We start from the raw sequence: 102,242 nt of genomic DNA, 5'->3' as shown, positions 1-102,242 counted from the left end.
TGACACAGCAGAGAAGTCAATGTTGAATATTTGAATAATTAAAACTTACTCTTACTCTTAAAACTGTATTAAAACTTTAATATACTTTTAGTGCAGCTCTTTCACTCCAGTGATGGTAGCATCAACCATATGTCTTTTTACAGAACGCCTATTTATGTAATCCATTATGTGGCCAGCAGAGGGCAATATCTCTCTATCTAAGGCAACTTCCTGAAATTGCTGATGTGCAATATTGTAGGCATATTATTTATTTTAAGGCCACTATATCCTTTACTGCACATTACTGCTACCATAGGTATAGGTCTTATAGGTCTATATATATGAGTACATCCCTCATAATTGTGTACATTTTTTTATTATATATATTTTGTATGGGAAAACACTGAAGATATGACACTTTGATACAATGTAAAGTAGTCAGTGTACAGCTTGCAAATTGTTGTGCTTTCAAAATAACTCAACACACAGCTTCCCTTATTTTCCAGCACTGTCTTAACACTCTTTCTTGGGCATGGAGTTCACTAGAGCTTCACAGGTTGCCACTGGAATCCTCTTCCTCTCCTCCACGACTACATCACAGAGCTGGTGGATGTTAGACACCTTGTGCTCCACCACCTTTCATTTGAGGATGCCCCACAGATGCTTAACAGGGTTTCTGTACACTGACTACTTTACATTGTATTAAAGTGTCATGATTTAAGTTTTGTCCCATGAAAAGATATAATACAATATTTACAAAGATGAAGATGTGAGTTGTGTAATCACTTTTGTGCGATACTGTACATTAAAATATTCAGTGTGATGTAACCAATAGGAGTAAATAATTAAAAGTTCTAAAGTCTGAGTTATTAATACTGCGCTCTACATGAAGATCTTTTCCTCGTATAGCAAGGCTGCTTTGCAAAATCGAAACTTCTCGCGGTTTTTAGCAGCAAGCTCCTTCTCTTCCTGTCAGTCATTTCCTTTACCTTTATCTCACGTTCTCTCTCTCTCTCTCTCTTTTCATCTGTCTCTCGCTCATCCTCTCCAAAAAGGTTAAAGATCAGTTCTGTAGTCTGCGTGAGGATGGCATGCAGCATTTCCTCATGCCTGTGCAATCTCTCGTGACTGCAAAAGAGATTGTAGGGGGGGGGAAATGCATTGGCATTTTGATTTAGATATTATTATACATAAAGGATTAAAATTCTCTGGAAAGCCACAGCTTGACCCTGTGTGTTAGCAGGAAATGTAGATTAGTAATTCTCTACTCAAACAAAGGAGTGTATTTAAGAAATAGTCACACCTAGCCAGGAGCAGGGCAAATCAACAGCGTTTATTTGATTATGGAAGGATAACAGATCTGACTGTAACTGACTGTAATCTGGCTGGTTATGTTTTTTTTGTTGTTTTTTTCTATCTAAAAGACTAGAAATACATTTTTCCTGTATTTAGTTTCTGTTTCTGTTGCTTAACTCATAGTATCTTATACATTTTTATTACACTATTTACCCCAAACCCTTGTTCAGACATCCCAAGTCGCCATTCCCATTAGTGTTGTCAACATTAACGCATGTGATTTAAATTGGAAATTTTAACTTGGAATTTGATGAAGCATTACTGATGGATTTACCATCTATCTACCTACCATCTATCTACCTGATGGGGTTGTCGCCGTTCTCCTTCCGTTGTTCACTGACGCGTGTTTCAGAACTTTCAAATCGGACAGTTCTTTGTGCCTGACACTCTGGCTGAAACTCCACCCACTTTGACTAGGTCTGCCTAACAACAGAGCGATCTGTATTCTGATTGGCTCAACGAGAGCACATTATGATATACAGCCGATGGATTGGCAAGCAGGAGAAATACCATGTGTGACGTGTGAGCGTGTGAACTCGCTGAGGTGCGTGTGTCACACGCTCAAAGCGTGAGACTTGAGAACACTGCCATCTACCTATATATCTACCTCCCCATCTACCCATATATCTACCTACTCATCTACCCATATATCTACCTCCCCATCTACCCATATATCTACCTCCTCATCTACCCATATATCTACCTCCCCATCTACCATCTGTCTAACTTCCATCTACCCATTGATCCACCTCCCCAACTACCCATATATCTACCTCCCCATCTACCCATATATCTACCTCCTCATCTACCTATATATCTACCTCCCCATCTACCCATATATCTACCTCCCCATCTACCCATATATCTACCTCCTCATCTACCCATATATCTACCTCCTCATCTACCCATATATCTACCTCCCCATCTACTCATATATCTACCTACCCATCTACCCATATATCTACCTACCCATCTACCCATATATCTACCTCCCCATCTACCATCTGTCTAACTTCCATCTACCCATTGATCCAACTACCCATATATCTACCTCCCCATCTACCATCTGTCTAACTTCCATCTACCCATTGATCCAACTACCCATATATCTACCTCCCCATCTACCATCTGTCTAACTTCCATCTACCCATTGATCCACCTCCCCAACTACCCATATATCTACCTCCCCATCTACCCATATATCTACCTCCCCATCTACCCATATATCTACCTACCCATCTACCCATCTAGCTACCTACCCATCTACCATCTGTCTACCTTTACATTTATCCAACTTCTCATCTATCTACTTACCCATTGTAAAGAACACCAAGTTCCTCGGTGTTTGCATTGCAGAGAACCTCACCTGGTCCCTCAAAACCAGCTCCATAACAAAGAAAGCCCGGCAGCACCTCTACTTCCTGCGGAGACTGAGGAAAGCACATCTCCCACCTCCCAATAGGGATGCAAATTATCGATTAATTCATTAATCATTAGTTGATTGATCTTATCGATCGACTTTCTATTAATTGATAAGCGGCGTTTTCCAACTGAAATTTAGTGTTTCAATGGGGCCTGTGATTTTTGGTTGACCAGGTGCACTGGTGCCATGCAGGACAGTTCAAATGATAACTGAGTGAGCTAGTTCCACAGAGGACATTTGACTTCTTTGCCTAAATGAATAATGTTGAAATGGTCCCACACCGCACTACTTTTTGCCCGCTTCATTTTGTTTTCAACCCTCATCTCTCGCGAGATCTGTTCACCTCTCGTTCTCACACTCTGTTCAGGTTACTACAGTAGCGCCCTCTAGCGATTAATCGCGAGTAATACATTTTGTTCGAGCAACCTCTTGATGGACAATTAATCTAAAGTCGATTAATCACAAATTAAACACAAATGTGTTTTCAGACAAACCTGGTTGTTGATTGGAAGAAAATATGCTCAAAGCACAGCTATTATTATAGGTGGAAGGTGTATTATTAATTATTAGCACATCATAAAGGGTTTCTGTATTAAATTGTACTTTAATCAGTACTATGTAGAACCATCATGTCTATGAAATGGTTACATTTAAAGTATCTACTGTAGAACATCAGACGTTCAGATATTTATACTCTGGTTTATCTGCCTGAACCTCTCTCTCTCTCTCTCTCTCTCTCTCTCTCTCTCTCTGTCTCTGTCTCTCTCTCTCTCTCTCTCTCTCTCTCTCTCTCTCTCTCTCTGCTCTCTGTGAGTCTCCTGATGATAAAGGTTGTAAGAACTGTTCTCTGTAGTGCTGAAAATTTCAAATTTAGACCTGGATTAGGCTCATGTTTTTGTATCCAACTAGTTTATGTATCCAAAGCATCATCTGGAATCAAAGCTATTAATAGGAAGTAAACAGAAAGTCTTATGGAGTAAAAGCTTTACACTAGATGTTGGAACATTGCTGTGAGATTTTGATGGCATTGACCTACAAGACCATTGCTAAGATACTATTGTACACCATGGTGCACCTGAATTGTGCAAGGTGCCTTGTGATGCTCTTTGCTATCTTACACCCCGTTAACAGTCTACTTTCACCCCTTGTTCCCACGTTGAATAGAATTAGAATTTATGAATAAATCCACACTGATGGACGTGGTGTTCTGATATATTTCATGTCACATCCCAAAACACACTCATGATGATTTAAAAGAGAATTAGTACATGATTTTTACGCATTTCAAGCTGTGCAGTGTGTATTTTTTGTGCCCTCACAATACAACACATCCTAAATTCAGCTCCAACCCTACCAATGCGTTATAAATCACTAAAATAGGGCCCTACGTCTTTATCAAAAATAAAACCAAATCATTTTCCTTCCAAGCTGGGCCAATTTTATATGCAGTGTTGAAATCCGATACATAACTGATTTAAGGAAATGTGACTCAAGTCTGAATAGCCAAATTAGAACCTTTTAAAAACAGATTTTATGTCAGAGAAGAAAATGGATGTGAGTAGATGAGAGAAAGGACTGATAATTAAATAGCAGACCTCATAAATATTTAGGGTGATGCGTCTCTTCTAATAATATTCCCCCACCTCACTGTGATTGGTCCTAATCATCCCTGTGCATAGACTGTGTATAGCTGGACAGAGCATCGTCTCTCAAAAGTGAAGCCACCACAGGTCGGGCGCCCCCTGCTGTTCGGTTGCAGAAAGCTGTTTAACCCCACCCATCCCCATAGGTTTCAATGGCAAAACTTTCAATCACGTTTTTTTTCCCCCAATATACTGTAATTCTACCTCCATTATTTAAATGCAGCAGCTAGTTTAACCTCTGCTTATATTGTCAAATTTTTATATCCCCACAGAATTCAGTTTTTAAAACGTTATTCAGCTCTATTCAAAAAGGTGTGGTTATCGTAAAAGGGCTGGGTTACACCTAGCCGGGGTGGGACCAATAACAGGCCGTCAGCAAAAAACCTGCAAGCCCTTAGGGGCGGGGTTATTCAAATGAGTAGGCTGTCTCTCCACAGTCTTTCTCCCTCCTCTGGTCTCTACTGCGCTCTACAGACTCGGGTATCAGGATCGCCAACATGGCGGAAGATTTTGGCTTCATTTTCATTGAATGAATGGGAACGGCGACACGGCGTCCACCTTTTTTTACAGTCTCTGGTTCTGAGATCTACCCGTGACTGTGGTTGGTCATAATTATCACCTTATTGGTTGTAAGACCTCCCTCAGATTGCAAATTGTCTATATCACCACCATGTTTGGTCAATTCGATATGCAGTGTTTAAAATGTGATACATATCTGATTCAAGGCAACGTGACTTAATCTGAACAGCCCAATGGGATTTTTTATTTTACATGATATAAGGAAAAATAAGGAAAAAGAAGGCAGTGAATAGAATGAAAATTGGCGTGAGTAGACGGGAAAAAGGACAGTTGAATAGCTCTTGTGAGGGATGAATAGCTCTTGAGTGATTCTGGCAAGTGTGAAACCGAAACTTCATGTGAAGCGTTGAGTTTTTTTTACAGCATGAACAGTTCAGACAAATGACAGATATACAGGTATATCTGCCTGAATATGCCTTAATGCAAATGTAAATGAATCAGTTTGGGTTAATCTTTTTTTTTACATTGCCATATAATTAAATAAGCTAAAATGAAGTGCTTTTGGTAATGTTTATGTATTAATGTTTAAGTATTTAACCTAGTTGCATTCATTTAGAGATATTTAACTCCCTTCTATCCTGACTGAAACTGCTAGTGTCATATTTTTGGAAAACCAAAATTCACCCGAGCTAACCTAGCTGAAGATGAGTGTGTTCCAGCTGAAATTTCCTATAGTTTTGACCCCATCAAATGAGTGTTGATTGAAGTTAGCGAGGGTGTGTTGAAAACAGTATTACATCTAAAGGTTATTCTTTATCAGACTCAGAATCAGAATTCAATGGAACCATCAAGTGGTTGACAGAACTTATCACATGATTGACGAAGACAACAAGTCACGAGACACACATGACGCACTTTAATTGTCCTTAAATGGCTTTTTTAATTGTCCTCAATACAAAAAACTTATAAAAAACAGTCAAAACATATCAATCATTGTGCCTTCATGGACTTCAAATACAACAATAACTCTTCCTAAGCTCCTGCAGCTTCTCCAGTGTATTCACTCCACACTTTCATATACATTCACCATCCACTTTATTAAAACCCCTACACTGTGCTTACACCCATTCACTGGCCACCCTCTGAGCTCCACCTTCCTACAGATCCAGTTCATACTGCAGGTGTACAATTACAGACTGTAGCTTATCTGCTGTCATACAATAGTGTGTGTGAGTGTGTGTGTGTGTGTGTGACTGCTAGGCTGAGCGTGGCTCACAGAACCAAAAAGTCTCAGCTAAGAACAGCTGTGTTCTGTAGGAAAGTGTTTCTAATAAAGTGGCCAGTGAATGGAGTATGGAGCTTAAAAGCTGACGTAAATATTTGAATCTGCATTTTGCATGTTTGAATAACCTATTTAACCCTTGTGTGGTGTTCATATTTTTGTTACTCGTTTACTTTGTTACTTGTATTTAATTCAGCAAAATTAAGCAATTTTACATTAAAATGCTTTACACATGCTCGCTTCACCTAAATTGCAAGCAATATAAACAGCTTACATGGTTAATATTTGCCCTTTACCTTTCTTATGTTACATTTCTTTTAAAAAGTGCTACTCTTTTTTTATTAGTTTTTTAATAAAATGTAAAAGAAAATGAATTAAACTCAAGATATGAGTAGAAAATTTGTTTAGTTTTAAATTTACAAATGAAGCAATGTTTATTAGCCCTTGGCCAAACATACTGTATGTAATATAAATGTTTAGGGGGGGTGGGTGTACAGTGTGTGTTTATCGAAAATGTGTTTTGATATATGTTTTTCACAAAAAATGAGCCAATGCCAATGAGTTTGAGTTAGAAAAAATATTTTTTTAGTATCATTTGATAAAAAATGAAAACGGGTCCCACAGACCCGAACACCACACAAGGGTTAATGGCGTAATTCAAACATTTGAATTTTGACAAGGCTGTTTTGTGTTCTGATAACCCGGTCACAGTCCAGATATAGCTTTAGCTAGCTTAGCTACATCAAATATGTGAAACATGTGAATGACAAAATAAAAAAATTACACTAGCAGTGGTGATCAATTACCCAGCTATCCCTGCTGGCACGCAGGAGTATTAGACGTTATCCTGACGTAAAATGTTTGTCATCTGACGTCATGACCAATATACAACCTGAAATGAACATCTGTTGACGTTAATTTCGTGGCCAAGGATGTGGTCAGCTGGGCATGGTTAGCAAACCTTACTGAAACTCAGTGATTACCTGTTTGTGAGAGAACGTAGCCAGCTCACCTGTTTCCATGGCTGTAGCACCCTGTTTGTGTTCTATACCTGGCAACCTGCGGTGTGGAAATGGGATTGGAGGAATAGTAGTGGGCATGTTGGGAGGATAAATCCCACACAGATTACCATGATGTACCTACCACACGTTTCAAATAAGAAAATACAGGCTAAAGCTCTGCTAACAAGAGATGACAGTGCTTTAAATCAGCATGTATCCTTAATATCTGATGATACGCCCTGATCATGTTATAAATTACTACAGAAAATATACCGTATTTTCCGGACTACAAATCAAACTTCAAATCCTATAATTTTCCCAAAAATTGTCAGTGTACCTTATGTATAAATTCTACCAGTCGTAAGAAGCAGTAAAGCCACTCTGCTGAAGTACAGAGTTATACAGGAGTTTCAGTTTAGTTCTCCAGCACCGAGACTGGAGCAGTATTAGCATTAGCCGCTAACTGTGCTAGCTCTTTCGCCATTCAGATGTGAGTATTATTGGCCTACCGCCTGCTGCTAACCCTGGCTAGCACTGCTGGAGCAGCAGTAGCATTAGCTGCTAAGCGCTAGCTCTTTCACTGTTCAGAGGTGAGAATCGGCATGTGTGTTTACCATGTGAAAACAAGCTTTGCGGGACAAACCGCTAACTTATATCGCACTGGCTTACCGAAACACTCAGGGTTCCTTAGTGTAGCGCTGTCAGGAAGCATTTACTAGCATAGTTAAAGAAGTAGTTAGCTGCTAATGCTAAAGCTTCACCTAGCCTAAGTGGAAATCTGGAAATCTAAGGTTACTGTAAATAAATGGAAGCGCTTTACTTGCCCAAATAAACAGTTTTTTTAGGAGTAAAACAGGTGACACCCCTGTTCCTTACTAGTGTTGTATAATGCACCTTATAATGAAAATAGTGAAAAATAGTGTGCCTTGTAATCTGGTGCGTTTTTTTGTCTATTAAAAGTCAAGTAAATGTTATTAAAATATACAAAATGCAGATTGAAGTATGTATGGCAGCTTTTAAGCTTTATACTTAAAAAACATAAGATATGAAACAAAAAAATTTGCATTGTGCTTTGACTTGTGCTTTGTGTCACTACACTCTACTGGATTCACATGGACACATGGATTCTGGGAACTGTGGTCTTGTGAATGTCACTGGCGTGAAGATCCAGGGGGGAAACATTTCTGCCACATTTGCTTTAAAAAAAAAACAGCTGGATTTGCTGTGTTTTTTTTTTCTTTCATTATTAATATTATTATATAAGGTTATGACTCTGAGACATCACATGACATGATTCACATATGAACGCCACGCTATGACATGAACTTTGCAGATGTTCTGCAGGGAGCTTCTTTGTTCCACATGACTTCCAACCCTCTTGACATTTCATCCTTCACATTTCATATTACAGGCATGCTTAAGTGAGCGCTCTGACTTATATACTGAAGGGGACAGAAGACATTTTGGAAGAGAAATCACTAACTCTGTGAAAAACACTGTGCTCTGGTTGCGTTCACTCTGGTTTCTGTAGTTCTTAGGCTGCTTTTTTGTCCACGTCCAAGCTGACCTAGCATCGAATTCTCTGAAGATCCAATAACTCTTCATTTTATTGCTTTCTACCGGGGGTTTGTTCACTCATCTCACGACTGAATGCAGGTCTTCTTCTGATTCCGCCTTCGCCCTCTTGAGCCTGGAAAGAGACAAAGAGAGGGAACCACACAAAGACCACATTATTCCAACTCGCCACAGAGGCTCAAATAACTCAGCTTTTAAAGTCGCCAGTTCAGTTAACACTCAGAGAGCTCTCGCCATGATAAACTGGTAAATTTGAGGTAAAATGGGTACAAAAGAAGCAAAGTACGTATGAATATCCTCGCAAAGACCATTAAAAACATCATGATGAAACTGGCTCTCATCAGGACTGCCCCAGAATGTAAGAAAAATAACTGCCTGGCCAAAAAAAAAGTTACCACCAAGATTTAAGTAAGTAAATGATGTGGGTTTGGTTGGTTGATGCTGCAGTTGGTCTGCAGGTTTAGGTTCAGCAACAGTATGTGCTGAAAAATAAGGTCAGCTGACCTCAGTACCTGAATATACTGAATATAGACCAGATTATTCCATCAATGGATCAATTTTTTCTTCCCTGATGATTCCCGTGGGCATATTCCAAGATAAGACGATGTCAGGATTCATGGTGCTGGAATTGTGAAAGAGTTCAGGGTTCAGGGAGCATGAGATCATCATTTTTTTTACACATGAATTGAGAGAGAGTTCACCACAGAGTCCAGATCTTAACCTCATTGAGAATCTTTGGGATGTGCTGGATGGAGAAGAGCTGCTTTGTGCAGTGGTCAGACTCTACCATCATCAATGCTGCTGCAAGATCTTGGTGAAAAATAAATTAATGCAACTTGTTACATTGCAGAAGCTTATTGAAACAATGCCACAGAGAATGTGTGCCACAATTAAAGCTAAAAAGGTCCAACGAAATATTAGAGTGTTTTTTTTGGCCAGGCAGATGCATGTTTAAAAGGAAACTAACAGTGATTACTCTGCAAGAAATATGATTTCTGCATAGTCTGAAGTATGATGAATGGTTTTTAAAAAGCTTTTTTCAAATGTTTTGAGGCCGAAAAGCACAATATACTGATGAATAATGCTCCTTTTACCTTTTCTCCACTCCAATATCTCAGTAAAGTCTAACTTTTGGTAACACAACACAGGCGAGAGTTAGTTATCTCAAATACCATCACAGCTCTGATATGGTAGAAGGCACACAGTTGGCATAGAGGCGACAAAAGCTTCAGAATTTGACCTAAAAACATCACACTCCTCTACTAAACCTGTGCAAAGGTTAAGCTACAAATATAATGCACTTTATGTTCTGTGTTTTATATTTGTTAAAGCATAAATAACAACCCATGGTAACAATCAGAATGATAATTTATACTTCAACTATACTTCAACTATAAATTATAGATTGTTTGTGCTTGTATACAGCACATTTTGATTTTACGAAAGAGACAACCTCTGGAATATAATCAAGAGGAAGATCAATTATCACAAGCCATCAAACTTAATTTTTTACACCAGGAGTGGCATTAAGTTATCCAAAAGCAGTGTGTAAGACTGGTGGAGGAGAACATGATGCCAAGATGCATGAAAACTGTGATTAAAAACAGGGTTATTCCACCAAATATTGATTTATGAACTCTTAAAACTTAAACTATTAACTTGTTTTCTTCGCACTATTTGAGGTCTGAAAGCTCTATATCTTTTTTGTTATTTCAGCAATTTCTCGTTTTCTGCAAATAAATGCTCTTAATGACAATATTTTTAATTGGAATTTGGGAGAAATGTTGTCTGTAGTTTATAGAATAAAACAAAAACATAAATTTTATTTAAACATATACCTATAAATAACATATACCTATAAAAAAAACGCTCTTTATTTTTTTCCAGAGCTGTACGTGCCACTAAGTCACGATTACATACATAAAGACAGAATTCTACCAATGAAGTGTGAAGCTACTTTCAGCTGGTTAATGATGTAAAAATAGCAATTTCGAATTTCTTTGCATGGCCAGGTGCTATGCCACAATCACTAGCACTGTAAGCAGAGGTGGGCTTTTCCAGGAACGTTTGTACTCATTTTTATGTTTCTCTACAACCCAAGTCCATTTCCCACCAGATTTCTCCTTTAAAGCAGGACTTTCCTGGGGTCACAATGTTCTCAGCCATACTGAACATCCTCTCAGAAGCTGTACTTGCTGCTTAAATGAACGTGTACTTTTTACAATCTTGGCCATCGATGGGAATCTTGATTAATTATCACATCAGAGGATCTGCAGAGAGATGTAGTGCATTTTCCTGCAAGTACGCTGTATCACTTTTCACTTTTTATGGTACAGTGGTTTGGGTTCATCTGTTTTCTAACTAATCACACTGCTGATAGAATTACAGATCCATTATAGATCTATTATAGCATCCATTTTCATCCCTTTCTGTGTGTTGGGTTTGTAATAATAATAAAGTAAAACATGTCATTTTTAAATTTACCAAGAACATAAATGTGATTAGTTTAGGTAATAATGTGATATATGACAGGCCTACTTAAGGGATCTACCTTAAAATCACATTTGTTTTATGCATGTAGTGTCATTCTTCTGACAACAGGTTGCTAAGTAATAACTATACAACAGTACAAAACAAAAAAAAGAGCTACCTTCCGGTTACCACATTAACCACAATGTAAAGTACCAACTAAAACAATGTAGTTTCATAATTATACAAGACAACACACTGCATTGTAAATGGTTTTAACTAATGGCAAGCTTTTTTTCCTGCTTGTATCCGTATGATTCTTCTGATCACATGTTTTTAAGTAAGAACAATACAGTAACCTGTACAGTATGGGTGAGGCAAGACACTCATCTCATGAGAAGAGGCTTAACATAATATATTTTATCATTCCAAAGTTGAAATATATGATTTGAGAATGTTTTATTTGACTGAAACCCACAAAAAACACAAACCTGCAGGGAAATTTAAATAAAAAAGTAAGTAAATATCTTATAATGGATGTCTCTAATAGATACATTTTTACTCTTATTATAAATTATGTATGATATATCATATGCACTTAAAGTCAGAAAAATATGCAAATACTTCAACTGGTTTTACCATAAACCCAACACCTTCTCTCCTGTATGATCTCACATGAGTCTCTTCAGACCTTCAGACCTATTGTCAGAATCCACACAGTGCAGGTTCTGTATTCAACTGCCAATCCCCCTTGAGGTTTCTATACAGACCTGGCAACCTTTGACCTATTACACGTCACTCTGCACGTCTTAAACCACAAGGAACATTAGGCTCGGCTGAACACATGATTAATGGAACACCGAATAACATGTTAAACATGTGAACAGAGAAGCTGTTTGCTGTCCAAAAGCAAACATTTGTTTTGGTTACCTGTGCATAAGTCTCATAAGACACATTTAACACATGAGAAGAATTTTATTATGCTGTTGAAACATGAAATAAAAAAACATACCATCGTCTTCTACTGCGCCGATGGTCTGCAAGGACATGCTTCTTGGACCTAGTTTGGAGGACTTTCTGTTTTTAAATTTCAGCAGGTTTGGTTTTTCTATAATCACAAACGTGTCGTCCAGTTCGGTGATGCTGTCGGTCTCTGAGACTTCAGTTAAGGCCAAGGGAGGCTGCATGGTTTTGGACGTGTCCGCAGATGGTTGTTCTCTACCATGATTATTGACTTTTAATGCCACTTCCTTAGCATGGTTAGCCATGTGTGGAGCCACCTCTGTAGCATTGTTATTGATGTTTGGAGCTACTTCCTTAGCATGGTTAGCATTCTTTGGAGTCACTTCTTTTGTATGCTTCGTGAAGTTTGGAGATACTTCCTTAGCATGGTTAGGAACACTTGGAGCCACTTCTTTAGCGTGGTTAGTGATCTTTGAAGCTATATCCTTAGCATGGATGGGAATCTTTGGAGCTACATCCTTAGCATGGTTAGTAATCTTTGGAGCTACATCTGTAGTATGGGTAGTGATAATTGGAGTCACTTCCTTAGCATGATTAGCAATCTTTGAAGGCACTTCTTTGGAATTATTAGACATCCTTGAAGGCACTTCCTTAGCATTATTAGCAATCTTCTGCTGAGCTTCTTTAGAATAACTCGCCTCTTTAGATTGACTGTCCACATTCTTGCCAAAGTCTTTCCTGTGATTGGTGGTTTTAGAATTAGTGCTTTGGTTTGCTGTCCTTAACTCTGGACTGTGATTGGGCGACCTGCCTTTAAGGAAAAGCCGGAAAGAGCTGCGTTGCTTTTTTAAACCGAACAGCAAAGGATTCGCTACATCTCCCTTATTCTCATCTGTGTCTTTCAGAGATGCGGGGGTCTGTGGAGGCTTGGAGTCTGCATGCTCAGCACTGCCCCCGCTGGTGTGGAGTAATTTCTCTATATTGTTTTGTCCAGCATAGTCCTTGAGCTTGGTGAGGTCTTGCAAAGATCCAGTGATCCCAAGACTGTTGCCCACCACAAGGGCATACTTGGGATTGTGGTACTTGTGTGCAGGAACCTTTAGGTTGACGTGTTTGGAGTCTTCCAGAGAGACCTGGAAGCGGGAGCTGGTCACGGGCACTGTCGGTTGGCTGGGAGCAGCCGGGGTTTTTATGACTGGAGCAGCCATTGGGGGTTTAGTGATGTGGAACTCCTGGTACAGGTCCACCTTATCAGACACTGCGTACAGCTCTCTGAAGTCATTGTCGAAGAAGTCCACGATCTGGCCAGTCATGACTGTTACAGTGTTGCGGTTCATCCGGGAGGAGGTCCATGTAAAGCTGTGTAGAGGAGAACAACAAAAGTCTAAGCTTAGTATAAGAAAGGATGAGTGGATGAACAATAGATTAATTAATGAATTAATGAATTCATGATCATATCAATTCACAAACATTAATGTACTGTATATTGCTGTGTTGTTTCTATTTACAAAACTACTAAAACTACACAAAAAAAACTGTAGCTAAGTTAATATGATATATATTCACATTATATTATTGAATATATTAGTATACTAGCGGAACTATTAAGCAACTAGTGCATACTGGATATAAAAGTGCACCAGAAGATGTATTCACCTCATATTTTAGAAAGAAATACATGACTTATATTGTATATTATTCTGCTATAGGATATGTTAGCAGAGTACTGCACATATATTTCCACTAGAAAATCATCAGCCAATGATTTATTGTGAAAATATATGCACATATTAGCCAACTAGACGATTTGATGTTTCTGTCCAATAATAGTCAGCTATTGGACTGTCTACTAGCAATATATTTATTAGTCCAGGAGTAGATTAAGTAGTTAACTAGCAAATGTTTTATTACTACTTATAGAATTAGTCTACAAGTGGATATAGTAGTGCACTAGTGGATGCTCACTAGTCTACTAGTGAATAATCTAAGAGTAAATTTGTTAGTATGTTAGCTTAAAGTCTACTATAAGGAAAAGGATAATCTACTAGTGCTTTTGTTAATATACTAGAGGATAGTCTAGATAATAGTCTACACCTAGATGTAGTAGTCATCAGAGGTGGAAAAAGTACTGAAAAATTGTAATTAAGTAAAAGTACCTTTACTTTGCTAAAATTCTACTCAATTAAAAGTAAAAGTACCCATCTAAAATCTACTCAAGTAAAAGTAAAAAGTACTCAATTTAAAATGTACTTTGAGTAAAAGTTACATAGTTACTTTTAATTATTTGACGTAAAAAAGTAAAAATAAATCCTAAATTAAATAGTTTTTAATGAATTATTATTCCACATAATAATTTGGACCTTTCAGGCAGTATTTGTTCAGACCACCCCATAAAACAAGTGGCTTAGGTTTCTATGATCCATTTTTTTCTTTACTATTAAAAAGTATTTTTATAGTTTAACAGTTCATTATTATTTTTTAACTTGCCATTGCTGTGCTTTAACTGCTATTTACATGTTTTTTTTTAACATTTAAGCAGATTGTTTGAGGATAAAGGCACATTTTGTATTGCATGAGGACGTTATTGCCTCGTTATTCCACGCGCGAGCATCCGTGCCAATTTTTGTTTTTTTTATTCAGACAATTGTTTTTTTTCCCCCAGCATTTCATTTTTTACTTATTTTAAAGGGGAGTTTTCCAATGTAGCAAAGTACATTACTTGTGTCAAAATGTACTCGAGTAAAAGTAAAATTACCTATTTTAAAAACTACTTTAAAAATTACAAATTACTCATTAAATCTACTCAATTACAGAAACTTGTGTAAAAGTAGTTAATTACTTCCCACCTCGGGTAGTCATATAGTGAATATATTAGTCTAACATTGAATATTATAGTCTACCATTGGATATAGTGGTCTACTAGTTGATTGTCTACCATTGGATATAGTAGTCACCAGTAACATATCTTATATAATGATATAATAATATATTACTATATTTTGTCATATAATTTTGGGAAATAACTGGTAAAATCAGTGTAAGACTCTTAGTCTTACACACTGACCTGTATGAGCCAAACATGACCTTTTCTCCATCAACCAGCATGTACTTAGAACACATGGATCCTGGGAGTTTGCCAAAGGACAAAGCCAGACCAGAGCCCCTCACGGTCCGCACCCGCAGATTCTGCAGCACAGAAAGACGGTGTCAAATATCTGTTTAATCTGCAATATCATAAGCCAGATAATTAAAGTTAAAGTTATCCCTTGAGAGGCTCCAGACAATGGAGTGCTGAGTCTTGCTGTGATTTGAATTGAACTTATGATCTACTGGTGTGATGATCTGGAGAGCCATTGTATAAAACTGTTGATTGGCATGAGTGAACCAATGAAGTTCAACTTATTTAGCGCCTTTCTAAAAACCCAAGGACGCTTTACAATGAACACGTTTTTTACACACAAGCACATTACACATCGACACTCATCCACACACCGATGAGAAGCAGCACCCAATAGCGCACAGCGTACTCTCAACCGGAAACGACCGTCCACCTGGAGGACTGCATCGGGCACTACAGCATTTACCCAGAACAGAGGGCCAATCCATATCTGGGCACAGTCATACATACATTTACACAAACGTACATACATACCACACACTTTACACATACACACCAGATCAATTTTAGAGTATTCAATTTTATCAGATCAATTTAGAGTATTCAATTTTATCAGATCAATTTAGAGTATTCAAATTTATCAGATTCTCTCATGGTGGGCTTGCAACTGGCATTTTTCAGTAGGATAATGTTCGTCCACACACAGCAAGGGTTTCCCAAGAATGTCTCCGCCAGACTGCAACACTTCCAGACTAAAGATGCCATACCACTACCACTAGAGGCGCTGCGGAGCACTGTGTAGAAGCACACAGTGTAGAACAGCGTCGCCAAAGAAGCACGCTAACGCTAGCCAGTTAGCATAACAAGCTAACACACTGGAGTTGATGGGAGCTCAGTGCTATGGAGCCTAAATACTTATCCCTCGCTCCATCCTGCCTGAGAACAGCACTTTATAGCCCTGTTTAAATATATTAATACTGTAGTTTGTTATTTGCTTGGAGCATTTACTTGGAGAAAGAAGAAAATTATGGCTGTATGTAGTTTTTCAATGTGTTATCTCTTTTAAAGGTGTATTGTTTACATTCTCCAGCTGTTTTTCTGATAATAAAGTCATTGTGTGATTTTGTGGGACAAGGTAAACCCAATACTAATCAAATCCTTAATTTAAAGCCTTAGTGTTTTAAAAAATATACATATACTTTTAATTTTTTTATAACATAAAACAATAAAAATACTGTGATATACATTTTTGGTCATACCACGCAGCACTACAAGAGCCTCCTTTTTATTGTACAGTTTCCTCCAATAAACTTGTCATTTTACTGTAATATTGTAATCACTTACATATACCATCATCACATCACACATATAAAGTTTATACATGTTTATTCCATTCCAAAAACTCCTTATTGGTGAGTGGGGGAAAAAGTGCTGAAGCTGTTGAACCTGTTAATTCAGTGTAAAACACCCTATTCAGTATATAATGCTTTAATTACAGTTAACCAGTGTCAGTAAAAGGTTAGTAATAACTCCTGACTCCTGACTGTTAATCTGCAATGTAATACCCATTAAACGTAATGTTAAAGTAAACAAGAAACAAGAGAAGAACCAGGCTAGAAACCTAGGTGTGATTCATGCGTACAAACGTCCTCACTTAAGCAAACATCCAGCTGACGTGAAGCCCTTAGACACACACTGAGGTGTGGCAGGTACATTTACAGCAGCCTGGGTTAGTGAAGAGAAAACAAGCCAGAGTGAAAATGGGACACTCGTGGGGGAGGGAGGTGGTAGAAAGCGGCAAAAAAAAAGTGTAAAAATGCAAGAGAAAAAAATGAGAAAGTGAAGATCGATGAGCAATATCTGAAGACGAGAACGCAAAGCAGTAGGATGTAATCAAAGGAAAACAGCAAATACATGTTTTCGAATCCCACTCAACCCTGTTCTCCGCTCTGCTAAAATCAGATTGGGTTGCTTTCGCTCGTGGTTCTCAGGCACTGTGGCGGCCGCCTTCAAACTAATCACACAACTGCAGTGTGTGTGCTGCTTCTGCTGCTGCTGTGGAGTTTATGAAAAGTTCGTTGAACAGTCGAGTTACAGAAGTTTTGAGACGGCCTGGCAGATCGTGTTGGGCGGATCAGAGTTATGTAGGCCAGGCTTTAGGAATATTCTGCCCTTTTCCACAGCACACACTGTCACACAGTGTACACAGGGAATTCAGAGGTAAACTGAAACTCTGTGGCAACAATCGCACCGCCAACGCTTGCCAGGAAGTTCACAGGACTGAATTGACTGGCCGAAAGGGCGTCCATCAAAACTCTGGGGGAATCTTGCGTTCTTTTCCTTTTGTATTTGGGATTTCCAGTTGTTCTTCTCAAGTTAAAAAAGAAACAAATACATTTTTAGCATAAAGAAACTATTTGCTGATTCTTTGGGTATATTTAGCTTCAACAGTCAAACCTCAAAGTATTACTTCTGCTTTCATACTGATTTTAATTAAGGGTGTCACGATTCTCTAAATCCTCGATTCGATTTTATTTCCGATTTTAGGGTCACGATTCAATTCAATTCTCGATTTTCTGTTTTTCTTATGCCTATGCCAGTTTTAGATTAGTCTATGGTCAGTTATTGGTTTGATTCATCAAATTAACAATATCTTATTTTAAAAGGTGGGCTTGATATACGTGATGCAAAGTGATACAAGTGATCTGTAATACACCACATTAGGCACTAATGGTCAAATTTAAGTAATTTAATTAAGATATATTTGTAATACCATCTAGTGTTTTTTTTTTGGTAGCAGCAGTGTGCACTGTTAAAACAGCAATGTGCAACATAAAAAAAATAATAATAAAACAGAAATACTGGAACAGTCATGTACAAAATAATAGAACAATTAGGGCCTTAACAAACTGAACTCTATCCTACTATACAGTTAAACATGAAAAATAAGACTTTAAGACTTTTTCAGTTCCTGAGAATGACAAGTTTTTTTCTTTAATAAAGATATATTATTAACTTTATCTGAGAGAAAGATGCTCCTTAAGGTACCAAAACTATTAACATATTTGAGGCTAGACAAAACAACTGTTATTATTATATTTTCAAGTTTTTCTTTAAGAAGATGAGAATGTCCACATTCTCTGGAGAAAGGGCTGCTCTTTGAGCTACAGTGTGCTGAGCCATTTGCGGAAGGTATCGTCGATCCTCTTGACTTCAATGCTCGAGATCATGACATAATTTTGATCAATTCTGATAAAATATAGAAATCGTGACACCCCAACCCTTAATTGATTTTTCCTTATGGAATCTTTAGGTTTTCACACCTGAAAGTCCAGGCCAGAGTCTGAACCAAGGTTTATGTCTTTGTATAATCTACATTGTATAGTCTACATTTGGTTCAGTTGTAATTTTGTCCAGTTTCTCACTGCAATTTAGTGAGCACTCTAAAGAGCTTTTCTACATCCTGCGTCCTCATTCCCTTAGTGGACTGCCAAATCTCCCAATACTTGGCACTAGGAGTTGAGACAAAATATCGATATTGTGATATATCGTATCATTTCTGTTTGGGATACATTATTAATATGTGGCATCAAATACAGTATTATTATTTTTATTAAAACATAAGCCTTATTCAGACGGGATTAGTTTCTCAGGGGGTCCTGGGGGTCCTTTTTGTGATTTTATTTCCATCCAGAACAACCATGTATGTGTTTTTCACAGACGTCCTCTGAGAAAATTACAGACTGAATTATCTACTGTTTTTCGCTGAACTCCGTAGTCCTTCGGTAATTTTAGTCCTGTCCAGAAATCTCATCTCTAAGTTTTGTCTCCTCACGTTAAATAAAATAGCTATTTTTCACTGCCATGCACTGTAATTACACTTTGGCCGCGTGTTTCCATGGAGATCCATGTAAAAACAAAACAGCGAGTGGAAATGGAGGAGCTACTGAACCAATTCCTCAGTGTAGGAAATACAGATTCATTTTCACATAGCTGGGAGAATGAAAGTTTTGCTTTGCCCCAAACCGAAATAAGAGTCTTAGTTAGTGAGTCAGTGTCTCTTTTCTGCTTCAGTGTCATTTAGGGTGCTTAGCATACCGCTGGCGATGTGAAAGCACCTTAAGTGTTTGTACTACTGTATGATGCATCTGAATGCAGAGTCAAGTTCGATTTTTCCAACACTGGTGCTTTTTTCTTCTTCTATGTTTAACGGGCGATGATATAGCCTGCCTAAACTTACTGTAATTAGGCTGAAAGTTTGAACCATCTAAAACAAACAAACAAACAAACTGGTTCAGTTGATCCGGACCAAGACCACCTCTACCTTTTGTATTATCAAAATTTTGTTCCTTGGCTTCGGACTGTTATTTTGCTTTGGGCCAAACTTAAAAGTCTGAGGCAGGTGTAAAACCATAGATACATAGATACATATGGAAAGAAATTAAATGAAAGCCAACAGATTTCTGGCTCTGGATCTTTGCAGGGGCTAAAAATGATCAGACCACCACCAACAATAAGTTTTCTGCTCTGTTATTTTCTCAGAGAAACAGGAGGAAAAAAACACAGACATGATTGATTCAGATAGAAAAAATATCCCTTAGGACCCCTTTTGAAAAAGAGAATTCCCAAAGGACCACATGTTTTGACAGTATTAAATTTACATGGGATCCTGGTATAATTCTCTCTTTCACAGAGACTCCTCTGTGATTTTATGTATCTCTTCCTTCTGAGAGACTTATCTCTTGTATCTTCTTTGTTAAAACGTTTTTGGCCACAGCTACTTTATTTTGTCCCAGGTTGAAATAAGAGTCTGCGTTTTAATGAAACTGTTATAATTGTGATCATGTGACAAGATGGAAACCTCTGCACTAGTAACTCAATCCTACTCTGTTAATTAAATCTCCATCTGGATAAGATAGCTCTATCACTAACAGGACATTTCTAACGTATTGCTATCTTGGCAATCGAAAACACAGGTGCGCTGCAAACCTTCACAGCATGAACGAGCAGGTCAGTTTCCTCCTCTAAGAAGGATTGGACACATCCAGGTAGCTGCGTCCCTGAAATAGCAATGTGCCAACGTCAGAGCCTTAAAGGTAATGGCAACCGTCACGCTGAGTGATTTGTTCACACTCATTATTAAGAGAATTAGTACATGCCTTTTGCATGTTTTACGCTGCGCAAATCATACTTTTCCCATCGTTATGATAGCAAAGACTGTTAAATATAAGCATAACTACATAAATGAAATGTCCCCCTGTCACCCACTATTAGGTCTTGCAATAATTAATTTCTGATAGTTCATTTCAACTTGCCATGAGCACACTGGCCAGTGTCATTCAAAAAGCATGCCAGGCTGAAACACTTCAAATTACTTCAGCAGGAAGAGGTCTGTAAAGCAGCTGTAGACTGAATGTAAAGGCATTATTTATTCTGGATTTTTTGGTAGAAACCTTTTTTTCTATATTAGTTTCATGCATTTTTTATTGTGCTTACATTGTTCTGACTGCCTTGAAAATGTGAAGGTGAAGGAAACATTAGTGTGCATTAGGGGTTGGCGATATGGCACAAAAACAACATCATGATATTTTATGGTATTTTCGCAATAACGATACTCTTGGTGATATGACAAACCACTGAATTAAAAATATATATTTTTGGAATACACTACTTTATATTATATATTATTTCATATGAAATGCCACACCCCTAACTGAGATATTAAAAAATAAAATAATTTTATCAGATTTGTAACAGAAGTCAATGATCCAGAATGTCATGATACTAATAATAATGCACTTCTCCATATATCCAGGATTGAAGTAAAATAAATGATACTGGACAGATAAAACCTGTCTCTAGTAGATATATAATGAAAAATGAGAAAATAAACACAGCAAAAACATTTAGTACCCTGATGTGATAATTAGGGGTGGGTGATATGGCACTATAATTCAGGGTATAATATTGTTCACAATATTAACCCTTGTGTGGTGTTCATATTTTTGTTACTCGTTTAATTTGTTACTTGTATTTAATTCAGCAAAATTAAGCAATTCTACATTAAAATGCTTTACACATGCTCGCTTCACCTAAATTGCAAGCAATATAAACAGCTTACATGGTTAATATTTGCCCTTTACCTTTCTTATGTTACATTTCTTTCAAAAAGTGCTACTCTTTTTTTATTCGTTTTTTAATAAAATGTAAAAGAAAATGAATTTTCTTAAGATATGAGTAGAAAAAATTGTTTAGTTTTAAATTTACAAATGAAGCAATGTTTATTAGCACTTGGCCAAATATACTGTATGTAATATAAATGGTTAGGGTGAGGTAAAGGGGGTATTATTGCTAGCGATATTATTGCGTATGATACGCTATTTCATAACTGTAAACAATGCTGTGTTACTATTTAGACACATCTTTAGAAAAAACTGTTGTTATGCAAGAACTAAAAAATCTAAATCATGATCAAGAATTGCTCATAAATCTGAAGGATGTCGAGATTTCCCAGCCCTACATAATACTGGTTTATTAACCAACAAAATAAAACTAAAAGAAAACAAAGAAAGAAGCAGAGAAAAAAAATGAGAACATGGAACTAAAAAACAACAACAACCTAAAAGACGTAAAGACGTACAAGAACCGACCAAAGAGAACGGAAACACATGGACTGTAAATATACACAGACCAAAACAGGAAACGGGAAACATCTGTGGGTAGGTAACAAGGGGGCGGAGCTACAAATTAACACAGACAGGGGCACGTGGAGGAACAAGCACAGAGGGAAAAGGTAAACAAACACAGAGAAACAAGAGTACAGAAGGAAGACAACAGGAAACAGGGCAAGGACGTGACTTTAGCTGCTTCAAGTAAAGCTTCTACTTGTTTACTCTCAGTTTCCTGCTTCCTTGCCGTCGCTCTGCTCACCCGTAGGTGCTGGGCGGATATCTGCAGGCGGCTGCACATGTCCAGGAAGTGCGGCAGGCCTTGTTCCTCCAGCAGCAGGTAAACAGCCACGCCACGCTTACTGCCCGCATCCAGCAGGTCCTGCAGAATCAGCAGGTCAGTCAGGAGGTCCATAACCACTGCCACCACCTGACAACACACACACAAAGCAAAACGGGGATAAGTCATGAGCAAATTTACAAGAAAATCACAGAATCTGTAACCAAGCCATTCAAAATAAGCCTAAAAGCTTTTGATGGGTGTTGCCTCAAATACCTCAACAGTGTAAAATGGTCAGAGTGCTCTTTACCTAGGGCTGGGGGTTTAGGACTGTCTTATATATAAATATAAAGCAACCCAGATCAAACATTATGAAATAAATTGGAATTTGAGATTATTGAGTTTAATGCTGTACAATTTTAAAAAACAAAAGCAACAAACTAAAAAAACAAGTCCCAGACTCTCAAGCTTCAAGTCCTGACTAATTGACTCCATTTGGGGTAAGAATGAAAACTGCTAGCCTGATTTTTTGTCAGACTTTTCCTTTAAAGCATCCAGAGCGTGACTCATCCATTCCTAACCCACAGTGTTTACAGCGGGGAGCTGCCCAGTCAGCAGATTCATGCCAGTGCACAGCCGTGTTACTTCCAATAAGTGACCTAAAGCACACACACACTCAGTCGTACAGTCCTCAGAAGTCCACAATAAAATGAGCTTTCACACACACACACACACACACACACACAGTTACAGCCGGGGGGCAAAGCACAGACATGTCTGAGCTTCTTCTTCAACTGAACCCAAACAGAACAAAAGCCCTGCTCCTGTCTTCAGGTTTAAAATAGGTTTAACAACATCTTAACAACATTTTAACAACTTCTTAACACAGCCTGCAATATGTGGCCTACAGCTTTGAGCCTGAAGAAGTCGTTTTTACAGGAATGACTGTACTTTACAGCATAAAGCAATTTATATATTATCTTTATATTATAAAAAAAAGTAGAGTATCAATCAATAAGCTAGTTCATGCTTAACTGTAAACAGTAACAGAAGCACAAAACTCATTATTTGAACGTTTTTACATCTCTCTCATCTGCGGCTGACTTGCCACAGACAATAGGTACAGATCTCCCCCTCAGACAAAGTCTACTGGCTAAACCTGTAGCCTGTGTACTGTCTAAAGTTCTTAACCAGCAGACCGAAATGTAATTTGTTCAACTAAACTAGTGGGTGGGGCTTTTGTGGAGGTTGGCATGTGAGGGCTGGTGCCAGTGTAGTTCTATGTAGGTTTCCTTATCATCCAAACAGCTCATAAAATAATTTGATTCCTGACACCAAAATATTTCAACTGGCTCACAGATGGATGGATTGATTTTTTTCATTCATGTTTATAGCAGCAGTCGAGACCCAAGGGGCAAAAAGTGAGTTTTGCATAATATGTGGCCTTTAAATATATTGTTTTAACATAGACAGTCTTCTACAACAGAGTAAAAGCCCAGAAAGCTGCAGCCAAGGCTTTTAAACAACCACAACAGCCAATCAGAACACAGGACAGTCTTAAAGGCACAGTATGATGAATTTTACCCAACTCTCGATTTTCACAGGATTAATATAACTTTAATTTTATACCTCATTTAATACAGGGTTCTTGCTACATTTTAAAAGTCAAATTTGAAGAGCTCAATAATTATAATTTAAGGCACAAAAATGTAGTCAGTCCTTCTTAAGTAGAAAATAATTTATTTTATTGAAAATTAAAACTTAATGTTTCCCATTTGTTATTAGTTTTCTTCAATTTTGTTCCATTGTGATGTCGAACATGTTAGCATGTTAGCTAGCTCACCGCTAATATTAGCTAGCTCTCTACTAACCCTATTTTTCTCCCCGGTAACATAGCTAACTCGCCGCTAATGTTAATATGTTAGCTAGCTCACCGCTAATGTAAGCTAGCTCTAGGTTAACCTTAGTTCTCTCCTGTTAACATTAGCTAGCTCTCTGCAAATGTTAGTTAGCTCTACGCTAACTTTAGTTCTCTCCCCAGTAACGTTAGCTAGCTCGCCTCTAACCATAGTTCTCTCCACGTTAATTTTAGCTAGCTTTATGCTAACCTTAGTTCTCTCCCCATTAACATTTGCTAGCTCGCCTCTAATGTTAGCTAGCTCTACGCTAACCTTAGTTTTCTCCCGAGTAACGTTAGCTAGCTCTATGCTAACCTTAGTTCTCTCCCCAGTAATGTTAACTAGCTCACCTCTGATGTTAGCTAGCTCTATGCTAACCATAGTTCTATCCCCAGTAACTCACCGCTAATGTTATTATGTGCTTTCCCACTGGCATTAAACGCACCATCTAAATATGAAATACATACAGCAAATATACCGGAAATTAAAGACTATTTAAGACCTTAACTATCCAAATTTTAATTTAAGACATTTTAAGACTTTACCAGTAAGAAAATGTACAGTAAATACATTTGACTAACATGATGCATTTACTTAAAAACTTTTCCCATAAACAAAAGCTAATCCCCCAAGACAAAGAATATAAGAAAAACATTATTAAAAAGCATGGTGTTATACTTCTACTTGCATTTCATCTGCAGTATAAATCATTGTGAAAGCAGATGCACTGTATAAACTGCAGATGAGCAGCTGCATTCAGCGCAATAAAGCTTTTAGAGCTCTTCAGGTTAAGTTTCAGGAGCATTCAGACGCCTCTTATTCTCGTCCTTTCAGAACCTCAAGCAACAATGATGGAGAGATGATATGATAAAGTGAGAATTCAGGTTAAAGAGGTCTTTATTATGAGATAGAAGCTCCTCTTTCCATGATAAAACTATGAGTTTACTTAATAAACACATCAAAAGAGCCGAGATAACAATGCAAATAGCGCAAACTAAAAACTGCATAAGCGGGTTTACATTACATAACTAGGATGGAGGCGGAGCGTATTGGTCCACAATAAATACACTTACCAATCATTTTACACACCTTCATCAATCATTTAGAGTTTTTCTTTATTTCTTTTTTTTAATTAACAGTAAGATGTGAAGTTATGTGCCCAATCATCCAGCAATAAAAAAATGAAAATACACACATAAATTCCTTTTTTGAGTCTCTTCTATGAGAAGAATAATGCAGAACATTATGACTTAAATAATGTTAAATAGTATTTGATTTAATAAATGAGAATTCATCCAAACTATGAAGAAAAACTTTTCAAATTACACTTAAAAAATGTTTCACAAACCAGAATATGTTTTAGTTGGTATTTAGTAGGGGTTTGCAATATGGCCCTAAAATAATATCACGATATTTCATGGTATTTTCGCGATAACAATACTTGGCGATATGACAAAACACTTTGAAAAAACTATTTCAAAAATACACTATACAACTGCAAGAAAAAAAATATTATTACATACAATATAATTCTGCACACCCCTAAGTGAAATATTAAAATATATATGCACTCCAAATATCTCCATATATCCAGAATTAAAGTAGAATAAATGATACTGGACACATATAATCTGTCTCTAGTAGATATATAATGGGAAATGAGATGGATGATATGGCACGATATTTTAGGGTATAATATCGTTCACGATATTGAAAAATGTTGACAGTATTATCGTGTACGATACGATATGGCACACTCCTAGTATTTAGTGAATGTTTGAGTAATATTTTAATCCATATTGAGTAAAAAATAAAATGACTAAGAAATGAACGTCAGTCTATCCAAAAAAATGTAAGAAGTTTGAAAGTATTGCAAAGACCAAACACATCAAACACATTATGATGAAACTGGCTCTTACCAGGACTGCACCAGGAATAGAAGAGCAAGAGTTACCACTGTTGGACTGGATAAATTCACAGAGTTACCAGCCTCAGCAACCACAAGTTAACAGCTTCCTAGGTAAGAGCACCTAAATGCTTCTGGTTTCTTTAACTCTTTTTTAGTTTTGAGTCTGGATGACTTCTAAAAAGTATTCTAAGAAAAAGCACATGTCTAACAGGGAGTCTGGGGTGAGTAATTAATCATGTACATTTGATATTTTGCAAAACTAGTTCCTGAACAGTACTGTAAATATAGATGTTTTTTTTTCAAAGGTAGCAGAACAGCAGCAGCAGATCAAAGCATTCATTAGAATAGTTTGTGGACTTTATTAACAGTAAATATTAAGTTATTAAAAATGTAAATAATGACTAAGCTAAGTGGGCATCATTCCAGCGTTCAAACAAGGCAAATAAACTTCCAAACACTTCCTTCTTCATTCCTGCAAGTCTGAGAATTCAGGACAAACAGAAAACAGAAAACAAACAGAAAACAGAAAGACAAATCCAAAGAAATGCTCTCTTCAATAATTAGTTTTTACTGAATCATAGGCCTGAAATTAAAACAAGGACTACAAATTAAATACAAAAATATTAACTGTATAAGGGATTAATAACAAATTAGAATTTATAAATAACATACAACATTATTATATTTTATGGCATTTATTAGGTTTGTTTGTTCCCATAAACTTTGACCAATTATTAAATACAACTTCTTCTGTAGTCTGTATATTTCTATAGTTTAAAAAGTGAACAGTATAAATATAGATGGATTTTTAAGAAGTCAAAAGAGCAAAGAGTGTAAAAATATAATTATAATGTTTTACAGCAAATATTATACTATTAAAAGTGATAACAAAAGTATGTTTCAAATCACATGAAAAAAAAAACAAACAAACAACAAAGGCAATTCTCTTGAAATTGAATTAAAGTAAACATGAATAAAATACATTATAAAAAATAACTGTAAAATATATTATTTGACATACATTAAGCTTTGTTTGTTTCTGTAATCATTGCCATATTGACTATTACTTTAGAAAATATCTTTATTTTGTTTATTAAATGATTAGCAGTGTAAATACAGATGTTTTCTTAAAAGGTAATAAAGCCAAAAGTTTGAACATTCTCATTTAATGTTTTTTCTTTATTTTCAAATAATTTTCTTCATTGTAGATTAACATTGAAGATATTAAAACTATAAAAAAAAACTCATATACAATCATAACGTACAAAATAAAGTGTTATGGTTGGGTTTTATATAAGGTGAAGGCCAAACACTTTTGTCTACTACCTAATTTTATATGTGTTCCTTCAGTTCCTTTAAGTCTTTAATATTAATTTACAATGGTACCAACATTAATAAGAATGTGTGTCCAAACTTTTGACTGGTGCTGTACTGTAACTTATTAAATGTGCAAATAAACATTAGTGTAAGTGGCCAACATTCCAGCATTAAAACCATTAAAAAATTACTTTAAGAAATGAAGGGCAGTCAAACTAAAAAAAATTAAGAAATTATCCTTAAGTGCAGTCACAAAGACAATCAAAAACATTATGATGAAACCTGCTCTCATCAGGACCAAGAGTTACCTCTGTTGCACATTATAAATTAATCAGAGTTTCCATACTCAGAAACTGCAAGTTAACAGCGCCCCAGATAAGAACACCTACATGCTTCTTTACAGAGGATTTTGGTTTGTTTAACACTTTTAAGTTACTACATGATTCCTTATGGGTTCCTTCATAATGTGGATTGGCAGCACAGCAGTGCCAATATTACATGTTATAGCACAAACCTTGAGTGTATTATTGTGATTATACCACAGTTCCATTATCACTGTTTATTGAAAGATTTTGAGTTCAAGAGGACAAGAAAATACAATCTGTTTGGTTAAAATAGTTCCATTGCTGCTCTGTTTGTAGCTATGCTGTTTGGCTTGTAAGCGCTGCAACATTGCTAGGTACCTGTATGTGGCAGAATAATACATGGATAGCTTCGGTTACAGTGCATTACCGGCTGATAATGGCACTCATAGAACGCCTCTTAGCCATTTACTTTGCAGGGTCGGAACTAACTGTGGTATCATTATACATTTACACTTTCATAGGCCCTAGAATAGAACCCTGTTGTGTTTCATACAGTATGATTATATATAATCTGAGCAGCAAAATTGCTCTTTTCATTTAGGGTTAAAGTAAAGTAAAGTAATTCAAATTAAATTCAGATGGAAAGTTTTTCTTTATTGCTCCTTTAGTCCAAACTTTCAGGTCTTATATAAATAAAAGAAAGATAAATACAGAGAAACTCTCTTGCCCTTGTTCTCCCTGTGATCACTCTGTTTACTCCCCCACATACATACACATAAGCTCAGCGCCTGCAGCTCAGTCAGAGGCTGAAACTGGGGGTGAAATGAAAGCGATTAGCCGAGTCACACTGCCGTGGGCATTTCCTTGTTTTCAGACAAAACAAGTTGACACCACAGTGACTCTGCAGACACGCAACCAGCCCCGCGGGAGTCCACAACATATGGCAGATGAGATTAAACGCACAACAGGCTTTAGCGCTACAGATTCATTCTGTATGACCTCAAATTCTCTTGTAGTGCTTCAATACGAGAACTGCACATGAACACTGCAGCACTGGCACAAGCACAATTAAGAGGACGTAACAACCAAAGTACCAAATTACTTCTAAATTTTTCCCATTTTCTCCCCAACTTTGCACAGCCAATTACCCAACCCACTCTCTAGAACTCCCTCTATCACTAGCAATGCCCCAACACACCAGGAGGGTGAAGACTAGCACATGCCTCTTCCGATACATGTGAAGTCAGCCTCCGCTTCTTTTCGAGCTGCTGCTGATGCTGTAACATTGCCGAGCAGCATCACAGCGCGCTTGGAGGAAAGCGCAACGACTCGGTTCTGATACATCAGCTCACAGACGCCCTGTGCTGTGGACATCACCCTAGGAGTGATGTGGGGAGAGAGTGCCATCTACCCACCCGGAGGGAGCAGGGCTAATTTAGCTCCCTCTGAGCGCCGGCAGCTTGTTCGCAAAGCAAAGCTGTTCGCAAAGCTGCATGAGCGGGGGTTCGAACCTGCGACATCCTGATCATAGTGGCAGCGTTTAGACCGCTGGACCACTTGGTGCCCTACACTTAAAATATTTTAAATATAAGATTGCTTACGATTCAGTATATTGCAATATATCACAATATATCGAGAGCAAAGCATTATACTGAGATTGTTTAAATCATTTTTTTTATTCTAGTGGACAGGGTTTAAACATAACACTAAATGAACCACTTTAAATACTTTAATTTTCCCCAAAATCGTCAGTGCGCCTTTTATTTCAATGTGCCTTATTAATATTTTTTTTACCGGTCAGGTTGTAAGAAGCAGTAAAGCCAATTGGCCTGTAGCCTGCTTCTAACCCTGGCTAGCACTTCTGGAGCAGTATTAGCATTACCCGCTAAGCCCCCCCCCCCCCCCCCCCCCCCCAGTGACAAGACCTGCCAGTGCGCCTTATAGTGGGAAAAAATACAATAGTTAAATTGATTAAGAATCAATATTATATTTTTTTATTCCATAAAGTATTGCAAAACATAATATTATGATACGTTACAACACCAATATTTTCTTACACCCCTACTTTTATAATGAAACACATCTTTAGGACATTTTAAGACGACAAAAGACAGGGTAGTTCAGTTCCAGTCCTCCACAGTTTGGTGATTTCCCTGATTAAACACAGCTGACTCAGCTCCTGAGTTATCTGCTGGCTGTAGCAGGAGTGTTTGAGCAGGGAAATCACCCAGCTGTGCTGAACACCAGGTCTCCTGGTCTGGAACTGAGGAACCCTGTTCCACTGTACTGATCAAGGAGGAACGCACTGTGCCATCTGGTTTCTGGAGAGTGTAGCAGGTCGAGGAGGAGTGGTGTGTGTTATGATGCTCTTCTGAATGATAAGAAAGATAAAGTTATAAAGTGAATGGCGTGTCGATACCGCAAACACTGATCATAAGCTTCCTGTCCTGACGCACTTCCTCTGAGTTTGATGAATCAGCCACCCAGTTCTGATAACCGGGGTTTTCTCAGTCTGATCTTTGTCAGGTTTCCACAAAAACCCATACAGGCCTGCCATTCATACAATCTAATGTGCACATAGAGAACACAGTTTCACTGCTCTATAGCTCGATACTGGGGCTGCAATGATTGACTATTTTAGTTGTCGACTAATCTGCCGATAATTTTTTCGATTCCTCTATTAGTCGCGGTTATTTTTTTATAATGCCCTTTTGTTTTACACATTTTGATAGTGTGACATATCCACAATGCTGTTAAAAAGTATTTGCTCCCTCCAGATTTCTTAGTTTTTGCTTTTTGTTTACCATAATTACATTTTTTAGATTAACAAACACATTTTAAAATATCCTGAGTAAATATAAAAGCATGTGATAACTGGCATTGAGTCTTTTAAATCTCTGTGAATAAATTTTCGTCAACTCTTCTTTAAAGAATTGAATGTTTTTTAAGCATGAACAGCCTATTTAAAATCATGCCACAGCATCTCAATCAGTCTTTGACTAGGCCACTCCAAAACCTTCATTTAGTTTTATTTTTTTTGAGCCATTCAGAGATGGACCTGTTTGTGTGTTTCAGGTCATTGTCCTGCTGCAGAACCCAAGTACGCCTGAGCTTGAGGTCACAAACTCATAGATGGGCATTCTCCATTAAGATTTGCTGGTAAAGAGCAGAATACATGGTTCCATCTATTATAGCAAGTTATCCAGGTCCTGAAGCAGCAAAGCAACCCCAGACCATCACACTACCACCACCATATTTGACTTTTAGCTTTTTCTCTTAATAAATGAAATAAAAAAAATAGAAACTGCTTTGTATATTTACTCAGGTTTCATTTGTCTGACATTAAAATGAGTTTGATAAAGAAGCAAAAACAACTAAAATCTGTAAGAAAGCAAATATTTTTTGTACGGAACTTTATATAAATCTAGAAATTATAAAGTATATTAAAGAAAATATTCACACATGCCTAATATTATTTTAGGAAAATTCTAGAATACTTACATGTCTTTAATTTGGACATAAACATTTAACAGAATTTATATATTAGGCTATAAGCAAAATAGTTTTTCATCTTTTCTATTGTGATAACGTTTTTTGTAAAAATTATATCGCCTTAGATATATGTAATGAATACTTAATAACAATTGACAAATAAAAACATAATTTTATTATTTGTATGTTATTAATTTAATTATTAGCACTTACTTTTTTTAGTAATAATAACTTTTTTTGTATTGTACTGAGGCCTCCGCCAATTCCTAAATACAAGAGAAAAAATAGAGAGGCACACACACACACACACTCTATCTTAAAAAAAACGTATCATTGTGAGTCAATTTTAACGAGGCAATCAATACAACAAAAGTAAAATGAATCCAGCTCGACATTAACGTTAAACACAAAGCGCATTGATTTTGTGAAGTTAAATAAAAAAAGATGGTCAGATTATTCTAGAGATGAGTAAGTACAAGAGGAAGTAAGATGACCTATTACATGACATAACACTCAGCTAAAGGAATGCACCTTATAAAATATGTATACCTGACAGCTTAAACAAGACCCAGGGTAACATTAACTCATTCTGGCATGATTCAGCACGACACCCTCTGTAGATCACACCATATGTAGGCTACAGTACTGTGCAAAAGCTTCAGGTACCTGGGGAGATTTTAAATTTAACATTATGACCACCTCCATTTTATCATCTTCACTGACTATACAGGATTAGTTTGTAGTTAAACCTTTTCTTTAGATAGTCAGGACCCCACAGGACCACCACAGAGAAGTTTTTATTATTAATTGGGTGGTGGGTTATTATTCTCAGCACTGCAGTGATTAGCACTGATCAGCATGGTGGTGGTGTATGAGGTGTTAGTGTGTGTTGAGCTGGTGGTACACTGAGTGGATCAGATACAGCAGTGCTGCAGGAGTTTTTAAACACTGTGTTTAATCTCTCACTGTCCTCCACTCTATAACACACTTCTACCTACAGCTGAAACACCTTATAGATGTACATTCAGAAAAGTTCATGGGATGCTGCCTGCAGGACAATGTTGGTGGACTATTCTCAGGCCAGCAATGATACTACGGTGTTTAAAAACTCCAGCAGCACTGCTGTGTCTGATCTACCATATTTTTCGCCCTATAAGGTGCACCGGATTATAAGGCGCACTATCCATAGATGTCTATTTTCTGGTCTATTTTCATACATGAGGTGCATTTTAAGGATTATAAGGAACAGAGTCATGTTTTCCTTCTAAATCATCAACTGACCTTCTAAATCACCACTGGGTGATGGTGGTGGTGGGGGGTAGCTAACTAAGTTAAGTAAAGCTAAGCTAAGTAAACAAAACTGCAACAAAAAAGTGGATGTTAATCTTCATAGATTTCTCTCCTGAAAACTGATTATTTGGGTGAGTAAAGTGCTTCCATTTATTTACAGTAAGATGAAGCATTAGCCGCTAACCACGCTAGCGTTTTTGCCATTCAAAGGTGGGTATATTGGACTGTAGCCTGCGTGTTTACTGTGTTAAGACAAGCTACGTGGGACGAACCACTAGCTACCACTAAGTTAGCGGTTAGCAGCTAATGCTAATTCTTCAGCTTTAGTGCTGGAGAAATCTGGAAATCTAAGCTTACTGTAAATAAATGGAAATGCTAATACTCACCAAAATAAACAGTTTTTAGGAGAGAAATCTGTGTAAATGAACATCCAGCTCTGAATTGATTTTAAAATAAAGTATTTTTTTTTATTACAGTTTTGTTTACTTTGCTTAGTAAACTTTACTTAACTTAACTCAACACCTAGGTGCTTCAGCATGTAAATGTGAAGTAAAGAATAAGAAGCTGCTTACAGGACATTATTGGTGAATTTGTTCTCAGTCCACCATTGACACTAAGGTGTTTAAAAACTCCAGCAGCACTGCTGCGTCTAATCCACTCATACCAGCACAACACACAACCACCATACTAGTGTCTCACATGCAGTGCCTAGAACATCTCACCACCCAAATAGTGCCTGTGGTGGCTCTGTGAGGTTCTAATCATTAATGAACAGGGTGAAAGGAGGATAATAATAAAGTACACAGAGAAACAGATACAGGACTACAGTCTGTAATTATAAAACTACAAAGTGCTCCTATATGATCAGTGGAGCTAGAAAAGTGGGTAATTGGTAAGTTTCACTTATAACACAAACTAAAACCTATATATTACTAGTTTATGCCTATCAGAGTCTATAATTTAAATGGTATAATTTAAATTTGGCTACTAATCTGCTACTGACACTAAACACCTCATTGAGTTATTATGATAAGATAATCACACCACAGACAGTAGCATTTCATAACTGATCTCATCCATTCATCACAGAGATTATATCTTACATAACACCCAACAACACAAACAGCACCATAAAGACTTTTAGAGAGTCGGCCAAACCCAGTACAAAAGTTAAATCTGCCCTGACAAGGCCATTAAAAGCTCATGTCTGATCATGAACCAGAGCAATCATCCACAATGTGATCTTTAACACAACGACCTGCTCCTGACAGAATTACAACAGTTTATATCAAAACACAGGTCTTTCTTTGAAGACTGTAAATAAGATTACTGATTATGATAATTTTATGATAATATTCAGCTTCCAAGCAATGATGATAGATGTCTTATACACTGTAAAACCCAATTAGTTCACTAAACTCAAAACTTTTGTTTTTTGATGCATTGGTTGAAGTGCACCTTCAGGAATTTACTGAAAGTTCAGACATTTTAGAAATAGCACAACACAAAAAATACAGCAAAAAGACTGGAGAAATTCTGTAGAAAATCTAGATTGAGATTCAATTTGTGTTTAAGTGGATTTACTAAGCTAAGGATTTGAATCATTTATGAGTAGACTCCTGAGAGACAGACATATATGCAGATGGCAACTCTATAACACTATTTAAGAGCTGTTGTTCATCAGAATAGACCATGAGCCAGCCAATTACCAACTTTATAAACCAATAAAACCAATAGAGCCATTGAGGCAAAGTAACAGTTCATTTTTACTAATTCAATGTAATTTAGAACACTTTCAATCAATATGAAAAATAAAATATTATACACAGGCTTCCAATACAATAGCAATAAAAAAGGATTAAATTAGATTTATTTACTACATACATTTTATAGTAGAATATTGAGTCTGCTTTTATGTGCATTGCAGACAGAAAACAGCATTCTTTCATTTTCTTTTTCATCACTGGAGATAATTCAGGTCTGAAAGGGTTAAGGGTTTGTGAGCCACGCCTCCCCAAAAAGAGCTTTTAGAGAATCTACAATCAAAAAATGTTGGTTTACATAAAGATTTCAATTTGAGTAGTACATATTAAGTAGGGGTGTGCCGTATCATATCGTATGCGATAATATCGCCAATTTTTTTTAAATCGTGAACGATATTATACCCTGAAATATCGTGCCTAATATCACCCACCCCTAAGTATCACATCAGGATACTACTTTTTTGCTGGTTTTAGCAAAAAAAAAAATTCACACTGTTCTCATTTCACATTTTTTATCTACTAGAGACAGATTATATATATCTATCCAGTATCATTTATTTTACTTTAATCCTGGATATATGGAGATATTTGGAGTGCATTATTTTTATTAGTATCATGACATTCTGGATCATTGACTTCTGTTACAAATCTGATAAAATTCTTGTATTTTTTAATATCTCAGTTAAGGGTGTGCCATATCATATCGTATGCCATAAGAAAATATGTATTCATTTTGGTTCAGTAGTGTATTCTTAAAATCATTTTTTTTTAATTCAGTGTTTTATCATATCACCAAGAGTATCGTTATTGCGAAAATAGCATTACATATCGTGATATTATTTTAGGGCAATGTCGCCCACTCCTAATATTAAGTCATTTAGAGTAATGGATAATTTATAGTAGCTACTGAATAATAAATAGTTGATACGGAAATAACAATGGCAGTTTATTAATATTTCTGTCTGAACATTTTATAAGATCGGGTATCAATTATTTTAATCCCATCCGCGTTTCGAGTTAATTTGTCCAGAGAACCATAGACAGATAAATATATAGCTAGATAAAATGATAGATAGATAAATGGATGACCCTAATTCAGTAGCTAAATGAGTAGCTGACTGTGGTAAAAGTAATAGTGTAAAGACCCCTGCTGTAGTGTCTGTTAGCGCGTGTGGCTAACGCTGAGGTAAATCCTGCTTAACAGACTGGAAACACACGGTAGGCGACAGGCCTGTCCACAGACACGGCCTCAGGCTGCGTTTGGGGGAGTGTTCCTATTAGCTTAGCATTGCTCCATCTCTTATACAAACTCATTCAAACACACACACTCACACACACATACACACACAACCTGTTCTGACATTTAAATCAGTGAGAAATTGACCTTTTCGTCCGGCTAGCGCGGGTTACGGCGCGTCCTCCTGCTCTTTTCCTCAGGGACTCTTTTCTCTTCAGACACAGACTGCAGTCATTACTACACTGTTTCTGTCTGATAGCCTCCATTTCACTACTGAAGACCGTGTTCAACCAAACAATCCCCCACACAAACAGCTCTTTCTAATGCTGATGGTGGCAGGTTAACAGGATACAAACTTCACTGATGTCCAACTGTCCAAACACATAAAACTTCCAAAATAAGCTGAAAAATATTCATACATTCAGAAAGTACATTCAATACATACTTTTATTTGGTGAATTAGGAACTTATTTCAGTCAAGTCTTGATTTAAATGTTTAAACACTGATGTCACACAGATCTGACGTCTTAAAGGAGCACTAAACACCCTAATTTGTGCTGATTCTCAGCTCAAATTTGGCAGGGCCCTGGGTGATGTATGGGTTTAGGGGCATAAATGGACACATAATCTTTGCTGATTCCACCCTCAGCTCAAATTTGGTGCTAAAAAAGATGCTAAAAATTGGAGGGGTAGTTTGGGGGGGGGGGGGGGGGGGCTGGGTGATGTATGTGTTTAGGGGCATACGAGGACACATCATCTTTGCTGATTCCACCCTCAGCTCAAATTTGGTGCTAAAAAAAGATGCTAAAAAATGGGAGGGGTAGATCGGGGGGGGGGGGGGGGGGGTTGGGTGGTGGGGCTGAGTGATGTATGGGTTTAGGTGCATACATGGACACATCATCTTTGCCTATGGCACCGTTCAACCTGTGAGGGCGCTGACGCGGAAATGACTTCAATTATTTATCTTTTTAAGATTACAACACAACTGCACAACATTATTTTTTTATAGTAGTGACAGAAATATGAATAAAATACACTGAATAATTTGAAATAGATTCTGGCTAATTCATACTGGATACGAAATAACTCAGTTTATTGTATTAATAAGCCATTGTGGACACTGAATAACTTAATAATTGTTAATAATGGCTTAATAACTAATAGTGTGTAGCCAGTGTGTAATTAATGAAATATTTATAGTTGTAACTAAATAATTATTTAGTATTTACTGACAAATTCATATTTTACAAGTAATAATTAATTGTGGATACTGTATATTCTATAATAGGTATTTCAATACTTCAGAATAGGTGATACACAATTGATATTAGATACGGCATAGTCTACAATAATCACTAAAAAATACTATTAGAGAGTACTGAAATTTTCACAGTAGACACTAATGATCCAAAGGAGCTAATGACTAACTCATACTGGAAACTGAATAACGCAGTATAAAACCTGAATAATTCAGAGTGGATACTGAATATCTCAATAGTGGCTGAAATACTTATCATTGTTACCAAATAATAAATTAATATTTACTGAGCAATTTATACTGCATACTAGGGGTGGGCGATATGGCTCTAAAATAATATCGCGATATTTCAGGGTATTTTTGCGATAACGATAAACTTGGCGATATTTCAGGGTATTAAGTATATAATAAGTAATTTCAGGAATATAGTATAATAGTATAACAGCATAATCATAATGTGGCAAAATAAATACTATAGCATAAAATAATATAATGCAGCAAAAATATTGCAGAATATTTAGCGCTTGCATATAAACTGCAAACTAAAACAATTATACAATAAATACACTTAAAGCTTAACAGTAAATAATAGACTACTTTTAAGACAGAACATCTCTATTATCACGATATGGATTTTTAATATCACGATATTTCTGCGTCACGATATATTGTATACGATATAATATTGCCCACCCCTACTGCATACATAATAATTCATAGTTTATACACAATTCATACTGAATATGGCATAATTCATAGTGGATACTGAGTAACAGTTGTTACTAAATAAATAATAACCAAACCATAATTTCATATAGCAGGTGTTACATAGCAAAAAATAGAAAATACTGAATAATACATAGCGGGTAGTTAATAAACTTAATTGGATAGTGTATATATCAAATTTTAAACATCATTTATATTAGACTTTAAAAAATTCCTAGTATTTAGTGAATAATTATTAACTAATAGTGTGTACTGCATTATTCATAGTAGATAATGACATGAATAGTAAGTACTACATAATTAATAGTATTTAATGAATAATTTATGATGTAAAAGTACTTAATTGCATTTTCCCATTACTATCCTTGAGTTTAGTGGTTAACAGGAAGACTTTCAGCCTTGAGTTATCAGGAAATATATCAGGAATTATCTTCTGATGTTTACTGTATTAACCATTACTCGGAATCGGGGAGACAGAACTAGTTCTTCTACTTCTGGTACAAGTTTCTCAACTGAAAGGAAAGGAATAACTGAACAGGACCACTTTAAGAAAAACACGTCTTTAAAACAGGTGGTGATTTCACAGGTGTCATGTGATAACAGGTAAATTCCCAGCAGAAACTAGGCCAACTCATGATAATTAAAACCCTGTAAAGTTTAATGAGAGTGAGTAGTTTGATTTTAACAGGTTAAACAGCTTACAGGATCCAGCATGAACTGAGTAGGGCAGGTTTAGACTGACTCCAGTAAACACTGAGGAGGAATAAGGGTGTGAGAAAATATTGATTTATCAAAGCATCATGATTTATTGTTTTGCAATACTGTATTGATTCTCAAAAACACAATTATTTTTAATTATTAGTTTCAATGTAAAGATAAGTGTCAGACAGAGGTTCATTTAGTGAGGTGTTTACATTTACTCCATTTAGCTGACACTTTTATCCAGAGTGACTTACAAGGTTATTTCTATTACAGTGGTGCACCAATGTAGTGTGAGGAGTCTTGCCCAAGGACTCTTATTGGAGTAGAGCAGTACAGTCACCCAGATCGGAAATTAAACCCCAGTCTCCCACATGATGTGGTAGCTCACTAGCAGTTAGTGGTGTTATCCACTGCACCACACCAACCATGTTTCAACCACAGCCACTAGATATCAGTGTTGTACTCTGTCATTTGATCCAACTGTACTGACTGAATAAAAAAAGTATTTTTTTCTTTTATTCAGTTTTCATAAATATGATAGTTAAAAAAATATAAACAATTGAAATATCACATAGTTTCCAGTATTGAAATATATTTTGATATATTGAAACCTGTCCCATGTATTGTTCTTGTCAATACACATCCATAAGCAGTAGATATAGATATGTTCTAACTGGGAAAAAGTCTACATACATCTGTTGCTATTTTAAGATACTAAGATGATCCCCAATATCTTTGAGCTTGATGTCCAGATATTTAATCTAGGTTGTTATTTATTGAGTGGCTCATTATCAGAATACTGTACCTTTGGACCTTGTAACTTTCAGAAAAAAAGGCCTTTTTATATAAGACTTTGGGCAATATATAAGGTATTAGGCTACACATAACTATATATTTTACTTTGACTTTATATCACTTCATATTTTAAGCTGCACATTGGGATGGACATTTTTAAGGTAAGTTGACATTCAAAGAAAATATGATTGACCTAAAATTGCACATATGTTGAATTGTTCATGTAAACTGTTGTTAGGGTTTAAATCAGTCAGTGGCGCAAATTTACCTGAACACACCGCCCTTTCAGACCACTGCAAATCGTGAAAATAGACTTTTACATGTCCTCTTTAACAGAATATTCAATCAAAAATAACAATTTCAAAATGTGTTTTTTAATTGCTCAAAAAATTATTTAATCTAACCAGGCAACACTGTAGACACAAAACACCCCCATGAGAGCACTGTATATAATGAACAAAAAGTTATGTAAAATGAAGGTTAACTTTCCTCTATATTTTTATTCATATGATCCTTCAAAGTAAGTATAAAATAAATACTATAAGGCACAATACTGAATGTTAATCAGTTTCCGTTTTTCTCTTTCTGTAACAGACTCAGGGTAGACAGGGAAAACACAAAACCTTGCCACAGGCAGACTACAGGACTTTTACAGGGCACGATGCCATAAAAACAGGTGTGATGATGATGTATGAATGACCAGCAAACATTTTATGACTAAAGCAGGCAGCTGGCTGAATATTCCAGGGCTGTACTCCAACTGGTGTTCATGTTTACTGAACTAGCACACTAGCTAGCTAATCCTAGTACAAACACTGCCCACGCACTTATCCAGAAGACAAGTGGTCTCTGAATTTCGGCAGTTTTTGCAAATCCAGCATTCCGTTGTATGGAGGCACTGGTTTATGGCAGTTTATTCAAATCTGTGTTTGTTATGTACAAGTGGCTGGTTTGCATTAAATTTGTGAATATTTGGTTGATGCTGCTAATGCTAGTGCCAGTGCTACTTAACATTATGCTACATTGTTGGATGATAAGGTGGTTGATGATATATTTGATATATTGACAAAAGGTTTTATTTTTTTCTTGTAAATTAATACAGAAGTCATCCAGACTATGAAAGAACACATAAGGAATCATGTAGTAACTTAAAAGCGTTAAACAGACCAAAATACTTTGTGAAGCATTTAAGTGGGATGCTGTTAATTTAAGGTTTTTGAGGCTGGTAACTCTGATTAACTTATCCTGTGCAACAGAGGTCACTTTTGCTCTTTCTTTTTCTGGGGCAGTCCTGATGAGTGCCAGTTCCATCATAATATTTGATGATCTCTGAGACTGTACTTAAAAAAATACTATTAGAAACTTTCTTAAAATATATTGTTTTCTTTACTTAGTTGAGTAGTTTGTGTTATAATATGGATTAGAGCGTTACTCAAATAGAGCTATTCACTGTATACCTGTAACTCTACCTCTTTCCGACTTTACAACTGATGCTCTCAAACACTTTATTAAGAGACAAGAAATTAAAGTAATTTACTTTTGATGAGTTCAGCACAGCTGTTAACTGAAAGCCATTCCAGGTGACTCTACCTCATAAAGCTGACTGACAAAAATTGTCAGATACTACTTTGAAGTATCTAAAATATAAAATATATTCTGCTTTGTTTAACACTTTTTTTTTTGCTAAATAAGTCTATGTTTTTCCTCGTAATTTGGATTACTAAGATTTTGAAAATAATGATAAAACATTCAATTTAAGGTATGTCCAAACGGTTACTTGTACTGTATACATACATGACTGCAATCATTTTTATCATCACAGTTCAGCATCCACCATCAGAAACAGACCAAACTAATTTTTTGACACCAAAGGTTTGCTTCTTGAAAAACATGTACAGTCTGTGTCTGAAAGAGGATGCTGTTGTTTAATATCAGCTGTGGTGAGAGCTTCTTTTATGTCTTGTAGACACACTGTAAGGGCAAAAGTATTGGGACACTTGCTCATTAATTGTTTCTTTTTAAAATTAAGGATATTATAAAGAGTTGATCCAGCGTTTCTGCTTCTTTAATGCCCTTGGAAAAAGCTCTACTAGATTCTAAAATAGAGCGCCATCATTCCAGATAACACAGTTCCACAGAGTCTTATTCTAACTGGCAATACTTCTATTACCACCAGGACTAGTCAAGCTGTGTGTTTGAGTGCCTTTGCACATCTGTGTCAGCACAAATACACTATATTTCCAAACGACCTACATGGTCTAAGAGCGACATACTTTTTCTAGGAAATTTGTTTTATACACCTCTCCAAACCATCACTGATTGTAGAAACTTCACACTAGACCTCTAGCAGCTTGGTCTGTGAGTCTCTCCACTCTTCCTCCAGACTCTGGTCTCTTGATTTACAAATGAAATGTAAAAATGTACTATTGGTCAGTGATGGTTTGGAGAGACTGTCGTCTGCTGGTGTTGATTCACGTCATGCTTCCCTCTGCTGAGAACATTTAAGGAGATGCTGATTTCATTTTCCAGCAGGACTTGCCCACACTTCCGAAAGTACCAATTGGTCTTATATAATGTTCTCATTTTCGGAGGTACTGACTTTTTTGGGGGATTTTTATTAGCCAGAGCCATCATCAATCATCAACAATAAAAGAAATAAACTCTTAAAATAGATCACTATGTGTGTGATACATCTTTATAATATATGAATTTCACATTTTGAACTGAATTACTAAAATAAATTAACTTTTTAATGGTATATTAATTGTTTGAGATGAACCTGTATATATATATATATAAGATGTCTCAGATAACATGCTTATGTGGGGCTTTTATGGGTAACAGCTCAACTTGGTCCCAGAAAGTCCATGTTTAACCCTTTCTGCTCCCATTGATGTGCCTCATCAGGCATCACTACCATCTATCTATCTATACATGGGATTAACATGGAACCTGTTGAAGACTCTGGATCCCAATTAGGCCTCATCTTTGAGCTCATGCCCACCTGGAACCCACCCAAAACCCCTTATCAACCCCTTTAGGCCCCACTTGAGCATGATGTTGGGTAATAATATGAGGTAACCCACACCAGCACCACACTGCCCCTTGTCCTTGGTTACCTTGGTTGACTCCTGTATGAGTTTCCGGACCACCTCCTTGATATGAGGCCCGTTTTCTTTGGGGGGATGCGAGTACACCGACACCCGCGTGACCCCCCGGTAGAAGCCCCCGCTCGGCCAGCCGATGTCCAGCGGCGGGACCTCGGTGTCGGACATGGTGGGCCAGTAGGTGGAGTGGACCCCCGAGTCTGCGCTCGGGTCTCTGGGCGCGTGAGAGCCGCAGGGCTCCGACTCTCCGTCGGCGTCGTACTCCCGGAACGTGTCCCGGATCCAGCGGACCTCGCGCGCCGAGAGGAAGTCCTTGACGTTGTCCTCTTTGAGTCGCATCTTGAAGGCTCCGTCCCCGTTCCGGAGGAGCTGCTCCAGGGCCGCGCGCTGCTCCTCGCTGTAGTAGAACTCGGGCCGGGACTCCGGGATCTTGGCGTTCACGTGCTCGTCGTCCAGACAGGTGAGCTGGGACTCGGCCATCGCGGCGCTCGGTGTGCTCGCGCAGCGGAGAGAGGGATACAGTACAAACCCTTTACCTGCTGCTGGAGTTACCGGTGAGTCACGTGACCACCTCTTTACCTCTCTCTCCCTTTCTTTCTCTCTCTCTCTTTCTTTCTCTACACAGTGTAACTTTATGAGAGGGGAGGAGTTTAGAGAGTTAGCTCTGGATCCTGGTGTGTGTGTGTGTGTGTGTGTGTGTGTGCGTGCTATTTGGAAACAGAGAGCCTGGCCACGTTTGACCTGTTGCTTAGAAACCCAGAAACATGTAAACTAATCCCACAAGGCACTGGAGAAAGAGACACAGGCTGCGCTCCAATCCGAGCACTCGCGCCCTACATAGGGTGCCCATTCAGAAAATAACATACTCATGTGTGCCCTTTTCCAATATGGATGGTATTGATGTGTCCTATCAGTATGGCATCACATCACTGTCAAAAGTTGGGGGTGCAAAAATACCAGTTGAAAGAATTTGCTATGCTAAAATCCAAACCTCAGCACCATAGAACAAGCCTCTCTCTGGCGTTGTTTGCCCAGGTTCAGCACCTGAGGCTCTTGCTAAAAGTAAATTTACAGGCAAAATGTTAAAACATGCTGGTTAATTTTTTTTGTACCTGATATTTTTGCACCCCCAACTTGTCCAAACTACGGCCCGCGGGCCATTTGCGGCCCGTTTCCTTTTTTGGAGCGGCCCGCAAGGTATTTTAGAAATAGAAAGAAAGTTGGCCCGCTGTTAAGCAGGTTTTTATAATGTGGGATTCAAAGTTTGAACGCTAGGTGTCAGAAACGGGGCAAAGAGTCTAAAAGCGGAGAGAGTGCGCATTTCTAGAGCAGAAAAACGGGGCAAAAGAGTCTAAAAGCGGAGAGAGTGCGCATTTCTAGTGTAGAAAAAACGGGGCAAAAGAGTCTAAAATCGGAGAGTGTGCATTTCTAGTGCAGAAAAACGGGCCAAAGAGTCTAAAAGCGGAGAGAGTGCACATTTCTAGTGCAGAAAAATGGGCCAAAGAGTCTAAAATCGGAGAGAGTGTGCATTTCTAGTGCAGAAAAACGGGCCAAAGAGTCTAAAAGCGGAGAGGGTGCGCATTTGTAGCGCAGAAAAACGAAGCAAAAGAGTCTTAAAGCGGAGAGAGTGTGCATTTCTAACGCAGAAAAACGGAGCAAAGAGTCTAAAAGCGGGGAGAGAGTGTGCATTTCTAACGCAGAAAAATGGAGCAAAGAGTCTAAAAGTTGCCGTAATTAAGGAGTTTAATATTAAGAGACATCATGAAATTAAACATCAATTTGAAAAATCCTAGTTTACACAACACTGTCAAAGATAAAGATAGTAAGTCAAGTAAAATGGTGTGTAAATGAAATAATCAGGAAAAAAATATTATTCAAAGTGGTATATTTCATTATTTGTTTTATTATAGAGTCTGTGGCCCGTGACTTTAAATATATTTTCCCTTTTGGTCCCCAACAAAAAAAGTTTGTACACCCCTGCACTAGGGGTTCAAATTGGGAGCCATCTGGTTTGTACATTGCATTGCATGGGGCTAGATGGGAGATGAACTCTGAGTGGGTTTGTATATTGGTTGTTACATGTGTTGGACCTAGATGGGCTCCATCATTACAGCCCATCTCACAGTGGTTCTATAAACTAGTGACAACATTTCTCCCTAATTTCAATTAAAATGTCATTTAGAGTATTTATTTTAGAGAGCTTAATAATTCAAAGAAAACAAGCTCAAATTAATATAGAAAAATCATCTTTGTTTTATCATGTTTTAAGAGTTCGGCAAACGGCTTAAAATGCATCTTGGCATGTTCTCCTCCACCAGTCTTACACACTGCTTTTGGGTAACTTTATGCCACACCTGGTGGAAAAACTCAAGCAGTTCAGTTTTGTTTGATGGCTTCCTCTAAGTTAGTTACGTTACAGAGTTTTCTATGGTGTTGTCTATAAATGATGTACAGTTGTTTAACCCTTTACACTCCTAGGTTTATTACTGTACATACTTTTGCTTTGATGGGTAGTAACTACAGGGACTTCAGTGCAAACTAATTTGGGGCTATTCTTCAGTTATATAAATATGTAAAAGTGTGTAATGACATTGTTAGGAGCCTGTTTAGACATTTTTTGTATTTTTTTTTATATCAGCCAGGGTCTGTCTGTATTGTTTTAGGAAGAAATTTGAATATGGCTTCTATATCTGAATACAAATTATAATAATGGCTCTAAGCTTGAAGTAGATTTTTTTTTCAAGGCTGTTTCCAGGAACCAGTTTCTTAAAAGATGATAAATGTATCTTGGCCAAGCTGAATAGAATTTAGAGTTCAGTAAGTAGAAGGAATACACCATTAACCACAGACACTGGTGTGTCCTCATTTAAATGCAAATCCAGCATAAACAAAAGGGGGCTGTAAACCAATTCTCAGCTCAGCTCAACAAAGTGGTGTTTGAAAAAAAAAAAAAAAACATGTTATGGGTCTCCTACAATGTGCTATGGCTACACTGGATTTTGCTGCCTGTTACCATGAGCAACCAATGGCCAACAAACCTAAAACCAAACTTTAGCCACAGTGAAGCTAAAATATTGCATTCACTGCGATAGTTTACCACTAAGATGACGGAAATGTTGGTAGTGCAGCATATATTTGCATTACATAATTGTTTTAGCCTTAGAATTGACTGAATTAATACACATTACATATGGAGAGGAATGTTAGATTTCTCTTTTAAATACTTTTTTTATAGACAGTCCTGTCTGTATAAGTTGAATAATTCTTTTAAGTGGAAAATATATATTTTTTTCCAATAGATTTTTTAATATTTTTAAAAATAAAGAAGAGACATTTTAATTATTCATAAAAATATCTAGCTATTTAAACATGTCTAAGAATTCCCTGCTGCAGAATACACAAGGCAGCCTTTATGTATACGCAAATACATAGTTAACAGCAAGTATCAGTATCTATGGCCCAATTCCATTTCTCTTTTAAACCCCCACCCCTTGTTTTCAAGTGGTGAAATCATCTTCCTAAGAATTGGGACAACCCTTTAATAAATCGATACAGATACAGTATAAAGCAGCGGAGCACTCTATCGCAAGTTCAGCATCCCATCTGCTGCTAGTTAACCAGTTAAATTTAGGGCATCAGAAAGGGGGGCAGGTGCTGCAGAAATTAATTATTATTGTTAATTGCTTAATTCCTCTGTAATGGAGAGCTGAAATGAGCTATTATTAGCTTCTATTTTTTTACGCTACAACTGCAATTTTCCTCTGCCGTCTGTTACACCATTTAGGGTGGAACTGGAAAGTTAGCTAGCTGAACTACACCAAACTACTAGCAATATTTTAATGCTTGTTATAAAGAAAATGACCATAAAACATTGAAACTACACATTAAACTATGGTAATGTAGTGGTTATCATAATTTTTAACAAGAAAAAAATCCTTACATATTTGTTTTTCTTTGATTGATTGTGCCAGTGCCATCTCAGCAGTGATTTTCATATCCCTCTGTTTAGTCTGTGCCTCTGTAATATCTCCGTTTGAAGGGCAATGTACCTCTAATGGTACGTGTCCACTAGCGCTTAAGCCTCGACGCATTCTATTCATTTCAGTGGAGAGAGCCTCTGCATGCCGCGGTGCATGCTGGGTTGCATTGCGTTGAACACAGCTCCGCCCTCTGGCGAAAGAGTTCAGCAAAGCTCAACTTTATTCAAATTTAATCTGGTGCCATACTGCCTCCAGCCAATCAGGTAAGAGCAGGCCGCAACTTCACACTATTGTCTGCCCGAACCCGACCTGACCCGAGGCCGGGCCGTGATTTACCACCACATTCCTCAGGCCGGGTCGGGCTCCAGAAAATAGTCTAAGATGTAGGCATCTGTTTTTTTAATTACATTTTTTATTTTTAAATAAAGCTCTGGTGTGATAACCACAATGTTGCTAAGTAACCGATTATTATTGTTTACGAAAACGAACCAAATAACGAAAAATATAACGAAGAAAATAATTTATTTATAAGCGCTGTTTACACTCCCGCAGTAGGTGTTGTGCCAATTCTGTCAGCGAAGCGGGAGTCGGATTCAGCAGGGAGTCGGATTCGGCACAACAGCGGTGGCACACCGCGGTCTGCGGTGTTAATTGTAAGCGCTCGCGCTAGCCGCAAGAGCTGCAGAATTCTGTATGGGACTAGAATATGAGCACGAAGAGATAAAAGAGAAACAGGAGATACAGTGTGTGAGAACCTTTACCTGTGAGAAGCTCATACACCAGAACACGCAAATCTCTCTCTCTCTCTCTCTCTCTCTCGCACGTGAACTCCTCCGCGTTTGACTTGCAGCACTGTGTGTAGCTGTTCTTAAAAATCCTTTTAATTAAATAATAGTTCTTTCTCTGCTTCTATGTTACAGTGTTATTTAACATAATTCTGTTCATATTTCGCTCATTCAAACAGCCCGAAAACAGACAGTTTATGGGTCGGGTCGGATCGGGCTCGGGCAGAACGTACACGGGCTCAGGCTGGGTCGGGTCGGATTTTTTGGGCCCGATCTAACCTCTACTTTACACACATACAAGCCTTACGCACACAAAAGAGCCTCCTTTCAAGCACAGAAGAGCAGCTAAAAATGATGGAATATGGATTTATAGAACTATAGATTCCAGTGAGGCTTACTAAAAATGTAAAATTTTAAACTTATGATTGACTACATCTGTTGAATTCAAAAAGGTCACGGACATGCCCACACGGCGAGCTGAGAGATCCGGCACAGCGACACGCGTTAAAGAAACTACCCCTCCAGCCTAACATGAATTGGGACACCCCTACCCCTAGATGTGCACATTCAAAACAGAGGGGTAGGACTAAGTGGTAGGGCCGAGGGGTGAAATGGGATTGGGCGTATATCTCTATATCTTTAAACACTACAATGTGATACTTGTGTAAAGATATTAGTGAATAATCTATTTTTGTTCATTCGCTGCTTTGTATAATGTATACTGGGATACATCTATTATAGTCTTATCTTTCAGCTGAGTCAGTGTGTATTGTATTTATTGTATTGATTTACCTTTAAAGTGCTGCTGTATTTTGTCGCACCATTGACCTAAGCAAGACATCCTGTTGCAGTAAATACAGCTCTCTGCAAAATCTGTCTGCAGTCAAATAAAAGTATTTTTTTGCTGTCCTACCTTTTTCTGATGTGAGGTTGTGCTGTATTAATTATAGAAAAAAAAGATTCATACACATTAATAAGTTCAAAAAATATTTTATGTAATATTTAATAGACTATAAATTGAAAAGTATCACTTTGTTTTAATAAACTGGAAAAAGTATTAAAAATGAGTACATTTTCATACTGTAATGTGAATAAAGGTGAATGAAGGTCTCATGCAGCCTATAGTGATGCAGGCTTAATATTGTGGCATAAATCAATAATAAATGGTAATATAACAGGCCATGGTTTAAAAAAAAAAAATACAGAATAAAAAAAGGCCCAATCGTACCTTTGACTTGATCAAAGTGTATATTAAATAACATATGGATCCATATGAAGAGATGTTTCTGTTATTTTGTCCACATATGTATAACCAGTGAAGATGAAGATAAAGTTGTCCAACTTTGTAAAAGTGAATCAGTCTTCATATTGGAGAAGAATCCATTCATTCTCAAGTTTCTGTTTGGTCAGGCAGGTGTGATGGAGCTGACCGGTCCTGCCGGGGGTCGGGGGTCAGGGGTCAGATTGGGGCCGTGTAGTTGGCAGGGAAGAGCCCAGTCCTGCCTTGCAACCGGCCCTTCCACCACGACGCATCTGAGCGGTCAATGACTTCGATGATATCTCCAGCGTTAAAGCCCAGCTCATCTTCTTCCTCTGCTATGAAGTCGTACATCGCTTTCACCTGTACGGTTGATCTCTGAGACAACACACACACACACATACACACACACACACAACTGAAGGTCACACACATGTCAAACTGTCAGTAAATTTAGAAAATGTAGTTGTTTGGTCACACTGAGTAATGTTTAAAAAAGTAAAGATGAGGGATTCAATCCAAAAAAAACAATAAACCAGTTGTTAAACATGGTGGTGGGAGTATCATTCTCTATTGCTGCTTATATAATATTATTAGTTCCATTAACTGTTTCTCTGCAGACTTTATTATCCTTATTTCACCCTGTTTTTCAGTGGTCAGGACCCCACAGTATAGACCACCACAGAACAGATATGATTAGCTCTGCAGTGACACTGATTGGCATGGTGGTGGTGTATGAGGTGTTAGTGTGTGTTGTGCTGGTATGAGTCAGTACAAACAAACACAGCAGTGTTGCTGGAATTTTTAAACAACACAGTGTACCACTAGCATCTTAATTCAAGCAAACAATTGATTTAATTCAAGGGAATAATTTCTTTAATTCGAGCTAACAATTTCTTTAATTCGAACAAACTATTTTGTTTTTTAATTCAAGCAAATTATTTCTTTAATTCGAGCGAACAATTTCTTTAATTCAAGCGAATGATTTGTTTAATTTGAGCGAACGATATATTTATTTCAAGTGATCTATTAAATATTTCTTTAATTCAAGCGAACAATTTATTTAATTCGAGCAAATTATTTATTTAATTCAAGGGAACAATTCATTTAATTTGCGCGAACGATTTCTTTAATTCGAACAAACAATTTATTTAATTTGAGCAAACTGTTTTTTTAATTCGAGCAAACTACTTCTTTAATTTCTTAAATTTGTTAAGTCGAGCGATTTCTTTTCTTTGAGCGAATTATTTCTTTAATTCGAGTGAACAATTTATTTAATTCAAGGAAATTATTTCTTTGATTCGAGCAAACTATTTATTTAATTCAAGGGAACGATTTCTTAAATTTGAGCTAACAATTTCTTTAATTCGAACGATCTATTTCTTTAATTCAAACGAAAAATTCCTTAAATTTGTTAATTTGAGCGAACAATTTCTTTCATTTGAGGGAATTATTTCTTTAATTCGAGCTAATTATTTATTTAATTCAGGGGAACGATTTCTTTAATTCAAGCAAACAATTTCTTTTAATTCAAGCAATCTATTTATTTAATTCGAGCAAACTATTTCTTTAATTTGAACGAAGGATTTGTTTAATTCGTTAATTCTCCCAAAAGATTTCTTTAATTTGAGCAAATGATTTCTTTAATTGGAGTGAATTATTTATTTAATATGAGCGAACATTTTCTTTAATCCAAACTAATAATTCCTTAAATTCGTTAAGTTGAGCAAACAATTTCTTTAATTCGAACTAATAATTCCTTAAATTCGTTAAGTTGAGCGAACAATTTCTTTAATTCGAGCAAACTATTTCTTTAATTCGACCGATTGATTTCTTTACAGAGAAACAGATACAGGTCTTCAGTCTGTAATTATAATAGAACTACAATGTGTCCTATATGATCAGTGAATCTGAAATAAATGTAGAGGTGGTTATAATATTCTGACTGGACTGTATATATAGTGTATTTAAAATGTTAAAGGTACCGGTGCAGGCATGGTATCTGAAGTTCGTCTGGGGCCGGTAGGGTTGGTGACTGGGCTGTTCCTGCCTTGCTTCTCTTCCAGACTGCCTCGCTTAGTCTGACCATAGAGGCACAAAACAGATATGATTACATATCATCAGTAACATTCACAAACTATACTGATATGACAAAAGTCATGCGATAGCAGTATTTACAGTAAATTGATCATGAAGTGTTAAATTAGTGTTAAATTTGCTCATTGCGAATGTAATTTTATCCCATTTCTCTCCAATTTAAAAGGTCAGTTACCCAACCCACTTACTAAGGCTAACCCTATCACTAATAATGCCCCAAACTAGCTGCTTGTGTCTTTTTTCGAACTGCTGCTGATGCAGCATTTCCGAGTAGCATCACAGCGCACTTGGAGGAAAGTGCAGCGACTCGGTTCTGATACATCAGCTCACAGAAGTCTGTGCTGACCAACATCACCTTTGGAGTGATGTGAGGAGAGAGAGCATCATCTACATAGCCCCGCCCAGAGAGAGCATGACCATTTGTACTCTCTCAGACTCCGGCTGCTGATGCCGAGCAGCATGACAAGGGATTCGAACCACCAGTGCTTGAATCACAGTGGCGGTGCCACTGGAGTGGTTTATAAGTTACCTGCTGACTGTGAGCTGGAGCTGTAGATCTGTAGGGTCCTCCTGAGGAGGGAGGAGGGCCTCCATAGCCCCCACCATGGGATCTGTCTTCAGGTAGACTGCCTCTTTTTACCTGAATAAGAAGGGAAAAAAATACTCTTTATATAAATAACTGCATGTGCTATGGTTCTAGCTAGCTAGCTAACAAACATCCACCACAGTCTTATGAAACAATGTAAAGTACAACACAAAGTAAACAAACATGGCATTCTACATATGGTGGATATGACCAAATTTTTGTAGCCATGTCATTTCATGTTTATCCTAAAACGAATAATATTTTGGTCCATGGAAGGAATACACTGAATATTTGGCCACTCGAAATTATTCAGAGAATAGGTAAAAAGAGAATAATTTAGTCTGAATATCACATTTTCAAAATTTAAGTCATATTGTGCTTTGTTAGTATGTGCTGAGGTGTTAAAGACGTTCAATGTTTAAAATGAACATTTAAATTTGTAAAAAAAAAAAAAAAAAAAAAAATCGCTGAAAAGCAAGACGAAATACATTTAGGCTGTTTAATAGGGGTGTGACAAAACTCATGAGACTAATCTCATAAAACGAGACAAGATTTTTGCAATATATTTTTTATATTTTTAAATTGAAATATATGATTAAAAATATTAAATTTGACTGAAAATTCAAAAAATGCAAAATTGCAGGTTATAGTTGCCATTTTTTTGTAAGTAATCATCTTGTAGTGAAGGTCAATCCTATTTTTTCCCTAATTTTTCAATTAAAGTTCCTTCAGATCTTAGAACTGTTGTCAGAATCTCCCCAGTGAGGGTTATGTATTCAACTGGCAACCCCCTGCTATTTAATACTGTATATTTAATGGTGAAAAAATGGTACAAATAAAGAGAACAAGTTTGTTATTCAGGATCTGTAATGTTTCAATTTGTTCAGTTTACCCCAAAAATGTACATTTTTGTGTATTCATAGTCTTCACCTTGCTCCAGTAACAGCCTCTATGCTAGTGGGAAGGCTCCACACTTCTTGTTTAAACATTGCTGTGAGTATATGATTGTATTAATCTATGACAGCATCAATGAGGTCAGATACTGATGTTTGATGATACGTTTTTTAATCAAAAACCAAACCAAATTATTCCAAATATATTGGATGGAGGTCCATCACTCCAGGGAGCACAGTTCCACTGCTCTGCCTCTCTACAACCCAGTGCTGGGGGCTTTATTCCCCTCATGCAACTACCTTGGCATTAAGCATGGTGAACATATGCTCATTTCCGACTCACAGGATGTCCAGAGCATCCTATTCTATCAGCAGGGCGCTTCACTGTGGAGATTATACCTTTATATATACAGTGTGGCCTATAAATACACCAGCTCTCTCTATTGTAATGCACAGCTCAGAACCTGCTTACAGGTCTTGTATAATCAATCCTGATGGTGAAATCAATACTTCTGGCATTATATACTTTAGCATTGGACTTCACTGCATTGATTTCTCGATTACTGCAGTTCCAGGAATGCCAGGGCCAAGCACTTCACTGAGCACTTTATTAAAGCTGTAGACCAGGATTACAAAGAGGACAAAGTGGACACAGCGGTCAGACTCCTGGAGAGTTGTGAAGAAACTTTATAGAGGTGAAACAACCTTTAAGTTTTATACACAGCTCTGAGAAATAATAATACAATACTACAAGTGATGTGTTTCTTTGATTTTACCAAATTAAAAACCTCTGGAATATAATCAATATAATCAGGATGAGGGGCGGCACGGTGGCGCAGTGGGTAGCACTTCTGCCTCACAGCAAGACGGTCTGGGTTCCCGGGTGGGGCGACCCGGGTCTTTCTGTGTGGAGTTTGCACGTTTGATAATGACGGTTGATAATGACTTGACTTGACTAATCAGGATGATCACAAGCCATGAAACCAAGTTAAAGCGCTTGAATTTTTGCACCAGGAGTGCCATAAAGTCATCCAAAAGCAGTGTGTAAGACTGGTGGAGGAGAACATGCCAAGATGCATGAAAACTGTGATTAAAAACCTGGGTTATTCCACCAGATATTAATTTCTGAACTCTAAAAACTTCATCAAACAGCATCTCACTCTTGTCCAATCTGGAACAGGTCTGGTCATGGCATAGAGTGGGCATTTAGAAAAGGTAGGGTCAGTGGTTGTAGGACCTTATTAACGTAACATTTTCGAAAGTTTCTGTAACGAAGACCAAAGGTGATCTGGCATTGTACAAAAAACACAGCACACCGTGACACCATGGGCCCTATCGTAAACCATGTGCAAGGTGCGTTGCGATGCCCTTTGCTATCTTACACCTCGTCAACAGTCTATTTTCATGCCTTGGGCCCGCGAGGTTAAAATAGTGTTGGAGGTTAGGAGTAAATCTACATTGATTGGTGTGGTGATCTGGAACTGAGGTGTGTTCAGGTCAGTTTCTGGCATGTTTCTATTTTGGTGGTGGAAAACACAGGTGCACCACTGACTGAAATGAACCTAGACAACAGTCAGTCATCAGAATCCATTCCTTTAGGTTCACTCAATGTGTAAACCCCTGCTCGTCACACACACACTCATCACACTATTTTTTACCTATAGCTATAGTGCTATAGCTCACTAAAATAGGTCTACATGCTTTTTTAATGTGTGACATCCATTAGTTATTGGTCCATTTGTCATTAAATTCGGACAAACTGCCACATTCACGTTACGTCAAAAAGGCAGATACAAGGTTTTGCTGGAATGTTCTGATATAGATTCTATCTACACGCCTAAATGTGTGTGACAGTTAACTGTTGTGATGGCTAAAATGGTGCCAAACTGGCAGAGCCCATGTTCCTACCACAAATCAATCATCGCTGATTGATTTAGAGCCCTACCTCCCACTTGTTACTCGTTTAGCACAAAATAATTGTGAATAAAATAGTAAAAAATAAAGATGCCTTTAAAATTGTAACAAATGCACCCTGGAGTCTTTCCAATCTTATTCATACACCCATCAAATTAAAATTAATGCCATGCATCTCTGCAAAATAAATAGCAAAAACATCCTCAAATATCCTCATATCATTTTTTGCTCCATCACCCATCCGTAAACTGAGTGACTGGGTGTAAATATGGTGTAAATATATTTACCGGCTGAGGCACTGATGGTCTGGGCTCGTCTCTGCTCCCGTCCCGCAGGTAGATCTCCCGCTGCTTAGAAATAGAGGTGGTCTTGTAGTAGTCGACCAGTTTGTTCAGGGAGGTGAACTTCTCTGACCACAGGTAATAATGACCCTTGTTGTCCTTCATGACTTTAAAATGCTGCACGTCAGAATCATGCCTGTAAATAAAGCAGAGAAAGAACAAAACATGACTTTATTCAATGCATAATTGAAAGATCATAAAGGATTATATTATATCCAGAAGTGGCATAAAGTTATCCAAAAGCAGTGTGCAAGACTGGTGGAGGAGAACATGATGCCAAAATGCATGAACACTGTGATTAAAAAACAGGATTATTCCACCAAATATTGATTTCTGAACTCTTAAAACAGAGTAAGACTCAGAATAATACTCCTGTAGCAATTCCACACACTCACTTGCATTTTATTGATTGTTTCTTTGAAGATTTGATTCTAATTCATTTTGGACCATTTCTCTCCAAAATCATCAATTTACAATCATCTAATCACAATTTTACAACTATAAAGAACAACAAATTCACCAGATTTCAGATTCACATTATGTTAAAAAAAAGTGAAAAAGAGCAAAATGGAGGTCTGTGCATAACAGTGCTAATTTACAGTCTGTAAATGGGCATCAATAAAAAAAAAATAGTAGCATTTCTATTGGTCCATTTATCATGAAATTCGGACCAACTACCAGATTAATGTTATGTCATACAGTGAAAACAACTAAAATGGAGATACAAGGTTTCTGTTGTAATGTGCTAATAATTCATGTATTTGCATGCTGTGTTGATTAATTTAATATATTCAATTGCTGAAGTATGTCAACAACAAACATGGAAATACAAGGTTTTTGTGGGTTTTTTATATTAAACTGATTAGGACTCCTAGATATGCTTGTGGAACTTAATAAATGTCATGTTTTGGTCATGGCATTCATGATTTTTAACCCCCAAACTGTAATCCCTAATTTTAGACCAATCAGAACCAGTAGTTGGGATGGATGGATGAATGAACAGGTTAATTAACCCTACCATCGCCCTCTGCTGGTGCATACTGTAATTACATGCCAACAGTGATTATGATCAAATTAGGTAAAAAATACTAAAAGTACATTTTTAATGCAATATACTTTATGAAAATACACATTACTTTTCCTGTATTTCCATAAAATGTATTTTTAAGCAATATCCTTTAAATTATAAGTTGTGTTGATGTTTTTTTTCCCCAGTAGCATTAAGGTGTGCATCAATATGCATCATGTGCATCAATTTGCGAATTAGTAAATTTATTAATATGGAATTACATAGTAAACAGTAAAAAAAAGTGTTAATGCTCCACAATCCCCTGATATACAGTAAACCTGACCCGTGGAGAAAAAAGAGCAACTATTGTTCAGCATCTCCAGAAACTTAATAAATGTAACATTTCGGAAATTCATCTGGTGATTATCTTACATTAATTCTTTAATTTAACAATTAAATATTCATTATTAAAAGTTTTATTAAAATGCAATTCATTACGATTTATCAAAGCAAATTATGCAATTATTTAGTTTATTTTTAAAATCAATCAACAGCCTTAATTAACAGTCAAATGTATTTTAAAATCCTGTGTAATTAAAAAAAAAAAATGTCAAAGGAATATAATTCTGATAAAACTCGGTACAGGTGTATAAGTGTAGTTCTATAGCAGCAAATGCTGTTTTACCCTTTATCACCACTAGAGGGAGCAAATCTCTCTCTCTCTCTCTTTCTCTCTCTCTCTTTCACTCTCTCTCTTCCTCTCTCTTTCTCTTTCTATCTCTCTCTCTCTCTCTCTCTACCTATCCCCCCTCTCAGCTTCAGTTTCTTAATCTATTTCTCAGATTTTTCTATTTATAGGTTTATGTTTGAGTAAAATGAACATTGTTGTTGTTATTATATAAACTACAGACAAAGAAAACAAGTTCATATTCATACAGTTTTAAGAGTTAAGAAATCAATAGTTGGTGGAATAATCACAGTTTGTATTTTTAATCACAGTTGTCATGCATCTTGGCATCATGTTCTCCTCCACCAGTCTTACACACTGCTTTTGGATAACTTTATGCTGCTTTACTCCTGGTGCAAAAATTCAAGCAGTTCAGCTTGGTTTGATGGCTTGTGATCATATCTCTACCCCTTCTCTCTCTCTCTCTCTCTCTCTTATTACCTATCTCTCCCTCCCTCCCTTCTCTCTCTCTCTCTCTCTCTCTCTCTCTCTTATTACCTATCTCTCCCTCCCTCCCTTCTCTCTCTCTCTCTCTCTCTCTCTCTCTCTCTCAGTCTGACTGATATGATGGATGGACTTTAAACACATGGATGATTTATGAGAAGACAGCTCCAACAAATCACACAAATCTGACCGCAGTTAGAGGGCAGCTGTTCATGATGCAATATTAATGGGACATTTCCATATGCCAGGTAGAGTGTGTGTGTGTGTGTGTGTGTGTGTGTGTGTGTGTGCATGTGTGTGAGAGGGGGATTTATAACTGATATAGTGAGACTGAAGGCCCGAACACATTCAGACACACTGTGAGATGAAGAGAGATAGAGCGAGATGCAGAATAAAGAGATGGAGAGTAAATGTTAGATTTTTGAACTGAAAAAAGTTGATCCATCAGACACCCTTGATTCAAATACATGCATGATTTCCACCTTAATACACTATATGTCCAAATATTAGTTCTGATGAATTTTATCAAATGCGTTCAGACACTTCAAGTTGCATCAATTGCTGACACAGACGTGAAAATGCACACAAACATACTGCTTGTCTAGTCCCTGTAGTACACTGCTAAAATTTAAATTTTCAGATTTAAGAGATAGATAGATAGATAGATAGATAACTGATGTCAGCCATACAGAAAGTGCAAATACAGTTATATAATAATTTACATTAAATTTAAATTTTAGTCTTAAGATCTAAAATGTATAAGTTCTGTCCTCCTTAATCTAGTTTCTAAAAATCTGATTTCTGACATTTCTTACTTTTGCACTGTTGTCTAAATTTTGTCGGAACATTTGACTCATTTTCAACGTAAATTTCTATGTTTTAAAAAAAATGTTATATATTGAAAGTCTCCTGTCTGCAAATACAATAAAATACATTTAGTAGATTAAATCACATAACTTCTTTATGGCTTGATGTTGCCCCCATTCAACAAACCATATTTTGGTTATTAAAACATTCCATACCTTATTCATTCATTCATTCATTCATTCATTCATTCATTCATTTATACGTTTTAATATGCCATTACAAGGCATATCAATGTTGAGTACAATGAGGCATACAAGGGGGTCAAAAATAAAAATATGTATACAGTATGTGCAAGCATAAGTAAAGAAGTATATTTGGCTGTTTATATTCTTACTATATTCTTACACTCTGGTTGTAAGCTTTTGTTGCCTTTGGGCAACATTATGCAGATAATTTTTGTTGGGTTCATAAAGCAAATAATATTATAGCAAATAATAATAATAAAAATAAATATATAAAATAAAAATAAAAATATTTATTGTTTGATGTTATTGGATTTATTTCCCCCAAGAATATAAAGGATATACGCTATAAAGGAATAAAATACGTACAAGGAAGTTAGAAACAAGTTAATAGTTATTATAATATCATGTTAATTTAATTAAATACACATATAACACATACAAGAGATTTTCACTTGCTAAGATATCATTATCTTATTGCAGTGTAGAAGTATTGCCAACATACAAACTATGACTCTCTGGAGCAGATAAACCAACTTAACCCTTGTGTGGTGTTCATATTTTTGTTACTCGTTTACTTTGTTACTTGTATTTAATTCAGCAAAATTAAACAATTTTACATTAAAATGCTTTACACATGCTCGCTTCACCTAAATTGCAAGCTATATAAACAGCTTACATGGTTAATATTTGCTCTTTATCTTTCTTATGTTACATTTCTTTCAAAAAGTGCTACTCTTTTTATATTAGTTTTTTAATAAAATGTAAAAGAAAATGAATTAAACTCAAGATATGAGTAGAAAATCTGTTTAGTTTCAAATTTACAAATGAAGCAATGTTTATTAGCCCTTGGCCAAATATACTGTATGTAATATAAATGTGTGTGTGTGGGGGGGGGGGGGGGGTGTACAGTGTGTGTTTATCGAAAATGTGTTTTGATATGTGTTTTTCACAAAAAATGAGCCAATGCCAATGAGTTTGAGTTAGAAAAAAATATTTTTTTAGTATCATTTGATGAAAAATGAAAACGGGTCCCACAGACCCGAACACCACATAAGGGTTAAACATATTGGAACAATGTGTTAAAAGAAAACTTTTGCATTTTTCTTTTTTTTTCTTTTATGTGTTTTTATTATAAGAAAAATAAGCAGTGTGGTAACACAGCTTAAATACTATATACATGTATTATATGGCACCTCAGTCTATTTTTAAATGGTAAAATATGTGTGAATGGCCACCATGTGCGAGCAGTAGCAACCACACTGTCGCACCACTCGTGCCACTAATGTGTGAACCTGACCTTAGCCTCTATTTTAAGGGTGTATTTTTACTCTTAAGAATGTCTGTCTACATCTACATCAATTTACTACATCTACTGCAGAGAGGCTACAAGTAAAAGGAACATCAATTTTAGGACTTTTAATAACATTAAAAGAAAAAATTAAGACCTCTTTTACAATAACAAAGCACAAAAACTCAATTATTAAATTCCCTTACAGACTTAAATAAATAAATACATTTGTGATTCCTGTGCTAAAACCAATATTTAGAGTAGTATAAATAGAGTATTTTAGTACTTAAGTACAGTAGTGAACTAAAAATAATACTCCAGTAGATACACATACAGTATTTTAGTACTTAAGTACAGTAGTGAAGTAAAAAATAATACTCCGGTAGATACACATACAGTATTTTAGTACTTAAGTATAGTAGTAAAGTAAAAATAGTACTCCAGTAGATACAGATACAGTATTTTAGTACTCAAGTACAGTTGTATAGTAAAAATAATACTTCAGTAGATACACATACAGTAGTGAAGTGAAAAAATAACATACATCTCTGCCTGTGTGTGCCACAAATCAAGCATACTGGGCCACAGCATAACTTTCATCATTCCAGAAACAACACTGTTCAGCACTGACCTGACAGATATGGAGAAGCCTTCTCGTGAACTCTGGCAGCCGCGGATCAGAAACGCTCCGACCTCTCTAGATATCAGCGTCTCCTCAGCGGAGGTGCGGCCGGTGTTCTCCTGGAACCAGCTGTAACAGAGCAGTCAATCCCAAACAGTCCTAATGTCAGCGACCCCTTCAGACCCACTCAGTGCTCCCAGATTAGCTGGGGTTCTATATATGCTGGGTGCACTGTGTCCGTTTCACTTTTTCTAATTACATTTTTCTTTACCATTAAAAAACTAATACTTTACTTGAAATATTGCAACTAAAGGCCCAGTGGACCAGAATGGGGTGATTTTTCCGTATTGTCCCACATTTTTCAGACTATAAGGTGCACTTAAAATCCTTTAATTTTGCGCATTATAATCCGCTGCGCCTTATGTATGAACTTTACCATTCAGGTTGTAAAGAGCAGTAAAGCCACTCCACTGACGTACCTTGTTATACAGAAGTATGAGTTCCAGACATCCCAAGTTGCAAAAGTTGATTTCAGGGAGGTTAGCCCAAAAAAAACTTGCACACACACCAAAAGATAACAAAACTTTACTTTTATGTTAATTCATTTTACTTTTTTAAATTAAATTTAGAGTATTCAGAGGTGAAATGAGTTTTATCTTTTTTCTTTTTGCTTTTCTTCTTTTTTTTGAAAAAAAAGCCTTTATTTGACAAAAAATGACAGTTACAATATCATAAAAATTGCACAACATCAAACACATTTCATATCATATTACAATAATTATTAATATCGCCTCCGCCATGATCTGCTTTCTCTTACTCACTGAACAACACTGAAAAACAACACTGAAAAACACTGCCCGCCCACACTAAAAACTGATTGGCTGTCTCACAGACTCTTTGCAGAGAACAGGCCAATCAGAACCCTCTCTGTTTTCTCTCTCTCCTTCCCACACGCGATTAGAGAAAAACAGTCTGTGGCCTGTGTGCGCGTTTGGGGCACTCGTTCTGAATTCTGGGAGATTATATGTGACTCGCGGGCATCAGGGAGCCACTACTGAAATGCGGGAGACTCCCGCAGCTTCAGGGAGACTTGGTTTGTCTGGAGTTCGCTATCAGTGAAGTTTCTCCAGCAACGAGACTGGAGCAGTATTAGTATTAGCTACTAACCGCAGCGCTAGCACTTTTGCTGTGCAAAGGTGAGTATATCAAACTGAATGTTTGAATGTCTGAATGTTTACTGTGTTAAAACAAGCTACATGGGACAAACTGCTAGCTGATAGCACCCTGAGATACTAGAACAATTTGAATTCCTCAGTGTAGTGCTGTCGGGAGGCATTTACTAGTGCTAAGCCCTGCTAACCACAGCTAATGCAGCTACTAACAACGCTGTTGTTTTTAGGAGAGAAACCTGTGTAGATTAACAACCAGCGCTCGTTTAACTTTGCTAAATTAGAAGGGAAACATGGCGACACCAGTGTTCCTTACTATTGTTGCTTAAAATGTGCCTTATAATCCAGTGCGCCTTATGAATGAAAATAGACCAGAAAATAGCAGTTTATTGATGGTGCGCCTTATAATCCTGTGCGCCTTATAGTGTGAAAAATACAGTACACAAATCTGCTGAGCCAAAGAGTTCATTTTAGTTAGGAGTAGGGGTGGGAAAAAATATCAATATTGCAATATATTGTATTACATATTGTATGTTTTACCCAAAATAAATTAATTAAATATTAAATATTCCAATTTACTTAAACTTAGGAGCAACATTAAAAAAAATGTTTTAAATATATTTTCAATGATTGTCTTGTTTTAATATACATATAAAAAAAGTTCTAAACTATTGAAATAATATTTTGAAATGAACAGTTTCCCACAATCATGCACACTCAAACTCACCTTGGCACCGCTCTCTCCACATAGTTTTTAGGTACGAAGCCCTCGTGGCCGTGCATTTCAGCCTTAAACCAGTCATCCTGACTGCCCAGGATCTAAACAAACACAGGTTAAAGGTTAAGGTTAAAAAAAAAAAACATATCAGCAGAAAACATGATTTACAATTTAATCTGTTTATTTAATATGATAATTTATGTCCAATATTACAGTGCTTTTTAATAAAAAATATATTTTAATGAAATGAAATATAATGTACTGATGTCTACAGTCCAATAATCTCAAGAAAAAAAGCTATTACCATACCCTACTATACATCAGTTACACAGTTAAGATTGGGGTTACATAAAGATTGTGTGAAGAGCTTAAAATAAAAAAAAATATTAATAAATAATCGAATTTGGGAAGAAAATCATCAGATTTGGGGCACTTTCACCTGCTGTGTAAACATGAGCATTAGTGATTAATATGCCAACACTCCGTAACTTGTTTTCTAGCTTGTACTTCTCTTAGCTGAGGAGCTAACTGAGCAATTAGCATGCTAACCACAAAAAACAATATACGAAGGTGAGCATAATAATGCCTGATAATTGTTACTCATTACATTACAGTGCAGCAAAATTATTATTATTATTATTATTATTATTATTATTATTATTATTATTATTATTATTATTGCAAAACTGTATATAAGTGCATTGGTTGGGGCAGTGGGTGATTTGTGTTCAGCTTCTGTTAGCTTGAAGCAATGTTAACTAGCTAGCTTAGCTAACTACTTAGTGATTAGCATGCAGGCTAATTCAGCTAAAATAAACACTACAATTACAAAGATGATAGCTAATACAGTCTACTGATTAAATGAATATGTACTCTTATCTGTGTTTTTAGTGTCAGTAGTTTAAAAAATGTAAAAGTTACACCCTTTTTTTTTATTTTATTTACTTAAAATGTCGAATGTCAGACACTAGACTGCACTCCCAAGTAAATCCATAATGAACAGGTTTGTATGGAGGAAAATCAGCCGAACCGTTTATAAATGTCTAATCATTTTATACTGAAAAATATACTCATTTTCTCAACACAAACATACATGATTTAAAAGCTTTTAAACTCCACTCATAAACCTTTTAAACATCATCTGGCTGTTACTTTACCATCAGGTCAGCAACTGATCAGCTCACAGTAGCAGTATAGCTAGTATCTTTACTGTGTAAAATCTGTTTACTGTAGAAAAACTCAAATGTACAGTAGGGGTGGGCGATATGGCCCTAAAATAATCACGATCACAATATTTCATGATATTTTCGCGATAACGATACTCTTGGCGATATAAATTAATGATTTTTTTTTTCAAGAATACACAACTCCAACCAAAAGAATATTTTAATTTTATTATTGCATACGATTTATGCCACACCCCTACCTGATATATAAAAAAATAAAGAATTTTAACAGATTTGTAACAGACGTCAATGATCCAGAATGTCATGATACTTATAATGCACTCCAAATATCTCCATATATCCATTGATTATAGTAAAATAAATAATACTGGACAGATATAATCTACTATAGTCTCTAGTAGATATATAATGGAAAATTTGAACTGTGTGAATTTTTCTTTTGCTAAAAACAGTAAAACAGTAATACATTGATGTGATAATTAGGGGTGGGTGATATGGTACGATATTTCAGGGTATAATATTGTTCACGATATTCAAAAATGTTGGCGAGATTATCGCGTACGATACAATATGGCACACCCCTAATGTACAGGTAATTTATTTTTGCTTTTTAAGAAAAATACACCATTCTACTTGCTAATATTAGTGGTTAGTTGCTATATTAAATTTTAGTTTTTAGCAGTTTAGCTCCATTCATCCGCTATTCATTTTATGCTAATCTTACACCAAAGCAATTTTCATGCAATTTCACTGTCGCAGACAAATTTCCAGATTTACAGTTTAAGTCAGACTTTTTCTTGTACTGCGTTCAGATAAAATCAACCAAGTTTAATATTATCGTAAGTTTTGTGACACGGTTCACGCCAACAGTGACGTGGATAATGTCAACAACCAATAGGAGATGAGCTACAGGAAGCCACAAAGCGTGGGAACATTTGCCTGTGACTATTCTGTGTTTAAAAAGCTGTGACTTGTCTTTAGATGTGAGAGGGTGTCAGACTTTAAGTCTATTAAAAGTCTTTTCAGAGTCTTTTTTTTTTTAAAGTCATCTAGTTTATGGTTAGAATTAGACTCATTCACAGACTCCCACAAGCAGTTTGCTGCATGGGCGGCACTTCCATTAAACATATTAGAATTATTCATTTGGACCCCCCATTAGTTCACCCATTAGTTCCAGTTAGTAACAGTAGGTTTTTTTTTTTTTTTTTTTTTCAAAATAATAGGGTGTTAACAAAATAAAATGCACAAAAAGTTATTGTTGGTAATAAAAAATGTGTCATTAATTTCAGTATTTTAGGCTTAGCAGTGGCTTTAGAAACAGGCTTTTAGAAAAAGTAAATTAATCACTTTTGTAGGTAAAATTGGGTGTTTAACAACCTGTTAAAATAGATGAGAATGCAAGAAAAAGCATCTATTCCATTAATATAATTTTTTTTCAGGGTGGACACCCAGAGCCAATACAAAATGCAAGCATGAAAAATGCTTCTAATGCCTCTGGTTTGCTGGTTTACAGTCGATTTTCTGATATAACAGGGGAAAAAGGAAGTGTACAGACTTAATACTACATAAACCAGCTCTGGGGAAACCATCTTATTTGAAATGAGGGAATTCTGACATCCAAGTTTAGATGTAATGCAGCCAGAGGTGGAAAGTAATGAATGACATTTACTCAAGTTACTGTAATTGAGTAGATTTTATGAGTAATTTGTAATTTCTTAAGTAGTTTTTAAAATAGGTCATTTTAGTTTTACTCAAGTACATTTTGACACAAGTAATTTACTTTGCTACATTGGAAAACTCCCAATTACTGAGTACAAAATAAAATGCTGGGGGAAAAAAACAATTGTCTGTAAAACTATAAAAATACTGTTTATAGTCACCTATATGAACATAACTTTTTTACAGTAAAGAAAAAGAACGGATCATAGAAACCTATACCACTTGTTCTTGAAAATGTTTTATGGGGTCGTATGAACAAATACTGCCTGAAAGATCCAAATTATTATGTGGAATAATAGTTTATTAAAAACAATTTAATTTAATAAATGATTAAAAGTAACTTTGTAACTTTTACTCAAAGTAAATTTTAAATTGAGTACTTTTTTACTTTTACTCGAGTAGATTTTTAGATGGGTACTTTTACTTTTATTTGATTAGAATTTTAGCAAAGTAAAAGGCACTTTTACTTAATTACAATTTTTCAGTGCTTTTTCCACCTCTGAATGCAGCATTAGACACTGCTAACATTAGCATTAGCATTTACACAGTTTTGGGTCTTCAGAGTTTATAGCTGCTCTTTAGGAGCTCAGAGCAGCCACAGCATGCATACTGCCGGTGATGGATGCAGACTGAGTTGCCTAAATACACTTTTTTGATTGACTGATTTTACTTTTATCACGTTACTTGACTTGTTTTTAGCAGAAAGGATGTAGCACTACAAAAGCTCAAACAAAAAGAATCAGGACTCTCTAGAAGCGTGTTCACACACAATGATACCTCAAAAAACATTAGACAACGATAGAAAGTCATTTGACAGTGTATTCAGTAAGAGACCTGCAATATTGAAATGTTTTATGCTGTTCTGGGCTGAGAAAACAAGTGTAATTTTCTGGATAAAAATTAAGAATTTCAGAAGTCCAGATTTCAGAATCTCCAAAGAAACCCATTCATTTTTTGATTAAAAAGCTTAAAAAGTAATGAAGAAGTGTATCTTCTCACTACAGGTTCTCTGGTATTGCTTCACAATAGCCGTACAAGCACAGTATTCCACACACTTCAGTATTCTTTGGGTTCTGCACCATTTTAAAAGTCAAATTTTATGCTTTTTAAGACCTTTTTTAGACCACAAAAATATAATTTAGGACCCAAAATGTAGCCATTAATTCTTAAATCAAAACTTAACATAGCCAACTCGCTGCCAAAGTAACTATGTTATCTAGCTCACCGCCAAAGTTAGTTCTCTCCCCGGTAACATAGCTAACTCGCCGCTAATGTTACTATGTTAGCATGTTAGCTAGCTACTATGTTACTATGTTGGGTAGCTCTCTGCTAACCTTAGTTCTCTCCCAAGTAACGTAACTAGATAACTCTCTGCTAATGTTAGTATGTTAGCTAGCTCACCGCTAACATTAGCTAGCTCTCCGTTAACCTTAGTTAAAAATGAAGACTTTTAGAATTTCCATAGAAGCACATTTATTTTGAAATAAAAAGCTAAAAAGCTTCTGAAAAAAGTGGATATATAAGTGTTTCTTCTCACTAGGTTCTCTGGTATTGCTTTACAATAGTAATAAAAGAACAGTATTCCACACACTTCAGTATTCTTTACACAGGGTTCTTGCACTATTATAAAAGTCAAATCTAATGCTTTTTAGGACCTTTTGTAGACTGCAATAAATGTAATTTAAAACTAAAGTAAGCTAGCTTGCCGCTAACCTTATTTCTCTCCCAGGTAACATAGATAACTCACTGCTAATGTTATTATATTAGCATGTTAGTTAGCTTGCTGCTGATGTTATTTTGTTGGCTAGCTCTCTGCTTACCTTAGTTCTCTCCACAGTAATGTAACTAGATAACTTGCTGCTAATGTTAGTATGTTAGCTAGCTCATCGCTAACATTAGCTAGCTCTCGGTTAACCTTAGTTCTCTTTTCTGTAATATTAGCTAACTCACCCCTAAAGTTAGCATGTGCTTTTCCACAGGCATTAAACGCACCGTCTAAAAATGTAATACCTACAACAAATTTACAGTAAATTTACAGTAAATTTAATTTATTTAAATTTAAAGTGATTTTAAGGACCTGCAAGAGCCCTATTTACAGTTGATCTGTCCTCACAACTAAAACAGTAAAATAAGTAATGTTCTGAATATAATCTGGTGTCACTGTCATTTATTCATTTTTTACTAAAAACTGTTTTGTGATCAAACCTCAGTAGGTAGCATAGAACCACCCACATATCATGCAGATTGCAGGTTGGCGAGGAAGTGCGAAGACTGTGGGTTTGGGAAAGATTAACTGACTAATTTGTGCACTTTTTAACCACTTTTTTAACGTCACATTTAACTTATGACTGATTATTAAACATGTTTGCATGTAAACTACAACCCCAAATCAGAAAAAAAGTTTGCTAATGGACCGTTATACAGGGAAAATGTGTATTGTAGTCAAACAAATCTGTATTTTCAGATCTATTTTGAGGAAAAAGACTCCAAGAATCAAGGGACCATCCAGACTGTTATCAGCAACAAGTCCAAAATCTAGGGTTTGTCATGTTATGGAGCTGTGTAAGTACAATACTGTAATGCAGCATTTATACAGAAAAGTACATCTTAGATCTTGAGATATTAGAGCAACATATCCTTTTTCCAGTGATGCTCATGCATTTTTTAACAAGACCATGCAAAACCACAGGCTGCATGTATTACAAAGAAATGGCTGAGGAAGAAAAGGGAACAGGATCTGCATTAGACTGCTTGTGTTTTCTGACCTGCCCTCAATAAAATATGAGTGGAGACTTTTGAAATGGACATTGCATTAACCACCCCTTAACAGGCCAGCATTACAAGCATTACATAAAAAGATTCCATGTTTGATAAGAAACATTACTGAAGAGCGTATTTGTAATTGTAATAGAAAATAAAATAAAATATGTAAGTAAATGTGCTAATGTCAAAATATAATTAATAAAATCATAAATTTGTCTCTTTCCTGAAATTCTATTTAAAATCAATATTTAAACAATTAAACAGTTCATGCCCTCCGAACCTTGTCTAGTTTTTACATCTATTTTCAAACCTGCAGTATTTGGCTTGATTCCTGTTACTGATCTGGAATTATTAAGTGGAGCAGAGAGAAAACAGGCAGCTTCTTTAAGTGTCCTGTAGGAGATTTCATAGCCCTCAAATTTTGAGAACGTGAATTTGTTATTTTACTACAGAAAAAAAGGGTTTTGTATCACCTTCACCTGTAGCCAGTATACGGGACAAGGTATTTTAACGGGTTAAAGAATATTCCATACTGCTGTACATCTTGAGATAAAATAACACCTGAAACACTTTATAGCTTGGTATCATTGGTGTTGAAAAGATGCAATGGCAACATTCCAAAGGGGTAAATGCTTTACTCATCTATATTTTTGTAATGTGTTTCAGACCTGAAATGTGTATTAATAAATACAATTAGTAGAGCAGAACAACATTATATTTTTGGGTTCATACTGTCTGCAATCAAATAATTTTTTTGATTTTCCAGACTAACTTGACAGCATTCAGATGAATATGTAACCCACAAATTAAAGCTGCATATTTGTAATAAAATGTCTTAAAAAAAGTCCTCAAACTTTACGATTAGCTCTTCATTAGTAACACACATCAATAAAAATCAGTAAAGCTCATCGCCTTACTCCTCAGTGCCTACCTTCAGTGTGTCTCCTTTCCGAAAGCTCAGCTCGTCCTCCGCCGTGCCGTTGAAGTCATACAGTCCTCGAGCCTCCATGGCAATGAAGCAGTGCACTCTGTTACGTCCCAGTAAAAGAGAAAAAGAGAGAAAGAGGATGTCAAGAAAAGAAATAAAACAAGGCCAATGCGGAAGACATGCACACAGCACCCAGAACATAAAAAAAAAAAAAAAACGTGTTAACCTCAAGCTCTTCAGCGGCTGATAGAGGCCAAACACCTGCACTCGACTGTGCTGGGCCTGAGACTGAGCCTGCAGTGTGTGTGGTTAGTCAGCCATTCAGGCGTAAGTGCTAACCCAACACTGAGCTGAAAACAAAATAGGGGCACACCTTCAAACACTGACCAAAAAAGACACATTTTTATTTTTGTTTCTAATGTTCTACCTATTTTGGACGGTCAGTTACTCAATCCCTGTTCAAATTAACCCCCACCCACCCATCACTAGTACTGCCCCCAACACCCTATTGTGGCCCTATTGTACACCCAAAAGGTGAAAGGCGTGTTGCGATGCTCATTGCTATCTTACACCTTGTCAACAGTCTATTTTCATGCTTTGCGTGCATGCCAATAAAATGCTATTGTAGTTTAGGAATATATTAACGCAGATGCGTGTGGTGATCTGGAAGTGAGGTGTGTTCAGGTAAATTTCTTGCATATTTCTATCTTGGCGGCAGGAAACACAGATGCTCCACTGACTGAAATGAACCTAGACAACAGTCAACCGTCAGCCGTGCAAATCATGACTGGATCACCGATCACTGTGCGCACTGTGCACCCCAAGCCATTTACCACACACCATCACTTCTTCACCACAGCAAAAAAACACCTCACCCAGAGCCCCCAGTAATCAACTATAAAATTGAATATACTTATAAAAAATTTGCACAGTAACTATAAGTTATTATACAGCAGATATAGGCATTCTGCTGTTGAAGAATTTGACAGATGCTCATTCTCATTCTCTCTTATATCCTGCAGTTTTGGAAATAAAAAAATTAAAAGAGAAAAGCACTTTAACTGAGCACAAATTTATTTTATTTACTTTGCTGTTATTTAACTAAAATTCACTTTTATATTTTTTATATTTGAAAAACATCAAAGCACATTGCCACCGGGCTCTCGTGTCTTGCGCTGTCAGTCAGTTCTTTAAAATGTGAAAAAAATGTGAAATACACAGATCTATAAAGCTATATGTTAGCTTTTGTTTCTTATCACCAGCTCACATTTATTTAAATATAAAATATATTAATAAATTAAGGACTGCTGGAGCGTGTGGCGGATCACGCCTCGTCACTTTTTCAGTGCGCAGAACTGGTTTTAGAGTATGGCTACAGATATAAACTCTGATATAAACTGAAAGTTCAGTTAAATAAATTTAAGATGAGTAAGGACCTGTACAGCTAATCAAATACTGTCAAATATAAAGGGTGGGTTAAGGTGTGCTTTTGGTGTGTTGTTTCCATGATTTGAAAGTGAACCTAATGCCATTTAGTCAGTGTTGCAAATCCAGCTTTTACATAAACAATAAATAGAATAAATTACTGCTCCCTTAAATGCTATACCATCAGCTGCTGGTGTACCTTCACAGCGTAAACACGCAGGTCAGTATCCTCTGCTGAGACACACCAAAGTACCACACTGTTAAGATACAAACGCGCCAAAGTCAGCGCATGTCTAGATCTTAAAGGGAATGACTACTGGCACACTGATTGGTTTATTTAATGTTACGCCCAAAACACACCCATGATTAATAAAGAGAATTAGTGCACGTCTTTTCTGCATTTTGAGCTGCGCAAGATATATTTTTTTGCGCACTCACAATACCAAAGACACAGGACACTCCCCTAAATCAATCTGCCCAAAGCACTAATGATCAGAGCGCTATAGATCACTAAAACAGGGCCCTAGAAGTCTAAGGACAAGCGCACGCCTCCTCCGATACATGTGAAGTCAGCCTCTTTCAGCATCTATAGTCAGCATATAGTCAACATGCTTGGAGGAAAGCGTCAGATCTCCAGCTCTGATTATTCTTGTTCACACTCATAATTAGGAAAAGACCTGAAAAAACCTTGTGCCAAGAATCAGCAGCCATGAGCTCCTCTAATCAGCAGACTAGCAAATATCAGAATATCAAAACAATAAATGCCCAAAATGCAGAATTACAATATAAGAGGACAGCAAAAAGATTTCAGGTTACCTGAACTTTTAACCCCTTCATACCCTGCATCAATTACAATGGACATTATGTAGTTTCTTTTTTTAAATGTTTTGTTGCACAGAACAAAGACCTGTTCTCCATCAGAATGGATCATAAACCAACTAATAAAACAGTAGCTTAGCCCCACCCACTGCACTGAAAAAAATAAAAATAAAAAATCAGCAACTCAGACATTAGGGCTTGTCAGCACTACAGAACAAATGAGGCCAAGTAATACAAGTTCATTGTTACTTTTTATTAATACTTAATTATACTTAATTAAATACTAAATATTAATACTTAACTATTATTAATTATGTGATTTAGAACACTATCATGTTTAGGAATAAAAAAATTAAATAAGAATGTATTAAAATAAATACGGGCAGATTTATTAAGCAAAACATCACATCATCACACCTCAAAATCCACAATTTAAAAGCTTTTTGCAGTAAAAAATGGGTTATGATTAGCTTTTCTATATGTTCTTTTTTATTTTGGGAAATCTGTGAAGGTTGGTTTGACCTTGATTACATTAAGAATTGAGAAAATGTTTGTCTAAAAACACCTTGACTGTTTTTATTTAATACATATATAGTTACAATAGCACCTATAATCCACACAGTTTTTACATCAACTCGATAATCAAAATTCCCTCCCCAGTTTTTTAATGCTTATTTGTGGTAACACAAATGATTAGCCACACAGATTTACACTGACAACTGTAACACACTTGCAGCTTTTAGTGAGTTCTTATTTTTATTTTGATTAGTTTAAATATAAACTAAAGGCCTAAACTAAACCAAAAAATAATACATAGGATTGTAAATGATGCATGCAAACAAAATATAATTTGTAAAATTAATATCTGTATCTAAACGTATTCATAATACAGCCAAAATCTTGAGTTTGGAGCTGAATGGAGTTAAAGGAGAAATCTGGTGTGAAATCATTATTTTTATTTATACATTTATATATAAATTACATACTTCTGTTGAATACCCCACCTCCATTCTCCCCCAAACACAGAGCTTTTAGCCAATGCTCCTAACAGGCTTACAATGCTAGGGATAGGGGCATAGCGTTACCCATGCAAAGAAATGGCTATTTTTGCACCATTAACCAGCTCAAAGTGGCTCCACATTTTAGGCACTGGGAAATTTAAAGGCGCACAGATAGTTTGTTAAATGGAAATCCATGAATTATACATGTATTCAACAAAATGTTATACTCCTTATCCTGTTTCACTAAACCCCAAAACCATTTTACACTGGATTTCTCCTTTAACACAGTTATTAAGGGGGTTTTCTAAAGATTTACTGACGTACTAACTCTAACGGAAGCACTGCAAGAGCTGTGCAGCCTGCAAATTTGTTGTCACACACATCCACACACACACACACACACACATACACATGAAACTAGAGTGAGCTGTCTTCCTTTAAAAAAAAAACCTTTTAGGTCAAAAGTGCCAATAGCTTGTTTACTTGTTCACCACTTTTTTTCAGCAAGCTGCTGTTAATCATGTAAACTATTTACGAATTCAAAAAAGTTGGATGCATTGTAAAATGTGAATAAATGTATAAAATGCAATGATTAGCAAATTATAAAAATCCACATTTAATACTTAATAGAACACAAAACATCTATTAGATTAAAGTTTCATAAACAATCATCTTATTTAATACTTATTGGCAGCAACACATCTTAAAATCATTTGTATGGGGCAACAAAAGGCTGGAAATGAAAGTGGTGCTAATAAACTATATAAAATCATGGAACAATTTTAGAAAATGTTCCTCAGTTTACTAATGTTAAGACTTTGGTATCCCACTGTCTACTATACATAGTAAAATCAATAGATTCCAAGAGTCTGGAAAAAAAAAACCCTGTGTTTAAGGGTCAAGGCTGATGGTCAGTACTGGATGCTGGTGATCTTCAGGACCTCAGGTGGTACTGCATTATAAACAGGGAAATAATAATTCTGCACGGGAAAAGACTGCATGGCCTCATGGACTTTTTATTGACATATATCTGACCATATAACAGTGTGATTTGCATTGGGTTTATATTGACATTAATTTACATTTTACTCCGTGTCACAACTTGTCAGAATTGGGGTTATAAAACAATAAAGAATAATGCTAAAAATGATAAAAGAGTTCAAACTGAGTCTTACGTCTGTTGGGTTTGTTGCTGGTTGGGTTCTCTGGTCAGATGTTAGTCTGTTAGTGGATCCGACAGGCCGTCATCACTTCACCTGCAGATGAAAAAAGGAAACAACATTACCATCAGGCTCCGAAAGCATTTATACTAAAATTAAGGCTATTAATGAAGAGGCTGTGCATGTTCTGCTGCAGTAACAGCCTGTGCTCTAATAGGAAGCCCCTACACTAGATGTTGGAACAAAGATGGAGCTCCATCACCTTACACAGACTGATGTTCAGCTACTTTTTTCGTCTATGGAGATTATGCCAGCTGTGAGTGCACAGCTGTAAAAAAAAAAGAGGGAGGGAGATAAGAAAGGGATAAAGAGAGAAAGAGTTACAGTGAAGAGAGAAAAAGATGGGACAGAAAACTGGGACAGTGCTAGGAGAGAGTCAAATAAAGAAAACAAAAAATAAGCAGGAAAAAACTGAAGAGAAAGTAGGAGTGTGCCATATTGTATCAGACGCAATAATATCGCCAACATTTTTTAATATTGTGAATATTGTGTCCAATATCACCCACCCCTAATTATCACATCAGGGTACTACTTTTTTTTACTGTTTTTAGCAAAAGAAAAATTCACACTGTTCTTATTCCCCGTTATATTTCTACTAGAGACTATTATCTGTCCAGTATCATTTATTTCAGTGTTTTGTCATATCACCAAGAGTATCGTTATCGTGAAAATGGCAGGAAATATCATGATATTATTTTAGGTCCATATCGCCCACCCCATGAGAAAGTAAGAAGAAACGTGTGTACAAGACAGAAAGAGCGAGAGATGGGGAGAGAGAGAGAGAGAGAGAGAGAGAGAGAGAGAGAGAGAGATGGATTTAGAGTAAGACATTGAGAAAGAGAGAGAGACTGAATATGGGACATATAGATAGATTGAGTGAGGAAAATATATATATAGGGATTGAGAGAAAGAGAGTGAAGGATTTAGAGAGACATTGAAAGAGAGAGAGATCAAGTGTAGGATACAGTATATAGAGATATTGAGAGAGAGAGAGAGAGAGAGAGAGAGATAGTGAGGTATTGAGAGAGTGAGTGAGTAAATGAGTGAGCAAGTCAGGGATAGAGAGAGAGAGTGAAGGAAAGAGAGAGAGTGAGTTAGGAATAGAGAGTGATAGATGGGGAGGGCGAGAGATGACAGAGAGAAAGAGTGAGAGAAAAGAGTTTGTGAGTGAGTAAGTGTGTGATATATAGAGAGATTAAGAGTAAGTGAGAGATAAAGAGAGTAAGCAAATGAGTGAACAAGTGAGGGATAGAGGAAGAGAGAGAGAAATTGAGAGAGAGAGACAGAGAGTGTCAAGAGAGAGATATAGAGATTGAGAGAGACTAAGGGATAAAGAGAGTCAGAGTGAATTAGTGAGGGAAAGAGAAAGGGATAGAGAAAGGGATGGAGAGAGAGAGGAATAAAGAGAAAGTGAGAGAGGGATAGAGAGAGATAGAAGGCTGTTGGATCTGCAGGATGAGAGAGCGAAAGGAAGGAGGAAGAGCTACAGATTTGATTACAGTTAATTACTAAAGTACAAAGCCGACCTTTGCTCCTCTTTTAATGTTTGAAATGCCGGAATCCAGCCTCTCTGAAACTCCTGCACTCATCTTCTCCTTCACTTATTCCTCCTTATGTCATAGCTGTGTCTAAATGTTTTATAAACTTCATGACTTTGACATTTTTAAACAAATAAACAACACAACATGATTGCTGTGCGTTTATCCCATGGTATAAAGCAAAAAATCCAGTTTAAGACAAGCATTTATGATCTAAACTCTTTCAGGAGGCACAAAAAGTCCAAAAACTCTTGCACTGCTAATTGCTAATCGGATGGTAATCCAATGCATAGGGTAAACATGTGGTGAAGAATATTAGTTGTCATTTTTTTTTTAACTGACACCAATAAATCCATTATTCCTGGATATTATTTGCTTATTTAGGAGTATTTTATAAGGATGCACCGATGTGGGAATTCTATAAATATATATTCTATGTATGTATATATTAACTCGACCCCACCAATCAGCGCAGAGCACTCAAAACCTGAGGAAAACAGCAAAATAACAGTAATCAGCCCTTTAATCAGGCATTTAAATGGCTTTTAAAAGGGTAAATAAGAGCATTTTTTTCTGTGATTAAAAGCGTGAATTGAGCTGTAACTGCAAATATCTGTGCTCAAAATATTGAGATAGCAGTTTACTTAATAATAATAATAATAATAATATTTAAAAAAATTTGCTGGATTGTTTTTATTTTTTTAAGATGGCAGGAATGGGCTTCCATAGAAAATTCATCAGAACACTCTCTAGATAATATTTTAAAAAGAAATCATGAAAATAAAATGACAAGGGCTTTCAAACATGTTAAAAAAACAAGCAGACTCTTCTTCAGAGGACAGAGTAAAGGGAAAGGGAGGAAGGTCAGGAGGAAAAGCATGGCATTCCACATTCCAGCAGAACGAGTGTAATGACAGGCCTTCCGTTCTGCATGTTTTTAAAGTCTAATCTCTGAGCATTCGATATTCTCCAGCTTTCCTTCCAGCAGAGAACAAACAATTAATAAATCATCAAAGTCCCGCTCAGCCAGAAGACCAATCGCTTCAAAACGGATCCATATAATATATACCATAAATCCCCACAGCGCTAATAACTTCCACAGCCCTCAGAAAAATCCTGCTGCTGTACACTAAATCCTCCACATGTATGAGTGATGCTAATAGGCGTTAGCTGGGATTTCACAGTATGTGTGATTGTTAATGCTACGAGCTACAGTAACCCTCAAATAGCGGAATGTATGAGCAAATGTATGTACAGTAATCACTGCTTTCAACACCGTATTCATCTACTGTATCATACTGGCCTCCTTAAAACAGCATGATACACTTTTTATTCGCTCATATGAGGACGTTTCTATATGTAGTTCTAATTTAGCTAGATAAATTAATCATAAAGTGTTCTTTTTAACTTGACATGATGTAAAACTTGAGCCGCCTAATAATATACATTACACACACATACACGCACGCACCCACAAACACAGACATATATTACCTAAAGTATCAGGCAAGAAATATAGCTTTACCAATGGATGTGTGTAATGTATATTATTAGTCGACTCAAGTTTTACATCATGATACGTCTATGATACGTGTGTGTGTATATATACAGTCATATGAAAAAGTTTGGGCACCCCTATTAATCTTAACCATTTTTAGTTCCAAATATTTGGGTGTTTGCAACAGCCATTTCAGTTTGATATAACTGATGGACACAGTAATATTTCAGGATTGAAATTGCATGTGCAATGTGCACAAACAGAGTCGCCTGAGGTGTGCTTGTGCTTTTGCACTCCTCAGGCGACTCTGTTTGTGGCGTACTTGCAGAAATGGCTTCTTTCGCATCACTCTCCCATACACAGGAAATTTGGCAGTGTTAAATCAACACTATTAGTGTTAAATTAACACTGAGAGTGTAAAGTTTAACACTAATAAGTGTTGATTTAACACTAACAGTGTTGATTTAACACTGCCAAATTTCCTGTGTACAGCTTCTCCTTGTGTAAAGTGCGCTGTATTGTTGACCGATGCACAGTGACACCATCTGCAGCAAGATGATGCTGCAGCTCTTTGGAGGTGGTCTGTGGATTGTCCTTGACTGTTCTCACCATTCTTCTTCTCTGCCTTTCTGATATTTCTCTTGGCCTGAAACTTCTGGGCTTAACAAGAACTGTCCCTGTGCTCTTCCATTTCCTTACTATGTTCCTCACAGTGGAAACTGACGGGTTAAATCTCTGAGACAACTTTCTGTATCCTTCCCCTGAACAACTATGTTGAACAATCTTTGTTTTTAGATCATTTGAGAGTTGTTTTGATGAGCCCATGATGCCACTCTTCAGAGGAGATTCAAATAGGAGAACAACTTGCAATTGGCCACCTTAAATACCTTTTCTCATGATTGGATACACCTGGCTATGAAGTTCAAAGCTCAATTCTGTGCTTCAGTAAGTCAGTAAAAAGTAGTTAGGAGTATTCAAATCAATAAAATGATAAGGGTTCCCATACTTTTGCAAATTTTGGTTTAATGCATATTGTATATTTTCTGTTAGTACAATAAACCTCATTTCAATCCTGAAATATTACTGTGTCCATCAGTTATTAGATATATCAAACTGAAATGGCTGTTGCAAACACCCAAATATTTAGAACTAAAAATGATTAAGATTAATAGGGGTGCCCAAACTTTTTCATATGACTGTATATATATATATATATATATATATATATATATATATATATATACATACATATATATATATACAATATCAATATCATCAAAAACAGAGCAGTAAGACGATCCAAGAATCTCACAGAACTAGAATTTTTTTTTGCAATAAATGATAGATAAATAACCCCCTTAAAAATACACATAAATAATTATATACAGATACATAATGGTTATGGGTGCACCACTTTTTTTATTTAGCTACTGAAATTATTTGGTTAAAAAAACAGAATAATAATTCACATTACAATCATAGCATTTTAAGCAGCAGTTTAAGGCCCACATTGGTAAATGTGTTGTGCTTTGTTAGTGTGTCTGCTGGGATGTAAAAAATATAAAATATATATTTTTTTATAAATTGTAATTTTGTATTTGCCTTTTTTTGTTTAGGCTATTTAAATTACAGTAACCCAAAAGAGAAGAAAAAACTGTGTTTAATATTTGTTTATCAGTAAGATGTTTCAAATGTTCATTTTAGTGCAGGGGTGTCCAAACTACGGCCCGCCGGCCATTTGCGGCCCATTTCCTTTTTTGGAGCGGCCCGCGAGGTATTTTAGAAATAGAATGAATGTTGGCCTGCTGTTAAGCAGGTTTTTATAATGTGAGATTCAAAGTTTGAACGCTAGGTGTCAGAAACGGGCCAAAGAGTCTAAAAGCGGAGAGGGTGGGCAGTTTTAGCTCAGAAAAACGGGCCAAAGAGTCTAAAAACGGAGAGAGTGCGCATTTCTAAGTTGCTGTAATTAAAGAGTTTAATATTAAGAGACATCGTGAAATTAAACATCAATTTGAAAAATCTTAGTTTACACAACACTGTCAAAGATAAAGATAGTAAGTCAAGTAAACTGGTTTGTAAATGAAATAATCAGAAAAAAAGTATTATTTAAAGTGGTTTATTTCATTATTTGTTTTATTACAGAGTCTGTGGCCCGTGACTTCAAATATATTTCTCCTTCTGGCCCCCAACAAAAAAAGTTTGGACACCCCTGTTTTAGTGCATCATAAAAATGATAAATAATCATTATAATCTTTTTACCACATTTTTACCACTCAGATCTCCAGCAGATCCTATGATATCATCTTTGTTAGAAGACTCTCACAGTCAGCAAATCATTTCTCATCATCGCTCGTTCAAGGTGTCGTGGCAAGGACAGCTGTCCTCAGCCCACTCCTTATCCACTGGGGTTCACCAAGGTTCGGTACTGGGACCCCTTCTCTTCTCCATATACACCACCTCTCTTGGTCAGGTTGTCCGCTCACACGGATTTTCCTACCATTGCTTTGCCGATGACACCCAGCTATACCTGTCGTTCTCACCTGAAGATCACTCAATCTCTGCACGGATATCGCAGTGTCTCTCTGACATATCCTCATGGATGAAGGAGCATCACCTTCAATTAAATCTCTCAAAGACTGAACTTCTGGTTATACCAGCAAAACCATCTTTTCAACACAACCTCTCTATAAGCATCGACTCTCTCTCTCTCTCTCTCACCGACAAAGGTTGCTAGGAACCTGGGTGTTCTGGTTGATGACCAACTCTCCTTCACGCACCATGTGGCCTCAGTTGCTCGGTCCTGCCGCTTTGCGCTCTATAACATCCGAAAAATTAGACCGTTCTTGACGCAACAGGCCACCCAACTCCTGGTGCAAGCGGTCGTCATCTCACGCCTCGACTACTGCAATGCCCTGCTAACTGGCCTCCCGGCCTGTGTAGTAAAACCACTCCAGATGATCCAGAACGCAGCAGCACGTTTGGTCTTCAACCAGCCAAAACGGGCACATGTCACCCCGCTGCTCATTGAGCTCCATTGGCTACCAGTTGATGCTCGCATCAAATTCAAAACTCACCTTACAATCGCCTACAAGGTGATGACAGAACAGGCTCCTTCCTACCTGCACTCACTCCTGAAGGCTTACGCTACCTCCCGGCCGCTGCGCTCCTCCAATGAACGTCGCCTCGCTTTGCCAAACATTCACACAAAGCAATCCAGACTGTTCTCATACAGAGTTCCCCAATGGTGGAACAAACTACCTTCCACTACCAGATCAGGAGAATCTCTCACTATCTTTAATAAACTCCTGAAGACAGAGCTCTTCAAAGAGCACTTACTCTCCTAACACCTCTAACTAACTACCTTCTACTACCAGATCAGGAGAATCTCTCACTATCTTTAATAAACTCCTGAAGACAGAGCTCTTCAAAGAGCACTTACTCTCCGAACACCTCTAACACACTAACTACTTCTAACCTCATTTCCTTCTTCCTCCCCTTTGACCTCCTTTTATCCCTATCCAAAGATGTTTTACCTTTAAACTTATTTTACATTGTACTTGACTATTGTAAGTCGCTTTGGACAAAAGCGTCTGCCAAATGTAATGTAATGTAATGTAATGTAATTTCTCACAAAATAAAACATACTTCCGCCATTGCAAAAGCAGAAATATCACATTCTGTGAAAAACTGCTATCACAGGAAGCAGCAATCACATTATCATTTTAATAATCATATATTAACTCTGAAAATAAACCACAACTCTGCACTTCTGCTTTTTTCTCACGTGATTGGTTTGCTGAAAAACCCAAGATTACCCAGTTTCCTTTTTTACCAGAAACTCAGTTATTCAACCAAGACGTGTCTGATGTCTGAAGTGTGTTTTTTGAGTTACTCTGCTGCAGCTACAAAACCAATGTAGACTTTTAAAAATCTTTGTGGATGAAGGTAATTTTTAAATGGTACTTTAAGCGCTGTATCATCAGTCCTTCTACTAAAACCAGTATATCGACACTGTCTACTGAAAAACAGGTATCTCCAAAACAGCAACTTTACAGGAGAGAGAAAAAACTTCTACACTTTCAGTGAAAGTCGATGTAAAAAGAGTTTATTTCAGGTCATTTTGAAGTATTTATAGTATTTAGTAAACTAAATATAGACAAAAATAGAAATACTTGTTTTATCTTACACCCAGTCAACAGTCTTTTTTATGTCTTTCATTCAGATATTGTCAGATTTTTGGAATAAATCTACACTGATGGGTGTAGTGGTCTGGAAGTGAGGTGTGTTTAGGTAAATATCTGGTGTGTTTCTATGTTGGTGGCAGGAAACACAGGTGCGCCACTGACTGATTAAAGCCCTGACAACAGTCAGCAGTCAGGCGCCCAATCGTATCTTAGCTGTACACCCCACCTCGTCACGAGCACACACACACAAACAGATGCAAAACCAGATTTTACATCAACAATAAACAGAATAAAAAATATAAATATATATATATAAATATAAATATAAATATATATAAATATAAACATTGCTTTTCTCATAAATTACCTGCTGGCACACCTTCACATGTCACCCAAAACACACCCACGAATAATTAAGAGAATTAGTACATGTCTTTTCTGCGTTTTAAGGCATATTTCTGCGCAGGGCATAGTTTTTTGTCACCCTCACCCTACCAAAGACACACCTACATGCCCTAAATCAAGTTGAACAATATGAAATAGAAGCTAAATAAAAGCTTCTATTTCTTCTATTTTTTTATGAAATAAAAGCTATAGATTGCTTAAATAGGGCTTTTAAAGTTGTCAAAGTCACTGTCATTCCCAGTCTCGTACACTGTGTTATATATCACTGACAGTTGGCTGTGGAATACTTAGTAGTGAGTAGTGAAATGTCACGACTGGACTTGTTGCACAGATGATGCATCCCATCACGGTACCACACTAGAATTCACTGAGCTCCTAAGAGAGAGCTATATTTTCTTAGAACACCAGAATTCAATGAATTTGAGCAATATAGTGTACTTATTTTCATGAACTGATTCTGCTCAAGTACATCTATGAGGAAAAGACTACTAAAACTACTTTACTACAACACTTCCACTTTAGATCTTCACATTTACTTGCTAATGCTCTGTAAAATCAGAGTTTCTGTCCAATCTTTCAGTAAAACATGATAAAAAGTACTTACCTTTGATAAATAGCACACCTATGTCCTCCCACAGCGTTTAGAGATCCAGAAATTTTAACCTTTTGTCCAAACACCCTTTAGACTGAGTGAAACGGGGCATAATTTGTCCCAAATAATCAATTTTTTTCACCGTTATCCAGCTCAAAGTAGCTCCACACCTCCTTGCTAGGATCCAAAGAGCCCTGACATTTAAATTGAGGCATTAATAACTTAAAAATTGCACAAGAATCTTATTAAAAATCACTGTTTACATCACATAACGCTAGCTTCAGCTCCGAGCGCCGCCATTACTCCTGGGCGCCGGCTGCTACACCATGCATGTGAGTCTACGTAGTCTACAGGAGGTATGGAGCTACTTTGAACTGGATAACAGTGGAAAAAGCGATTTATCGGGGCAAATTATGCGCCTTATCACTCAGACTAAAGGGTTTTTTTTTAGACAAATTGTTAAAATTTCTGGATCTCAGAACGCTGTGGGAGAACGGAGGTGTGCTATTCATCAAAGTTAAGTACTTTTTATCATGTTTTACTTCAACAAAAATCCATTTTACATCAGATTTCTCATTTAACCCTTGTGTGGTGTTCGGGTCTGTGGGACCCGTTTTCATTTTTTATCAAATGATACTAAAAAAATATTTTTTCTAACTCAAACTCATTGGCATTGGCTCATTTTTTGTGAAAAACATATATCAAAACACATTTTCGATAAACACACACTGTACACCCCCCCCCCCCCCTACACATTTAGATTACATACAGTATGTTTGGCCAAGGGCTAATAAACATTGCTTCATTTGTAAATTTGAAACTAAACAAATTTTCTACTCATATCTTGAGTTTAATTCATTTTCTTTTACATTTTATTTAAAAACGAATAAAAAAAAGAGTAGCACTTTTTGAAAGAAATGTAACATAAGAAAGGTAAAGGGCAAATATTAACCATGTAAGCTGTTTATGTTGCTTGCAATTTAGGTGAAGCAAGCATGTGTAAAGCATTTTAATGTAAAATTGCTTAATTTTGCTGAATTAAATACAAGTAACAAAGTAAACGAGTAACAAAAATATGAACACCACACAAGGGTTAAAAAGCTTACAATAGCGAGGTATACTAGTTACCTAGCCAGTGAGCTAGTGAGTTAGTAAGTTAGCTAGTTATTAAGCTACTAGCATAAACCTTTTGGCACAAAATTCACGGCATTGTATTTGACTGTTTCCAAGATGCAGTAAAAAAGCTGTAGTTATGAAACCAGCATGAATGAATGAACATGAACCTGTTTTCCAGATTCATTGAGGGGAAGTGTTTATACCACGTGTGCGCTAATATCAACTTTAAGATCTGGAGCTTCTACTTCTACTACATTATGTTTGTTCATTAAATTGATTATCTAATGAACACACATCCTTTCTGTTAAAATTGTTCAATACCCTTGTGAAACAGTATTTTAGAGACTATACTTTTATAGAATTCTACCTCTAAATTACTACCTCTTTAACCTCTTACGTATCGACACGCCTGTGTTATTTTGACTTCCACACAACACCCAGCATGAAAATACGTAAACAAATCCACAGGCTGGGTTATTAATACCCGCCATGCAAATACGGCGTCAGTCCGAACGTACCGCAAATGCGACATCTGTTAAACAACTCCGTTTCCTTCACATTTAAAGGAGTGGCATGCAAACCACGGCAGATGAGTATCTGCAGAGAATCAAAGGGGAAGTATCTGGCCTTCTGTAACCGAGGAGCAGGTCTGACCAGAGCAACCGACAGTTTACGATTAACACATCTACTGATGAACATCCGCACCATAAAACCCATTTGAGAATGAGGTGTGAATTAAGTGCTAAACTATGCTGATTTTTTTTTCTGCAAAAATCTATTTCTTACCAATGAAGATAATTATTAAAGAGATTATTAAAATTATTTTAGACATTTTAATTGTTCTAAGTCATTTATCATTTAAAGTTTACATTGTATTTAGTATATAATTATTTCCTCAATGCAATGTAAACTTTAAATGATAAATGACTTAGAACAATTAAAATGTCTAAAATAATTTTAATAATCTCAGAATTATCTTTTATTGGTAAGAAATAGTTTTTTGTAGGAAAAGAAAAAAAAATCAGCATGAAAAAAATACTAAATAATAAAATAAAAATTAGGGTTTTTTTTTTATTTTAACTATTAAAACTAGAACAAATCAACTCAAAAATAGCTTTTACACAACCGCAGTTCCAGCACTAAATAGCACAATTTATGACTTTTTAAAAATCTATTTTATTACCACATGGGACTGTGCAATATATATATATATATTTTTTTTTATTTGCATCTGGTTTGTTGTTGTGTTACTGTTATCTTTTATTATAACTTTTTATTGTTTATGACACTGAAGAGAATTGCAACTTAATCTCGTTAAACTTGATATAATGAAAAATAAAGATATTCTATTCTATTCTATTCTATTCTATTCTTTTAAAAGTGTTTTTTTATATACAAAAATCCAGAAAAAAACGTTTGGATCTGCCTGGAATCCCTCAGGATTCACTCAGGACATGTGGTTTTACTGTGAACTACAAATAAACAGAAGTCACGTTAGATCAGTGTTTCTTAACCCTGTTCCTGCATATTCTTCTGCATACAGGGGTTGGACAATGAAACTGAAACACCTGTCATTTTAGTGTGGGAGGTTTCATGGCTAAATTGGAGCAGCCTGGTGGACAATCTTCATTAATTGCACATTGCACCAGTAAGAGCAGAGTGTGAAGGTTGGTTCAATTAGCAGGGTAAGAGCACAGTTCTGCTCAAAATATTGCAATGCACACAACATCATGTGTGACATACCAGAGTTCAAAAGAGGACAAATTGTTGGTGCACGTCTTGCTGGCGCATCTGTGACCAAGACAGCAAGTCTTTGTGATGCATCAAGAGCCACGGTATCCAGGGTAATGTCAGCATACCACCAAGAAGGACCAACCACATCCAACAGGATTAACTGTGGACGCTGTAAGAGGAAGCTGTCTGAAAGGGATGTTCGGGTGCTAACCCGGATTGTATCCAAAAAACAAAACCACGGCTGCCCAAATCACGGCAGAATTCAATGTGCACCTCAACTCTCCTGTTTCCACCAGAACTGTTTCAGTTCCATTATCCAACTCCTGTTTCTAGAGCTTTATCTGCTGTAAATGCACTTTAATATAGTAAGTGGTGTTATGATGTGTCTAATACACTGCTGGATATACATAATGATTAATTTAGGCTCCATATGGGGCTAATGGAGCTAAGCCTGGTTAAATCCACCTGTTTCTAATATATATCGCCCCCCCCCCCCCCCAGTTTCTACGCCAATGTGGGTCAAGGGTCAGTGAGTTTACTAAACAAATTTTGTGCTCCAATAATTAATGCTAAAGTTATTTAAATCAGTGAAATGACAAGGGTGCCTGCTTAATTTTGTTTAAAGCAATATTGCACACTTTCTGTAAATCCTATAAACTTAATTTCACTTCTCAAATATCACTGTGTTCCTCTGCTATATGATATATACCTTCTACTACCAGATCAGGAGAATCTCTCACTATATTTAATAAACTCCTGAAGACAGAGCTCGTCAAAGAGCTCTTACTCTCCAAACACCTCTAACTAACTACCTTCTACTACCAGATCAGGAGAATCTCTCACTATCTTTAATAAACTCCTGAAGACAGAGCTCTTCAAAGAGCACTTACTCTCCTAACACCTCTAACTAACTACCTTCTACTACCAGATCAGGAGAATCTCTCACTATCTTTAATAAACTCCTGAAGACAGAGCTCTTCAAAGAGCTCTTACTCTCCTAACACCTCTAACTAACTACCTTCCACTACCAGATCAGGAGAATCTCTCACTATCTTTAATAAACTCCTGAAGACAGAGCTCTTCAAAGAGCACTTACTCTCCTAACACCTCTAACTAACTACCTTCTACTACCAGATCAGGAGAATCTCTCACTATCTTTAATAAACTCCTGAAGACAGAGCTCTTCAAAGAGCACTTACTCTCCTAACACCTCTAACACACTAACTACTTCTAACCTCATTTCCTTTTTCCCCTCCTTCACTCCTCTATCCCATTATTTCCCTTTGACCTCCTTTAAGCCCTGTCTAAAGGTGTTTTACCTTTAACTTCTATTACTGTTGTACTTCACTATTGTAAGTCGCTTTGGACAAAAGCGTCTGCCAAATGTAATGTAATGTAATGTAATGTAATATAATATATTTAAAATAAAATATTTGAAATTGCTGATCTGAACAACCAATGATTTATAAAGGAAAATCATAAAAATGAGCCTTACATTTTACCACTGTTGCCCAAACTGTTTTATACCACTGTGGTATGTATGCTGCGTTCCCAGTCACTTCCACTCTGTTATAATATCACTGACAGTTGGCTGTGGAATATTTGGTAATGAGGAAATTTACGATTGCACTTGTTGCACAGGTCACAGGGCGAGGTTTCAGCTTAATGCTTAGTCATTTACACTGCATACTGTAGTTTATAGTTACTATGCATAGTTTTTGTTATTTTCATGCTTGTTAGAATTGCTCATCCTGGTATCTTTGTAAGACCCATGCCCTGATTCAGGGTTCTTAGGCAACAGCCATGTGATGTAATTTGTCATGTCAAAAATAACATAATTTTTCCACCCCAGATCATAAAATGTCACATATTCCATTTAAACTCCCACCTGAGGAAAAAGGTCAAAAACTTCAAACTGAAATCATGAAATGGCACCATTAACCACACATGAAAAAGAGCATATTGCGTGCATTCCTACGAATGAGCTATGTTTAGTATCATTGCAACAAGTGATGCACTTTTTTTTACCGGATGTATTTTGCCTGTAAATACACTTGCAGCAAAAGGGGTTTTATACAGTACTAAAAACATTTATCTGACTTATACCAATGTGCTATTTTATACAATTAAAGGCTTATATATGAAAATCATTTACAATAATGCAATATATGCTCTGTGCTATCTTACAACCCATCAACAGACTATTTTATATGCCTTGCACCCGTGCTGTTAAAATAGTGTCAGAGTTTAGGGATAAATCTACACCGATAGGTGTGGTGTTCTGAAAGTGAGGTGTGTTCAGGTAAATTTCTGGCGTGTTTCTATTTTGGCCGCAGAAAACACAGGTGCGCCACTGACTGAAATATACCTAGACAACAGTCAATCATCAGAGTCCACACGCTTTTAAACACATGACTTTTAACTCAACAATAAACAGAATAAAGAATAAAATAACAGTACTGTTCCCTTAAATGAGCTGCTGGAGTACCTTTATCGCGTGAACGCCCAATCAGAATCCTCAACTGAGACACACGAAGTGCCGTGCTGTTAAGATGCGAATGTGCCAAAGTCAGAGCTCACCTGCCTCTTAAAGGGAATAGCAACTAAACACTGATATTATTTCATGTTACACCCAAAACACACCCATTAATAATAAATAAAACTAGTTCATGCCTTCTGTGCATTTCGAGCCACACAAGGCATATTTTTCGCGCCCTCACGACACCAAAGACACACAACACATCGTAAACAGAGTTGTGTGATTCGCAATTGATCAGTGCGTTATATATATATCACTAAAATATGGTCCTATATAATGAAAAACATGTTGCTCTCTATAAATCTCTTTATACATGCTGCTATGTACAGTATGCATATGTTTTTTTCAGTGTAAATGCTTTTTCAAATGGGTTTAATATAAAAATAATTGTATGTGTAAAACACATTTTCAGCTCTGGAAATAAAATATGAGACCACTTAAAAATGATGAGTTTCTTTGATTTCACCAGATTAAAAACCTCTGGAAAATAAGGAAGAGGAAGATGGATTATCACAATCCATCTAACCAAACTGAACTGCTTGAATTTTTGCACCAGGAGTAAAGCAGCATAAAGTTATACAAAAGCAGTGTGTAAGACTGGTGGAGGAGAACACGATGCCAAGATGCATGAAAACTATGATTAAAAACCAGAGTTATTCCACAAAACATTTTTATTTCTGAACTCTTAAAACTTTATGAATATGAACTTGTTTTTGTTATTTCAGCCATTTCTTATTTTCTGCAAATAAATGCTCTAAATGACAACATTTATATTTGGAATTTGGGAGAAATGTTGTCTGTAGTTTATAGATTAAAACAGCAGTGTTCATTTTACTCAAACATAAACCTATAAATAGCAAAATCAGAGAAACTGAAACTGAAGTGGATTGAAGCACTAACCAGCTTATTCAGGTTAACGGTCTCTCCATTCTTAGAAAAATATATAGGCCAAACACTGAAGCATGTGTTGCATGTTGCATGATAAGTCAATAATGCAATTATCGTAAGAGGTCTATGTAAAATTGTCAAATCAGCCCATTGCTAAACCTAAAACTTACTTAATTTCAGAAACACTCTTAAGCCCTATCTGGACGGGATTAGTTTCTCAGGGGGTCCTGGGGTAATTTCCTCTTGTAGTGGAGGGTCTTCTGTAATTTAATTCCCATCCGGAATGAACATGTATGTGTTTTTCTCAGACGTCCTCTGAGAAAATTACAGGCTGAATTGTCTGCTGCTTTTCACTGAACTCCTCCTTGTGGTCCTCTGGTAATTTTAGTCCTGTCCGGACACACATCTGAGTTTCATTACCTTACGGTTAATAAAATCGAAATAAAATAGCTATTTGTCCACTGTTACGCACCGTAATTACACTTTAGGCATGCATTTCCATGGAGATCCACGTAACACAATAGCGAGTGGAAATGGAGGAGCTACTGAACATGATGTCATGTGATTGAGAAAGCCATAAAACTCATTGGTCCTCCTGTTTTTTCAATTGAAGTCTGGATGCAAGAGTTTTAACACTGGGTAGATGAGAAGTGTAAAATATCTTTTACAGACGTCCCCCTGAGAAACTAATCCCGTCCGGATAGAGCTTTAAACACAAAGCTGCTTCAAAATGATTATTTGAACAATTAAATTAAAAATAATAAAAAAAAGCATATTTCTAAATATGTCTTAATGTTTTTTTTTTTTTTTTTCTCACTCACACATCTGGATCACAAACTACTTTAAATTACATTAACAACTTTTTACTAGACATGTGTGAGTGTCATTTTTTAAGGTTTATATAGAATCAAATGCAGTTCTTCGTTGGCATTACTCTAAGAATCATTTAAAACACCTTTATAAAGAACATTTAAAGGTTTACAGAACCTTTACTTGATGTAAAGACCCTTTACCAATGGAAGTGTTCTTATTGCTTAACATAGTTCCGTCTTGGCATCATTGTAAAAAACATTTGAAGCATCTTAATGAAGAGGAACCTTTTAAATGTCTAAAGAACCTTCGAGTGATGTTGAGGTTCTTTACCACTTTGAAGGTCCTTCACACTCAGACATCATTACATCACTATTGCGAACAATTTTTTTTTTTATGGCACTACTTATGGTCCCATGAAGAACAAAGTTGTACCAGATATGTAAAACCACAAGGAACCTTTTCAATTTTAAACCCAGCTAATAATGTAAGTAATAGGGATGTAACTACCAATGTGAGGATTTTGGGCCAATGCCGATATCCGATATTACACATGTATTACATGTTATATCTGTCGATCTTGATCCCGATATACACATTTATAACTAAGAGTGAGACTAGACACACCGGTATAACTTTATAACTAATAAACATAAATGCAATTTCGCTTAAATCAATGGATTATAAAGAAGCACGTCTAGTGTTGGCCAATTTTAGTAGAACAGCCAGTATTGCTTGATCCTTTTTTCAACATACAATAAATACATCAGCCAATGATTCTTAAAAATAAAGCAATTATCGGCCAATACCGATATACTTTTAGTACCATCGTGCATTGCTAGGTAGTAGGAGGTTTTCTGAACCTTACAAAATGTTTAATTCTTACAACATTCAACGTGTCTTTAGAATTAGGCCTGTCACAATAAAATTATTGCGATAAACTATATTTTTTGTCATTTTAAGACTGATAAATGCCACTGATATAATGATAATACAATAGCATAACCAAGCAATGACACACATTTAAAGACAACCAATGTCTGGTAGATGTATATGTATATGTATACATCAGCCAATGATTCTACAAACATCAGCCAATGATTCTACAAAAAAGCAATTATCGGCCAATACCAATATAATTTCAGCATCATCTTGCATCTCTAGGTAGTAGGATGTTTTTTGAACCTTACAATAACAAATTCTTGGACGATATATCGTCCCAGAAATTATGGCGGTAAACAATATTTTTGTCATTTTAAGAACATTAACTGCCGCTGATATAATGATAATATAATAGCATAACCGCCGAGCACTTACACACTTTTAAAGACAACCAACATCTGATAGTATATATTTTTATTTATTTAATTATTTATTTATTTATTTTTACCACATTGTGTGTATGGATTTGCAGGTACTGTATTCTTGTGTAATGTTTACATAACATTAGTATTCAACTAGCTGGTAGGTAATGTAATATGTAAAACGTTCTAACAACATGTGTGATGCAAACCATTACTGCGCCACATGTTTTCAGAAACAACTCTCCTGGAACTTATTATTTCTTATTATTTCCCTAACAGAACCTGGAACCTTTGCTAAACGTTCTCATAATGTCCTTTGTTAGCTCTATTTCAAACCTGGTTCTTCATAAAATTAAAACTTGTACTTTATGGCATCAATAATAATAATAATAAAAACATTTAAAGCACCTTAGAGTGTAGCTGACTTATATTTAATAAAAGACAGTGGACTTTTTCAGAGCAATAAACAACTGAATTAATTGAATTATTAAGAAAATGTAGACACTGGGATTAGAACATTAATTATGGTCTCTCCTTTTTTTTCTAAGAAAATTATATTGAACAACACCAAAGACAGCAAAATAACTGTAGTTATGTCCATATATTGCACGATATGTGAGTTAAAAACGCAATTATCGTAGAAGGTCTATGTACAATTGTCAGATCAGCCCACTGATAATCGTAAAACCTACTTAATTTGATCAACTTAAACGATTTGTTGAACAATGCAATAGAAAAACACATTTCTAAAGATGTCTTGATGTAAAGTTATTGTTTTGTCTCACTCCCACATCTGAATTACAAATTACTTTAAATGTGATTAAGAACTTTATACTAGAAATGTATAAGTGTCTATTTTTAAAGGTTAATATAGAATTAAAACTGGTTATTCTATGGCATCAATTTACAGAAAAACATATATTTAAAGCACCTTTAACTTTAAGAGTGTATCTGACTGATTAATTAATGATCTCTCATTTAGAAAAATATATTGAACAACATATATTGTGGTTATGTTTATATATTGCATGATACATAAGTCAGTAATGCAATTATCATGGGAGGTCTATGTAAAATGGTCAGATCAGCACACTGATCAACCTTAAACACACTAAATTTAATTGACTCAAATGATTTGTTGGACAATGCAATGGAAAAACACATTTCTAAAGATGTCTTGATGTAAAGTTATTGTTTTGTCTCACATCCACATCTGGATTACAAATTATTCCTATAAGAATTTTATACTAGAAATGTATGAGTGTCTATTTTTAAGGTTTGTATAGAATTAAAACTGGTTCTTTCATGGCTTAATTAATAAAAAAACATATATTTAAAGCACCTTTACCTGTAAGAGTGTATCTGACTTATGTTTAATAAAAACAAACATCCTGTATTAGCATCGTAATGCTATTAAGATATATTCAGGGCAATAAACAACTGAATTAAATGAATTATTAAGTAAATTTAGAGTGGGATTGATACATTAAGGTTAATGGGGTCTCTCTTTTCATAGAAAAAAATATATTGAACAATAATAAAGACATAGAGCAAAAATGATTGATGATCCATATATTGGACAGTAAATCAATAACGCAATTTTTAAAAGGTCAGATCAGCATACTGATGAACTAAAACTAAAACCTACTTAATTTGATTGATTTAAATGATTTAAATTATTTGAACAAGGAAATAGATAAATAGATTTCTAAAAAATGTCTTGATGTAAAGTTATTGTTTTGTCTCACATCCACATCTGGATTACAAACTACTTTTAATTCCATTAAAAAGTTTATTTTTTAATTTTATTTTATTTTAAGGGTTATATACAATCGAAACTGGTTCTTCTATGGCATCAATAATAAAAAAAAACACATTTAAAGGCACCTTTAACTTTAAAAGTGTATCTGGCCAGCAGAAATACAATTCTTATTTGTGTATATTTTAGTATTTTATAGTTAAAGCCACATAAATATTATAAATAAAAAGCGAGAAAAAGTGCAGAAATAGTCCATTCCCCAGCTCAGAAATGCTAAGCTATGAAGATGTTCTGAGAGCAGCTTCAGTTGAGTAGCCTGAGGAACTCTTGAACTATTGTTTTCAGTTCACAACTTCACAACAAGTCCTCCAGCCGTTCTCACCATTATTTCACCACTAAACTGAAAACTTTAAGCTCATTTTCTCAGGATTCCTGATCTACCTGCCCTGCTCTGAGGTTCTGAGGTAAATAAAGAGGTAAATAAAGAGTAATTACCCCCTTCCAGCAGCTTCATCACTCTGCAGTGCTGTTCTGAGAGGAGAGACAGGAACTGCTCTTCCTCCACCACAGCCAGCAGAGCCAAACCACACCCACTTTCTGGCAGGCCACGCCCACCTGCCACCACAAGCACAGACAGTTCAGGAGTAGTGGTCTGTAATCGTGTTCCTCAAAGAAGCTTCAACCCTAACTGACCCCAGACTGATCTGATTTCTGCCTCTATCAGCAGAGAGAAGTTGGATTTGAGTTGAAGAGGTCAAATTTGAACTTGCTAAATTAAAGAAAAACTGAAACTGTCTGAGAAAAATGTACCAAAAATATATAAATGTATGTATTTATTGAAAACGGTTGAGAACATAAAATAAAATGAGTGGTTTTTGTGTGCTTGTTTTCGGTTGTCCAATATATATATATATATATAATATATATATATATATATTAATTTGATCTACTCATTAAATAGAAGAAAAAAAACATATAAATACATTCACCATAAAAAAGGTGTGTGTATAGGTATAGGTGTCTAAATATATATATATATTTTTTTTTTGGAGAAGGAAAACACTCTCAGTTTATTATTATTATTATTATTATTATTATTATTATTATTATTATTATTATTATTATTATTATTATTATTATTATTGTTATTATTATTATTATATGTGTATTCATTTTTTTCTATTATTATTATCAATATTATTATTATTATTATCTTATATTATATTATGATTATATTATTACATATACAGTACTATTATAAAAGAAATATGTAAATTTAATATTAAAGGGTCACATCCTTGTCCTGACTCTTGTCAGCCTCCATGTTGTTTTCCCTCACTTGTTTGTTGTCTTATGTATGTTGTTGTCCTTTGTATGTTGTGCTATGAGCACATGGCTCTCCGTGTCTCTCCTTGTCTCCACCCATGTCTTCAGTGCTCCTGCCTGTGTTCATTTGTAGCCCCACCCCCTCATTACCTGTCCCCAGGTGTTTCCTGTTACCTGTTTCCTGTATATGTATTTAAGCCCCTATGTTTCAGCATCTGGTTGTCTGGTTCTGTGCGTGTTCTATTTCAGTCAGGTTGCTGTTTTTTTTGTTCGTTTATTCAGTGTTAATTCTAGTAGTCCTGTCTGTTCTTGTATCTTGTAAGAACTGACCGCCGATGAAGATTGAGAGGACAGCTAACTCTCTAGAACACAAAAATTTTTGCACTATAAGGTGCACCAGATTATAAGGCGCATTATGCAACACTAGTAAGGAACAGGGGTGTCGCCGTGTTTTCCTTCTAAGTCAGCAGGTCTCACCGCTAGGTGGTGGGGCGAGAGGGTATGTTAATTATAGCAAAGCTAAGTTATCAAAATTGTAAATCTTAAATAGAAACATTTTCTTTTAAAGTCAAATGAGAGCTAGATTTTAATCTACACAGATTTCTCTTCTAAAAACTGTTTATTCCGGTGAGTAAAGCATTTGTTTATTTACAATAAGCTTAGATTTCCAGATTTTCACTAAGGCTGGGTACAGCAGCATTAGCATTAGCGGCTAACAGTAAATGTAGCTCAACAGTGTTAAAATGAGAAGCCGGTAAGTGAGTGATCCGGTGAGCCAGGGCAATATTAGCTAGTATAAAATACCCACATATTTTGTTTTAACATGTAAATGGCCACAGGCTACAGTCTGATATAATCACCTCTGAATGGAGAAAAAGCTAGCACTTAGCACTGTTTGCGGCTAATGCTAATACTGCTCCAGTAAACAGAAACTCCTGTTTAACACTGTACTTAAGCGGAGTGGCTTTACTGCTCTTTACAACCTGACTGGTAAAATTTATACATAAGCTGCAGCGGATTATAAGGCGCATTGATGATTTTTGGGAAAATTAAAGGTTTTTCAGATTTTAAAATATGATATAGGCCAGCAGGATTGAGCTAAAAGGGAGAGGGTTTCAAAGTAAGCAGTCAAGCAATGTGAGCTAATAGTGTAAAAGCAGTGAAACAGCAAGGTGTATAATAGGTTACTGGTTTTGTAGGTATGCAGGGTTGGCATTTGAGGATCTCCCACAGCTGCCATGCGGTGTGTGTTTGTGCCCTGTGCTAGTTGCTAAAGAAAATGTCATTTTCTGAATCTCACATTGTTTTATGTAGACTTATGATACGTTCTGAACCCATGCCAGGCAGAAATGAGCTGCAAACCATTGAAATTTGGTTGCGTAAGGACAGTGTGCATGCGCTAAAAGAGCTATTTTAATTGGGCGTCTATGAGGTAGAGCGAGCGATATAATGTATGAACATCTGAGTCAGAGAGGGTGAGAGAGGGGGAGAGAGAGAGATAGAGCGAGAGAGAGAGAGAAACCACACACTTCCAGTGAGTCAAACGCAGCTTGTTTGCAATTTCCTGTCGCATGCCTTGCACATGCTGAACAACCAATGACTCCAGCAGCTTTCTGCACCGTTTATGCAACTCTGCAGACTGAGTTACGTTTCAGCCGCCTTGTTTAAAGCAGATTTTATCCAATGTTTATGAAAAAGCATAGAATTAAACAGCCAGACTGCCCTACATACTCACCAGTCATTCAGACTATGAAGGAACACATAAAAAAATCATGTAGTAACTTAAAAGTCTTAAACAAACTAAAATGTGCTATTTTAACTTGCATTTTCTGTGGCTGGTAACCAGTGTTGGGAGTAACGCCGTTACTTTTTTCAGTAACGAGTAATCTAACTAATTACAATGACTGTAACTATAACGCTGTTACCATTTCCGACACCCCGTTACTGCACGTTAATTTAGCCCCTCTATGAACTTTTTTTTTTGTTTTAACTTTGCCCTGGTTAACCTCTCCTCTTTCCAGTGAACTTGAGCTTCTGGAGTGGTGAAGTGAGGCACAATTGTGACGATTTGCGTGCTCTAATCAATTCAGTGATTGCCGTGGACAGGCCAAGTTCCGATTTAAGGACGTTAAGCTCTTTTTAGCTGCTCCGGTTTTTGTGGTGCTGCTGCTTTCTATTTTAGAGCTTAGATTCTCTGCCAGAACCCGACCTGACCCGAGGACCGACCCGAAATCAGGCTCCTATTTTTATTTTATATAAAGCTCTGGTGTGATAATCACAATGTTGCTAAGTAACCAATTATTATTGTTCACTAAAGCGAACGAAATAGTGAAAACTGAAAGTGAAAAACACATTTGTGTTAACTGAATCTAATAAAAACGGTAATTAAAAGGAAAAACATAACTATCTCGAACTGTATTTTGTGTTTATAAAACTAACTAAAACGAACTGAAATTACTGATAGAATACCCTCATTTTCGTGTTTAATTTATTTATAAGCGCTGTTGTACAGCGGAGTTGTACAGCGGGCAGTGTTGTGCCGAGCGCGTGGCACCTCGTGGTCCGTTAGTTCTTGTGTAAAGCACTCGCGCTAGCCGCAAAATACGACAGAAAACACTGAGAAACTGCAGAACTATGAATGGGATTACAATATGAGCGCCAGGCAGATGAAAGAGAAACAGGAGATCACGTAGCTCTGGGCGCACGTGAACGCCTCCGTGTTTTTTTACCTAAAAAATCAAACCCTAACCCTAACCCTAACCTAACCCTAAACCCTAACCCTAACCCTAACCTAACCCTAACCTTAACCCTTAATCAACCCTAAAATCTAACCCTACACCTAACCCTAACCTTAACCCTTAATCAACCCTAAAATCTAACCCTACCCCTAACCTTAACCCTTATTCAACCCTAAAATCTAACCCTACACATAACCCTAACCTTAACCCTTCATTAACCCTAAAATCTAACCCTACACCTAACCCTAACCTTAATCCTTAACCAACCCTAAAATCTAACCCTACCCCTAACCTTAACCCTTAATCAACCCTAAAATCTAACCCTAACCTTAACCCATAATTAACCCTAAAATCTAACCCTATACCCAACCCTAACCTTAACCATTAATCAGCCCTAAAATCTAACCCTACACCTAACCCTAACCTTAACCCTTAATCAACCCTTAAATCTAACCCTACCCATAACAATTAATCAACCCTAACCCTAACCTTAACCATTAATCAGCCCTAAATTCCAACCCTAACCTTAACCCTTAATTAACCCTAAAATCTAACCCTACACCTAACCCAAACCTTAACCCTTAATCAACCCTTAAATCTAACCCTTCCCTTAACCCTAACCTTAACCCTTAATCAACCCTAAAATCTAACCCTACACCTAACCCTAGCCTTAACCTTAACCTTAGCCTTAAATCTAACCCTAAACCCAATCCTAAAATATTAAGATAAGCGTTTGGATTAGAGTTGAATGTAGGGTTATATTTAATAGAGAATCATTTACTTTCACCTTTTAGTTCATTTGGATTTAATAGAGATGTAGATGAATGTTAGTTGAATGTCAGTTGAGCATCAAAGAGGCCATCAAATGGACCATCCAAGTAAAGTGTTACCCAGTATATTAAAATATATTTTTATGCCCAACGAAGTATACTAGAAGTGTGCTACTTACGAAATACTTAGTATCCTTAAATATACTTTTTTTTCACTACTAAACTACATTTGGAGAAGGCTGGAGACCCCGTTTAGACCTGGCATTAACTGAATGAACAACCCCAAGTCTAGTAGCCAGTACAAAGTACAGGTGCGAACAGACTACAGTGTGTCTTGAGGATGTTCTGAGTTATCTAGACACTTATTTGACATCAACCTTGTTAGCTGACCATACTACAGTAACAAGCTAATGCATGAAGGTGAAAATCATGGCTCGTACATCATGTGTGATTAGCACCATTTGGCTATGTTCAGACTGCCAGCCCAAATCTGATTTTTGCCATATCTAGATGGCTGTACGGCCAGAAACAACATGCCATCCCTTTTTTTTTGTATTATTTTTTTTTTTTTTGCAAATCTGATCCTAACCACATTTTGTGGTGGTTTAAAATGCGATTGCAATTGTGATTTGTACAAATGTGTCTCAATCTGGACAATGACTGTCTGAAACTCAATGATTTATCGAATCCAGAGTGACGGTGTCAGTCTGTCTGTCCTGGACTCTAGCTCTTGCTTTAAAGACTACATTTTCTTGTGTGCACCTGCGCTCTATCCTCCGGATCACGTGACTGTTCCAATTGCCATTTCCTGTTTCCCCTTGTATAAATACCCCTCAGTTTCTGTTCCTCGTTGCAGAGTACTGAACCTATTTTCATAACTCTTTCTATCTATCGCGTTCTTTCTATCTTCTTTTGGTGTAGACCCTGCTTTGTTTTTTTTACTCTTCCTTTGCCTTGTGTTCTTGCTCTGTTTTGGACCTCCCGTATATGACCTTTTAGTCTGCTTTCTCTGGTACATTGTTCATTGCTGCTCTATTTACCATGCCTGTCCCACATAACTCTTGTAATTTTTTTTATTAAATATTATTTAATATTTTTATCAATGATCTTACCGCCTCTACCTTAGTCTGCAAAATACACCTTAATGCAGATGATTCAATCTTATACTGCTCAGCAGATTCTGCACACACTGCTTTAAAAAAGCTTCAACGCTCTTTTAACACTCTACAGACTGCTCCATTAAAACACAAGTTGGTTTTAAATGCTAATAAACCAAATTCCATAACTATTACTACCCTGACATCCCTGAATCCAGCATCAAACAAGACAGTGAATATAAATGTCTCAGCACTGGCTTGATTAAAAACTTTCTTTTAAATCCCATACTAACAAACTCACCATTAAGTGCACACAAAGCTTGATTATCTTCATCAGAATTAATCCTGTTTATCCGTGCACACTAGGAAAAGAATAGTGGAGGCAACCATACTAGCAGTCCTGGACTATGGTGATGTAATTCATAAAAAATGTCTGCCAGTGCTTTCAAACCATTAGACTCAATCTACCTAAGATTCTGCTCTGAGATTTATTACCGGCAACCCTTACACTACTCACCACTGCTCACTATATAATAGAGTTGGTTGGTCCTCACTAACTGCACGCAGAGAATCTCATTGGCTAATTTTTATTTAGAAATCACTTTCTGCCTATTTGCCAGTTTATATATCTTCTCTAATCTCAATTAATAACAGTAATTATCAGACTCACTCCAGTGGCTGGATCACCTGTCACATACCAAGAGTTTTTAGTGAACTGGGAAAATTTTTGCTTTTAGCTACAGTGCACCAGTGAGCTAGAAATGTTGAAACTAAACTCGCTGGTGTCACTGAATAATTTTTAACTTTTTTTTTCTAAACACCACCAGAAAGCCTGGTGGTGACTGTTTAAATTATTATTTTTATTAGTTTATCTTTTTCTTATTATTAATTTTTCTTTATGTATTTTATTTATTTTAATTTAATTATTATTAGTTTTTACTTTATTTTTTTCTAATGTTTTATATTTCGATTCTTATATTATGTTACTTCATTATTGTTCATTTTATCATCTCTTATCATTCTTTAGTTTTTTTTTATTTCTTGTATTTTATAAATTCTTAACATTTTATGTGTCAATTTAGTTTTTTATGGTCTTTTAGAATGTTCTATTTTACATATATATTTTATGAATATATATATATATATATATATATATATATATATATATTAAATGTTGATTTAAAATGAGTATTTATTTTATTTATTATTTTTTACAATTTTATTCCTTATTTTTTTTAATTTCTTATTAAATGTTTTCAATCTCTTTGATGCTGTAAACGCTCGGCAACATTGTAAATGAGGGTCACCCTCAATGTTTTCCCGAGTGAAAATAAAGGTTGATCGCTTGATTGAGTAATTGATTGATTAAAGTTTTACCATTTTGCTCATAAACTTTACATTAAAAACCTGCGCATGTCTACGTCTCGTCTGGCCCGCGTGAGATACAGAGATGTTGGGGTTTAAGAAGCCAGCCACAGCTACCCATACAGACATTTTCTGTCATCTAAACAGATCCGATTTGAAAAACCGAATACGATTTGCTTAAAGCTTTAGTTACACTTGTCTACTAAAGAGTTTAAAGTGTGCGCACCCAAACCTCACCCTGATTCTGGATTGTGGTTTGTCTTTCCTCAAACGTTCTTGGCAAAAAATTACCCACTGCTGACTAGGGACACTCCAGAACCCCACCCCAGAAATGTTCTGACCCAGTTTTCTGGGTATAAAAACCTGACCCTGACCAACACTGCTCAGGTCTTCACACCTGCAATCTGATATTCAGCAGCATGCACACGTTTCAGTGACCCCTGATCCAATGACCTTTTACTGTCAGTAGAAAAATGAATCGATCTCTGAAATAAAATAATTAAAATAGCAAAAAAGAAAAGAGGCCAAAAGCAAACGTTTGCATGTTCAGTTCATAAAAAACACTTTGGAACGAAATTGTATTCTCACGGTCCAGTTACACCCAAAGAGCAATTGTTAAAATAGATAAATATAAAGATAAAATAAAATAGAATAGAATAGAATAAAATATAGTAGAGAAGTAGCAGCAACATTACGTTCAGAGTGTAAGTTTTGCTGTAGCATCATGGATACGTAAGTGTGAATGAAAAGCATAAACACAATAAAGTGATAATGTATCTTTGTGCGGGTAAAGTGACAGGATTAGTTTTTAAATATGTAATTGTCCTTGAAAGTGTCAGTGCAGTGTACTTACTGACTAGGTGGCAGAGGCGTGCAGACATAGACATCAACTCTGCCCTTTATTAACCAAAGTGTCCTTTTGAAACTTTGTTTAAAAAAAAAAAAAAAAAAAAAAAAAATATATATATATATATATATATATATTATTAAGTGATCTTTTTAATAAATGATCTTTTGAAAACCTGAGCGATTAAAAACGAGTGAAAACAGAATGCCCTGAAATCAGCTCGCACACTCCCGACCTCTCTCTTCCTCTGTCACGTGACCCCGGGCCGTCGCGCGCAAGGCACACTAGATGCGCTGCAGCAGCAGTTCAGTTCAGCGAGTCTTCAGCACAGTACGCACAGCAACAGATAACAACAGCTTCTTCTCCTCCGTGTCCCACCAGCCAGGTAACATACACATCAAGTAAAATCCTACCGTTTGCCCTCTAAGCCCAACGTGAAATCAGTTTGTTGTGCAGTAAAATGTCTCATACAGCACCAAACTACTAAGCATCTTTAACCGACTGGTCACCAGATAAACTAGCCGCTCTAGCCCAAATCAATGATAGATAACTTTTATTTTAATGAAGTGTTCCACATGAGCTAAAAAGTGCCCTTTTTCCCTCCTGAGCACTTGCCCCCCAAAGTGTCTGTGCACGCCACTGCTAGGTGGAGTTTAAGTGTCAATAGACTGCAATATGCTGCTAAAAAATACAAAATAAAACTGTAATTTTGTGGCAGCAGCCGTGTCGGACATTGTCTCTGAAAACTGGCAACTATTTAGTCATTTTATTTCAAACTTTTATAAAAATACATGTAAGAAATCTGCATTTTCTGTTATCAGGAGTGCCAGTCACTTTTATAGACATGTTTTATAGACATTTTTAGGACTTCCTGTTGCCAAAAATGACTATTATTGTACATTTATTTTTGATTATTGGGGCAAAGTGTTCTTGTGCATTGTAACTGCTTCAATAGTGATGATGGCATATCAGCATAACAAAAATATGTTTATGTAAAATTACAGAAACTGCTAAAACTTATCATCTAAAAGCGTATTTAGTTTTTAAAGAATTGTATAGTAAATAATATATAACAAATAGATTTTCTTTTATTTTGACAGTATACTTTTGATTTATTTATTTTAAATGAAAATTCTCTGAGAGTTTGAGTCTTGGTCTTTCAGATTTTAACCTAACCAAGCATCACAAACTGAGGAATTAGCTAACGAAAATTAAATGATATTCTTACAGTTTAGCCATCTCCTGATCTGGCACTATTTATTTGAACACGTGGAAACTGAGGCCTTGCAGACAGTTCTGAGGTAGTCTGACATTTCTTGACATTTTTGAATATTGCTCCAACCTTGTAGTTCCCAAACTGCTATACGTGCTTTTATTCAGCAGAAGGTAATCCAAAAGAGTTAAAAAAAGTGTCATTAATCAGTTTTTTAAAATTAAGTCTACTTTAAACACAGACCTTGCAAAATAAAATTGTTAAAGGTGCTGATGTAATGTAAAAAAAAAAAAAGCTAAGACTTTTGAGCTCTGACTCCGATTAATTTTGGATCAGGCAGCTGGATTTAGGGTGTGTCTGTGTGTCCTTGGTATCGAGAGGGCACAAAAAAATACATCTTGCACCTCACGCCTTGTCATGGGTTGTCACGCCAATTAATCATGGATTTGTTTTGTGCCCTAACTAACATTCAACTACATGTTTATTAAATGCAAATGAACTAAAAGGGGAAAGTAAATGATTCTCTATTAAATATAACCCTACATTCAGCTCTAATCCAATATTTTAGCATTGGGTTTAGGGTTAGATTTTAAGCTTAGGTTAAGGGTAGGGTTAGGGTTAGGTGTAGGGTTAGATTTTAGGGTTGAATAAGGGTTAAGGTTAGGGTTAGGTGTAGGGTTAGATTTTAGGGTTGATCAAGGCTTAAGGTTAGGTGTAGGGTTCGATTTTAGGGTTGATTAAGGCTTAAGGTAAGGGTTAGGTGTAGGGTTAGATTTTAAGCTTAGGTTAAGGTTAGGGTTAGGTGTATGGTTAGATTTTAGGGTTGATTAAGGGTTAAGGTTAGGGTTAGGTGTAGGGTTAGATTTTAAGGGGTTTATTAATGGTTAGGGTTAGGTGTAGGGTTAGATTTTAAGGGGTTTATTAATGGTTAGGGTTAGGTGTAGGGTTAGATTTTAAGGGGTTTATTAATGGTTAGGGTTAGGTGTAGGGTTAGATTTTAGGGTTGATTAAGGGTTAAGGTTAGGGTTAGGTGTAGGGTTAGATTTTAAGGGGTTTATTAATGGTTAGGGTTAGGTGTAGGGTTAGATTTTAAGGGGTTTATTAATGGTTAGGGTTAGGTGTAGGGTTAGATTTTAGGGTTGATTAAGGGTTAAGGTTAGGGTTAGGTGTAGGGTTAGATTTTAGGGTTGATTAAGGGTTAAGGTTAGGGTTAGGTGTAGGGTTAGATTTTAAGGGGTTTATTAATGGTTAGGGTTAGGTGTAGGGTTAGATTTTAAGGGGTTTATTAATGGTTAGGGTTAGGTGTAGGGTTAGATTTTAGGGTTGATTAAGGGTTAAGGTTAGGGTTAGGTGTAGGGTTAGATTTTAGGGTTGATTAAGGGTTAAGGTTAGGGTTAGATGTAGGGTTAAGTTCTATTTTGAATGATTTACATTTAACATAGGGTTAAGTTCAATTTAAAGGACATTCAATTCAGTGTTAGTTGAATGTCAGTTGAGCATCAACAAGGCTGTAAGATGGACCATCCAAGTAAAGTGTGACCCAAATTTCACTAAGAAAAACCTTACTCATGGCACAACTTCAACTGCACAACTAACTCTGATGTTATATTACTCAATTCAGCCAAGTATGTTCACTGTAAATGAACATTTTACTTGTTTTTCATTGCTAACAATAAAACTCCCAAAAAAAAAAACACAGTTCGTCACCTTGCAGGAAAGAGATACAGAACCTACCCTGGTGTTTTTGGGTTCGCAGAGCAATCCGAGCCTTGTTTTTTTTTTTTTGCGTAGCTCCTCTCCAGCCAGCAGCAGCCTCCTTCCTCAAATGTCAGTGCTGTTGAGTTTAGCTTCCTTCCAGGACACGGTATTCAACCCCAGAGCCAAAATGCAGAAGTGAGAGGCAGAACAAGCAAACCATTCAACTTATCTCACCGTCCAACATCAACTTTCAGTGCCTGCTTATACATCAGACTCAATACGTGCTACGGCTATTTTCATAAAAGCATTCTGCCACCGTCTAAATATACCGTTCATATATATATGTATCGATTCACTGCAGGGTTTGGGGGTCTTTTGTGGTTTGTGAGTTTCGGTTGTTGTTATATGTGATGCTAATTCTGTTCATGATGAAATGTTCACATGGTTTACAGTGCAGTAGGGGCTTTCACATGGTATAAGATACTGTACATAAAATTAACAATAAATTAAAACAAACAAAAAAAAAAGCCCTATGATTTACTATTGTAGTGCTGATATCACTTAAGAAGTGTTACAGCTCTGGAAAAAATTAAGAGAGCACTTCAGTTTCTGAATCAGTTTCTCTGATTTTGCTATTTACAGGTTTATGTTTGAGTAAAATTAACATTGTTGCTTTACTCTATAAACTACAGACAACATTTCTCCCAAATTACAAATAGAAATATTCTCATTTAGAGCATTTATTTGCAGAAAATGGGAAATGGATGAAATAACAAAAAAGATGCAGAGCTTTCAGACTTC

The 102,242-nt window shown here is 36.3% G+C and overlaps 2 protein-coding genes across 4 annotated transcripts; both read right to left on the bottom strand.

Annotated features, from left to right (window-relative positions):
* Window positions 1–5,848: 5,848 nt before the first annotated feature.
* On the bottom strand, window positions 5,849–42,601 carry fam83fa (family with sequence similarity 83 member Fa). The gene is made up of 5 exons (XM_007260747.3): window positions 42,088–42,601; window positions 22,259–22,426; window positions 15,275–15,396; window positions 12,260–13,569; window positions 5,849–8,893 (listed from the first exon to the last, which is right to left on the bottom strand). The coding sequence occupies exons 1-5, from the start codon at window positions 42,553–42,555 to the stop codon at window positions 8,844–8,846; spliced, it is 2,118 nt and encodes a 705-aa protein (XP_007260809.2). The 5' UTR covers window positions 42,556–42,601; the 3' UTR covers window positions 5,849–8,843.
* Window positions 42,602–47,814: 5,213 nt separating this feature from the next.
* On the bottom strand, window positions 47,815–101,600 carry grap2a (GRB2 related adaptor protein 2a). 3 transcript variants are annotated; one of them, XM_022671559.2, is made up of 9 exons: window positions 101,478–101,600; window positions 71,976–72,056; window positions 67,559–67,655; window positions 60,968–61,059; window positions 59,081–59,200; window positions 53,876–54,065; window positions 50,725–50,835; window positions 50,084–50,179; window positions 47,815–48,476 (listed from the first exon to the last, which is right to left on the bottom strand). In XM_022671559.2, exons 3-9 carry the CDS (start codon window positions 67,634–67,636, stop codon window positions 48,300–48,302), a joined length of 864 nt encoding a protein of 287 aa, XP_022527280.2. In that variant the 5' UTR covers window positions 67,637–67,655; window positions 71,976–72,056; window positions 101,478–101,600; the 3' UTR covers window positions 47,815–48,299. The 3 variants fall into 3 exon arrangements, with proteins under 3 accessions (XP_022527280.2, XP_007260807.3, XP_049323625.1); XM_007260745.4 differs by lacking the exon at window positions 101,478–101,600 and adding an exon at window positions 90,883–90,978 and having other exon boundaries at window positions 67,559–67,665; XM_049467668.1 differs by lacking the exon at window positions 101,478–101,600 and adding an exon at window positions 90,883–90,978.
* Between the last annotated feature and the right edge of the window lie 642 nt (window positions 101,601–102,242).

Source organism: Astyanax mexicanus, chromosome 19 (genome assembly GCF_023375975.1).
Source record: "Astyanax mexicanus isolate ESR-SI-001 chromosome 19, AstMex3_surface, whole genome shotgun sequence".
Taxonomy (NCBI): domain Eukaryota; kingdom Metazoa; phylum Chordata; class Actinopteri; order Characiformes; family Acestrorhamphidae; genus Astyanax; species Astyanax mexicanus.
This window is presented reverse-complemented; position numbering and strand designations above follow the sequence as displayed.

Bases quoted from the DNA above. Each gene is read 5' to 3' on its own strand.
- fam83fa (XM_007260747.3), bottom strand. From the start codon at position 42,555: ATGGCCGAGTCCCAGCTCACCTGTCTGGACGACGAGCACGTGAACGCC. The intron at 15,397-22,258 runs GTGAGCAGAGCG...TCTGTGCTGCAG, and splicing joins TATCCGCCCAGCACCTACGG to AATCTGCGGGTGCGGACCGT. The intron at 8,894-12,259 runs GTATGTTTTTTT...GTCTCTTTCCAG, and splicing joins CGGCGCAGTAGAAGACGATG to GCTCAAGAGGGCGAAGGCGG.
- grap2a (XM_022671559.2), bottom strand. From the start codon at position 67,636: ATGGAGGCTCGAGGACTGTATGACTTCAACGGCACGGCGGAGGACGAG. The intron at 50,836-53,875 runs GTAAATATATTT...CTTCTTATTCAG, and splicing joins GACCATCAGTGCCTCAGCCG to GTAAAAAGAGGCAGTCTACC. The intron at 50,180-50,724 runs GTAACTTATAAA...CTCTATGGTCAG, and splicing joins CTCCAGCTCACAGTCAGCAG to ACTAAGCGAGGCAGTCTGGA.